This window comes from Pseudophryne corroboree, chromosome 2, assembly GCF_028390025.1.
Source record: "Pseudophryne corroboree isolate aPseCor3 chromosome 2, aPseCor3.hap2, whole genome shotgun sequence".
Lineage (NCBI taxonomy): Eukaryota > Metazoa > Chordata > Amphibia > Anura > Myobatrachidae > Pseudophryne > Pseudophryne corroboree.
The window spans coordinates 138,057,456-138,201,634 of NC_086445.1; the positions used below are offsets into that span (position 1 = coordinate 138,057,456).

The 144,179-nt window shown below is 47.2% G+C and overlaps 1 protein-coding gene, 3 non-coding genes and 2 pseudogenes across 5 annotated transcripts; 2 read left to right on the top strand and 4 right to left on the bottom strand.

Annotated features, from left to right (window-relative positions):
- The first annotated feature begins 8,978 nt into the window (after positions 1-8,978).
- USPL1 (ubiquitin specific peptidase like 1) lies at positions 8,979-121,358 on the top strand. Of its 2 annotated transcripts, XM_063951751.1 has the most exons (9): positions 8,979-9,199; positions 35,764-35,934; positions 37,813-37,941; positions 43,781-46,667; positions 58,839-58,925; positions 67,054-67,183; positions 68,248-68,373; positions 117,540-117,694; positions 118,577-121,358. In XM_063951751.1, the coding sequence occupies exons 1-9, from the start codon at positions 9,002-9,004 to the stop codon at positions 120,193-120,195; spliced, it is 5,502 nt and encodes a 1,833-aa protein (XP_063807821.1). In that variant the 5' UTR covers positions 8,979-9,001; the 3' UTR covers positions 120,196-121,358. The 2 variants fall into 2 exon arrangements, with proteins under 2 accessions (XP_063807821.1, XP_063807822.1); XM_063951752.1 differs by lacking the exon at positions 35,764-35,934.
- Positions 56,497-56,615, bottom strand: LOC135051894 (5S ribosomal RNA; annotated as a pseudogene).
- Positions 57,815-57,933, top strand: LOC135051906 (5S ribosomal RNA; annotated as a pseudogene).
- Positions 121,359-137,216: 15,858 nt separating the features above from the next.
- TRNAV-AAC (transfer RNA valine (anticodon AAC)) lies at positions 137,217-137,289 on the bottom strand. Its single transcript has one exon. It is a non-coding gene; the product is annotated as a tRNA-Val (tRNA).
- Positions 137,290-137,833: 544 nt separating this feature from the next.
- TRNAN-GUU (transfer RNA asparagine (anticodon GUU)) lies at positions 137,834-137,907 on the bottom strand. The gene has a single exon. It is a non-coding gene; the product is annotated as a tRNA-Asn (tRNA).
- A 325-nt stretch (positions 137,908-138,232) lies between these two features.
- Positions 138,233-138,304, bottom strand: TRNAE-UUC (transfer RNA glutamic acid (anticodon UUC)). Its single transcript has one exon. It is a non-coding gene; the product is annotated as a tRNA-Glu (tRNA).
- Positions 138,305-144,179: the final 5,875 nt, after the last annotated feature.

Below are 144,179 nucleotides of genomic sequence, written 5' to 3' on the forward strand. Positions count from 1 at the left end.
GATCGTCCGTTCCCGGAGCCGCGCCGCCGTCCCCCTCGCAGAGCCAGAACAGAAGCTGGAAGACGACGAAATCGGCGGCAGAAGACTCCTGTCTTCATTTAAGGTAGCGCACAGCACCGCAGCTGTGCGCCATTGCTCCCAGCACACTTACACACTCCGGTCACTGTAGGGCGCTGGGGGGGGGGGGGGGGGCGCCCTGGGCAGCAATTGAAGTACCTTTTGGCAATAAAAATACATATATACAGTCTGGCACTGTATATATGTAAAAAAAAAACGCCATTTTTTTACACAGAAAGCGGGACTGAAGCCTGCCACTGAGGGGGCGGGGCCTTCTTCCTCAGCACACCAGCGCCATTTTCTCTTCACAGCTCCGCTGGAAGCAGCTCCCCAGGCTCTCTCCTGCAGTATCCAGGTACAAGAAGGGTAAAAAAGAGAGGGGGGGGCACATAAATTTAGGCGCAAATAAAACATATAAGGCAGCTATTGGGTAATCACTTATTATAAGTGAAAATCCCTGTGTTATATAGCGCTGTGGTATGTGCTGGCATACTCTCTCTCTGTCTCCCCAAAGGACTTTGTGGGGTCCTGTCCTCAGTCTGAGCATTCCCTGTGTGTGTGCGGTGTCGGTACGGCTGTGTCGACATGTTTGAGGAGGGTTACGTGGAGGCGGAGCAAGGGCAGATAAGTGGTGTCGCCCCCGTCGGGGCCGACACCTGATTGGATGGATATGTGGAAGGTCTTAAACGACAATGTAAGCTCCTTACATAAAAGGTTTGATGACGCTGCAGCCTTGGGACAGTCGGGGTCTCAGCCCGCGCCTGCCCAGGCGACTCAGAAACCGTCAGGGGCTCATAAACGCCCTCTATCTCAGATGGTTGACACAGATGTTGACACGGAGTCAGACTCAAGTGTCGACGATGATGAGGCACATTTACAGTCTAAATTGACCAAGGCCATCCGATACATGATTATTGCAATGAAAGATGTATTACACATTTCTGAGATTAACCCTGTTAATACCAAGAGGGTTTATATGTTTGGGGAGAAAAAGCAGCCAGTGACTTTTCCCCCATCTGATGAATTATGTGAAGAAGCGTGGAGTTCCCCTGATAAGAAACTAGTGATTTCTAAGAGGTTGCTAATGGCGTACCCTTTCCCGCCAACGGACAGGTTACGTTGGGAAACATCCCCTAGGGTGGACAAGGCGCTGGCACGCTTATCTAAAAAGGTGGCCCTGCCGTCTCAGGATACGGCTGCCCTAAAGGAGCCTGCGGATAGAAAGCAGGAAGCTATCCTGAAGTCAGTGTATACACACTCTGGTACTCTACTGAGACCTGCTATTGCTTCAGCCTGGATGTGTAGTGCTGTAGCAGCATGGACAGATACTCTGTCAGACGACATAGATTCCCTCGACAGGGATACTGTTTTGCTAACCCTGGGCCACATAAAAGACGTCGTCTTATATATGCGGTATGCTCAGAGGGACATTTGCCTGCTGGGCTCTAGAATTAATGCTATGTCCATTTCTGCCAGGAGGATCTTATGGACTCGGCAATGGACAGGAGATGCTGATTCTAAAAAACACATGGAGGTTTTGCCTTATAAGGGTGAGGAATTGTTTGGGGACGGTCTATCGGACCTCGTGTCCACAGCGACAGCTGGAAAGTCGACTTTCTTGCCTCAGGTTTCCTCACAGCCTAAGAAAGCACCGTATTATCAAATGCAGTCCTTTCGTTCTCAGGCAAGAGGGTCAGGGGCGCATCCTTTCTTGCCAGAGGCAGGGGTAGAGGTAAGAAGCTGCACCATGCAGCCAGTTCCCAGGAACAAAAGTCCTCCCCTGCTTCCACTAAGTCCACCGCATGACGTTGGGGCTCCACAGGCGGAGCCAGGAGCGGTGGGGGCGCGTCTCCGAAACTTCAGCAACCAGTGGGTTCGCTCACAGGTGGATCTCTGGGCTGTACAAATTGTATCTCAGGGATACAAGCTGGAATTCGAAGCGACTCCCCCCCGCCGTTACCTCAACTCAGCCTTGCCAGCTTCCCCCATGGAAAGGGAGGTAGTACTGGCGGCAATTCACAAGCTGTACCTCCAGCAATGATTATCAGGGTCCCCCTCCTTCAACAGGGAAGGGGTTACTATTCCACAATGTTTGTGGTACCGAAACCGGACGGTTCGGTGAGACCCATTCTGAATTTAAAATCCTTGAACACTTATATAAAGAAATTCAAGTTCAAAATGGAATCGCTCAGAGCGGTTATTGCAAGCCTGGAAGAGGGGGATTTTATGGTGTCGCTGGACATCAAGGATGCTTACTTGCATGTCCCCATTTACCCACTTCACCAGGAGTACCTCAGGTTTGTGGTACAGGACTGTCATTACCAGTTCCAGACGTTGCCGTTTGGCCTGTCCACGGCACCGAGGATATTTACCAAGGTAATGGCCGAAATGATGATACTCCTTCGGAAGAAGGGAGTTATAGTTATCCCGTACTTGGACGATCTCCTCATAAAGGCGAGGTCCAGAGAGCAGTTGTTGATCAGCGTAGCACTCTCTCAGGAAGTGTTGCAACAGCACGGCTGGATTCTGAATGTTCCAAAGTCGCAGCTGATTCCTACGACGCGTCTGCTTTTCCTGGGCATGATTCTGGACACAGAACAGAAGAAGGTGTTTCTCCCGGTGGATAAGGCCCAGGAATTAGCATCTCTGGTCAGGGACCTCCTGGAACCAAAACAGGTATCGGTGCATCACTGCACGCGAGTCCTGGGAAAGATGGTGGCTTCATACGAAGCCATTCCCTTCGGCAGGTTCCATGCAAGGATCTTTCAGCGGGATCTGTTGGACAAGTGGTCCGGATCGCATCTCCAGATGCATCGGCTGATCACCCTGTCCCCAAGGGCCAGGGTGTCTCTTCTGTGGTGGCTGCAGAGTGCTCACCTTCTCGAGGGCCGCAGGTTCGGCATACAGGACTGGGTCCTGGTGACCACGGATGCAATCCTCCGAGGATGGGGGGCAGTCACTCAGGGAAGAAACTTCCAAGGGCTGTGGTCAAGTCTGGAGACTTCTCTACACATAAATATATTGGAACTAAGGGCCATTTACAACACCCTGAGTCAAGCAGAGCCCCTGCTTCAAAACCAGCCAGTGCTGATTCAGTCAGACAACATCACGGCGGTTGCCCATGTAAACCGCCAGGGCGGCACAAGAAGCAGGATGGCAATGGCGGAAGCCACAAAGATTCTTCGGTGGGCGGAGAATCACGTGCAAGCACTGTCAGCAGTGTTCATTCCGGGAGTGGACAACTGGGAAGCAGACTTCCTCAGCCGACACGACCTCCACCCGGGAGAGTGGGGACTTCATCAAGAAGTCTTCACACAGATTGCAAAGCGATGGGAACTGCCACAGGTGGACATGATGGCGTCCCGCCTCAACAAAAATCTAAAAAGATATTGCGCCAGGTCAAGGGACCCTCAGGCGATAGCTGTGGACGCCCTAGTGACACCGTGGGTGTACCAGTCGGTATATGTGTTTCCTCCTCCTCCTCTTCCTCTCATACCCAAGGTACTGAGAATAGTAAGAAAGAGAGGAATAAGAACAATACTCATTGTTCCGGATTGGCCAAGAAGGACTTGGTACCCGGAACTGCAAGAAATGCGCACAGAGGACCCATGGCCTCTGCCTCTCAGACAGGACCTGCTGCAACAAGGACCCTGTCTGTTCCAAGACTTACCGCGGCTGCGTTTGACGGCATGGTGGTTGAACGCCGGATCCTAGCGGAAAAAGGCATTCCGGATGAAGTTATTCCTACGCTGATAAAGGCTAGGAAGGACGTGACCGCAAAGCATTATCACCGTATATGGCGAAAATATGTTGCTTGGTGTGAGGCCAGGACGGCCCCTACAGAGGAATTCCAGCTGGGTCGATTCCTGCACTTCCTACAGTCAGGGGTGACTATGGGCCTAAAATTGGGGTCCATAAAGGTCCAGATTTCGGCCCTATCCATTTTCTTTAAAAAAGAACTGGCTTCACTGCCTGAGGTTCAGACGTTTGTTAAGGGAGTGCTGCATATTCAGCCCCCTTTTGTGCCACCAGTGGCACCCTGGGATCTTAACGTTGTGTTGGATTTCCTGAAATTCCACTGGTTTGAGCCACTTAAGACAGTGGAACTAAAGTATCTCACGTGGAAAGTGGTCTTGCTGTTGGCCTTAGCATCGGCTAGGCGTGTGTCGGAATTGGCGGCTTTGTCATGTAAAAGCCTATATCTGATCTTCCATATGGACAGGGCAGAATTGAGGACTCTTCCCCAATTTCTCCTAAAGGTGGTATCATCGTTTCATTTGAACCAACCTATTGTGGTGCCTGCGGCTACTCGGGACTTGGAGGACTCCAAGTGGCTGGACGTAGTCAGGGCTTTGAAAATATATGTTTCCAGAACGGCTGGAGTCAGGAAGACTGACTCGCTGTTTATCCTGCAAGCACCCAACAAGCTGGGTGCTCCTGCTTCAAAGCAAACTATTGCTTGCTGGATCTGTAGCATGATTCAGCTGGCTCATTCTGCGGCTGGATTGCCGCATCCAAAATCAGTAAAAGCCCATTCCACAAGGAAGGTGGGTTCTTCTTGGGCGGCTGCCCGAGGGGTCTCGGCTTTACAGCTTTGCCGAGCGGCTACTTGGTCGGGTTCAAACACCTTTGCAAAGTTCTACAAGTTTGATACCCTGGCTGAGGAGGACCTTGTGTTTGCTCATTCGGTGCTGCAGAGTCATCCGCACTCTCCTGCCCGTTTGGGAGCTTTGGTATGATCCCCATGGTCCTTACAGAGTTCCCAGCATCCACTAGGACGTCAGAGAAAATAAGAATTTACTCACCGGTAATTCTATTTCTCGTAGTCCGTAGTGGATGCTGGGCGCCCGTCCCAAGTGCGGACTTTCTGCAATACGTGTATATAGTTATTGCTTAAATAAGGGTTATTGTTAAGAGCCATCCGTTGAGTGAGGGTCAGTTGTTGTTCATACTGTTAACTGGGTAAGGTTATCACAAGTTGTACGGTGTGATTGGTGTGGCTGGTATGAGTCTTACCCTGGATTCCAAAAATCCTTTCCTTGTAATGTCAGCTCTTCCGGGCACAGTTTCCCTAACTGAGGTCTGGAGGAGGGGCATAGAGGGAGGAGCCAGTGCACACCAGATAGTACCTAATCTTTTTTTTAGAGTGCCCAGTCTCCTGCGGAGCCTGTCTACTCCCCATGGTCCTTACGGAGTTCCCAGCATCCACTACGGACTACGAGAAATAGAATTACCGGTGAGTAAATTCTTATTTTACACACACATATTCCAGATGGTCGCCCTAAGTCCTACAGCTTGCCAAGGTGCCAGTCAGAGCAGCATTTACAAAATGAACGGAGGGCGGCACTCAATGGTCTTAAACAGCATAGCAGAATAACTCAATACTCCATAACTTCAATGTTTCGGGTTTATTCCAACCCGTCGTCAGGATACAGCAGCTGTATCCTAACGATGGGTTGGAATAAACCCGAACGTAGAAATGATGGAGTATTGAGTTATTCTGGTATGCTGTTTAAGACCATTGAGTACCGCCCTCTGTTCATTATATTTATATTTTTATATATATATATATATATATATATATTAGGAATCCCTGCACTCTCACACAACTCAGCCAGCAACTGGGGTGCCACTCAAAGTCCAACCCACTCGGAGGTGGGACCCATAGTACAATACAGAATTCTCCACAATTGTGGAAAAGATAGTACTCTCCAGAATACAGGTTCAACCAATCAAAACGATAATATTTAATGTAAAGGTCAATATCACAGTTCCAGAGCGATTTCCAACGTTTCGGTCCACACCAAGACCTTTGTCAAGGATTATACAACGTAGTAAAATAGGTAGCATAACATCACAGGTTAACAGTGCAGGAAACTGGAGCTAGAGATACTGCCTCACCGGCCCCTGTTAAATACCATAGCTCTTTGAGCGCCAATCCCGCCCCCAGTGACCCAGGAAGCGCGGTGGAACGCACAGTTGGAACGCAAAGCGTCACTTCGGAACAGCGCCGCGTCCATACTCACAAAGTATACCAACAAAGAAGAACACTGGAGCACACCATGGACCGCATGCACCACATGGAACGCAAAGCGTCACTTCCGGTAACTACTGGAAGTGCGCCACGTCCATGGCAACCACACCTAAGGGTATACTCCGTTGAGCTTCCTTAGGTGTGGTTGCCATGGACGTGGCACACTTCCGGTAGTTGTGCAGGGCCCCCTCCAATAAAATGACCACACTGTCCCCCATGAATGCTGCACAGTGCACTCCCACACACATGCACGTGCCTCCCAAGCACTCGCCTCCTGTGGCAGCTAGCTTCCGGCTCTGCATGCACAGACTTCAAACAGCGCAGAGCGACCTCCGAGTCCCCTCATCAACGGCACAGACGCAATGTGTCACATGACACTGATGTGGGGACTCAGGAGCTGCTATGTGCTGTATGCAATCTGCATGCAGAACACAAACCCACCCAGGAACAGGTGCCATTGGCCTGTTCCTGGCAATTGCAGGGTCTCCATTCCCTGCTGTCAACGATATCCTATGCACTCTCCTATCCATATGTGGCATATCATCACAGTGAGCAAAATTGCAATATTAAGTCATTAAAATATGTTTATTTTGATTTTTTTTTTATTTGATCTTGCCTGAGAATATACTTGCATACTTCCTGGCTGCCCCCTCCAGGAGAAGGCAGCCAGGCCAGCTCAACAGGAGGAGAGGGGCATCGGTATAGCCCTTTCCTTGGGAGTACAGCCGAATGTGCAAGGACTGAGATGCCCGCTTTCAGCGTCTATAGAAGCTCAAACAGCATAGACTGTTGCAGGGTCGAAAAAATTATATAAAGCTGCAGCTCTGTGGACCATAGCAAGGTGGATTGAGCCACACAGATCAGGCTGAGGCATCCAGTGCACAACATACACTGGGCCAAATTCAGTAAGAATCGCAAGTAGCGATTCATACAGAATTTTTGCTGAGGTGGTGTGGGCGCATGCGCAGCGGGCCCTACTGCGCATGCGCCCGCATTTTCTGTGGGGGGCTGCAGAAAATGCGATCGCCTCTGCCTGTCAATCAGGCAGAGGCGGGAGGGGGGCGGCAACGCTCCGTTTTCTGGGAGGAAACGGAGCGTTGCTGGGGCGTGCCAGCCGTAAGGTTAGCAGAATTTGCTAACCTTACTGAATTGGCCCCATTATCGTAGAACGAAATCTGCACGTGCAATGCTGCATCTGTGCATGCGCAGACATCAAACCATCGGAGAAGTGCGTTAAAATCCAGTTACAATCTTTAAGTCAGTCTCAGTAGGCAGCTTTTCCTAACAACTGCATTGAATTGCACAGCAGCTACCTGGGTATTAACTAACCAGCTTTACCTACTAGCCATCCCTCACATCCATGCTTCTCTCCCTCACACCCCTGGGAAGTACAAGTGGCCGAGATGCTGGCAGCATCATGTGGGAGGAATAAGTCACATGATAATGACCGCTGCATTCTCACATGCCTACTAACAGGGTGATAAAGTTGCGCCTGGCAAGTCAGTGTCGTTGTGGGAGAACCACTTGCTCAGGAATAAGGATGGCCATCGACTAACAATGGACAGCAACCATCGATGGTTTGCCACTAACGGTCTTAAGATTTTGCATCAGTGGTAGATATCTGATGATTCTCGATGGCAGAGTGTCCATGTATTCTTTTCTCCCCTGGAGCTGGAGGTACCAGGCTTAGTTCTACTGCCCCTCATCCCCATCCATCACTCAATTAACCTGCCACCCGTGTGTCTCGCCTCCCAGCCGCTGCCTGCATTGTGATGATCATCGATGGTGTTCACCATTGATGGGTTCTTGTAATGGATGTAAAACACCAATGGTACCATCAAAGGTGGACCCATTGATGGCCATCCCTACACAGCAATAACTAAGAGTTATGAAGAGGTGGGTGTATCTTAATGACAGCATTCATGTCAAGTGCCCCGGGTGAGGCATATGATGCCTCTAATTCCATCATCAAGCCAATGGCCGCAAAATGTTCTCCGAGGTCAGAGAGGTTTGATGACATCATGCCGGTTGATCTGATGACACATGTCCGCCCACTTATGGGTATATAAAAGAACTTTCACATGTTCTTAATCTGTGGATTTCCCATACATTTCAGAAGTGTGGCCAGAAAAGGTTCAGACTAGAAACAGAATAAGGTCAGTAGGCTAATGGAGTGGTTTTATTTAAATAGAGTTATAGCTGTAGCAGGGAGCAGAGGTGCCTAGGGCAGGCATCCACGGCCCCATGTGTAGAGTGACCATATTATCCCTATTACCTGGAATGCTCATGGATTACTAAGGGTTCTGTGGCTGGCTGACTTCAAGCCTACATTTCAGATGGTTTTTATCAGCCACAAAACCTGTGTAATCCATGAGCATCCCAGGTAAAAGGGATAATATGGTCACTCTACCCATGTGATGTCACAGAGAAGCACAGTGGGAGAAGGAAGATTTGTGCTGATGGCACTTCTGTGCCTTTCATGGTAGTGGGTTGCCTCTCCAGGGTATCGTCATAGCAGCACCCATTCCTCCCACCTGGCCTAGCACCCTTGGCGGCAGCACCGTTTGCACAGCCCCTTGTTATGGTCCTGAGCTGGGTGTCACATTACTGAGCAGAAAGATAGCTATATTGCCATCGATGTATACCAGAAAAGGAAATTAAAGTAATATAAATTTCCTATTTTGCTGTGAAACACTTTATCAAGCACAGAGATTAAAGTCCTTGTAGATAGGCCCCTTTGACTTAATCCATTGCCACAGTCATCACCGTATTTGTCGTCTGTTTCCTATTGTTCATGGCAAGTTCAAGTAATGTGAGTCTTTTGCCCAAATCAAACATGGCGACAAACGTATTTGTAGGTTATTTTTTTTTTTATAGCGCCGGACGTGGGGAAAAATACCGGAAGTGAGTATGTGGCGTTCTTTCTACCGACGGAAGAGGGGCAGCGATGTTCTTGCAAATGCCGGAAGTGGGACTATGAGGTACATTGTTGGCGCCGGAAGTGTGCACGTTGGTTTCACGTACTTGGTCTCACGTGTCGCCGGCTTGGTCGGTGCTTGTCAGTGTGGCTGTGTAGCGGTGAGGAGACCGGCGGAGCACAGCACACAGGTGAGAGCAACACGGGAAATACTGGTGCTACAGCTCGGGTTATCAGAGACTTGCACTCCTGCTTATATTGCATATACTGACTGTACTCCACGTATGCCCTATTCACTATACACATTGGCTGGTACTGCCATTCTTATACATTCCATATTAGCATGCAGAGACGGTTAGTGCCACCCTATAGCTTACTGATACATACATCGCACTTACAGGTAATGCCACCCCTGTATATCGCATAAACTTGCAATATGCACTTACAGGTGCTGTCACCCTTATACATCATACACTGCTCTTACAGTTACTGTCACCCTTATACATCATATATTATGTCATAGACAGCTCTTACAGGTGCTGTCTCCCTTATGAGGCGTGGTTAGTAAATGGGACTGATGCTAAAATGTATGTTTAATTATAAGTACATTTTTAACTCCGTTTCCCTTCTATGTACTCCGCTTCTGCATCCACACACCGCTGCATTCTTATATTCCATTGGTCAAAGCCATACTGTAGCTTATTATCTGTCAGCTGTCTTAATAGCGCTGTTGTTTTCTTTTTTTACCTCAGTAAATGATGCAAAAAGGTTCCCTTGAGTACAGATTTGACCTTAGGGAAAAGAAAGAAGTCACATGGTGCTAGGTCTGGCATGTGTGGAAATTGTTCTAGCACTGCAATCTGTTTCACTGCCTAAAACTCCTTCACAGATAGAGCTGTGTGGGTCCTGATGGAGGATAAACCCACAGCTCTGGCCTCTTCTGATTCTTTCTGCAACGTTTCTAGAACAATTTTGTAGTAATGTTGATTCCATGTTGCGCATTCTGGTGCCCAGTCTTCTAAAATAAGACCCGTGATATCAAAGAAACCAATTAACATGGCTATGGATTTGCTTTGACATGCTTTCTTCATTCTTGGTGACGATGGTGTTTTTCAGTGCATGGGCTGGCGTTTTGTCTAAGGATTGTACTGGAAGATCCATGTGTCTCATCTCCAGTAATAACTTTATCTAAAAATGCGAATCCGCTTGAATTTGTTCCAAAATGTCTGTGCAAGTTTGCTTTCAATGGGGTCAATTCTATTCGGCAACTTAAGAATAGCGCCAGGAATTAGCTCCCGACGCTATTCAATTCAGCTGCTAGTGACCCGCAATTGTCGGGAATTCTTCTCTCATCCCCAGGGGATGAGAGACGAAACCCGACAAAAGTGCTGCCTCGCGGCCGGCGCAAGGCTGATTCTGTCGGGAATCAGCCTCGCGCCGGGGAGTTAAGTCGGAGAATGCCCGTTCTCCCGACAATTCAACCTGTTTAGTCGGTGAGAACGGGACATCGCCGACTTAACTGGAGCTGAATTGAATAGCGTCGGGAGCTAATTCCCGGCGCTATTCATAAGTTGCCGAATAGAATTGACCCCAATGTTTAAATGTTTTTACCCTTATACATCATATTCTGCTCTTACAGGCGCTCACCCTTACCCATCATGTATTTGATCATATGCTGCTCTCACAGGTGCTGTCACCCTTACACATCAGCTATTATATCATATCTAATAATTTATATAGCACTTTTATCCAGCAGGACTCAAAGTTGCTTTACAGACATCAAAAACCATAGTACAAAGGATTTGGTATTACAGCATGTAGAAAATCATACAAAAATAAACTACAAAACCAAGAGAGCACAATAAACATAATGCAGGGTTGGTGCAGTTATATTGGGTAACTAATTCCACGGTTTACATCTGCCATCCATGAAAGGTACCAGGTGAGACAGCCTGTCTTGGGCACACTACATAGGATTACTCTGGAACGGGTCATGCCTAGAAGAGGTGACACAAAATCAGGTGTTTGCAATGACCTATCACTAAGTGTGGAGTTCTAAAATAACCATCAGAACCATGTATTTTTCATCCCATCCATGAGCATACCAGATGAGGCATTTACCACAGCTAATGGATCGTACTGGGGCTATCCAATTAGCCCCGACAAGTAGTAGTATGCGCGATAAGCAGCAGCTCGCGACACAATTTTTTTTCGCAATAATCCATGGGTCCCGTAAATTATCTCGCATCCCATGTGTTGTCTGCCGAAAAACAGGTGATTTACTGCTCAATAAAAACGGGCTGTAATTGGATAGCCCAATAAGACCATGGGGCTATTTTAGCCTGTTTCTGCTGTGCTGTAAATTATCGGTGGCAATTGGATGCTGGCCTTTGGCTTTTTGCTTTTGCAACAAATTACTAGTGTATATGTACATCTCGCATAAAAACCTGAGATTTTTCCAGGCTGAGAGAGTGGCTTTTTGAAACAAATATTTTGCTCTGATTGAGCCATCTTTTTCAGTCATTAAAAGTAAGATAAGGTAATCACTGTAAAAAAAAAAAAATGTAGCCCAATTGCTTCTGAGAACAATGGTTGCTGTCCCAAGGATCTACTACTACTCAGTCCTGAGATATTCCATAAAATGCCTATAGACTTGAAAATCACCATCAACTGTGGTGTAAAGATGGCTGCCATTTCCTAAAGGAAGCAAATAAATAAAAAATATTTGCGGCTCTGAACTATTGCCATACAGAAGTAAAAGTGACCAATAAAAATAAAAAAATTAGTACCGGTAATTAGAAAAAAATAAAATATATATATATATATATATATATATATATATATATATATATATATATATATATATATATATATATATATATATATATATATATATATATATATATATATATTATTATTATTTTTTTGGTCACTTTTACCCCTGTATGGCATTAGTTCAGAGCTGCAAATATTTTTTATTTATTTGCTTCCTTTTGGCTGAAAATATATACACACAGTTCTATGTAATACACATACAATACTGTACAAATGTCTTAGGCAGGTTTGAAAAAAATTCTGCATAGAAAGAATGCTTTCAAAAATAGATGTGTTAGTAGTTTTTTTATCAATATGCAAAGTGAATGAACAGAAGAGAAATCTAAATCGAGTCAATATTTGGTGTGACCATCCTTTGCCTTCAATACAGCATCAGTTCTTCTAGGTACGCTTGCACAAAGTTAGGGATTTTGTAGGATTATAGTTAAGTGTATGATTAACCAATCATACCAAACGGGTGATAATGATCATCATTTTCATATGTAGGTTGAAAGTCATTAACTGAACCAGAAACAGCTGTGTAGGAGGCTTAAAACTCGATGAGGAACAGCCAAACTCTGCTACAAAGGTGAGGTTGTGGAAGACCGTTTCATGCCACAGGTCATACACTATGGCAAGACTGAGCACATCAACAAATTACATGGTAGTAATACTGCATACTCTTAAGCTCATTTCAAGAAGCACAAAGAAATGGGCAGCGTTGAGGACCATAGATGCAGTGGTGGACCAAGGAAACTTAGTGCATTAGATGAAAGACACATAATGCTTACTTCCCTTCGAAACTGAAAGATGTCCAGCAGTACCATCAGCTCAGAACTGGCAGAAACCAGTGGGACCCAGGTGTGACCACCCATCTACTGTTCGGAGAAGTCTGTCCAGAAATGGTCTTCATGGAAGAATTGCAGCCGAATAGCCATACCTTTGACGTGGAAACAAGTCCAAGCAACTCTACTATACATGAAAACATAGGAACTGGGGTGCAGAAAAATGGCAGCAGGTGCTCTGGACTGATGAGTCCAAAATGTAAATATTTAGCTGTAACAAAGCAATTTGTTCGCTTAAGGTCTGGGGAGCTGTACAATAATGTTAGTAGGCAGCGGTGAAACATAGTGGGGGTTCCTTGTAAATATGGGGCTGTTTCAGCAAATGGAATTGGGGATTTTAGTCAGGATTAATGGTGTCCTCAATGCTGAAAAATACAGCCAGGTACGTATCCATCATGCAATACCATCAAGGAGATGTCTGGTTCCAAATTTATTCTACAGCAGAACAATGGGACTGATTCAGACCTGATCAGTGCTATGCGTTTTCGCACAATAGCGATCAGGTCTGAAGTGCGCATGGCAGACAGCCGACAGCTGTCGTAGCCCTGCGATCGCCTCTGCCTGATTAACGGGCAGAGGCGGTCTCTGGGTGGGAGTGTCGGCCTGGCGGCGTTCAGCCGCCATTTTTAGGGGGCGCTGTCCGGGCAACGCAGGCATGCTCGGACCGTTGGGGGGGGGGGGGGGGCGGGCCGTGGCGGCTGCGTGATGTCACGCAGCCGCTGCGACCCTGGTAGCGACGAGTAGCTCCCTGCCAGCGCGCAGGAGCTGTGCTAGCAGAGAGCTACTCCTACAGTACAAAAGCTTCGCTGATGTGCACTGCTTTTGTACTTGTACAACGGGGTAGGGCCTGACATGCGGGGCGGACTAGCCCTGTGTCAGGGACGCTGATCATAGATGTGGTAAGAACAAGGAGTCCTGGAATTGATGATATGGCCCCCACAGAGCCATGATCTCAACATCATGGAGTCTGTCTGGGATTACATAACTAGACAATTATTTGTACGAGCCTACTGAGATCTTTTCTCAAGATCTGTTGTTAGTTATCAAAGATTTTTGGAACAACCTCCCTGCCGAGTTCCTCCAAAACCTGTATGCAAGTGTACCTAAAAGAATTTATTCTGTTTTTGAAGGCAAAGGGTGGTCACAGCAAATATAGGGGCAGATGTATTAAGTCTGGAAATGGCATAAGGAAGTGATAAACCAGTGATAAGTGCAGGGTGATAAACACATCAGCCAATCAGCTACTAGCTTTTAATTTATGTATTGGAGCTGATTGGCTGGTGCGTTTATCACCTTGCACTTATCACTTCCTTATTCCTTCCCCAGGTTACTACATCTGCCCCATTGATTTTAATTAGATTTCTCTTCTGTTTATTCACTTTGCATTTTTTTAATTGATAAAAATAAACTTAACACTTCCATTTCTTATTGCATTCTTACTTTGCAGCATTTTTCCACACCTGCAAAAAAAAGGTAATAAATAATACCCAGGGGTATTCGGGCGCTATGAGGCGAGGTGCTCAGCTAAGCAGCAGCCAATGTTAAGAGGGAAGTCACTCCCAATATATTACACTGACAAAAGAAAAAGAAGGAAGGCTGCGCTTCAAGAGGAAAAGAACAATTAATCCACTAAGTGTGTACAATTTTATGACAATTTATTAAAAACACTAACTCATTAAAAAACAGCAATATTCTGTACAGTAATATTGTGCCATGTGCATGCATAAAAAATAGAATTTACCCAAAGTGTTGGTTCAGGACATGTATTATATAAACTCTGTAGGATCTGTTCCAGATATTGCCCTTAAATGATATATGTCCAGTTGTGATCCACTATGGAGAGTCCCTTTTAGATGGTGTTTAGAGAGTCCAATACAAATTCCATATGCCGCTAGAGGGTTGAAGATTGAATAGAATGTCCCATAAATGGTGGGTACCTCATGCAGTGCGGTGATTGGATGGTGCCTCTCTAGGACTCCTCTGGATGGCTGGAAAGTGGTGAGGGCTGGTTCGGATCCAATTGAAGAAAGTCCTGCTCCAAGGGGTAAATACCTGACGCGTTTCGCTGCATATACCTTGCAGCTTTTTCAAAGGTGTACTGTGATGTCTGGGTTTGGGCTTTATATACCCTAGACAAAATGGTGGCTTAATTGGCATCTGGATGCACATTTCCTGTTAATCACACACATACCTCTTTCTGATAATAAAAACTACTACAATATGTATAGGAGACAGACCTACTTGTATATAAAAACCGTTGGTAATATCAAACTTTTATTTCAAATCCCAGTAGGTGTTTTTTGTTATTTATTAATCTCTTACTATGAAGTGTATTGGTCCAATCAGAGATTTTGTTTACTACTCTGTAGTCGTGGAGACCTTTCCCAAGGAAATTTCATAGGTTGGATTAAGGGTCATGTGATCAGTGTTTGTCATGTGATTAATATCACATGATCAATGGAGACAACATTTATTATGTTTCCAGACTATACAATTATAATCAGGTCCTTTAATCTAAATTTGGGGATAGCGGCTGCTGGTAACTTGCTGCAACCTCCTATACTCCTGCTTCCCCGTATTTATATGTCTGCAGGGGCCCAGCGTTCACTCCCGGGCCGTTACCATAGTAACGTGAACCGGAAGTGACGTGGGTCCTAAATGGCAATAGTCATTCTCGAGCCGTCGCCATGGTGACGCAGCTCGGAATGAGCTTGTCCCCCTCTGTCACGCCACCCTCATGCGTCGGACGGGAGGAACATACCTCCGTCCGTCGCCATGACAACGCGGCTCAGTTCAGCCGCGTTCTCTCCGGCTGGGTACGTGATCGCGTATGTGGAAGTTTACGCGTCACTGCCGGCCGGTGTCCATGGTAACCCTATAACACCATGTGTTTTACATTACGCACTGGAAAATTCATATAAAACATAGTAGCACCGTTACTGTGAGCCTAATCGCATCATATTTGGCTATTGGAACACCCATACAACAAACAGATCTTTATAGTATATTGTTTATAAATAGAACTAATTATTCTTTGTAAAGTTGCTTTGTTATGGAAATCTGAGTCAAACTGAGTGTCAATGAATTCTCTCTGTTACTGGCATTTTGGAAACGGAAAGATAGGAACTGAGAAGAAGTTCAAAGAGTGAAAAGAAGAAACGGCAAAACAAATTAAATAGGAATATTAAAAACTAATAATTGGGGATTAATGAAAATTATTAGAAACTGGTAATTAGAGATAAATGGAAACTGAAAGATAATTTGTATACGCCTAAAATGGATTATTATTAGAGAGATGCTAAATCCAAAATAGAGTCAATTATTATGTTAGATGATCATATTCAATTCCACTGCCTCATTGAGGCCATCTGGATGGATAGACCCCATCCTGAACATCCCGTAAACCACCTGTTGGCACAGTTTTTTGAAACTGTCACCTCCCCTATTTGTCATGGGAATATGTTCAATCCCTATTATTTTGAGGCTTTTTGGGTCCCCATTATGATAATCATTAAAATGTTGGGAAACACTATGTGTAGAAACCCTATTTAAAATGTTTCTACGATGCTCAAGAAACCTGATCCGAAGTTTTCTAGTAGTGCGGCCTACATAATACATGCCACACCCACATTGAAGTATATATATAACGTATGTCGAGTTGCAATTGATGTGACTTCTTATTTTGTATTGTTTTTCCCCTTTATCAGTATTTACATACTGTGTTTTTTCTATATATTGGCACGTGATACACCTAGTACTTCCACATTTGTAAAATCCCATTATCGGTGGAAGCCAGGGTTCTCTAGTGATATTACTTTTCTTCTCGGGCCTTAAATAACTGGGTGCAAGGGAGTTCTTTAGGGATCGCCCCTTCCGAAAAATAAAGGCTGGTTTAGTTGGGAGAACATCTCTTAATAAATTGTCTTGTTTTAGTATACTGTAATTTTTCTTTATGATAGATTTTATTTTGGGACAGTAATCATAAGTAGTGATGAAGGCTAAGTGGTATTCTTTATCTATTTCAGAATTGTTATTTGGTCCCCTCTCTTTAGACAATAATGTATCTCTATTTATCCCTCTCACCTCTTCCAATGTCTTATATAGTAAAGGTATAGGGTATCCTCGTTGTTCTAATGAATCTATCATATCTTTGGCTTGTAATTCAAAAGACTTTAAATCAGAACAGTTTCGTCTGAGGCGTATCAGTTGACTCCGGGGTATACTTTTTTTCCAAGGTGGATAGTGTGCACTGGAATAATGGAGATAGGCGTTTGATCCTACCTCCTTAATATGATTAGTGGTATGTATTCGTCCGTTGCGTGCCTCTAAGCGCAGATCCAAAAAATTAATACAGTGAGAGTGATACTGGTGAGTGAATTTTAAATTATACGTATTGTGATTGAGAGAATTAACAAATTCTTGTGCTGAAAGTGCATCCCCATCCCAAATAATAAACAGGTCATCAATGTACCTGCCATAGAAGACCAGGGACGCGCCATGCCCGCCGCCCCACACATGTTGGTCCTCGAATTGACCCATGTATAGGTTGGCGTAGCTAGGCGCGAACCTGGTCCCCATGGCGGTACCCAAAATTTGTAGATAGTGTGAGTCCAGAAACAAAAAATAATTATGACGTAATATGAATGAAATAGTCGATAATAAGTTTTTGATGGTTAACAGTAAGGTCTCCATCTTGATTAAGGCAATTAGATATAACTGATAGCCCCTTCTGATGGGGTATATTTGAATAAAGACTCTGTACATCCATAATGAGAAAAGCATATGTGTCTTTCCATTTGATACCTGAAATCAGTGACATAAAGTGAGTGGTATCTTTAACATGAGACCGAAGAAGAGGAACCCGTGGCTGTAAATGTGAATCTACGTAAAAAGAAAGATTGGAAGTGAGGGAGTGAATACCGGAAATAATAGGACGCCCTGGGGGTGAAGTGAGGGATTTGTGTATTTTAGGGAGGTGATAGTAAATGGGAATAACTGGATGTTCTGAATAAAGAAACCGAAATTCTTCTTTGGAGATGATCTCGGAGGCAACCGCATTTCTCTGACGTCCTAGTGGATGCTGGGAACTCCGTAAGGACCATGGGAATAGCGGCTCCGCAGGATACTGGGCACAAAAGTAAAAGCTTTAGGACTACCTGGTGTGCACTGGCTCCTCCCCCTATGACCCTCCTCCAAGCCTCAGTTAGATTTTTGTGCCCGGCCGAGAAGGGTGCACACTAAGGGGCTCTCCTGAGCTTCTTAGTGAAAGTTTAAGTTTAGGTTTTTTATTTTCAGTGAGACCTGCTGGCAACAGGCACACTGCATCGAGGGACTAAGGGGAGAAGAAGCGAACTCACCTGAAGTGCAGAGTGGATTGGGCTTCTTAGGCTACTGGACACCATTAGCTCCAGAGGGACCGAACACAGGCCCAGCCTCGGAGCTCGGTCCCAGAGCCGCGCCGCCGGCCCCCTTACAGAGCCAGAAGCAAGAAGAGGTCCGGAAAAATCGGCGGCAGAAGACATCAGTCTTCAACAAGGTAGCGCACAGCACTGCAGCTGTGCGCCATTGTTACTCAGGCACACTTCACACTCCGGTCACTGAGGGTGCAGGGCGCTAGGTGGGGGCGCCCTGAGCAGCAATGTAAAACACCTTGGCTGGCATAAATACACCACATATAACCCCCGGGGCTATATGGATGTATTTTAACCCCTGCCAGAATTCACCTAAAAAGCGGGAGAAAAGGCCGCCGAGAAGGGGGCGGAGCCTATCTCCTCAGCACACGGGCGCCATTTTCCATCACAGCTCCGCTGGAAGGACGTCTCCCTGACTCTCCCCTGCAGTCCTGCACTACAGAAAAGGGTAAAAAAGAGAGGGGGGCACTAATTTGGCGCAGTTTTGATACTAACAGCAGCTATAAAGGGAAAAGCACATTTTATAGTGGTATTCCTGTCTATATATAGCGCTCTGGTGTGTGCTGGCATACTCTCCCTCTGTCTCCCCAACGGGCTAGTGGGGTCCTGTCCTCTATCAGAGCATTCCCTGTGTGTGTGCGGTGTGTCGGTACGATTGTGTCGACATGTTTGAGGAGGAAAATGAGATGGAGGCGGAGCAATTGCCTATTATACAGTTGTCACCCCCTAGGGAGTCGACACCTGAGTGGATGAGCTTATGGAAGGAATTGCGTGATAGTGTCAGCTCTTTACGACAGACAGTTGACGACATGAGACAGCCGGCTACTCAGCTTGTGCCTGTCCAGGGGTCTCAAACGCCATCAGGGGCTTTAAAACGCCCGTTACCTCAAATGGCAGACACAGACACGGATACTGACTCCAGTGTCGATGATGAGGAGACATACGTGACTTCCACTAGGGCCACACGTTACATGATTGAAGCAATGAAAAATGTATTGCATATCTCTGATAATACAAGTACCACTAAAAAGGGTATTATGTTTGGTGAGAAAAAACTGCCTGTAGTTTTTCCTGTATCCGAGGAATTAAATGAAATGTGTGATGAGGCGTGGGTTTCCCCCGATAAAAAACTGATAATTCCTAAAAGGTTATTGGCATCGTACCCTTTCCCGCCAGAGGATAGGGCACGTTGGGAAACACCCCCTAGGGTGGATAAAGCGCTCACACGCTTGTCTAAACAGGTAGCACTACCCTCTCCTGATACGGCCGCCCTAAAGGAAGCTGCCGATAGAAAGCTGGAGAATATCCTAAAATGTATATACTCTCACACGGGTGTTATACTGCGACCAGCAATCGCCTCAGCCTGGATGTGCAGTGCGGGCCTGGCGTGGTCGGATTCCCTGACTGAAAATATTGATACCCTAGATAGGGACAGTATATTACTGACTATAGAGCATTTGAAGGATGCATTTCTATATATGCGTGATGCACAGAGGGATATTTGCCGACTGGCATCAAGAGTTAGCGCGCTGTCCATTTCTGCAAGAAGAGGTTTATGGACGCGGCAGTGGTCAGGCGATGCGGATTCTAAAAGGCACATGGAAGTATTGCCTTATAAGGGGGAGGAGTTATTTGGGGTAGGTCTATCAGACCTGGTAGCCACGGCAACTGCTGGAAAATCCACATTTTTACCCCAGGTAGCTTCTCAACCTAAGAAGACGCCGTATTATCAGGCGCAGTCCTTTCGGCCCCATAAGGGCAAACGGGCAAAAGGCGCCTCATTTCTGCCCCGTGGCAGAGGGAGAGGGAAAAGGCTGCAACAAACAGCCAGTTCCCAGGAACAAAAGCCCTCTCCCGCCTCCGCAAAGTCCTCAGCATGACGCTGGGGCTTTACAAGCGGACTCAGGCACGGTGGGGGCCCGTCTCAAGAAGTTCAGTGCGCAGTGGGCCCACTCGCAAGTGGACCCCTGGATCCTTCAAGTGGTATCTCAGGGGTACAAATTGGAATTCGAGACGTCTCCCCCTCGCCGTTTTCTAAAGTCTGCTTTACCGACGTCTCCCGCAGACAGGGAGGCAGTATTGGAAGCCATTCACAAGCTGTATTCCCAGCAGGTGATAATCAAGGTACCCCTCCTACAACAGGGAAAGGGGTACTATTCCACACTATTTGTGGTACCGAAGCCGGACGGCTCGGTGAGACCAATTTTAAACCTAAAATCCTTGAACACTTATATACAAAGGTTCAAATTCAAGATGGAGTCACTCAGAGCAGTGATTGCAAACCTGGAAGAAGGGGACTATATGGTGTCTCTGGACATCAAAGATGCTTACCTACATGTCCCAATTTACCCTTCTCACCAAGGGTACCTCAGGTTTGTGGTACAGAACTGTCACTATCAGTTTCAGACGCTGCCGTTTGGATTGTCCACGGCACCCCGGGTCTTTACCAAGGTAATGGCCGAAATGATGATACTCCTTCGAAGGAAGGGCGTTTTAGTTATCCCTTACTTGGACGATCTCCTGATAAGGGCAAGATCCAGGGAACAGTTGGAAGTCGGGGTAGCACTATCTCAGATAGTGCTGCGCCAGCACGGTTGGATTCTCAATATTCCAAAATCGCAGCTGATCCCGACGACACGCCTTCTATTCCTAGGGATGATCCTGGACACAGTCCAGAAAAAGGTGTTTCTCCCGGAGGAGAAAGCCAGGGAGTTATCCGAACCAGTCAGAAATCTCCTAAAACCAGGCCAAGTCTCAGTGCATCAATGCACAAGGGTCCTGGGAAAGATGGTGGCTTCTTACGAAGCAATCCCATTCGGCAGATTCCACGCAAGAACCTTCCAGTGGGATCTGCTAGACAAATGGTCTGGGTCGCATCTTCAGATGCATCAGCGGATAATCTTGTCACCAAGGACAAGGGTGTCTCTCCTGTGGTGGTTGCAGAGTGCTCATCTTCTAGAGGGCCGCAGATTCGGCATTCAGGACTGGGTCCTGGTGACCACGGATGCCAGCCTGAGAGGCTGGGGAGCAGTCACACAGGGAAGAAATTTCCAGGGCTTGTGGTCAAGCCTGGAGACATTACTTCACATAAATATCCTGGAGCTAAGGGCCATCTACAATGCTCTAAGCATAGCAAGACCTCTGCTTCAAGGTCAGCCGGTGCTGATCCAGTCAGACAACATCACGGCAGTCGCCCACGTAAACAGACAGGGCGGCACGAGAAGCAGGAGGGTAATGACAGAAGTTGCAAGGATTCTCCGCTGGGCGGAAAATCATGTGATAGCACTGTCAGCAGTGTTCATTCCGGGAGTGGACAACTGGGAAGCAGACTTCCTCAGCAGACACGACCTCCACCCGGGGGAGTGGGGACTTCACCCAGAAGTCTTCCACATGATTGTGAACCGTTGGGAAAAACCAAAGGTGGACATGATGGCGTCCCGCCTCAACAAAAAACTAGACAGGTATTGCGCCAGGTCAAGGGACCCTCAGGCAATGGCTGTGGACGCTCTGGTAACACCGTGGGTGTACCAGTCAGTGTATGTGTTCCCTCCTCTGCCTCTCATACCCAAGGTACTGAGAACCATAAGAAGGAGAGGAGTAAGGACTATACTCGTGGCTCCGGATTGGCCAAGAAGGACTTGGTACCCGGAACTTCAAGAGATGCTCACAGAGGACCCGTGGCCTCTACCTCTAAGAAAGGACCTGCTCCAGCAGGGACCCTGTCTGTTCCAAGACTTGCTGCGTTTGACGGCATGGCGGTTGAACGCCGGATCCTAAAGGAAAAAGGCATTCCGGATGAAGTCATCCCTACCCTGATCAAAGCCAGGAAGGATGTAACCGTACAGCATTATCACCGTATTTGGCGTAAATATGTTGCGTGGTGCGAGGCCAGGAAGGCCCCTACAGAGGAATTTCAACTGGGTCGTTTCCTACATTTCCTGCAAACAGGACTGTCTATGGGCCTAAAATTAGGGTCCATTAAGGTTTAAATTTCGGCCCTGTCGATTTTCTTCCAGAAAGAACTGGCTTCAGTTCCTGAAGTTCAGACGTTTGTCAAGGGGGTACTGCATATACAGCCTCCTTTTGTGCCTCCAGTGGCACCTTGGGATCTCAATGTAGTTTTGGGGTTCCTAAAATCACATTGGTTTGAACCACTCTCCACTGTAGACTTAAAATATCTCACTTGGAAAGTGGTAATGCTGTTAGCCCTGGCTTCAGCCAGGCGTGTCTCAGAATTGGCGGCTTTATCCTATAAAAGCCCTTACCTAATTTTTCATACGGACAGGGCAGAATTGAGGACTCTTCCTCAATTTCTCCCTAAGGTGGTTTCAGCGTTTCACTTGAACCAGCCTATTGTGGTACCTGCGGCTACTAGGGACTTGGAGGACTCCAAGTTGCTGGACGTAGTCAGGGCCCTGAAAATATGTTTCCAGGACGGCTGGAGTCAGGAAATCTGACTCGCTGTTTATCCTGTATGCACCCAACAAGCTGGGTGCTCCTGCTTCTAAGCAAACTATTGCTCGTTGGATTTGTAGTACAATTCAGCTTGCACATTCTGTGGCAGGCCTACCACAGCCAAAATCTGTAAAAGCCCATTCCACAAGGAAGGTGGGCTCATCTTGGGTGGCTGCCCGAGGGGTCTCGGCTTTACAACTTTGCCGAGCAGCTACTTGGTCAGGGGCAAACACGTTTGCTAAATTCTACAAATTTGATACCCTGGCTGAGGAGGACCTTGAGTTCTCTCATTCGGTGCTGCAGAGTCATCCGCACTCTCCCGCCCGTTTGGGAGCTTTGGTATAATCCCCATGGTCTTTACGGAGTTCCCAGCATCCACTAGGACGTCAGAGAAAATAAGAATTTACTTACCGATAATTCTATTTCTCATAGTCCGTAGTGGATGCTGGGCGCCCATCCCAAGTGCGGATTGTCTGCAATACTTGTACATAGTTATTGTTACAAAAATCGGGTTATTATTGTTGTGAGCCATCTTTTCAGAGGCTCCTCTGTTATCATGCTGTTAACTGGGTTCAGATCACAGGTTGTACGGTGTGATTGGTGTGGCTGGTATGAGTCTTACCCGGGATTCAAAATCCTTCCTTATTGTGTACGCTCGTCCGGGCACAGTATCCTAACTGAGGCTTGGAGGAGGGTCATAGGGGGAGGAGCCAGTGCACACCAGGTAGTCCTAAAGCTTTTACTTTTGTGCCCAGTCTCCTGCGGAGCCACTATTCCCATGGTCCTTACGGAGTTCCCAGCATCCACTACGGACTATGAGAAATAGAATTATCGGTAAGTAAATTCTTTTTTTTCCAGCAGTTCTAACAATTGAGATTGAAATTCCTTAGTGGGGTCACTTTGTAGTTTAATATAGATAGTGGGATCTTCTAGCTGTCTTTTTGCCTCCGCTATATAATCTGTTCTATTCTGGACTACAAGGCCACCCACCTTGTCTGCCTCTTTGATGATTATGGTGGTATCTTTAGTCAATTTAGTTAGAGCTTTTCTTTCCTGTTTACTGAGATAGTATTTATGTTTCTGAGAATGAGAGTCCATACAGAGTTTTTTTTAAGTCTTCCAGTGTGGTTTTGTAAAACATATCCACACTGGAGCCCTTGGCTTTAATTGGGTAAAATTCTGATTTCTGTCTGAAGTGGGTTCTGGATATGTCAAATATTTTCTGTGGAGACTTTGGTGAACTATTGTTGAGTTCTTCCAAAATCTTTAGAGCTATTTCATCTCCTTGATCTAGCATGATGGGCATAGCTACTTCATCGTTCTTTTTCTAGATTAAATTTGGCAAAATGTCTCTTGCGGCATAAAGTCCGTATATACCTGTTTAGTTCCACAAAAAGATTAAATGTTTAGAGAGGATGAGGGGGAGAACTTTAAGCCCCTATTGAGGAGCGAAATTTCTGCACCTGTTAATACTTTTGATGAGTGATTGAATATGGGGGATTTAGATTTATCCCTATTTTTATATCTATTTTGTCTTAGTTTCTTGGGTTCCCCCCCCCCCCCCTCTTCTTCCTCTGAGTCTGAACAACTTCTTCCTCATTTTTGTTTTAATTGATAGGAGGTTCTGTTCTGGAGTGATCTGCGTGGTAGTGGTTCTAAAAAAAACCTCTGATTCTACCTCGTGGGGTCTATGTGGGCAATCAACTATTTTGGGCCTCGCCCCCATATCCTGCTTCTGTGTGGAATCTTTCCACACCTGCCTGAAATTTTGCACGGTACTGCATATTTACACACACTATATGTAGAGAGAGAGGTGGGGTGGATGGAGAGTGCGTTAAGCCCCCGTACACACGGGGAGAGATGTGTGCTGAGCGGTGTGCTAGATTGTGCCTAACTAGCGCCGGCGATAGCGATGCGCGGGGCCGCACATAGCTACTGCTGTGGGGCATACACACGAGATCTGTGCGTAAAATCTAAGTCAGATTGCGTATATTTTAAGAATGGATCTTTCCGTGTGTACCCCCCTTTTAGGGGCACTCACCAGACTTTAAAAGAGCCATCATTCTTTAATCTCTATCAAACATGTTATTATTAACATGGTCCTTATTATGGCCTTTGTCAGTATCCCACAGTAATGTATATGTCATTATTTATTATAGGCAGTGGCTGTGAAATTGATTTTTATTTTATTTTTTCTCCCCATTTGTAATGATTAACTCTTGACTGTTTCACAATGTGTGTATTTTCTGTCACTGGACCTTAGGTTCTCTTTTTTGCATACCTGTAACCCAGCTCTATTCCTTCTAACATCACAAATGGTATATCAGTAACTAGTGCTGCATGGTGGTGTCATTCATTTGAGATCATGACTTGGTGATTTGCTAAATGAAATTATATATTTACACTGATAAGGACGTGACTTTTCAGTGTTTTACTGTGAAAGTAAATATTACACTACAGTCTAGTCTTGTTTTCCTGAAAACTATATATATTTGGGGATTGCATTGTTTGAAAGCATGTTTTTATTTTAAAGGGAATACATTGTTAAATTATGTCCTGGAAATGGAAAACATATTTTAATATATTAATACTGCATATTGTGTGTCCTGAGTCTATATAACACCATTATCTAAATGGGATGCAGTTAAAATACCGCTGTCAGGATCCCGGTGTTCAGGAGACTGATGCCAGATTTCCGACAGCCTGTGAAATACCGCCGGACGGAATCCCGACCTCCGCAGGGTATTCCCACTTGATTGGTGGGTCCACGCCACCAACCCAGTGGGAATATAACCTGTGGCGAGCGTAGTGAGCCACCAGGCCCGGAGCATGGCGAGACCGCGAAGGGACTCGCTGCTGGGGTTCCGACAGACAGGATGCCGCTCTTGGTATACTGACAGCAGCCATCCCGTCTGCCAGGAAAATATACCGATTCCATCCAGATAAAGGCTCACATTATTAAGTTACAATTGTATAATGTCAACATGAATTCAGTGTGATTGCTAGGTCTCCTACACACTGGGTAAGTGTCACCTGTGTTCAGTCAGCGGAGTCTGCAGCTAGAATGCACGTTATGGACCTCATTCCTCTATATGATAAACAAGTCTTCTGTGCTCATTGCCCTTATATGCTGGAAGCGATAAGTACAATACACATCGTCTCCCGGAGGGGGCACACTAGGGATCAGTGATCTGTAAAGTGGGTAATACAGGTCATGTTAACTAGTGTATGTCCTTATTCCACACAATGGGGTCGATTTCAATTCGGCAACAGATGAATAGCGCCGGGAATTAGCTCCCGACGCTATTCAATTCAGCTAAAGTTAAGTCTGCGAATGCCCGTTCTCGCCGACTTAACAGGTAGTTTTGTCGGGAGAACGGGCATTCTCCGACTTAACTACCCGCGGCGATGCTGATTCCCGACAGAATCAGCCTTGCGCCGGCCGCACGGCAGCACTTTTGTCGGTTTTCTTCTCTCACCCCCCCGGGGGTGAGAGAAGAATTCCCGACAATTGCGGGTAACTAGCAGCTGAATTGAATAGCGTCTGGAGCTAATTCCCGGCGCTATTCATCTATTGCCAAATTGAATTGACCCCAATGTTTAGTTATTTGAAATATAATGGGCAGAACTGTAGCTTATGAGAACATTATATAATCTTCTGATTTGTATTTATTTCCCATGTGTATTTTTACTAGAAAAATAAAATCATGTTTTGTAAGTCAGTTAACATTAACTTCATGTTACTAAGAGCCAGGCAATGGGACATGCATCGCTCATCCTACTACTGAATGTGTTGGTTTAGTGAGCCCGACGTATCATCTGTGCATGACACAGCTGTCTCTTCCTGAATGCACAAGCGTATTAATAGACCAGGCTGGCAAAATGTGCTTCTGCAGAGCCAGTATATAATGTTACTGGGTTATACTGGAAGAACACTTTATATTCCATTTATGCCTCTTGTAACAGCATTAACTGCCAGTCTAGAATCACGGTTCTTAATTATCAGTGCCGTCTTGTCTATCCCCATGCATGTTGTTGTTACTGTAACATTGGACAGTTGCAGTATTATCAGAATTTAATTATAATATTTTATATGGCACCACAGGAGTTCCATAAGGCTCTTCATAGTGGATGGAACATACAGCAAAATTGCATAGTACATTTCATAGCTTTACAAACATGCATAATTAAGACAGAGGGTCCCTGCTCGCCTGTCAATTGAAATTGGCCTCTCTTCCTTTTGGGATAATTTGTCACCTTAGAGAAAATTTACTAAGAAAACCTGCTTCTTCTCACCAGGTATTACCCGTCAGTTTAAAGTTGCACTGATATTAACAGCAACACACTGCGTACCTAATACATTTTAGTCCCTTATCTAAATGGATTATTCGGTTCATAATCTGTGGTTGCTTTTATTGCATTATTTGTTACATCTTGATTCCTTAACAATAAAATAATCTGTTTGTAATATGTCTGGCCATTTTAGGGATATATTCAATAACTGTCGGAAGCTGCTGACTTGTCCGAAAGACGGCAGCTTGGTCGGTAGGAGTCCCGACCTATTCATTATGGCCCCGTTTTTTCCGACAAGTTGGGAAACCCGATTTGTCGGAATGCACGCTGATCGGCGGCTTCAGCCACCGATCAGCATGCATTGTCAGAATTGGGGCCAAACCCGACAGGTTTTAGCCCCGTCTCTGACATTCTCAATCCGACTTTAAAGAAAGTCGGATTGAGATGAGGGAGCTGAGGGGAGGGGGGGGGGAGCAGCATGAACCCAGCGGCAGCGTCCACCCGGCTCCACTAGAGAGGTCCTGGCCGTAGCAGGAGGATGGGGCACCGCCACTGCTGACGGCAGCGTTCACCCGGCTCCAGCAAGCGGGACCTCCAGCAAGCGAGGTCCCGCTTGCTGGAGCCGGGTTGACGCTGCCGGCAGCCTCCAGTTACACCGCTGCAGCTCCTGTTCACCCAGTCTCCTTCTCTCCTCCTGCTCTCCTCTGCTGCTCCCCTCACCACCGCAGGCAGTCTCTCCGACAGTCAGATTTGGCCGCTCTTTGACTAGGGGTTGTCGGGTCCATTCCAATAACTGCATGTTGAAATGGACCCGACTCTTGTTGAATATATGCCTTAACCTGCGTTTGGGGATGTATAATTACACAATGTAGACAAGTGCTAGGAACCCCCGCCCTCCACACAAGTGAAATGGTGTGCTCCTGCAGCAAACTTTTTCGTGAAGGTATAAAACTGGTAGAGGGACACTGAGTAGATCAGGGCTTAACATTTTTTTCTAAAATCTAGGAGCTAGGATGGAAGTGTAGGAGCCAAGCCAATGTCCCCCCCCCAAAAAAAAAAAAACACCCAACCCCAAATATTAAAATAATAATTACAATCGCCCTTCCGCCCACCCAAACCACCCCCACCCGAAGCCACATTACTGGGCAGCTTCCCCCCACCACCCTGACAAACCAGCCCCCACACAACTACAGGGGTACTCCCAGGCAAACTAGCCCTTCGTGGCCACATTGCTGTACAGCTGCTCCCGGACAAACAACAACCCCCCGTTTCTCTGACGTCCTAAGTGGATGCTGGGACTCCGTAAGGACCATGGGGATTAGCGGCTCCGCAGGAGACTGGGCACAACTAAAGAAAGCTTTATGACTACCTGGTGTGCACTGGCTCCTCCCACTAAGACCCTCCTTCAGACCTCAGTTAGATTCTTGTGCCCGGCTGAGCTGGATGCACACTAGGGGCTCTCCTGAGCTCCTAGAAAGAAAGTATATTTAGGTTTTTTATTTTACAGTGAGATCTGCTGGCAACAGACTCACTGCAGCGAGGGACTAAGGGGAGAAGAAGCGAACCTACCTAACAGGTGGTAGTTTGGGCTTCTTAGGCTACTGGACACCATTAGCTCCAGAGGGATCGACCGCAGGACCCGACCTTGGTGTTCGTTCCCGGAGCAGCGCCGCCGTCCCCCTTACAGAGCCAGAAGCATGAAGAGTCCGGAAAATCGGCGGCAGAAGACTTCGGTCTTCACCAAGGTAGCGCACAGCACTGCAGCTGTGCGCCATTGCTCCTCATGTACACCTCACACTCCGGTCACTGATGGGTGCAGGGCGCTGGGGGGGGGGTGGCACCCTGAGGGCAATATAAGACACCTTGGCTGGCAAATCATCACAATATATAGTCCCAGGGCTATATATGTGATAAATTACCCCTGCCAGAATCCATAAAAAAGCGGGAGAAAAGTCCGCCGAAAAAGGGGCGGGGCTTCTCCCTCAGCACACTGGCGCCATTTTTTCTTCACAGTGCAGCTGGAAGACAGCTCCCCAGGCTCTCCCCTGTAGTTTTCAGGCTCAAAGGGTTAAAAAAGAGAGGGGGGGCACTAAATGTAGGCGCAATATATGTATACAAGCAGCTATTGGGGGAAAAATCACTCAGTTATAGTGTTAATCCCTGCATTATATAGCGCTCTGGTGTGTGCTGGCATACTCTCTCTCTGTCTCCCCAAAGGACTTTGTGGGGTCCTGTCCTCAGTCAGAGCATTCCCTGTGTGTGTGTGTGTGGTGTGTCGGTACGGCTGTGTCGACATGTTGGATGAGGAAGGTTACGTGGAGGCGGAGCAGAGGCCGATAAATGGATGTCGCCCCCTGTGGGGCTGACACCAGAGTGGATGGATAGGTGGAAGGTATTAACCGACAATGTCAACTCCTTACATAAAAGGCTGGATGACGTAGCAGCTGTGGGACAGCCGGCTTCTCAGCCCGCGCCTGCCCAGGCGTCTCAAAGGCCATCAGGGCTCAAAAAACGCCCGTTACCTCAGATGGCAGACCCCGTTACCTCAGATGGCAGACACAGATGTCGACACGGAGTCTGACTCCAGTGTCGACGAGGTTGAGACATATACACAATCCACTAGGAACATCCGTTACATGATCTCGGCAATGAAAAATGTGTTACGCATTTCTGACATGAACCCAAGTACCACATAAAAGGGGCTTTATTTTTGGGGAGAATAAGCAGCCAGTGTTTTGTTCCCCCATCAGATGAATGAATGAAGTGTGTAAAGAAGCGTGGGTTCCCCCGATAAGAAACTGGTAATTTCTAAAAATTACTGATGGCGTACCCTTTCCCGCCAGAGGATAGGTCACGTTGGGAGATATCCCTTAGGGTGGATAAGGCGCTCACACGTTTGTCAAAAAAGGTGGCACTGCCGTCTTAGGATACGGCCACCTTGAAGGAGCCTGCTGATAAAAAGCAGGAGGCTATCCTGAAGTCTGTATATACACACTCAGGTTATATACTGAGACCTGCAATTGCCTCAGCATAAATAGCGCTGCTGCAGCGTGGTCTGATACCCTGTCAGATAATATTAATACTCTAAGACAGGGATAATATTTTGCTAACATAGAGCATATTAAAGACGTCGTCTTATATATAAAGGATGCACAGAGGGATATTTGCCGGCTGGCATCCAGAATTCATGCAATGTCCATTCTGCCAGGAGGGTATTAGAAACCCGGCAGTGGACAGGTGATGCTGCCTGTAAAAGGCACATGGAGATTCTGCCTTATAAGGGTGAGGAATTGTTTGGGGATGGTCTCTGGGACCTCGTATCCACAGCAACAGCTGGGAAGAAAATTTTTTTACCTCAGGTTTCCTCACAGCCTAAGAAAGCACCGTATTTTCAGGTACAGTCCTTTCGGCTTCAGAAAAGCAAGCGGGTCAAAGGCGCTTCCTTTCTGCACAGAGACAAGGGAAGAAGGAAAAAGCTGCACCAGCAGCCAGTTCCCAGGATCAAAAATCTTCCCCCGCTTCCTCTGAGTCCACTGCATGACGCTGGGGCTCCACAGGTGGAGACAGGTGCGGTAGGGGCGCGTCTCGGGAACTTCAGGGACCAGTGGGATTGCCCACAGGTGGATCCCTAGGTTCTGCAAATGGTATCACAGGGATACAGGCTGGAGTTCGAGGCGACTCCCCCTCGCCGTTACCTCACATCAGCCTTGCCTGCTGCCCTCGGAGAAAGGTAGTACTGGCGGCAATTCACAAGCTGTACTTCCAGCAGGTGAAATCAAGGTACCCCTCCTTCAACAAGGCCGAGGTTACTATTCCAAAATGTTGTGGTACCGAAACCAGACTGTTCGGTGAGACACATTCTAAAATTGAAAGCCTTGAACACTTTTATATACGAAGGTTCAAGTTCAAAATGGAATCGCTCAGGGCGGTTATTGCAAGCCTGGAGAATTTCGTGGTATCACTGGACATCAAGGATGCTTACCTGCATGTCCCTATTTACCCTCTTCACCAGGAGTACCTCAAAATTGTGGTACAGGATTGTCATTACCAATTCCAAACGTTGCCGTTGGTCTGTCCCCGGCACCGAGGTATTTACCAAGGTAATGGCTGAAATAATTATCCCGTACTTGGACGATCTCCTTATAAAGGCGAGGTCCAGGGAGCAGTTGTTCGTCGGAGTAGCACTATCTCGGGAAGTGCTACAACAGCACGGCTGGATTCTGAATATTCCAAAGTCGCAGCTGGTTCCTACGACGCGTCTACTGTTCCTGGGTATGGTTCTGGACACAGAACAGGATAAAAAGGGTTTCTCCCGGAGGAGAAGTCCAAGGAGTTGTCGTCTCTAGACAGAGACCTCCTAATACGTATACAGGTGTCGGTGCATCAATGCACGCGAGCCCTGGGAAAGATGGTAGCTTCTTACGAAGAAATTCCATTCGCCAGGTCCCATGCAAGGATTTTCCAGTGGGATCTGTTGGACAAGTGGTCCGGGTCGCATCTTCAGATGCATCGGCGGATAACCCTGTCTCCAAGGGCCAGGGTGTCGCTGTTGTGGTGGCTGCAGAGTGCTCATCTTCTAGGGGGCCGCAGATTCGGCATACAGGACTGGGTCCTGGTGACCACTGATGCCAGCCTTCGAGGCTGGGGGGGGGCAGTCACACAGGGAAGAAACTTCCACGGCTATGGAAAAGTCAGGAGACTTCCCTACACATAAATATTCTAGTACTAAGGGCCATTTACAATGCCCTAAGTCAGGCTAGACCCCTGCTTCAACACCGGCCGGTGCTGATCCAGTCAGACAACATCACGGCGGTCGCTCATGTAAACCGACAGGGCGGCACAAGAAGCAGGATGGCGATGGCAGAAGCCACAAGGATTCTCCGATGGGCAGAAAATCATGTGTTAGCACTGTCAGCAGTGTTCATTCCCGGAGTGGACAACTGAGAAGCAGACTTTCTCAGAAGACACGACCTCCACCCGGGAGAGTGGGGACTTCATCCAGAAGTCTTCCAAATGATTGTACACCGTTGGGAAAGGCCACAGGTGGACATGATGGCGTCCCGCCTCAACTAAAAGTTACAAAGATATTGCGCCAGGTCAAGGACCCTCAGGCGATAGCTGTGGACGCTCTGGTAACACCGTGGGTGTACCAGTCGGTGTATGTGTTCCCTTCTCTGCCTCTCTTACCCAGGGTAATGAGAATAATAAGGAGAGGAGTAAGAACTATACTCATTGTTCCGGGTTGGCCAAGAAGAGCTTTGTAACCAGAACTCCAAGAAATGATCTCAGAGGACCCATGGCCTCTGCCGCTCAGACAGGACCTGCTGCAGCATGGGGCCTGTCTGTTCCAAGACGTACCGCGGCTGCGTTTGACTGCATGGCGGTTGAACGCCGGATCCTGAAGGAAAAGGGAATTCCGGAGGAAGTTATCCCTACGCTATTTAAAGCTAGGAAAGAAGTAAACGCAAACCATTATCACCGCATATGGCGGAAATATGTTGCGTACGGTGAGGCCAGGAAGGCCCCAAAGGAGAAATTTCAGCTAGGTCGATTTCTGCACTTCCTACAGTCAGAGGTGACTATGGGCCTAAAATTGGGTTCCATTAAGGTCCAGATTTCGGCTCTATCGATTTTCTTCCAAAATTGAACTGGCTTCACTGCCTGAAGAAGGGAGTGCTGCATAGTCAGCCCCCGTTTGTGCCTCCAGTGGCACCGTGGGATCTCAACGTGGTGTTGGATTTCCTGAAGTCGCATTGGGTTGAGCCACTTAAATCCGTGGAGCTATAATACCTCACGTGGAATGTGGTCATTCTGTGGGCCTTGGCGTCGGCCAGGCGTGTATCAGAATTGGCGGCTTTGTCATACAAAAGCCCTTATCTGTATTTATATGGATAAGGCGGAATTGAGGACTCGTTCCCAATTCCTTCCTAAGGTGGTATCAGTTTTTTATGTGAACCAACCTATTGTGGTGCCTGCGGCTACTTGGGACTTGGAGGATTCCAAGTTACTGGACGTAGTCAGGGCCCTGAAAAGTTTGTTTCCAGGACAGCTTGAGTCAGGAAAACTGACTCGCTATTTCTCCTGTATGCACCCAACAAGCTGGGTGCTCCTGCTTCTAAGCAGACGATTGCTCGCTGGATCTGTAGCACGATTCAACTTGCACATTCTGCGGCTGGACTGCCGCACCCTAAATCTGTAAAAGCCCATTCCACGAGGAAAGTGGGCTCTTCTTGGGCGGCTGCCCGAGGGGTCTCGGCTTTACAACTTTGCCGAGCTGTTACTTGGTCGGGTTAAAACATTTTTGTAAGAGTCTACAAGTTTGATACCCTGGCTGAGGAGGACCTAGAGTTTGCTCATTCGGTGCTGCAGAGTCATCCGCACTCTCCCGCCCGTTTGGGAGCTTTGGTATAATCCCCATGGTCCTTACGGAGTCCCAGCATCCACTTAGGACGTCAGAGAAAATAAGTAAAATAAGATTTTATTCACCGGTAAATCTATTTCTCGTAGTCCGTAGTGGATGCTGGGCGCCCATCCCAAGTGCGGATTGTCTGCAATACTTGTTTATAGTTATTGCCTAACTAAAGGGTTATTGTTGAGCCATCTGTTGAGAGGCTCAGTTATATTTCATACTGGTAACTGGGTATAGTATCACGATTGGTGTGGCTGGTATGAGTCTTACCCGGGATTCAAAATCCTTCCTTATTGTGTCAGCTCTTCCGGGCACAGTATCCTAACTGAGGTCTGGAGGAGGGTCTTAGTGGGAGGAGCCAGTGCACACCAGGTAGTCCTAAAGCTTTCTTTAGTTGTGCCCAGTCTCCTGCGGAGCCGCTAATCCCCATGGTCCTTACGGAGTCCCAGCATCCACTACGGACTACGAGAAGTAGATTTACCGGTGAGTAAAATCTTATTTTCCCCGCCCCCCCCCCCCCCCATGGCCAGTTTAATAACTGCTAAACCCCCCCAAGCAACCAACCCACATGGCCACACAAATAACCCCTCCGCAGTCGCCCACCCCTACCCCGTGGCCACATCACTTCCCTATCCAAAGCTGCACTCCCTGGAGTATGGAGACTGGTCAGTGCAGGCTGGGATGGACTGGTACGGCAGTCAGCACAGGCTGGGACTGGACGGGCGCTCCTGTGCATGAAATACAGGCATGCTCACAATTCTACCCTGGGGCTGACGAGGACCTGCTAAATCCCCCCCCCCCCCCCCATCCCCGAACCCATCCACTGCACAGTCTGGTAGCCAGGAATCAAAATCTAGGAGCCATGGTGACCTGTCCCCTGGGATTTGACAAGCCCTGGCTTAGATAATTTGCTACTGAAATGGTTGTTGGAAGGAGCTAACAGAGTTACAAATGGGATCATCGTAGGCTGCGCAATGTCATGTTTCCTGGACAGCACTGGACTGGTATACTGAAAAGTTGGTAACCCGAATGGACTGGCCAGCTCATAGTTCAGATCTTAACCCCACTGAGAACCTCTGGGACGAAATGGCGCGCAACAGGTGTGTTCTAGACAGACTCAACCTTCAGTGTCGCAGTTGGTCACTGTACCCGAGGTGGAATGGCAAAACATATACCGCCTGCTGTTGTCCAGGAACTTGTGGACACTCTGCGAAGAAGTGTGTCTGCAGTAATCCCTGCACGTGGTGGATCTACAAAGTACTGACGTCAATAAAATCTTGCAGATCTATTTGCCATCAGTGCCCAATCACTTTTGTCTACATAGTGTATATCTCCTGGTATTTTAATTCAATTTATGCATGGCATACTATGTTCTAAGTATTTTTTTGCCTTAAATAAATCCATCCTCCTGGGCTGATTCATGATTAAATAGAAATGTTCTTTGAATAAAAGTGATTTTACAGTATTTTGTTAGCAGAAGACCGACCACTTCATTGATGCACAACACAAGCAATATCAGATGTGCATTACAAAACTAAAAATAGACTTAATGGTCGGTATTCAATTGATATATCGCGCCTGATTTCCTGTCTAAAGTGATGGGAGATCGCGGGGGGATATTCAGTTGACCCCCGTTATCGTGCCCATAGAAGTCTGGTTTAGCCGTGTAAAGTGGCTAAACCCGACTAAAGTAATGGACCGGATTGTGAAAAGTCCGGTTTGGATGCCCAAACTGGTCACTTTTTGCGCATTTTAGCTCGCCACTACCGGGGATAGCGAGCGGAAATGATGCCCGTCTGCAAAAACAACTGAATAGCTGCCTGCCGGCAGGCACGGGTGTAGGCTGATAATAGATATTATTAATGAGAAATATGTATTTGTGTAACTACGTTAAGTAATGGTCACATGGTAGCACTTCAATCTCAAAAAAGACCAGTTAAAAAAAAAAATATCTCAAATATACAGTTTTTGTAAATCAAATACAAGGCAGTGATTCAGGTTTGTATTGTGCATTCATTGTGTAAAGCCATTATGTTGACCCGACAGGCCGACATATCGGGTATTGGATATACATCAGAAAGATATATGAAGGACAGAGCGACATATCATTCCGACCTTCATTTACACAGAACTAGTTCTCTAGCATTATCGCCCGGTTGTGCAGCAGGGGTGATGTCGCTGGCAACCGCGGACACCCGCATATTGGGCATACACACTGAGCTGTACGCCGGATATGGACGGAAACGACATCGCTCCAGTGTGTACCCGGCTTAAAGAACTGGATTGCTGCCGTGTGTGACCAGTGTTCAGCTCTTATCAATTACTTGCTTTTTCTGGGTTTAAATTGCATCATTTGAGTAACGTTGTGTGACCTGCCAATGTGTACCCGATATTCTTGTACTCCTAATCGCTGTAATTCTCATTCTGTGGGTGGAAGTTGTATTAAATGTGGCTGCTGTCACTCTGTAACATGTATTGGTTCTACCTAATGCCATGTGAATAACGTGTTCCACTCACTTGTCTTTCAGGGTTCTTTGACCTATCCTAAACGGTGCTGGCATGTCACATGTGATATGACAAAAATAAGTCAATGGGTGACCACAATGGCTTCAGAGACTCCAGGATCTACAGTGTCATTGGTTGGACAAGGGTCATTTTTAGATAAACCTTCACTCCACATGGTGGGGTACATGGGAAAAGTCAGTGAAACCTGTTTTGTTCTGTTTTTTTTTTTTTTCTCTAAATTTTTATATCTGCGCATACATTTATAATGTCCTGTATCTGGGATGTTTTGGTTGTGTTTTTTTTTTTTTTTTTTTTTTTTCTCCACGGAAATCTTTTTTTAAAAAGGCGAAAGATGGTCTGGAATGTAAACACGACATTCCATGACTTTGGTGCAAGCTCATTGTGATTATGATATCTGTTTCTTATCAGCAGTTTGATTCATTTGATTTTTTAAAACTAATAATTTGTTCTTTATGCATCTAAGATATATGATCATCATATTTACTAATTGTTTACTTTTTCCAGCCATCACTAAAATTTTAGGCCGCTATAACGACCTACTCAATATCTAGAGGTGCCTTGGCTAGTATATACGACTACATGGCTATAGACCAGTTAGTGTAGACTTGAGTACTGTATAATTAGACTGTACCTTCATCTGAGATTTGCTTCCAAGTAAAAATCGCTGCATATAGAGAAGTGCATGTCAGTTGGTTGCACTTTTTCCTTATTACTTACGTTAAAGTTAATTGTTTGTCTTCCTCTTGTGCAGTGAATGTGTATTGCAGAGAAGTCATACACAAATGCAGATCTTACTTTTTGCGCTCATGGATAAAATCACAAAATGCTACCAACTTGCAATCTTTAGCTCATTATGAGGTCTTACGGGAGTTTTACCCGTGACAATGCATGTAGAGGCTCATTTCGCTTATTTAGTAGTACATGTACTGTTTCTCGGCAGTCTACGTTTTGGTGATGGCTGGGGCACAATATATAGATTGTCCTAAGGCAACACTGAGTGATTATGTGTTGGCCCAGAGTAAACTACGTTTGTCTATCTGTTCTGTGTAACATACTTTCCGTGTAATTTTTTGTACAGTATTTAAAGATAAAAAAAAAAATGCAATCCAAGAAAACCTATAACACCATAAATAAAGTATTGAAACGTGGAGTATGTCACCCTAGGCGCTGTAGCTGCTGGACTAGATACCACTCAGAAAAGTTTCACCCTACTTCACAATTTACCAACAGATGCACACAAAGAGTGGATGCAAACAAGTCGCAAGCGCTATTAATGGATGATACTTTCCTCTTGTGGGGTAGAAGCCCCGTGCAGACAGGATATGGATATTTCTCCTCTATGTTGGATATTGAATAAGTTCACCAAAGCTCAATGAAAACAAAACAAAAAAATACATCATTTGTGTAGTATGTCCGCAACACAGATTAATTAACATGAGTCCCACCTCAATGAATAGTTGATTGAATGATGTAAATTAGGCAATCCTAGATGGCGTACCGTACTCGGTAGAAGTGATGGATAAGCGTGTAAAGGTATCCTTGTATGCAACCCACCCGTGGATGGATATATCTCAGTATAAAGGTTGTCAGGTCCCCAAATAGTGTAATTACGGGTTTATGGCTATGCGTACCCAAACTCACACTTTCAGCGTAGATATATGTATATAAAGGTATCTTTCATTTCCCTTATATTGAAATCAGCTGATGATAGTTAATCGGTAAGGATGTGCGTACCCCACTTACACTGATAAAGACTGCTACTTTCACATCAAGGTTTCTTTGTACCAGAAACAGGAGAAAAAAACCAATACAGAATTCCATGTCTGTAGAAAAGGGGGTTACAATTTATTAAAAGTACACAAAGATTAAAAAAAAAACAAATTTTCTACAAAGTGTGCTAAATAGGATTTGCTGCTCTTCCAGCGTTAAAGGTTTACAAACGTCTTGTTGCTTAAAATTCGTTCTATATCATTTGGGTTAGAAAACTGATGTTTATTTGGTAAGCTTTATATCAACGTCCGTTAACATCTGAGTGTTATTATCCGTTCTAGAACACTAATGCCTTTAAAACTCCTCCTGATGGATGTTGCCCAGTGTGCAAGTCCAAGGGCCAGTCGCAAGCTCTGCAGACATACCGCATCAATTTTACGGAGTCAATATTCCTCTGCTCTAATCAACAGGTAAGGTTCTATTCAATTTCAAGTATGGTTCAAATCATTTTTAAAAAGAGAATTAGGATTAACCCTTATTCTGTGTTATTTCTACGGTTTCTCTAACGTCCTAGATGATGCTGGGGATTCCGTAAGGACCATGGGGAGAGACGGGCTCCGCAGGAGACATGGGCACTTTAAGAAAGAATTTAGTTCCTGGTGTGCACTGGCTCCTCCCTCTCTGCCCCTCCTCCAGACCTCAGTTTGATTCTATGCCCAGAGGAGCTAGGTGCTTTTCAGTGAGCTCTCCTGAGTTTGCTAATAGAAAGTTTTTTGTTAGGTTTTTTATTTTCAGGGAGCTCTGCTGGCAACAGACTCCCTGCATCGTGGGACTGAGGGGAGAGAAGCAGCCCTATTCTCTGAAGCTAGGTCCTGCTTCTTAGGCTACTGGACACCATTAGCTCCAGAGGGATCGGTACGCAGGATCTCACCCTCGCCGTCCGTCCCAGAGCCGCGCCGCCGTCCCCCTCGCAGAGCCGGAAGACTGAAGCCGGGTGAGTATGAGAAGCAAGAAGACTTCACAGGCGGCAGAAGACTTTGTGATCTTCACTGGAGGTAACGCACAGCACTGCAGCTGTGCGCCATTGCTCCACACACCTACACATACTCCGGTCACTGTTAGGGTGCAGGGCGCAGGGGGGGGGGGCGCCCTGGGCAGCATTTGGGACCTCATTCTGGCAAATGAACACATATATACAGCTGGTCACTGTATATATGTAGGAGCCCCCGCCAAAGAAATAAAATTTAAGCGGGACAGAAGCCCGCCGCCGAGGGGGCGGGGCTTCTCCCTCAGCACTCACCAGCGCCATTTTTTCTCCACAGCACGCTGAGAGGAAGCTCCCCAGGCTCTCCCCTGCTGATACACGGTAGAAGAGGGTTGAAAAGAGAGGGGGGGGGCACATAATTAGGCGCAAAAAAGTATATAAACAGCAGCTACTGGGTTAACATTAAGTTACTGTGTTATTCCTGGGTTATATAGCGCTGGGGTGTGTGCTGGCATACTCTCTCTCTGTCTCTCCAAAGGGCCTCGTGGGGGAACTGTCTTCAGAAAGGATATTCCCTGTGTGTGCGGTGTGTTGGTACGCTTGTGTCGACATGTCTGATGTGGAAGGCTATGTGGGGAGAGGAGCGGGAGCAAATGAATGTGGTGTCTCCGCCGACGGCGCCGGCACCTGATTGGATGGATATGTGGAAGGTTTTAAATGATAATGTAAATTCCTTGCATAAAAGATTAGACAAGGCTGATGCATTGGGACAGGCAGGGTCTCAACCCGTGCCTGATCCTATGTCGCAAGGACCGTCTGGGTCTCATAAGCGCCCACTATCCCAAATTGTTGACACAGATACAGACATGGATTCTGACTCCAGTGTCTATTACGATGATGCAAAGTTACAGCCAAAGTTGGCTAAATCACTCCGATATATGATTATAGCAATTAAGGAGGTTTTGCACATCACAGAGGAAACCCCTGTCCCTGACACAAGGGTTTATATGTATAAGGGAAAGAAACCTGAGGTAACTTTTCCCCTCTCACACAAACTGAATGAGTTATGTGAAAAAGCTTGGGAATCTCCAGATGAAAAACTGCAGATTTCCAAACGGATTCTTATGGCGTATCCTTTCCCGCCAACGGACAGGTTACGTTGGGAATCCTCCCCTAGGGTGGACAAAGCTTTAACACGCTTATCCAAAAAGGTAGCCCTGCCGTCCCATGATACGGCTACCCTCAAGGATGCTGCTGATCGCAAACAGGAGGGTACCCTGAAGTCCATTTATACACATTCAGGTACCTTGCTCAGACCGGCAATTGCGTCGGCCTGGGTCTGTAGTGCAGTAGCGGCATGGACTGATACCTTATCAGAGGAGTTTGATACCCTAGATAGGGATACTGTTTTATTGACCCTGGGGCATATTAAAGACGCTGTCCTTTATATGAGAGATGCTCAAAAAGACATTAGTCTGCTGGGTTCTAGAATAAACGCTATGTCGATTTCTGCCAGAAGGGTCCTGTGGACTCTGCAATGGACAGGTGATACCGACTAAAAACGACATATGGAGGTTTTACCTTACAGGGGTGAGGAATTGTTCGGTGAAGGTCTCTCGGACCTGGTCTCCACAGCTACGGCTGGAAAGTCAAATTTTTTGCCTTATGTTCCCTCACCGCCTAAGAGAGCACCGCATTATCAAATGCAGTCCTTTCGTTCACAAAGAAACAAGAAAGTCCGAGGTGCGTCCTTTCTTGCCAGAGGGAGGGGCAGAGGAAAGAAGCTGCACAATACAGCTAGTTCCCAGGAACAGAAGTCCTCCCCGGCCTCTGCAAAATCCACCGCATGACGCTGGGGCTCCACTGGCGGAGTCGGGGCCAGTGGGGGCGCGTCTTCGGAATTTCAGCCACATGTGGGTTCACTCCCAGGTGGATCCCTGGGCAATAGAAATTGTGTATCAGGGTTACAAGCTGGAATTCGAAGAGGTGCCTCCTCGCCGGTTTTTCAAATCGGCCCTACCGTCTTCCCCCCCCTAGAGAGGGAGATAGTGTTAAATGCAATACAAAAATTGTATCTTCAGCAGGTGGTGGTCGAGGTTCCCCTCCTTCAACAGAGAAGGGGTTATTATTCGACCATGTTTGTGGTTCCGAAACCGGACGGTTCGGTCAGACCCATATTGAATTCAAAATCTCTGAACCTATACTTCAAGAGGTTCAAGTTCAAGATGGAATCGCTAAGAGCGGTCATCGCCAGCCTGGAAGGGGGGGATTTTATGGTGTCACTGGACATAAAGGATGCGTACCTTCATGTCCCCATTTATCCACCTCATCAGGCGTACCTAAGATTTGCGGTACAGGACTGTCAATACCAATTTCAGACGTTGCCGTTTGGTCTCAACGGCTCCGAGGATTTTCACCAAGGTAATGGCGGAAATGATAGTGCTCCTGCGCAAGCAGGGTGTCACAATTATCCCGTACTTGGACGATCTCATAAAAGCGAGATCAAGAGAGCAGTTGCTGAACAGTGTATCTCTTTCACTGAAAGTGTTACAACAACACGGCTGGATTCTCAATATCCCAAAGTCGCAGTTGGTTCCTACGACTCGTCTGCCTTTCTTGGGCATGATTCTGGACACGACCCAGAAAAGGGTTTATCTTCCGATAGAAAAAGCCCATGAACTTATGACTCTGGTCAGGAACCTTTTGAAATCAAGACAGGTGTCCGTGCATCATTGCACTCGAGTCCTGGGAAAGATGGTGGCCTCATACGAGGCCATTCCCTTTGGCAGTTTCCATGCGAGGACTTTCCAATGGGATCTGTTGGACAAGTGGTCCGGATCACATCTACAGATGCATCGGTTGATCACCCTGTCCCCCAGGGCCAGGGTGTCACTCCTGTGGTGGCTGCAGAGTGCTCACCTTTTTGAGGGCCGCAGATTCGGCATTCAGGATTGGATCCTGGTGACCACGGACGCAAGCCTCCGAGGTTGGGGAGCAGTCACACAGGGAAGAAATTTCCAGGGTCTTTGGTCAAGTCAAGAGACTTGTCTGCACATCAACATCCTGGAACTAAGGGCCATATACAACGCCCTACGTCAAGCGGAGGCCTTACTTCGCGACCAACCAGTTCTGATCCAGTCAGACAACATCACCGCAGTGGCTCATGTAAACCGCCAAGGCGGCACAAGGAGCAGAGCGGCAATGGCGGAAGCTACCAGGATTCTTCGCTGGGCGGAAAATCATGTAAGCGCACTGTCAGCAGTGTTCATTCCGGGAGTGGACAACTGGGAAGCAGACTTCCTCAGCAGACACGACCTACACCCGGGAGAGTGGGGACTTCATCCAGAAGTCTTCGCACAGATTGTGAGTCGGTGGGAACTGCCACAGATAGACATGATGGCGTCCCGCCTCAACAAAAAGCTACAGAGGTATTGCGCCAGGTCCAGAGACCCTCAGACAGTAGCGGTAGACGCCCTTGTGACACCGTGGGTGTTCCGGTCCGTCTATGTATTTCCTCCTCTTCCTCTCATACCCAAGGTGTTGAGAATAGTAAGAAGAAAAGGAGTGAGAACAATCCTCGTTGTTCCAGATTGGCCACGACGGACCTGGTATCCAGATCTGCAGGAAATTCTCACAGAAGATCCGTGGCCTCTTCCTCTAAGGCAGGACCTGTTGCAACAGGGACCCTGTCTGTTCCAAGACTTAACGCGGCTGCGTTTGACGGCATGGCGGTTGAACGCCGGATCCTAGCGGAAAAAGGTATTCCGGTTGAGGTTATCCCTACGCTGATAAAGGCTAGGAAGGAAGTAACAGCAAAACATCATCACCGCATATGGCGAAGATATGTTTCTTGGTGTGAGGCCAGGAATGCTCCTACGGAAGAATTCCATCTGGGTTGTTTCCTTCACTTCCTACAAACTGGAGTGGATTTGGGCCTTAAATTAGGCTCCATTAAGGTCCAGATTTCGGCCCTATCCATTTTCTTTCAAAAAGAATTGGCTTCTCTCCCAGAAGTTCAGACTTTTGTTAAGGGAGTACTGCATATTCAACCTCCGTTTGTGCCTCCGGTGGCGCCTTGGGACCTTAATGTGGTCTTGGATTTCCTAAAGTCACACTGGTTTGAACCACTGAAAACGGTGGAGTTGAAATATCTCACTTGGAAGGTGGTCATGTTATTAACCCTGGCTTCGGCTAGGCGAGTGTCGGAATTAGCGGCTTTATCACATAAAAGCCCCTATCTGGTTTTCCATATGGATAGAACGGAATTGCGGACACGTCCTCAGTTCCTGCCAAAAGTGGTTTCATCCTTTCATATGAACCAACCTATTGTGGTGCCTGTGGCTACACGGGACTTAGAGGATTCCGAGTCCCTTGATGTGGTCAGGGCTTTGAAAATGTATATAGCCAGGACGGCTAGAGTCCGAAAAACAGAAGCACTGTTTGTTCTGTATGCAGCCAACAAGCTTGGCGGCCCTGCTTTAAAGCAGACTCTTACTCGCTGGATCTGTATCACGATTCAGCAGGCGCATTCTACGGCAGGATTGCCGTTACCTAAATCGATCAAGGCCCATTCCACTAGGAAAGTGGGCTCTTCTTGGGCGGCTGCCCGAGGGGTCTCGGCACTACAGCTGTGTCGAGCTGCTACTTGGTCGGGTACAAACACCTTTGCAAAATTCTATAAGTTTGATACCCTGGCTGAGGAGGACCTCATGTTTGCTCAATCGGTGCTGCAGTGTCATCCGCACTCTCCCGCCCATTTGGGAGCTTTGGTATAATCCCCATGGTCCTTACGGAGTCCCCAGCATCCTCTAGGACGTTAGAGAAAATAAGATTTTACTTACCGGTAAATCTATTTCTCGTAGTCCGTAGAGGATGCTGGGCGCCCGTCCCAAGTGCGGACTTCTTCTGCAATACTTGTATATAGTTATTGCTTCAATAAGGGTTACGTTATTATTGCATCGGGCGTGAACTGATGCTATGTTATTGTCATACTGTTTACTGGATTGTTATCACAAGTTATACGGTGTGATTGGTGTGGCTGGTATGAATCTTGCCCTTGGATTAACAAAAATCCTTTCCTCGTACTGTCCATCTCCTCTGGGCACAGTTCTCTAACTGATGTCTGGAGGAGGGGCAGAGAGGGAGGAGCCAGTGCACACCAGGAACTAAATTCTTTCTTAAAGTGCCCATGTCTCCTGCGGAGCCCGTCTCTCCCCATGGTCCTTACGGAGTCCCCAGCATCCTTTACGGACTACGAGAAATAGATTTACCGGTAAGTAAAATCTTATTTTTTCACTTCTTCTCTTTTGTCTGCTTTTTTCCAGTGCATTTTTCCATTGGGATACACTCCCTTGGATAACATAATTGTAAACACTGTGGACTTAAAGAAGAGCTCTAGCCCCAGCAAGACAAAAAAGCGAAATATCTCTGAACTGTCACCAACTCCCCACCCTAGTGAGAAGAGAACGAAAATTGATTTGCCCATCCTTTGGGAATGTCTTCCAAGAAATGGTTTTTCATCTGCTCAGTGTGACCAGGGGAATATTGTGCCGGTTTTGCCTACACTGGCATGTGATGTTAGCCCCATCAAAACTTCACAGCATTATCCGGCTAATGACAGAAAGATTCAGGTTGAAAATGTGTCGGAGGCAGCAAATTCATTCAGCAGTTTCCCTTCTGGTCTGTGTGAGGATCCTACCTCTCCATCTGTACCGATGGGGTTACGCAATGGGAAAGTGTGTGACCAGTCTGAATCCCCGCTTGCAGATCAGGATATGCTTCAAGAACGGGTCTTGCCGAATGAAGTGGTGGAAATGGACATGTTAGATAATGGTTTTCTCTATCATTGTGAGAAGCCAGAAACAGAGGCTCTAGAGAAGTTATCAGAAACTGGCCGTACATTGCGCAGCGAGTGCAAAGAGCAGGAAACCTTAAAACTAAATTCTGAAATTGTAAACACAGAGCATTCAAATGGAGATCCAGGTGTACTGAAATATCCTGCATTCACTCCAGATCATGTGCTATCTATTAAAGCTACCACCCAACCACCTTTGTTGCAATGTCACCTGCTACCATCCCAAGTGAAGGAAAATTCCCCCAAGATGGTGTCCAGTCCAGCATTCAGCATTGTTGATGTTGGGCCAGATCTTGGAAATGATTCAGTCTTGGAATCTGGATTACCACTGTCCTGTGCAGTCGTCCAGGACAGTCTGTGTGAAAAAGTGGAGGGATGTTTGTTACAGGACAACCGGCCTAGGCAGCAAGCGGAAGACATTAGAGCTGTGGTAAATGTTGGCTGTGCAGAGGATCCTCAGGACACCTTAACAACAATATGTGAGATTACAGCCTCTCCTGGTGTACAGGAATCCAATGGAAACATCTTGCCGAATTTATATTCACCGCCAATTGCTTTAGTAGGTGCTGTAGATGAGAACCATGTAGACACAGCTGTCTCGCCATTAAAACACGGGTTATCAAAACACGATGGTTGTGAAATAGCTCTACCTACTAAGTCTTTGCAAGATATGCAGCAGGTGTTCCCTGCAGAAGATGGTTCTTTGGATGTTTATGAGCTCACTTGCACCAATGCTGCTGTTGCGCAAGACAGTGCTGTAGAACGAACAGCGGCATCTTGGAAAGTCTGTCACTTGTCACAACAGAAACATTTAGTGGAGGGCAAAGAGAGAAGTCAGTGTGGAACAGACACTCCATCCCAGTTATTGGAACATCATCGACCGCTCCAGAGCTTGTCCAAAGAAGAGTCATTGTTGTGTGCGAGCGATGCTTCTCGTACTAGAGATTCTATCAGAAAATATAGCGGTAATGTAAGTGTGGCACACGCAGCACTGCCAGGTTCTAGTTTTGCAGGAGAACAAATGGTACAGGACTGTCAGACAAGTAGTAATGAAACACCTAATTCTGTGCAGGACCTTTTGCTCGACTTCCAGTCAGAAGAGAAGTCCTTAAGGGATCTGTGTAACAGCCCAGTGACTGCTGTAAATGACCAGCCCAGTGTGGACTCTGCAGCAGAGTCATTACAGAAAAATCGGATGTCTGGACTACTAGATTTGGTCTATGGTTGTCAGTCAAATAACATTACCAAACCACCTGACTCCTTAGAGGAACTTCAGCCAGTGTGCCACTTGGACACTAGTTCCTTATTGTGTGTTTGTGATACTCCTTGCACTGCAGCAGCTGTTGTGAAAGATGGAATTAATGTAGGCCCAGATGTTGCATCATTATTAGTCCATTCTTTGCCAGATCTACAAAACTTAACGCATGACTGTCCAAAAACTCATTGTGTAATCAGTACTCCATCTCTAGGCATCCAGACGGCACCTCATATGTATGACCATTCCACGCTTGACGTAAATGGTTCCTCATGTGACATAACTGCCGATCTGGATAATTGTGATAATGCGGATACTACATCAGGACCCCAGGGGCCAGATAATCATTTCTTGAACAGTCTGATGGATAGTTGTGAAACTACCGTTATGCCGGAGTCACAAATAAACAGTGTATTAGACAAAGAGATCCGTTCTTCATGCGATACAGGTGTTCCTATGGAAGACGATGGCACTGTAAGACCACCTATATCAGACTTTGGTGTGTCCATGTGCAAGCTGGGTACTAAGAAGACTTTTTATGAAAACACAGTCTTACCTGACTTGTTACTAGACATTCAGCCTGAGCACCGGATGGAAGAACCCTTAGTAGCAACAGCCCCTAGTCCTGCATGCCGTGTTCTGGTTTCCCCGACTCCTCTTTCAGATGCAGAACCAATAGCACGTGGTGATTTGCTGCAGGATAAATCAAAGCTGAATGACTCGACTGAAATATCCAGAGCAGTAACCAATTACAATGGCCTTCATGACGTCAGCACTTTGTCAGAAACGCTTTCTTTGAAAACTTCATTAAACACTGACAGTTTATCACAAGGTGAGTCCATGGATGCAACAAGTGTGGAATCGAAACAGGCTCCAAAGACACCTGGAGGTAGAACCTTCAAAAATACCCAGAGATGTCTGCAGTGGAGGAACAAACATTCTCTATGCTGGTTAGATTGCATTCTGTCAGCCCTGGTCCAGTCTGATTTGCTGAGCAATTTTGTGGCTAAGGGTGATAAGGCATTAATCATTCACTATCTTTTTGAGAGATACGAGGAAGCCAGCTCCATGCTAACGCAAAGTACCAAGAAAGTAAAACCAAGTATGTATTTTTCTATCATAGTTTTCTTTCTCTAACCTTTCCCTTTCGTAAACAAAAAATGCTTCTCAAACTCTTGGAATGCATGCCAGAGTGGTGGTGGGGTGTCTTCAGTCTATCACAATCTAATAAAAAATCTTTAGCACGAATATAAAATTTATATCAAGGGGTATATTCAATTGAAGTCTGATCCATTCCGACATTCATTTGTCGGAATGGATCCGACAAGGGCTATTCAATGCCATCTCAATTCAACTTTAAAAAAAGTCGAATTGAGATGTGGGAGCTGGGACGGGGAGAGCCGCGTGCATACGGGGGAGAGCAGCGCTACAGCAGCAGCTATAGCAGCGTAGCCGGAGGATGTCACAGCCGCCGCTCACGGCAGTGTCCACCCGGCTCCAGCAGGTCTCGCTTGCTGGAGACGGGTGGACGCTCCTGTGAGCGGCGGCTGTGACACATACTCCGGCTACGCTGCTGTAGCGCTGGTCTCCTCCTCCTCGGCTCCCTCATCTCTATCCGACTGTTTTTAAAGTCTGATTGAGACGGTAGTCGACAGAAGCATGTGGATCGGCAGCTATTCCGCTGATCCACGTGCTTTCTGCTGCGGGGTACCACTGGGCTCCACAAGGATAGACATAGGGTTGTAGAGTAGGATCTTGATCCGAGGCACCAACAGGCTGAAAAGCTTTGACTGTTCCCAGAATGCATAGCGCCGCCTCCTCTATACAGGAGCTCAGTTTTGTAGTTGGTGTCGCAGATAGCAGGCACATAACAGAGGGGCTGCGCTGGGCAGCCCTGAGAAGAGATTTTTAGAAGAACAGTGAAGACTTCCAAGGGCAGCAGCAGTGTGTATATGTCTTTTGACATTCACTGCTGCAGCTCCATCTCTCCCCAGCGGCGCTGTACACTCCCGAGCCCTGGTTGCCGGGTAACTACAGCAGGAGGCTCCGGTTTTCTTCCATGGTCAGGCACACACGATGGGGGCTCTCGGGACCCGTACTTTATCGCGATCCGGCGCGGTCAGTGGGAGGCGGGCCACGCACGCTGGCGGTGGACACTGGCAGTACAGGCGATCCCACTAGATCACCAGGGCATGGGTGCAGGTCAGGTTTTCTCTTAAAGCCATTTTAATCGTAGCCCACAGTACCTGGTGGTTTTGCCAGCAGGGGGATAAGGCTTAGACCTGGAGCCCCTCCCCCAGGGCGCCATTTTCCGCAAATGTTCTTTCCCTGGAGCTGCATATCTGTCTTTTCCTCACTCCCTGTCAGTGTCTGGGCGCCATATCTCTCAGCTACACTGTTCCTGGGACTGCTTGGGCAAATCCTCCTGTGTAAAGTCGCCTGGTTGTCAGCGCTGTGACTTTACATGACACTTAAGTATTCTACCTGCCTATTAGACAGTGTTAGTTAAGAAAGAGTGCATTTAGTCAGGGTTTTCTAGTACAATTAACCTGTGATATACATCCAGTTCTTACTGTGCAGTGTTATATCTATTGACTACATAGCTATATCAGCTGGTCCAGTGCAGTATTATTGTTGGTAATAACCTCTGCATTGTATAACTGTGACTATATGTGTGTGCATTAGCTTGCTGAGTGGTTTCCATTTCGTGTCTCTCACTCAACTTGCTATCCCTATATTCTATAACCTGAGGGGGCTTGGTGCGTCAGGTCTTATAATAATATAGGATATTCAGAAGATATGCTCTAATACGTATTTTTCTCTGTGATTTTAGTCACTGTATCTCTCCTGTGTCCCTGCTTGTGCTGACTACACTGTGCAGGGGTTTGGGTAAGAGGTATTGTGCTGCTGCCAATTGTACTGTGTTACCTGATACTGCAAGTTATATCATGTCTGCTTCTGACGGTAACGGTTCTGGGGCGGAACACACTGCTGGTGTTGCTGAAGCCACAGATCCATATGAGGAGAATATAGCAGCTGTGGGTTCTGGTTCGGGGGGCTCCTTGCCCCCCAGTGGAACTGTGGCAACGGAGGTCCATAATGACCCACCGTGGGCTGCTTTTTCCATGCTTCTGCATACGCTAGTTAATAAATTAACACCCCCTATGGGACCCCCTATGCCGGTACAACCGTAAGTGGTCCTGCAGCTAATCCGCCGTGGGTGGACAATTTATCTGCTCAGTTGAAGAAGTTGAACCAGTCCCTGACTACTAAGTCTGACCCTCGGTCGCCTAAGCCCAAGGGGTCCTCTAAGCGAGCTCTTATCTCCTCACAATCCACTGCTGTCACTGACACCTCGTCTGATGAAGATGGCACTTACACTGACCCCGCAGATTCTGACTCTGATATTGCTGATGGGGAGGGTGTTCACATGTGGATGTTCCTGATCTTTTGGAGGCTATTAAGTTGATTTTACAGATTACGGATGATCCCGAGCCATCCGTCCCTCCTAAGAAACCAGATAGGTTCAAGCGTCAGAAGGTGGTTAAACAAGTTTTACCTCACTCTGGCCACCTAGTGGATATACGTCGGGAACCCTGGGAAAACCCGGGTAAGAAGTTTGTGCCTCAAAAGAAGATGCAGGCTCGCTATCCCCTCGCGCCAGACCTGTCTAAAAAAAAAATTGGGAAACACCTCCTCCAGTAGACTCGCATGTGGCTAGGATGGTGGTTTCCTCAGCTCTACCTGTCACTACCGTCACATCTCTAAAAGAGCCTACGGATAAACGTGTGGAGGGCTGTCTAAAAGCGATTTACACCCTCACGGGTGCTGCACAAAGGCCCACTATTGCAGCAACATGGGCTGCAGAGGCTATTGAAGCATGGGCCTTGGAGTTAGAAGCTGAAATCTCTTCTGACCATGCTAGACAATGCTTGTCATATATTGTCACAGCTTCTCGCTATATTAAAGAGGCGGCTTCTGATGCCGATATCCTAGCAGTCAAGGCCTCTACTACATCAGTCCTGGCTCGCCGGATTTTGTGGCTGAGATCCTGGTCTGTGGATCTGGACTCTAGAAAAACCCTGGAGGTGCTCCCTTTCAAGGGAGATATTCTGTTTGGGGAGGACTTAAATAAGATTGTGGCTGACTTGGCTATGGCCAAAACCGCCTGTTTGCCAAGTACCGCTCCTTCTGTCTCGAAGGCGAAAGGTACTTCCTTTCGCCCCTTTCGTCCTTCAGGTAAAGCAAAAGGTCAGGCGTACAACAAGCAGACCCGCACTTCCAAACCTGGTAAGCCAAAACCCAAAAGAGCCTGGGCGGCCCGTCAGCCAGCTTCCAAGACCGATAAGCCTGCCGCATGACGGGGCGGGCTTCCCCCTGGGGGATCCCAGGGTGGGGGGCCGGCTTCTAGGGTATACCCAGGAATGGTTGAAGACCACTTCAGATGCCTGGGTATGGAAAGTCGTCACTCAAGGTTACGCCATAGCCTTCCAAAACCGACCCCCTCATCGATTTTCCCGGACAGACGTCCCGTTGGACCAGACAAAGGCAAACACTCTACATTCGGTGGTACAGACCCTCCTGGATACAGGAGTCGTAGTACAGGTGCCTCTTGCGCAGAGGGGCCGCGGGTACTATTCTCCGCTGTTTCTAGTCCCGAAACCGAATGGCTCCTCTCGGCCCATTCTCAACCTCAAGGCATTGAACAGGTTTGTGAAGGTTTCCAAGTTCCGTATGGAAACACTTCGCTCTATAGTTCTGGCCTTGGAACCTGGGGTCTCCCTGGACATACAGGATGCTTACCTGCATATTCCTATAGCAGCGTCACATCAGCAATACCTGAGGTTTGCGATTTGCAACCTCCATTACCAGTGTCAGGCGTTACCTTTTGGTTTAACTACAGCTCCGCGAGTCTTCACCAAAGTTATGGCTGTGATGATGGTGGTACTCCGCCGTCAAGTTGTCAGGATACTGCCATATCTGGACGACTTGTTAATCCTGGCAAATTCCCCAGAACTTCTCCTACGTCATCTGGATATGACTGTCCAGTTTCTACAAGCCCACGGGTGGCTCATCAACTGGAAGAAATCCTCCCTGGTCCCTGCTCAGTGCATGGTGCACCAGGGAGCGCTATTGGACACTCACAACCAGAGGTTGTTCTTGTCTCAGGAGAAAGTCCAGAAGCTTCAGGACAGGATTCGTTGCTTCCTTTCTCGTCCGCAAGTGTCTGCACCCAGCACCTGCTTCGCCAAATGTATCAGCACTCGACATGGTGGAGTATGCTCAATTCCATTCTCGCCCCCTCCAGAAGCTGATTCTAGCCAAGTGGGACGGCCTGCCTCACCGGATCAAGTCTCACATGATCTCATTGACTCCGGAGGTTCGTCTGTCGCTGCTATGGTGGCTGCAGGACTGACGATTGTGCAGGAGCCGTCCATTCTGGATATCCAACTGGGTCCTGTTGACGACAGATGCCAGTCTAAGAGGTTGGGGCGCAGTGCTGGAGCAACACTCCCTTCAGGGTCGGTGGACCAAGGAGGAATCTCTCCTCTCGATCAACATTCTGGAATTGCAGGCGGTCTTCAATGCGTTGAACCTGGCCCAGCATTTCATTCAGAACCGTCCTGTTCAGGTACAGTCAGACAACGCCACCACAGTGGCTTACATAAATCATCAAGGCGGCACTCGAAGCCGCTTGGCGATGAAGGAAGTCTCACGGATTCTACATTGGGTGGAACGCCATCTACCGGCCATATCTGCAATATTAATTCCGGGAGTCCTGAATTGGGAAGTGGACTTTCTCAGTCGTCGGGACGTACATGCCGACGAGTGGGGCCTCCTTTCAGAAGTGTTACAACTCCTAGTGGAAAAGTGGGGCCTTCCAGACGTGGATCTGATGGCGTCTCGACACAATCATAAGGTTCCGGTCTTCGGGGAAAGGACAAGGGATCCTCAAGCAGCATTCGTGGATGCGCTGGCGGTACCGTGGAGGTTTCGGCTGCCGTACGTGTTCCCTCCGGTGTCACTCCTGCCCAGGGTAATTCGGAAGTTCAAGCAAGAAAAAGGAAACCTGCTTCTCATAGCTCCGGCGTGGCCCAGACGGCACTGGTTCTCAGACCTGCAAGCCCTATCGTCAGAGCGTCCAATTCTACTTCCACAACGCCCAGACCTCCTCGTTCAGGGCTCCTGTGTCTACCAGGACCTAGCCCGGCTGTCTTTGACGGCGTGGCTCTTGAAACTTCCGTCTTGAGGGCTAAAGGGTTTTCTGAGGCGGTCATTCAAACTATGTTGCGGGCCCGGAAACCGGCTTCGGCTCTGATTTACTATAGGGTCTGGCATTCTTACTTTGTTTGGTGCGCATCTAACGATTATGACGCTTCCAAGTTTAGTATAGCCAAGTTGTTGGCTTTTCTTCAGCAGGGCCTGCACTTAGGCCTGCCTCTGGCCTCCTTCAAGGTTCAAATATCTGCCTTGTCTGTGTGGTTTCAGAGAAAAATTGCAACCTTACCTGATGTGCATACCTTTTACTCAGGGTGTGTTTCGTATCCAACCTCCCTATGTCCCGCCTGTGGCTCCTTGGGACTTGTCGGTGGTTTTGGAGGCGTTACAAGAGTCTCCGTTTGAACCTCTTGGTTCAACTGACCTTAAGTGGCTTTCCCTTAAGGTGGTATTTCTGCTGGCTATTGCTTCAGCTAGAAGAGTGTCGGATTTGGGTGCCTTGTCCTGTAGTTCCCCATATCTGATATTTCATCGTGACCGGGCGGTTGTTAGGACTCGTCCCGGATATATACCTAAGGTGGTTTCTTCGTTCCACCTTAACCAGGAGATTGTGGTTCCGGCACTTGTTTCTCCTGATCTGCCTCCCAAATAGCGGTCTATGGATGTGGTACGGGCTCTCCGTATCTATGTGAAGAGAACTGCTTCGATTAGAAAATCTGATTCTCTCTTTGTGCTGTTTGGATTTCACAAACGGGGCTGGCCTGCTCACAAGCAGACTTTGGCCAGATGGATTAGAATGGTCATTGCACATGCTTATGTGAGGGCTGGTCTATCAGCTCCTGCTCACATTACGGCCCATTCTACTTGGTCTGTTGGACCTTCTTGAGCGGCCCGCCGTGGTGCGACCCTTGAACAATTGTGCAAGGCGGCTACGTGGTCCTCTGTGAACACGTTCATAAGGTTCTATGCCTTCGATACTGCTGCTTCCCAGGATGCTTCCTTTGGACGCAGGGTTCTTGTGCCCGCTACAGTTCGTCCCCTCCCATAAGGAACTGCTTTAGGACATCCCCTATGTCTATCCTTGTGGAGCCCAGTGTACCCCGCAGCAGAAAACGAGTTTTATGGTAAGAACTTACCTTTATTTAAAACTCTTTCTGCGAGGTACACTGGACTCCACAAGGCGCCCACCCTGACGCACTTAGCTTATTTGGGTTGGTATGGCATTAGCCGCTGACACTTCTCCTGTCGTGAGAGAGTGGTGTATGTGGCTACTAACCGTTGTCGTCTCTCTTCCTGCTACTGCATTGGGCTGGTTAACTAAAAACTGAGCTCCTGTGCAGGGAGGCGGGGTTATAGAGGAGGCAGCGCTATGCATTCTGGGAACAGTCAAAGCTTTTCAGCCTGTTGGTGCCTCGGATCAAGATCCTACTCTACACCCCTATGTTTATCCTTGTGGAGCCCAGTGTACCTCGCAGAAAGAGTTGTAACAATGGTAACTTCTTACCCTAAAACTTGTTTTTCGACAAGTCGAATTCCTCGACTTGTTGAAAAATTTGGGGTTATATTGAATAGGTCGGAGTCCCTTCCAACCTAAAAAAGTAGAAACTGCAGTTTTGTCGACAGACGCCAGCTTTCGACTTCAATTGAATATACCCCTAAGTCTGCAACATACTTGCTACAAGGTCAAAACATATTCAAGCTCCAAAATAACAAAGTAAAAGGAATCTGGAACCACATAGCATATGCAATTTAAATCAACTGTTAATATAATGCAGATACAACAAGTCCATGCTGAAAAAACAAACACCACATAATATACTAACAGTAGCAGTCTGTGTGTATGTTAGCCACACATGCAGTAAGGTAATCCTGTATAATAATCCTTACATTCTTAACCACTTAACTGATTATTTTTTTTATGAGCGAATTAGGTGAAGAACATGAATTTAACCCTATCCAAAATGATTTTAGTAAAAAAATATATATATATTTATTTTTCAAAAATCGATCGGGAACATCGCGACCATCGGAAACATTGCGACCATCGCGGCTTTCATTTTGAAAGCCGGGATAGCCTCCAGGTACACAGGGGGGGCTTAGTGGGGTTAATTTACACTGCCCCAGCGGCTATTGTCTGCAGCCGCTGGAGGGGGGCGGGGGGGTCCTGCCATGCTGACCGATCGGCAGCACGGCAATCAGTAGGGGTGAGTGCAGGGAGGCAGAGGGACCTTCTGGCCTCTCTGACGGCAGCAGCAGAGGTAAGTTTTCCTTCCCTCCCGCTGCTAATACTGTTTATCTAACTGATCGCATCCTGTGCAACCAGGTCAGATAAAGCACTTGCAGGCAAGTGGTTAAACTCTGACCTCAGCACTCCAAACTGTTCATGTGTTACAGGTCTACTAGCAGAATCACAAGTGAAATAATTATCTTCACCTGTGGCTCTTTTAAATGTCAGTGAGTAATTAGTACACTTGTGCACCTGCTAGGGGACCCAGAAAATGTGAACTGTCTGGAGTCCTGAGAACTGAGTTTGAGAACCACTGTAAGCTATATAATTGCGGATTACATATCCTTGGATGCGTAGGAGGGGCAGGGGTATCCCTCCACCAATTGCTCCCTCTGCAGGAGAAAAATAAAGGAGTCGTTGCTGGGGTAAGTGTTAGATGAGTGCAATTGGAGCTGCATTTTCTAGCTCCATTATATTCGTAGTAATAAAAGGAATACTCCATTAACAGTCAGAAAAGTTCCACCTGAGAGAGGGCAGTATAATTATCCAAAAGGTGCTGAAAGCAAGTCGGTCTCCTTATATAAAGAATTGTTATTTGTTTCTAGAAGTGCCCAAAGCAATATTTGTCCATAAAAAAACGTCATGCATGTAGTCAGACATTTAATTGAAATCAAGGAAATAGAGATGAGTGGCAGTACATATACCTAGACATCGAAAATCCAAATGAATAGCCTCTAGGCAGCGGGGAGGGTTAGGCACCACTGGGGGGAGAGAAGTTTAGGCTGCGGGGGGAGGGTTAGGATTAGGCAGCGTGAAGGGGGTTAGGTTTAGGCTGCAGGGTGGGGGAGGCACTTCTGGTTAGGTTGCGGTAAAGGGGGAGACGGTTAGGCACCACTGGAGGAGGGTTGGGTTTAGACTGCGAGGGGGGGAGGTGTTTGGTACAGGTTGTGCGTAAGTGGGGTTAGGGATTAGGGCTAGCATACTTACCTAGTAGGTGTTGGCATCCTAAGCGTAGTAGGTATCGGGATGCTGCTGTCTGTATTCTGTCTGCCGGGATCCCGTTACCATCCCAGAGGAGATGTGGGGGGAGCTGAGTGGCAGATTGATGTGGATAGGGCGGAATTAAGTGACAGGTTAATGTGGTAAGAGGGGATTTTGCAACACACTTCTGTGGAGAGAGTAGTTCAAGACAAGTTACTGTGCAGATGTGGGGGTTCTGAGACAAGCTGGGGGGGAGGGCATATGTGCAAAAGCTGCAAAGGAAGGAACTGATGTATGTTCGCTCCACGTTTTTTTGTACAGGCCAGTGTGTCCCCCCCCCCCCCCTCCTTCCCCCCAAGAAATGATTTGCAGGTTTGGGTGAAGTAGACTCAGTGTAAAAATTTAAATAACGCAAACCTAATTAATCTGCATTGATGCTCCAATTTGGCAAATACCCCCCTTCCCATGTGTGTCTATATTGGTCTACCTAGTCTGCCACCATGTCTATAATTCAGCAGGCAGTGATTTTCATAACCACTTCTCCATGAACTTCCTGTTTGTGTAAATGGTAAATATATAGGTCAGAGGCTTTGATGAAGCCATTATTGCTTAAGTAAGAACTGGCAATGGGTTGGGGTTTTGGAATCTGCACTGGATCGGATTATAAATGAGCGTTGAATAATTTTTAAACCATAAATACGTCTGTAGTAACCAACGTATAGCTACCGACTATGTCAATTGGGTTTTTGCGGTAGAGCTGGGTTGGTGGCGCTCCCGGACTTTAGTTCAGAACAAACTATTGTTGTTTTTTTTTTTTTTCACGAAGAGGCAAAAGAGAAAAAAAAGACTGTTGTGTTGTCTCACTGGGGCACACTTTGTTTTTAATTTATGTACATATATTGTGTGTATGTGAAAAAAGGATGAAAATAGATCTAAAACGTAACTTTTATTAATTTCTTTGTCAGACGAAACTGTTGTTTATATCAACAACAGTTAATTAAAACAGAATTAAACAGTAGTATGTTACTCACTTGTTATGGGGTAGGTGGCAGGTTGCTGGTCTGCACACCCACTGAATTATAAGTGAGTGTTAATATTTGACGTTCATCAGAGCGAAATATGAGATTTCTTGTTCTCTCTATCAACTTATGATATATTATTTATATATTCATAAGAGAGGAACAAGAAGAACGGCTTCTCAACTGCCGACTCCTTCTGGATGGAAAAGAATTGTGGGCGTGGTTAGGTAATAGTACCTAAATGCTGAATGATATTAACCTATATTTATAGGTGGAAATAGAGGATATAGGAAAGTATTGCAGAACGTTTGTAGGTGGAAATAGAGGATAGGAAAATTATTACAGAACCAGTCACTTCTGCTTTTGCCCATCTGTATTCATCGAATGGGCAATGAGAGAGTGTGTTGTTGCCTCAATTTTCTGGTTTATGAAGGAAGTGAGTACACTTCTACTTTCCTGGGTACGAGTGGGTTGTGTATCCCTTGATACTACAGTACCCGGTATTCCCAGAGGGTCTCCCTTTCTGGTACTTACCAGGCCCAACGCTGCTTGGCTTCCAAGATCAGACGAGATCGGGCATGTCCAGCGCGGTATGACTGTAGATAGTTAGGACAACATCTACTGGCATGCGGGAGTACCCAATTGGATGAGAGAGTGTATGAAAAGAGGTTTTCCAGTAATTGACCAAGTTGGTATAGAATAAGGAAATGATAGATCTCATATTTCAGAGAGAAAAAATAGACTCAGTGTAACACTTCTGCTGTCCACTAGGAGGCCCCTGTTACCACACTGGGCATTGCAGAGGATGACCCTTCAATTGTGGATGAGAGAGTGCATGAATATAAGTACAAGAAGTGGATAATTGTGAGTTCAGGTATGGGTTGCAAAAAATTATACAATTTTATCCAAATTGTCTAATTGGATTGATCGAGGAGTGATTCAGTCCAAAAAAAGAAGTTCCAAGCAAGGGAAAAATAATTATCAAAATAATATACACAATTTTATATTGCTCCCTTGTTTCTGTGTACAAGGTCATGAATTATAATGAGGATAGTAAATCCTTGTTCTACAACAGAGTGATAGATAACCAATGTTTACATTCAGATATACATTGCAAAGAATACACCGCAATACTTAGAGATAGTTGTCATATATCATCCCTTTAGGCATAGGTTAACATAAGAAAATTGACACACATATACACACACTATTTGTTGGGGTATGCCCTGTGTCCTGAACATGACATGAAACCGTACTGAACTATATATATATAATTTGTGTATATTACTGTAACACACTCTCATGGGATGGGAATGACTCGGTATAGGTCTGTTTTGCAAGCAATCCAGATCTTGCCAGCTATGACTCCCTGTATAGGTTTGCTGCACAATAATTTGTATATGTTTATAAGTGTGCAGTATCCTGAGGAGTGCAGCTGGTACTGTTTTTCTAAAGGAGCAGAGACGGTCACTGTCTGTGCAGCTTGCATAGAATGGAAGTGCTAATACCCCGCTGCTGCTGTGTAACGTAAGTGGGAGCTGGGGATGGAATCCCAGTGTGGAGAGCTGTTCAGGACAGCGAGGGACGATATTTCATACCTGTGCGGCCCGGAAGTGACGCGCGTTTCGCTGGGAGGAGCTTGTTCAGCAGAAGTGTTACACTGAGTCTATTTTTTCTCTCTGAAATATCAGATCTATCATTTCCTTATTCTATACCAACTTGGTCAATTACTGGAAAACCTCTTTTCATACACTCTCTCATCCAATTGGGTACTCCCGCATGCCAGTAGATGTTGTCCTAACTATCTACAGTCATACCGCGCTGGACATGCCCGATCTCGTCTGATCTTGGAAGCCAAGCAGCGTTGGGCCTGGTAAGTACCAGAAAGGGAGACCCTCTGGGAATACCGGGTACTGTAGTATCAAGGGATACACAACCCACTCGTACCCAGGAAAGTAGAAGTGTACTCACTTCCTTCATAAACCAGAAAATTGAGGCAACAACACACTCTCTCATTGCCCATTCGATGAATACAGATGGGCAAAAGCAGAAGTGACTGGTTCTGTAATAATTTTCCTATCCTCTATTTCCACCTACAAACGTTCTGCAATACTTTCCTATATCCTCTATTTCCACCTATAAATATAGGTTAATATCATTCAGCATTTAGGTACTATTACCTAACCACGCCCACAATTCTTTTCCATCCAGAAGGAGTCGGCAGTTGAGAAGCCGTTCTTCTTGTTCCTCTCTTATGAATATATAAATAATATATCATAAGTTGATAGAGAGAACAAGAAATCTCATATTTCGCTCTGATGAACGTCAAATATTAACACTCACTTATAATTCAGTGGGTGTGCAGACCAGCAACCTGCCACTTACCCCATAACAAGTGAGTAACATACTACTGTTTAATTCTGTTTTAATTAACTGTTGTTGATATAAACAACAACAGTTTCGTCTGACTAAGAAATTAATAAAAGTTAAGTTTTAGATCTATTTTCATCCTTTTTTCACATACACACAACAATATATGTACATAAATTAAAAACAAAGTGTGCCCCAGTGAGACAACACAAGTCTTTTTTTCTCTTAAGTAAGAGAACAGAGGATCACTTCTGGTGGACTAATGGAAGCATTGCCTGCCTCTGGCAATAATAGCCTGCCCTTTTGTTTTTACCCTAATTTCACTAAAAAACAAATTGCTAATTTGGTAATAAATAGCCCTTGAACCTCCACTGTTTCTTTCCTGCACCCTTTTTTCTGTCAAATGTTTTACTTTCATCCCCCCAGCTAAACAATCCTTCTTTCGTGCACCTTGCAGGAGGGACAAGTACGTTTGAGAAAAGCCTGAATGAAGTGCGAATGTACGTCTTTGACAAGCTGAAGCCATTTCTGAAGTGTGAATTAGGTATGTACAACTATTCGTACTGTACGTGGAATAAGATCACTGAATGTGCAAGCATACATATTTGCAAGTGATATTTAGAAAGATGCAGTGTCCAGATTTTAGGAAGAGGTGGCGGGTGTAAGCTTATTACAGACCTCAATTTCTAAAATGCATAAACTCGTTATAAGCAGACACTGCAAGCATACACAAGTGCAACTGTAAACGCGATTATCGCACAAGATGCAGCCAGTATACATCAATAATGGGTGTGTATCGGTTTACCGGCAGCGGAATGGCGAGGGGAGGGAGGGTGTGAGCACAAGTAGCCCCTTGCGGGCTCGCTTCGCTTACCACACTGCGGGTTGGGTGGCGAGGTTCTATTCCCACTCTATGGGTCTCCTGACCCATAGAGCGACCCATAGGTTCTGGGTCGCCACAGGTTCTATTCCCACTGTATGGGTCTCCTGACTGCCGGTCACATAACTACATCCCATCGATAATATAGGTTGTCCTCGCAAAGGAAAACTGGGCAGCCGTGCTATAACGTACATGTAATTACATATAAATGGATTGCAATCCAGGAGTTTATACTCATAGCATAATATACAGCTGGTTCATAGCTTTTGGAATCACTTCATAAATCTTAATCGTTGTATGGTTTTGGGGTTCCTTTATGACACTCTGCAATCACCTAAATGCAACCATATACTATCCATGTTCTATTGTATAAACTCTTATCTTCCTTAAATCTTTATCCACCCTGCCATATACCCCAAACAGAGTGCACAAATGATTTCCTGTACCCCCACCAAGTTTTAAGAAATTACTTCCAGTTTTCCAGTTTTCTGTAAATTCATGCTCCCTCTGTGATATGTTAATTGCGAAGATTATCAGTCGTTCTATATCTTTTTGCGAGTCTCTCAATATTCTGTGGCTTTGTTGTCAGTGGTATTCCTAGATTTGTTTTGCTTCACACAAAAAAACATTAAGTGACGATTCCATTTAGTATTGGCATAATTCAGCCATCAACATCACAAGTTTTTCCTCGCACCCAATAGAGGAGAGCAAGGAAAACTTGTAATGTTGCCCTACCAGAATAGGCAAATGTGCGTGCACCCGCACATTGCAGTGGTGTTTGGCAGCACATTGCACAGAATTGAATAATTTCCTAAGAATACGTTTGTTGCACATTTTTGTTCTCTTGATAGCTAATGTGATGTATCTTTTTAATGCATGCATGGATGTTTGGTTGCATATCAGTATAATCTTTGTGTGGCTGGTTGCAGTTCTAGTTAGTCCTTGGTATACGATTTGTTCAGACTGTTTCTCCCCATTGTTCAGGAATAAAACTATACTGGGTGTTCTTTTGTCAGCAGTCTTCAGCATAACTCCCTTCCTTGGCCGATGATAGCTAGGCATCATGGGAGATTTGTCAGCTGTACAGTTGACATTCTGAAAATGATTAATCTCTGTGTAGAAGAGTAGTATATGTTAGGAATAGTGGTCAATACCATATATAGTGCAAGGCTCTCCTAGAGATCACTCCTTAACCCCTTCAGCACTGGGAGCACCTCTATCACATTGATTAAAACTTTCATGTGCAGTTTATTTTTAATTAGGTGGCACCCCTTCATTGCAGGTGTCTGAGAAGTGACTAATACGTTTTTGGACTTATTGGACTACGTGCTATAGTGTAAGTGGAATAACATCTGCAAGGTACGGATTTTAATGGCTCTGCCATCTAAAATGAACTTTGCCGGATTATATCCGCAGCAAAACATTCCAGTTTTACGGTGTCCTTGTCTCCCACGTTTTAGTAGTATGTAAGGGTTTTTCACCTGTGTATATGATGGTTCAAGGGTGCCATTTGTAAAGCTTTCATTTTTAGTTGCATTCTGCTAAGGTGAGGGCACCTATTGTAGTTACACTCCACCAATGGGGCGGACACACAAACAAGTAGGAGATTAAGTTGTTGGTTGCTATAAATGACATGTGCCTAGATTAGATGTGAGGCACGTGTGAAACTGGGGCAGGTAGTAATGTCGGGATCATAGTTTATACATCCAGTTAATTTGAGGCTTTAGAACTTGCTGGGTAGGAGTCTTAAAAACTTGTACCGTCCATGCAACAGTGGAGCAGTAACTGCTAATAAAATATATATATTTAATCATATATAATTTCTACTGTCCAAATTATTGCGTTCATTTTAAATTAACACAAACCAGAGTTACAAGGTGTTCTATTGAAGTGTAAATCTTTTGCTAGTGCACAGTTGTGCATACCCATTCTGCGACATGTCAAAGTAAAATACAGTATATGGATAAATCATGATGCATGAATAATGAATGTTTTCTTTGCCTCGCTACACTCTGGTGCTGAATGGGTTATTTGCACAGTGTAAACTATATACACTCTTATTTTTTTATTTTCTCTATCGTCCTAAGTGGATGCTGGGGTTCCTGAAAGGACCATGGGGAATAGCGGCTCCGCAGGAGACAGGGCACAAAAAAGTAAAGCTTTACTAGGTCAGGTGGTGTGCACTGGCTCCTCCCCCTATGACCCTCCTCCAGACTCCAGTTAGATTTTGTGCCCGAACGAGAAGGGTGCAATCTAGGTGGCTCTCCTAAAGAGCTGCTTAGAGAAAGTTTAGTTTAGGTTTTTTTCTTTACAGTGAGTCCTGCTGGCAACAGGATCACTGCAACGTGGGACTTAGGGGGAAAGTAGTAAACTCACCTGCATGCAGAGTGGATTTGCTGCTTGGCTACTGGACACCATTAGCTCCAGAGGGATCGAACACAGGCCCAGCCGTGGAGTCCGGTCCCGGAGCCGCGCCGCCGACCCCCTTGCAGATGCTGAAGCGTGAAGAGGTCCGGAAACCGGCGGCTGAAGACTCCTCAGTCTTCATAAGGTAGCGCACAGCACTGCAGCTGTGCGCCATTTTCCTCTCAGCACACTTCACGGGGCAGTCACTGAGGGTGCAGAGCGCTGGGGGGGGGCGCTCTGAGAGGCAAATATAAACCTTATACAAGGCTAAAAATACCTCACATATAGCCCATAGGGGCTATATGGAGATATTTAACCCCTGCCTGACTGGAAAAATAGCGGGAGAAGAACCCGCCGAAAAAGGGGCGGGGCCTATCTCCTCAGCACACGGCGCCATTTTCTGTCACAGCTCCGCTGGTCAGAACGGCTCCCAGGTCTCTCCCCTGCACTGCACTACAGAAACAGGGTAAAACAGAGAGGGGGGGCACATTAATGGCTATATATATATATATATTAAAGCAGCTATAAGGGAGCACTTAATATAAGGATATCCCTTGTATATATAGCGCTTTGTGGTGTGTGCTGGCAGACTCTCCCTCTGTCTCCCCAAAAGGGCTAGTGGGTCCTGTCTTCATTAGAGCATTCCCTGTGAGTTTGCGGTGTGTGTCGGTACGTGGTGTCGACATGTATGAGGACGATATTGGTGTGGAGGCGGAGCAATTGCCAAATATGCAGATGTCACCCCCCAGGGGGTCGACACCAGAATGGATGCCTTTATTTGTGGAATTACGTGATGGTTTATCTTCCCTTAAACAGTCAGTTGAGGACATGAGGCGGCCGGACAATCAATTAATGCCTGTCCAGGCGCCTCAAACACCGTCAGGGGCTGTAAAACGCCCTTTGCCTCAGTCGGTCGACACAGACCCAGACACGGGCACTGATTCCAGTGACGACGGTAGAAATTCAAACGTATTTTCCAGTAGGGCCACACGTTATATGATTTTGGCAATGAAGGAGACGTTACATTTAGCTGATACTACAGATACCGTAAAACAGGGTATTATGTATGGTGTGAAAAAACTACAAACAGTTTTTCCTGAATCAGAAGAATTAAATGACGTGTGTGATGAAGCGTGGGTTGCTCCTGATAAAAAGTTGATAATTTCAAAAAAGTTATTGGCATTATACCCTTTCCCGCCAGAGGTTAGGGCGCGCTGGGAAACACCCCCTAAGGTGGACAAGGCGCTCACACACTTATCCAAACAAGTGGCGTTACCCTCTCCTGAGACGGCCGCACTTAAGGATCCATCAGATAGAAAGATGGAAGTTATTCAAAAGAATATATACACACATGCAGGTGTTATACTACGACCAGCTATAGCAACTGCCTGGATGTGCAGTGCTGGAGTAGTTTGGTCAGAATCCCTGATTGAAAATATTGATACCCTAGATAGGGACAATGTTTTACTGTCGTTAGAACAAATAAAGGATGCATTTATCTATATGCGTGATGCACAGAGGGATATTTGCACACTGGCATCTCGGGTGAGTGCTATGTCCATTTCAGCCAGAAGAGCCTTATGGACACGACAGTGGACAGGCGATGCGGATTCAAAACGTCACATGGAGGTTTTGCCGTATAAAGGGGAGGAGTTATTTGGAGTTGGTCTATCAGACTTGGTGGCCACGGCTACTGCCGGGAAATCCACTTTTTTACCTCAAGTCACTCCCCAACAGAGAAAGGCACCGACCTTTCAACCGCAGCCTTTTCGCTCCTACAAAAATAAGAGAGCAAAGGGCTTGTCGTACCTGCCACGAGGCAGAGGAAGAGGGAAGAGACACCAACAGGCAGCTCCTTCCCAGGAACAGAAGCCCTCCCCGGCTCCTGCAAAAACCTCAGCATGACGCTGGGGCCTCTCAAGCGGACTCGGGGACAGTGGGGGGCCGTCTCAAAAATTACAGCGCGCAGTGGGCTCACTCGCAGGTAGACCCCTGGATCCTGCAGATAATATCTCAGGGGTACAGGTTGGAATTAGAGACGGATCCTCCTCATCGTTTCCTGAAGTCTGCCTTACCAACCGTCTCTTCCGAAAGGGAGAGGGTGTTGGAAGCCATTCACAAGCTGTACGCTCAGCAGGTGATAGTCAAAGTACCCCTATTACAACAAGGAAAGGGGTATTATTCCACTCTATTTGTGGTACCGAAGCCGGATGGCTCGGTAAGGCCTATTCTAAATCTGAAGTCCTTGAACCTCTACATAAAAAAGTTCAAGTTCAAGATGGAGTCACTCAGAGCAGTGATAGCGAACCTGGAAGAAGGGGACTTTATGGTATCCTTGGACATCAAGGATGCGTATCTACACGTTCCGATTTACCCCGCACACCAAGGGTACCTCAGGTTCATTGTTCAAAACTGTCACTATCAGTTTCAGACGCTGCCGTTCGGATTGTCCACGGCGCCTCGGGTCTTTACCAAGGTAATGGCCGAGATGATGATTCTTCTTCGAAGAAAAGGCGTATTAGTTATCCCATACTTGGACGATCTCCTAATAAGGGCAAGGTCCAGAGAACAGCTGGAGACAGCTTTAGCACTATCTCAAGAGGTGCTAAGACAACACGGGTGGATTCTGAATATTCCAAAATCCCATTTAATCCCGACAACTCGTCTGCTGTTCCTAGGAATGATTCTGGACACGGTTCAGAAAAAGGTTTTCCTTCCAGAGGAAAAAGCCAAGGAGTTATCCGATCTGGTCAGGAACCTCCTAAAACCAGGAAAAGTGTCAGTACATCAATGCACAAGAGTCCTGGGAAAAATGGTGGCTTCTTACGAAGCAATTCCATTCGGCAGATTCCATGCAAGAATATTCCAAAGGGATCTGTTGGACAAATGGTCAGGGTCGCATCTGCAGATGCACCTGCGAATAACCCTGTCACCAAAGACAAGGGTGTCACTTCTGTGGTGGTTGCAGAAGGCTCACCTATTAGAAGGCCGCAGATTCGGCATTCAGGATTGGATCCTGGTGACCACGGACGCCAGCCTGAGAGGCTGGGGAGCAGTCACACAAGGAAGAAACTTCCAGGGAGTATGGACGAGTCTGGAAAAGTCTCTTCACATAAACATTCTGGAACTAAGAGCAATCTACAATGCTCTAAGCCAGGCGGAACTTCTCCTGCAAGGAAAGCCGGTGTTGATTCAGTCGGACAACATCACGGCGGTCGCCCATGTAAACAGGCAGGGCGGCACAAGAAGCAGGAGTGCAATGGCAGAAGCTGCCAAGATTCTTCGCTGGGCGGAGAATCACGTGATAGCACTGTCAGCAGTGTTCATCCCGGGCGTGGACAACTGGGAAGCAGACTTCCTCAGCAGACACGATCTTCATCCGGGAGAGTGGGGTCTACATCCAGAAGTCTTCAACATGTTAATAGACCGTTGGGAAAGACCAATTGTAGACATGATGGCGTCTCGCCTCAACAAGAAACTGGACAAATATTGCGCCAGGTCAAGAGATCCACAGGCAATAGCTGTGGACGCACTGGTAACTCCTTGGGTGTACCAGTCAGTGTATGTGTTTCCTCCTCTGCCGCTCATACCAAAGGTATTGAAGATCATACGGCAAAGAAGAGTAAGAACAATACTAGTGGTTCCGGATTGGCCGAGAAGGACTTGGTATCCGGAACTTCAAGAGATGCTCACGGACGAACCGTGGCCTCTACCTCTGAGAAGGGACCTGCTACAGCAGGGTCCCTGTCTTTTTCAAGACTTACCGCGGCTGCGTTTGACGGCATGGCGGTTGAACGCCAGATCCTAAAAGGGAAAGGCATTCCAGAAGAAGTCATTCCTACCTTGATTAAGGCACGGAAGGAAGTCACCGTGAAACATTATCACCGCATTTGGCGAAAATATGTAGCGTGGTGCGAGGATCGGAAGGTTCCGACGGAGGAATTCCAACTGGGTCGTTTCCTACATTTCCTGCAATCAGGATTATCTATGGGTCTCAAATTGGGATCCATTAAGGTTCAAATTTCGGCCCTGTCAATATTCTTCCAAAAAGAATTGGCCTCTGTCCCTGAGGTCCAGACTTTTGTCAAGGGAGTACTGCATATACAGCCTCCTGTGGTGCCTCCGGTGGCACCGTGGGATCTAAATGTAGTTTTAGATTTCCTCAAATCCCATTGGTTTGAACCATTGAAAAAGGTGGATTTGAAATATCTCACATTGAAAGTGACTATGTTACTAGCCCTGGCCTCTGCCAGGAGAGTATCTGAATTGGCGGCTTTATCTTATAAAAGTCCTTATCTAATCTTCCATTCGGATAGGGCAGAACTGCGGACTCGTCCGCATTTTCTCCCTAAAGTGGTATCAGCATTTCATCTGAACCAACCTATTGTGGTGCCTGCGGCCACTAGCGACTTGGAGGACTCCAAGTTGTTGGACGTTGTCAGAGCCTTAAAAATATACATTGCAAGGACGGCTGGAGTCAGAAAATCTGACTCGCTGTTTATATTGTATGCACCCAACAAGTTGGGCGCACCTGCTTCTAAGCAGTCGATTGCTCGTTGGATTTGTAACACAATTCAACTTGCACATTCTGTGGCAGGCCTGCCACAGCCTAAAACTGTAAAAGCCCACTCCACAAGGAAGGTGGGCTCATCTTGGGCGGCTGCCCGAGGGGTCTCGGCATTACAACTCTGCCGAGCAGCTACGTGGTCGGGGGAGAACACGTTTGTAAAATTTTACAAATTTGATACCCTGGCAAAGGAGGACCTGGAGTTCTCTCATTCGGTGCTGCAGAGTCATCCGCACTCTCCCGCCCGTTTGGGAGCTTTGGTATAATCCCCATGGTCCTTTCAGGAACCCCAGCATCCACTTAGGACGATAGAGAAAATAAGAATTTACTTACCGATAATTCTATTTCTCGGAGTCCGTAGTGGATGCTGGGCGCCCATCCCAAGTGCGGATTATCTGCAATACTTGTACATAGTTATTGTTAACTAATTCGGGTTATTGTTAAGGAGCCATCTTTAAGAGGCCCTTTCTGTTGTCATACTGTTAACTGGGTTTAGATCACAAGTTGTACGGTGTGATTGGTGTGGCTGGTATGAGTCTTACCCGGGATTCAAAATGCCTCCCTTATTGTGTATGCTCGTCCGGGCACAGTACCTAACTGGAGTCTGGAGGAGGGTCATAGGGGGAGGAGCCAGTGCACACCACCTGACCTAGTAAAGCTTTACTTTTTTGTGCCCTGTCTCCTGCGGAGCCGCTATTCCCCATGGTCCTTTCAGGAACCCCAGCATCCACTACGGACTCCGAGAAATAGAATTATCGGTAAGTAAATTCTTATTTTATGTTGTCTAAAGTCTGCTTAACCCTTTCGTTCTCACTACAGGACAGAAAGAGAGCCCGGTCTTTGCCTTTCCATTACTACTGAAACAGGACCCAGAGGTTGAAAAACTTTTTGTGCACAATTACACGTGGAACTTTAAATGCGAGCTCTGTGGATATAGTTACCAAGATAGGTGAGAGCATCTTTCAAATACAGTGATGGGTAACACAAGTCACTTTGTATACACACAGCCTGTATTACTGCAAAAGTTAAGAAATTTCTGGCAGTCACATCATTGTGTTACTACTCTTACTAAGGGGACGCTGTATCAAATCTACTAAAGAGAACAAATGGAGGTGTTTGACGTAGCCAGCAAATTCTAGCCATCATTTATCTAGTACCTTTTTAGAAGGTTTGATAAATCTTCCCCATAGTCTGTTCTAAAATACAAGAGCTAATCATATAAATCTAGGAAGTTTATTGCATAAAGTATAACCAATTATTCACGTGTGTGTGGTATTCATTCTGTACAGTAGCAAGGTTATAAATTGGGATGAACAAATAACAATAGATTTTAGGAGCTGGAGAAAAAAGCCATACACGGACATCAATAGAAATTACTCTCACTTTCTTTCTCTACCATATATATGGCAACTCTTTTCTTTCTGGTGTTTCCTGTCCACCATCTATTATTCTTTTTAGTACCTTGCCTGTTGCTGTAGTTCTGCTATCCCTCTATTCCTATTCCTTCCCAGGATCAGTATAATTTACTGACCGCAGAATCCTAGCCGCCAGTATGCCGGCAGCAGGGTGAGCACAAAGAGTTCCATTGCAGGCTCGGTGGTTTGCCGCGCTCGCCACAGCTTCTGTTTCCACTCTATGGGTGTCGGGGACACCCACGAGTGGGAATAGCTTCTATGAGCCCGGATGCCGGAATCATTGTCTTCATTCTTGGCTGCCAGGATTCCGGCGTCTGTATCCTAACCGCTGGGATCCCGACAGCTGGCAAATTAACTGCATCCCCTATATGCATACATATAGAATTTAGATTTAAACAAAAAGGCAATTTACTCTAACAAGTGTGTTATTGGGCCCGTCCTGGCTTCTGGGATTTGTCCATCCCTTTTATAGATGTATAATAATTCTTGCCTTGTTGCTGTAGTTGATGAGGGCAGAGGGATTTATGCAGGGCAGCCAGTTGTGATTATGTCTGATCATCTTTGTTTTTTTTCTTGTGATTTGTATGTTTACCTGCAGCTGCCAGAAAACATTGACCACTTTCACAAAGGTGGTCCCAGGATGGCGGCCACTGAATGCGCTGCACACCGCTCCATGCAACAAGTGTCACGACGCAAATCAAAAACGGTCAATGGATTTGGAAAAGTAAGTTGCTGTGTGTTACTGTCCATTACACTCTTACAGTCTAATATGTGTTGATGCAATAAATCGTTGACCAGGGTAATAACAATCCAGTGCCCTAGAATATAGGAAAATAAATTTCTCCTTCGTCCCTTGCCACTCATTCAAAAACACCTATCTATTCCCCTGTGTTTAACAATCTGCCTTACTATTGCTCTACAGCAGTGGTTCCCAACCTCAGTCCTCAAGACACATTAACAGTCCTGGATTTAGTGATATCCAGATTAAGTAAAATAATGGAGGTACTGATTAAGTCACCTTTGCTAATTTGGCTATTTTTAAAACCTGGACTGTTAGTGTGCTTTGAGGAGCGAGGTTGGAGAATGCCTCCTGTACAGAATAAACTTAGATTCCCAGCCCCACAACATGACTACTCCCCACTAGTTATCACTCATTCACTTCTTTCCCATCTTCATTCCTTAATGATAATATCAATATTTTGGCACAAAATAAGACCTTTATTAGTCGTCTTTACGATCTCTTAAGTCCTTCTGCTTTTATTACCATGGTCACCACATCCAAACTAATTCAGATAAGAAATTGAGCAAACTCTGATATCCTCTTTATCATACGTCCTAGAGGATGCTGGGGTCCACTTTAGTACTATGGGGTATAGACGGTTCCGCAGGAGCCATGGGCACTTTAAGACTTTTCTAGAGTGTGAACTGGCTCCTCCTCCAGACCTCAGTTTAGAAAATGTGCCCAGGCAGACTGGTCGCACTCCAGTTGAGCTCTACTGAGTTCTACTAAAAGACTTTGTTTAGGTTTTTTATTTTACAGGGAGACTGCTGGCAACAGTCTCCCTGCTTCGTGTGACTTAGGGGGAAGAAGTAGGAACCAACTTCCTATATAGTTTCATGGCTCTGCTTCTGCTGACAGGACACCATTAGCTCCTGAAGGGTACTGAACACTAGCTGCGGCTATGCGCTCACTCCCACAGCACGCCGTCACCCCCCTAACAGAGCCAGAAGTCAGAAGACTGGTGAGTAGTGTTACCGGAGATCTGCAGAGAGGTCATCGTGACGACTTAAGGTACCGCGCAGCGAGCACGAACATGCTATCCATAACACAGAGCCCGGCGGGGGGTGGGGGCGCCCTGGTCGGCATGAAACCCTACTCTCACTGGCAAGAGGTAGCATACTATGTTTTACAAGGTCCTACACCCCCGCCAGTATAAAAATCAGTTGTATTGCCTGAGGGGAAACGCGCCTTTACAGGGGGTGGAGCTTCTTCCTCAGACAGCCAGCACACTTCTCAGCGCCATTTTTGCCCAGCAGCAGCAGGGGAAGACACGCTGATCCTCCTCTCCACATCTGACCAAGTATCATGGTGCAAAAAAGGGGGGGAGTGTAATATTTTAGATGCTAAGATCTATTATTGGCATTATAAGCGCTTGCAAGTCTGTGTACAAAAGACGCGACACAGGAATTTTTTCTTTTGGCGCCGAGTTGTGCACTGGCAATTCCTTTTCTGTGTCCCTCTGACAGATTTTACTGTGGGTCTGTCTCCATTAGCCCTGGAGTGTCTGGTGTGATTGTGCACGTGTGTGACATGTCTGAGGCAGGGAGCTCTTCCCCTGAGGGAGCCATTTTAGGGACGTAGAGTTGTAATGTGGTGGCGCTGCCGTCGCTCCACGAGCCTGAATGGATGAAAGAATTACGTGATAGTGTGAATCATATTAGTAAGAGATTGGATAAGTCTGAGTCTCATGCAGAAAACTGGAGAAAATCTGTGAAAGACGTGATTTTTAATAGTTCTGCCTTTTCATCCACAAGGGGGACCCCTCTGGTTCACAAAAAAGGTCATTTGCACAAGTAGTACAAACTGATACAGACACGGACTCTGATTCCTGTGTCGACACTAGTGATTCCAGGGGAATAGATCCAAAGTTAGCAAAAAACATTCAATACATGATTGTTGCTATAAAGGAGGTATTAGAAGTTACGGAGCCCCCTCCTTTACCACAGGAGAAGGCTTATTTTAATAAAGAGAAGAAAACTAATGTAACTTTCCCTCCTTCTCATGAACTGAACAGTCTCTTTGAGGGAGTCTGGTCAAACCCTGAAAAGAAATTTCAGATTCCCAAAAGAATTCAGGCAGCTTGCACTTTTCCTGCAGAGGACAGGAAAAGGTGGGAATCACCCCCCATTTTAGACAGTGCCCTGTCACGGTTAACAAAAAAGGGGATTCTCCCTGCGCCTGGGACGGCTTCACTAAAGGAGCAGGCAGTCCGCAAGTTAGAGACTACGTTGAAATCTATTTATGTGACCAATGGGACACTACTCAGGCCTACCATTGCCTGTGCGTGGGTGAGTAGTGCTATTGAAAAGTGGTCATAAAACTTGTCATCAGACATTGACACGATAGATAGACGAGATACTCCTAACGTTAGGTCATATCAAAGACGCAGCTGCGTACATGCTGGAAGCCATGAAAGATATTGGTCTCTTGGGATCAAGAGCCGCTACCATGGCAATTTCAGCGCGTAGGGCGTTGTGGACTCGCCAATGGAACGCAGATTCCAAAAGGAATATGGAGGCTCTCCCGTATAAAGGCGAGGCCTTGTTTGGAGATGGGCTGGTTGCCTTAGTTTCTGCGGCTACCGCAGGTAAGTCGGCATTTTTGCCTAATGCTCCTGCAGCGGCGAAAAAGACACATCACTCTCAGATGCAGTCCTTTCGGCCCAATAAATACAAAAAGGGTAAAGGTTCCCCTTTCTTTGCGGGTAAAGGAAGGGGAAAAGGTAAAAAGTCCACAGCGTCTCCAGGATCGCAGGAGCAGAAATCAACCTCTGCTTCTGCTAAATCTTCAGCATGACGCTGGGGCTCCCTTGCGGGAGTCCGCTCAGGTGGGGGCACGTCTGAAGCTCTTCAGTCAGGTTTGGGTTCAATCTGGCCTGGACCCGTGGGTCTTACAAATAGTGTCCCATGGGTACAAGCTGGCATTTCAAGACATTCCCCCATGCTGATTTTTCAAATCGGCCTTACCAGCTTCTGTCCCAGACAGGGAAGTGGTATCAGCAGCAATACAAAAATTGTCAGGATCAAGTGATTGTCCTGGTTCCCTTGTCGCAACAAGGAGAAGGGTTTTATTCAAGCATTTTCGTAGTTCCGAAGCCGGATGGCTCGGTCAGACCGATTCTAAATCTGAAAACACTGAATCTCTACCTGCAAATGTTCAAATTCAAGATGGAATCTATGAGGGCAGTGATTTCCAGTCTGGAGGAAAAGGACTTCATGGTGTCAGTGGACATAAGATGCCTACTTACATGTTCCTATCTATCCTCCACATCAAGCTTATCTGAGATTCGCAGTGCGGGATTGTCATTACCAATTTCAGACGTTGCCGTTCGGGCTATCCACGGCACCGGGAGTGTTTACCAAGGTGATGGCAGAGATGATGGTCCTCCTTCGACAGCAAGGAGTCAATATAATTCCTTACCTGGACGATCTCCTGATAAAAGCAAGGCCCAGGGAAAGGTTGGTGCAGAGCATTGCACTCTCCGACAGTACTTACACAGCACGGTTGAATCATAAATTTTCCAAAGTCACAGTTGGACCCGACGACAAGATTATCGTTTCTGGGGATGATAGTGGACACAGAAGTACAGAGGGTATTTCTTCCAGTGGAAAAGGTTCTGGAAATCCAGAGAATGGTCAAACAAATTCTGAAACCAACAAAAGTGTCGATTCATCAATGCATTCAGTTGTTGGGGAAGATGGTAGCGGCCTACGAGGCCCTACAGTTTGGCCGATTCCATGCCAGAGTATTCCAGTGGGACCTGTTGGACAAGTGGTCCGGATCCCATCTACACATGCATCAGAGTATAATCCTGTCATCCAAAGCCAGAATTTCGCTCCTGTGGTGGCTACACAGTTATCACCTCTAGAGGGACGCAGGTTCGGGATTCAGGACTGGGTCTTAGTAACCACGGATGCAAGTCTCCGAGGCTGGGGAGCATTCACACAGGGGGAAAGCTTCCAAGGAAGATGGTCAAGTCAAGAAACCTGTCTTCACATAAACGTTCTGGAGTTAAGAGCCATTTACAACTGCCTTCTACAAGCGATGCATCTTCTTCAAGATCAACCGATTCAGATCCAGTCGGACAATGTAACAGCAGTGGCGTACATAAACCGTGAAGGCGGAACGAAAAGCAGAGCGGCAATGGCAGAGGTGACAAAGATCCTCCTCTGGGCAGAAAGACATGCAAGAGCTCTGTCGGCAATTTTCATTCCGGGAGTGGACAACTGGGAAGCGGACTTCTGCAGCAGACACGATCTCCACCCAGGAGAATGGGACCTCCACCAAGAAGTCTTCGCAGAGGTGACAGGTCATTGGGGTGTTCCTCAAGTAGGCATGATGGCATCTCGTCGCAACAAGAAGCTTCAGAGATATTGTTCCAGGCCGAGAGACCCACAAGCAATAGCAGTGGATGCACTAGTGACCCAGTGGGTATTTCTGTCTGTGTACGTGTTCCATCCACTGCCACTAATTCCAAAAGTTCTCAAGATCATAAGAAGAACAAGGGTTCGAGCGATCCTCATTGTACCAGACTGGCCAAGGAGGGCTTGGTATCCGGATCTTCAGGAGTTACTCATAGAGGATCCTCTGCCTCTTCCTCTTCGAGAGGACCTGCTGCGGCAGGGGCCGTGCGTGTATCAAGACTTACCGCTGCTGCATTTGACGGCATGATTGTTGAGCGCCGGATCCTAGCCAGAAAGGGTATTCCCAAAGAAGTCATTCCCACTCTTATTCAGGCCAGGAAAGGAGTAACGTCTAGACATTACCACCGTATTTGGAGAAAATGTGTGTCTTGGTGTTAAACCAAGAAGGCTCCAACGGGAGAATTTCAGTTAGGACGTTTTCTCCATTTTCTTCAGGCGGGTGTGGATGCTGGCTTAAGATTGGGTTCAATCAAGGTCCAAATTTCGGCTTTGTCTGTTTTCTTTCAGAAACAATTGGCCTCCCTTCCGTAAGTTCAGACGTTCGTGAAGGGGGTTCTGCACATCCAACCTCCTTTTGTGCCTCCTACGGCACCATGGAATCTTAACGTGGTTTTGCAGTTCCTTCAATCAGATTGGTTTGAACGTCTCCAGGAGGTGGAGTTAAAGTTTCTCACTTGGAAAGTGGTCATGCTGTTGGCCTTGGCATCCGCGAGGAGGGTGTCTGAGTTAGGGGCTTTGTCTCACAAGAGCCCTTACTTTATCTTCCATGAAGATAGGGCTGAATTAAGAACTCGTCAGCAATTTCTTCCAAAGGTGGTTTCTTCTTTCCATGTAAACCAACCTATTGTGGTGCCCGTGGCTACTGACACCTTCGCTGCTTCAAAGTCTCTGGATGTGGTCAGAGCTTTGAGAATTTATGTCGCAAGAACGGCTCGGATACGGAAAACAGGCACTGTTTGTCCTGTATGTTCCCAACAAGATTGGGTGTCCTGCTTCTAAGCAGACGATTGCGCGCTGGATCAGAGGTACGATTCAGCACGCTCATTCCACGGTAGGATTGCCGATACCGAATTCAGTGAATGCCCATTCTACAAGAAAGGTGGGCTCATCCTGGGCGGCTGCCCCGGGGGCCTCTGCATTACAGCTTTGCCGAGCAGCTACTTGGTCAGGGACAAACACGTTTGCTAAGTTTGACAAGTTTGATACCTTGGCCGCTGATGACCTAAAGTTTGGTCAATCGGTTCTGCATGGTCATCCGCACTCTCCCGCCCGTACTGGAGCTTTGGTATAACCCCATGGTACTAAAGTGGACCCCAGCATCCTCTAGGACGTATGAGAAAACAGGATTTTTATACCTACTGGTAAATTCTTTTTTCCTAGTCCGTAAAGGATGCTGGGCACCTAACCCAGTGCGTACTTTACCTGCAGTAGTTGTTTTGTTATAGGTTTACACAGGTGTTGTGTTCGCACGTTGCTGCAATGGTCATGCTCGTTGGCATGTGTTATGTTGTATGCCATGGTTGAAGTGTGAGCTGGTGTGAATCTCACCATTAACTTAAAAGTACCGGTAAATCCTTTTCTCGTATTGTCCGTTTCCCTGGGCACAGTTCCTATAGTGAGGTCTGGAGGAAGGGCATAGAGGGAGGAGCCAGTTCACACTCTGAAAAAGTCTTAAAGTGCCCATGGCTCCTGCGGAACACTCTATACCCCATGGTACTGAAGTGGACCCCAGCATCCTCTGCAGATTAGGAGATAAGGATTTACCGGTAGGTTTAAAAATCCTGTTTCTCTAACGTCCTAGTGGATGCTGGGGACTCCGTCAGGACCATGGGGAATAGCGGCTCCGCAGGAGACAGGGCACAAAAGCAAGCTTTTAGGATCACATGGTGTGTACTGGCTCCTCCCCCTATGACCCTCCTCCAAGCCTCAGTTAGGTTTTTGTGCCCGGCCGAGAAGGGTGCAATCTAGGTGGCTCTCTTAAAGAGTTACTTAGAAAAAGTTTTTAGGTTCTTTATTTTCAGTGAGTCCTGCTGGCAACAGGCTCACTGCATCGAGGGACTTAGGGGAGAGATTTTCAACTCACCTGCGTGCAGGATGGATTGGATTCTTAGGCTACTGGACATAGCTCCAGAGGGAGTCGGAACACAGGGCTCGCCCTGGGGTTCGTCCCGGAGCCGCGCCGCCGACCCCCCTTGCAGACGCTGAAGATGAAGAGGTCCGGAACCAGGCGGCAGAAGACTCTCAGTCTTCATCAGGTAGCGCACAGCACTGCAGCTGTGCGCCATTGTTGTCAGCACACTTCACACAGCGGTCACGGAGGGTGCAGGGCGCTGGGGGGGGGCGCCCTGGGCAGCAATGTATAATACCTGTATGGCGAAAAATACATCACATATAGCCCTTGAGGCTATATGGATGTATTTAACCCCTGCCAGATATCTAAAACTCCGGAGAAGAAGCCCGCCGAAAAGGGGGCGGGGCCTATTCTCCTCAGCACACAGCGCCATTTTCCCTCACAGAAAGGCTGGTGGGAAGGCTCCCATGCTCTCCCCTGCACTGCACTACAGAAACAGGGTTAAAACAGAGAGGGGGGGCACTGATTTGGCGATATGTATATATATTAAAATGCTATAAGGGAGGAACACTTATATAAAGGTTGTCCCTGGATAATTATAGCGTTTTGGTGTGTGCTGGCAAACTCTCCCTCTGTCTCCCCAAAGGGCTAGTGGGTCCTGTCCTCTATCAGAGCATTCCCTATGTGTGTGCTGTATGTCGGTACGTGTGTGTCGACATGTATGAGGAAAATATTGGTGAGGAGGCGGAGCAAATTGCCTGTAATGGTGATGTCACTCTCTAGGGAGTCGACACCGGAATGGATGGCTTATTTATGGAAATTACGTGAAAATGTCAACACGCTGCAAGCCGGTTGACGACATGAGAGGGCCGGCGAACAAATTAGTATCTGTCCAGGCGTCTCAAACACCGTCAGGGGCTGTAAAATGCCCATTTACCTCAGTCGGTCGACACAGACCCAGACACGGTGAAGAAACAAACGTATTTTCTTTTAGGGCCACACGTTAAGGGCAATGAAGGAGGTGTTACATATTTCTGATACTCCAAGTACCACAAAAAAGGGTATTATGTGTGAGGTGAAAAAACTACCTGTAGTTTTTCCTGAATCAGATAAATTAAATGAAGTGTGTGATGATGCGTGGGTTTCCCCCGATAGAAAATTATTGGCGGTATACCCTTTCCCGCCAGAAGTTAAGGCGCGGTGGGAAACACCCCTCAGGGTGGATAAGGCGCTCACACGCTTATCAGAACAAGTGGCGGTACCATCTACGGATAGGGCCGTACTTAAGGAGCCAGCTGATAGGAGGCTGAAAAATATCCTAAAAAGTATACACACACATGCTGGTGTTATACTGCGACCAGCGATCGCCTCAGCCTGGATGTGCAGAGCTGAGGTGGCTTGGTCGGATTCCCTGACTAAAAATATTGATACCTTTGACAGGGACAGTATTTTATTGACTATAGAGCATTTAAAGGATGCATTTCTATATATGCGAGATGCGCAGAGGGATATTTGCACTCTGGCATCAAGAGTAAATGCGATGTCCATATCTGCAAGAAGATGTTTATGGACACGACAGTGGTCAGGTGATGCAGATTCCAAACGGCACAAAGATGTATTGCCGTATAAAGGGGAGGAGTTATTTGGGGTCGGTCCATGGGACCTGGTGGCCAGGGCAACTGCTGGAAAATCCACCGTTTTTTACCCTAAGTCACATCTCTGCAGAAAAAGACACCGTCTTTTCAGCCTCAGTCCTTTCGTCCCTATAAGAGTCATATCTGCCCAGGGATAGAGGAAAGGGAAGAAGACTGCAGCAGGCAGCCCATTCCCAGGAACAGAAGCCCTCCACCGCTTCTACCAAGTTCTCAGCATGACGCTGGGACCGTACAGGACCCCTGGATCCTACAAGTAGTATCCAAGGGGTACAGATTGGAATGTCGAGAGGTTTCCCCCCTCGCAGGTTCCTGTAGTCTGCTGTACCAATGTCTCCCTCCGACAGGGAGGCAGTATTGAAAACAATTCACAAGCTGTATTCCCAGCAGGTGATAATAAATTTACCCCTCCGACAACAAGGAAAGGGGTATTACTCCACACTATATGGTGGTACTGAAGGCTAGGTGAGACCTATTCTAAATCTGAAAAATTTGAACACTTACAAGGGTTCAAATCCAGATGGAGTCACTCAGAGCAGTGATAGCAAAGAACAAGGGGACTATATGGTGTCCCGGGACATCAGGGATGCTTACCTCCATGTCCCAAAATTTGCCTTTTCTCACCAAGGGTACCTCAGGTTCGTGGTACAGAACTGTCACTATCCGTTTCAAGACGATGCCGTTGGATTGTCCAAGGCACCCCGGGTCCTTACCAAGGTAATGACCGAAAGGAGGATTCGTCTTCAAAGAAAATGGACGACCTCCTGATAAGAACAAGGTCCAGAGAACAGTTGGAGGTCGGAGTAGCACTATCTCAAGTAGTTCTACGACAGCACGGGTGGATTCTAAATATTCCAAATCCGCAGTTGTTCCGACGACACGTCTGCTGGTCCTAGGGATGATTCTGGACACAGTCCAGAAAAAGGTGTTTCTCCCAGAGGAGAAAGCCAGGGAGTTATCCGAGCTAATCGGGATCCTCCTAAAACCAGGAAAAGTGTCAGTGCATCATTGCACAAGAGTCCTGGTAAAAATGGTGGCTTATTACGAAGCGCTTCCATTCGGCAGATTTCACGCAAGAACTCTTCAGTGGGATCTGCTGGACAAATGGTCCGGATCGCATCTTCAGATGCATCAGCGGATAACCCTATATCCAAGGACAAGGGTGTCTCTCCTGTGGTGATTACAGAGTGCTCATCTTCTAGAGGGCCGCAGATTCGGCATTCAGGATTGGATGCTCGTGACCACGGAGGCCAGCCTGAGAGGCTGGGGAGCAGTCACACAAGGAGTGTGATCAAGTCTGGAGAATTCTCTCCACATAAATATACTGGAGCTAAGAGCAAATTTATAATGCTCTAAGCTTAGCAAGACCTCTGCTTCAAGGTCAGCCGGTATTGATCCAGTGGGATAACATCACGGCAGTCGCCCACGTAAACAGAAAGGGCGGCACAAGAAGCAGGAGGGCAGTGGCAAAACTGCAAGGATTTTTCGCTAGGCTGAAAATCATGTGATAGCACTGTCAGCAGTGTTCATTCCGGGAGTGGACGACTGGGAAGCAGACTTCCTCAGCAGGCACGACCTCCACCCGGGAGAGTGGGAACTTCATCGGGAAGTTTTCCGCATGATTGTGAACCGTTGGGAAAGACCAAAGGTGGACATGATGGCGTCCCGCCCGAACAAAAAAATGGGACAGGTATTGCGCCAGGTCACGAGACCTTCAGGCGATAGCTGTGGACGTCCTGGTAACACCGTGGGTGTAACAGTCGGTGTATGTGTTCCCTTCTCTGCTTCTCATAACCAAGGTATTGAGAATTATAAGACATAGAGGAGTAAGAACTATACTCGTGGCTCCGGATTGGCCAAGAGGGACTTGGTAACCGGAACTTCAAGAGATGCTCACAGAGGACTAATGGCCTCGGGAGCTAAGAAGGGATTTGCTTTCAGCAAGTACCATGTCTGTTCCAAGAGGAACCGTGGCATCGGCCTTTAAGAAAGGACCTGCTCCAGCAGGGACCTTGTCTGTTCCAAGACTTACCGCGACTGCGTTTGACGGCATGGCGTTTTGAACGCCGGATCCTAAGGGAAAAGGCATTCCGGAAAAGGTCATACCTACCCTGGTCAAAGCCAGGAAGGAGGTGACCGCACAACGTTATCACCACATGTGGTAAAAATATGTTGCGTGGGTGAGGCCAGGAAGGCCCCACGAAAAAATTTCAACTAGGTCGATTTCTGCACTTCCTGCAAACAGGAGTGTCTATGAGCCTCAAATTGGGGTCCATTAAGGTTCAAGTTTCGGCCCTATAGATTTTCTTCCAGAAAGAATTGGCTTCAGTTCCTGAAGTCCAGACGTTTGTCAAGGGAGTATTGCATATACAGCCCTTGTGTGCCTCCAGTGGCACCGTGGGATCTCAACGTAGTGTTGGGATTCCTCAAATCATATTGGTTTGAACCACTCAAATCTGTGGATTTGAAATATCTCACATGGAAAGTGACCATGCTGTTGGCCCTGGCCTCGGCCAGGCGATTGTCAAAATTGGCGGCTTTGTCTTACAAAAGCCCATATTTGATTTTCCATTCGGACAGGGCAGAACTGCGGACTCGTCCCCAGTTTCTTCCTAAGGTGGTGTCAGCGTTTCACCTGAAACAACCTATTGTGGTGCCTGCGGCTACTAGGGACTTGGAGGACTCCAAGTTGCTAGACGTTGTCAGGGCCCTGAAAATATATATATATATATATATATATATATATATATATATATATATATATATATATATATATATATATATATATATATATATATATATATATATATATATATATATATATATATATATATATATATATATATAATTCCAGGACGGCTGGAGTCAGAAAGTCTGACTTGCTGTTTATATTGTAGGCACCCAAAAAGCTGGGTGCTCCTGCTTCTAAGCAGACTATTGCTCGTTGGATTTGTAGTACAATTCAGCTTGCACATTCTGTGGCAGGCCTGTCACAGCCAAAATCTGTAGATGCCCATTCCACAAGGAAGGTGGGCTCATCTTGGGCGGCTGCCCGAGGGGTCTCGGCTTTACAACTTTGCCGAGCAGCTACTTGGTCAGGGGCAAACACGTTTGCTAAATTCTACAAATTTGATACCCTGGCTGAGGAGGACCTGGAGTTCTCTCATTCGGTGCTGCAGAGTCATCCGCACTCTCCCGCCCGTTTGGGAGCTTTGGTATAATCCCCATGGTCCTGACGGAGTCCCCAGCATCCACTAGGACGTTAGAGAAAATAAGATTTTACTTACCGATAAATCTATTTCTCATAGTCCGTAGTGGATGCTGGGCGCCCATCCCAAGTGCGGATTGTCTGCATTACTTGTACATAGTTATTGTTACAAAAAAATCGGGTTATTATTGTTGTGAGCCATCTTTTTTAGAGGCTACTTCATTGTTATCATACTGTTAACTGGGTTCAAATCACAAGTTGTACGGTGTGATTGGTGTGGCTGGTATGAGTCTTACCCGGGATTCAAGATCCTTCCTTATTGTGTACGCTCGTCCGGGCACAGTACCTAACTGAGGCTTGGAGGAGGGTCATAGGGGGAGGAGCCAGTACACACCATGTGATCCTAAAAGCTTGCTTTTGTGCCCTGTCTCCTGCGGAGCCGCTATTCCCCATGGTCCTGACGGAGTCCCCAGCATCCACTACGGACTATGAGAAATAGATTTATCGGTAAGTAAAATCTTATTTTTTCCCATCTCTTTTAAGACCCTTTAAACCTGCTCTTTGGTATTCAGGCCCTGTCTGCAACAAACTAATCTCTATCTACAGTACGAGATATAGAAAATAAAAACCAGAACTCTGTGGTCTTGTTTGCAGGTAATAGAGCAATGTGGGTAATAAATACCCGAAACGTTGCTCTATCATGGCTGACTGATGTGATTTATTATCTGCAAACAAGACTACAGAGTTCCGGTTTTCTATGTATGTGCTGGCTCCTCCCCTCTATGCCCTCCCCCACAGCTCAGTTTAGAGAAATGTGCCCTCAGGAGAGGATGCACATTCTGAAGCTCCAGAGAGTTTTATATCAGTTTATTTTAATGTTTGTTATTTTCAGGTAAGCTGTTGGGCAACAGCTCACCTTTCCTTTTGCTCGTGAGGGGTGAAAGGTCTGGGACACTCGCGTCTGTCAAAAATTACAGTACTGCCGGTTCCAGGGGTACAGCCTTAAAGGAACTCGCAGACAGGAAAATAGAGACAACCTTAAAATCTATTTGTTGCAGCAGGGGCCTCCCAAAGACCTGTTATTGCAGTTTGTTAGGTGTCTCACGCCATACATACTTGGGCTGGTAATCTTCAGGAGGGCCTCACTGGTGAAGTCCCTGGCTGATATGGTGATGCTGATTAAGCACATCCAAGAATCCGCCCGCTTCCTCTGTTACCATCAAAGGAATTGGCATTATAAATGCCCGTACCTCTACCATGGCGGTTTCTGCGAACAGAGCGTTGTGATTACATCATTGGGTGGCGGACGCGGAGTCTAAAAGGAGTGTGGAAGCCTTGCCCTTCGCAGGTGATTGGCTGTTTGGAGGTGAATCAGACACCTGGATTTCGAAGGCTACTTCTAGAAAGTCCACATACCTCCCCTCTGCTGCTCCTCTGGCTAGACGTTCTTACACTAGGCTTTCACTGCAGTCCTTTCGGACAGCGTGCTTAAGGGTACGGCAAGAGGTGCCTCAAATGCGGCACAAGGCTCCAGAGGTAAGTCGCATAAACCTGCCACCACTGGGTCTCAGGGTCAAGAGCGTCAGCTCTATCTCCTCAAAACCCTCTGCATGACTGTGTCCCTCCGCTCCAGGGGGATCTCAGGGTGGGACCTCATCTGAGATTCTTCAGCCCCATTTGGAACAGCTCCTGCCAGGATGCCTGGGTAAAAGACCTGATCTCCCAGGGCTACAAACTGGAGTTCTAAAGTTCTCCGCCTCACAGGTTTTTCAAGTCTGATTTACCGGCTTCAGAAGCCATGCGCATCACGCTACGGGAGGCCATTCAAAAGTTAGCTCAGACCCAGGTCATTGTTCCTGTGCCACTTCAGCAACAAGGCGAGGGATACTATTCCAGCCTTTTTGTGGTACCAAAACTGGACGGTTCAGTGAGGCCCATTTTGAACCTTAAATCAGAGGTTCCCCAACGTGGTCCTCAAAGCACCTGTGGCCAAGCATGTATCCATGCTTGGCCACAGGTGACTTAATTAGCACCTCAGTCAATTTGATTTAACCATCTGTGCTGAGCCATGGATATACCTGAATCCTGGACTGTTGGGGGTGCCTTGAGGACCGTGTTTGGGAACCTCTGCCTTAAATCATTAAACCCATATCTGCGGGTTTTCCGGTTCAAAATGGAGTCTCCGAGAGCAGTGATCTCAGGCCTGGAGGAGGGGGAGTTCTTGGTCTCTCTAGACATAAAGGACGCTTACCTCCATATTCCGATATGGCCATCTCATCAGGCCTACCTCAGATTTGCTCTGTTGGGGGAACACTACTAGTTCCAGGCACTACCCTTCGGCCTATCCACGGCCCCAAGGGTCTTCTCCAAAGTGATGGCGGAAATGATGTTCCAACTCAGGATTCAGGTAGTAAACATTGTCCCCTACCTGGACGATCTGCTGATCAAAGCAAGATCAAAGGAACTACTGCTGGACAGCATCTGCCGCACGACATCGCTGTTGTCACACCACTGTTGGATTCTGAATTTTTAAAAATCCCACTTGGAGCCACCCAGTGTCTCCAGTTCCTCGGAATGATCCTGGACACGGTGGCTCAGTAGGTCTTCCTTCCTGCAGACAAGGCAAAGGCACTTCCGGTGTTGGTTCGGGCAGTTCTGCAGCCAAACAGGGTCTCGGTACATCTTTGCACGTCTGTTGAGAAAGATGGTGACCTCCTTTTAAGGCTATTCAATTTGGCAGATTCCATGCGAGGACATTCCAACCGGGTGTCCTGAAGAAGTGGTCGGGTTCGCATATGGAAATGTACCAGGTCATACGTCTTTCACCGCAGGCCAGGATTTTTTCTCCTGTGGTGGTTGCAACCCTCCAACCTCTTGGAGGGGCGGAGCTTCGAGATCCAGGATTGGATTCTCTTGACCACGGACGCGAGCCTTTTGGGCTGGGGAGCTGTCACCCAAGGGGCACAGTTTCAGCGCAGGTGGTCAAGCCTCTCATCCTGCCTTCTTATAAACATACTGGAACTCTTAACGATATACAATGCTCTGCTGCAGGTTTCTCATCTGCTCCAAGGTCAAGCAATTCAAGTTCACTCAGACAATGCCGCGGCAGTGGTTTACGTCAGTCAGCAAGGAGGGGCGAAGAGCAGGTTGAGAGGAATGCAAGGGCAGTATCGGCCATATTCATTCCAGGAGTAGACAACTGGGAGGCAGACTTCCTAAGTCATCACGATCTACACCCAGGAGAGTGGCTTCTCCACCTGCAGGTATTTCGACTGATAACAGATCGGTGGGGCTGTCCTCAGATCGATATGATGGCTTCTCTGCTCAACAACAAGCTTCAGTGCTATTGTTCCAGGACGAGGGACCCTCTGGCAGTGGACGCGCTGACAACACCATGGGTTTACCGGCTGGTGTACCTGTTTCCTCCGATTCCGTTGCCCCCCAGGGTTCTAAAAAGAATCAGGGAGTTTAGGCAATTTTCATTGCCCCCGACTGGCCTTGAAGGGTTTGGTACGTGGATCTTCTGGCCATGGCAATAGAAGACCCCTGGCCTCTGCCATTTCGTTAGGATCTGCTTCTGCAAGGACTGTTTGTCTACCCGGACTTACGGTGGCTTCGTTTAAAGGCGTGGTGGTTGAGCGGTACCTTCTAGCTGAGAAGGGAATTCCTGATAAGGTTATTACCACCATAATTCAAGCCAGGAAAGCTGTCATGTCAAAGCATTACTACCATATCTGGAAACGATGTGTCTCCTGGTGTGAGGGCCGAAAATATCCACATGCGGTTTTCAACCTGTGACGCTTTTTGCGTTTCTTGCAGGCTGGTGTGGATAAGGTTGGGCTCTATTAAGGTTTAAAGCACAGCCTCTTCCATTTTCTTTCAGAAGAAATTGTCTGTTTTGCCTGAGGTACAGACGTTCCTGCAGGGTGTCCTTCACATCCAGCCTCCTTCTGTGCCACTCACGGCACCTTGGGATCTACAAGTAGTTCTGACCTTTCTACTGTCCTCTTTGTTTGAGCCTCTGATGTCGGCAGAATTCAAGGACCTTACGTGGAAGACGGTCATGCTTCTTGCCTTGGCTTCTGCCAGGTGCGTTTCAGAACTTGGCACTTTGTCCTGTAGGAGTCCCTACCTGGTCTTTCATGAGGACAGAGCGGAACTCAGGACTCTACAACAGTTCCTGCTTAAGGTGGTTTCTGCATTCCCCCTAAATCAGCCTATTGTGGTTCCGGCGGCTTCGGCCACTTCCTCAATTCCTGAGTCCTTGGATGTGGTGCGAGCCCTGAGTATTTACGTCAAGAGGACTGCTGCTGTCCGAAAATCATATTCCCTCTTTATGCTGTATGATGCTCACAAAAAGGGTTGTCCTGCTTCAATGCAGTCCTTTGCCCGTTTGATTAGGCTTACTATTCCTCTTTCAAGGCCCACTCTACCAGGTCTGTGGGTACTTCTTGGGTGGCTGCCCGTGGTGTCTCGGCCTTGCAACTGTGCCGGACCGCTACCTGGTTGGGTACAAACGCGTTTGTAAAGTACAGGTTTGATACCATGGCTATAGAGGATGTCCAGTTTGGACATACGGTGCTGCAGGCGTCTCAGCATGTTCCCACCCGTTCTGGGAGCTTTGGTACGTCCCCATCATACTACGTGTCCCCAGTATCCCTTATGCATGATAAAGAAAAGAGGATTTTAATTACCTACCGGTAAATCCTTTTCTCGTGGTCCATAAGGCATACTGGACGTCCACTTCTGTGCTTCGACTTTCCTGCAAGTTATTGTTGTTCTGTGAAGTTGTTTACATCCGCTGTTGCTGGTTTCACTAGCTGTTGCTAGTATGTTTGATCTGCTGTGTGCTGGTTCGTTAATCTCATCACTTGTCATGTCATGTTTCCTCCTCTCAAATATGTCCATCTCCTTCGGGCACAGTTTTCCTAGACTGAGCTGTGAGGGAGGGCATAGAGGGGAGGAGCCAGCACACCCTGTTGAGGAAATTTAAAGTGCACCAGCTCCTTTGGACCCCATCTATACCCCATCGTACGAAGTGTCCATTATGGACTAGAGAAAAGGATTTACTGGTAGGTAATTAAAATCCTCTTTTCTCTGACGTCCTAAGTGGATGCTGGGACTCCGTAAGGACCATGGGGAATAGCGGCTCCGCAGGAGACTGGGCACAACTAAAGAAAGCTTTAGGACTACCTGGTGTGCACTGGCTCCTCCCACTATGACCCTCCTCCAGACCTCAGTTAGAATCTTGTGCCCGGCTGAGCTGGATGCACACTAGGGGCTCTCCTGAGCTCCTAGAAAGAAAGTATATTTTAGGTTTTTTATTTTACAGTGAGATCTGCTGGCAACAGACTCACTGCAGCGAGGGACTAAGGGGAGAAGAAGCGAACCTACCTAACTGGTGGTAGCTTGGGCTTCTTAGGCTACTGGACACCATTAGCTCCAGAGGGATCAACCACAGGACCCGACCTCGATGTTCGGTCCCGGAGCCGCGCCGCCGGCCCCCTTACAGAGCCAGAAGCAAGAAGTGTTCCGGAAAATCGGCGGCAGAAGACTTCTGTCTTCAACAAGGTAGCGCACAGCACTGCAGCTGTGCGCCATTGCTCCTCATGCACACCTCACACTCCGGTCACTGATGGGTGCAGGGCGCTGGGGGGGGGCGCCCTGAGGGCAATATAATACACCTTGGCTGGCAAATCATCACAATATATAGTCCCAGGGCTATATATGTGATAAATTACCCCTGCCAGAATCCATGAAAAAGCGGGAGAAAAGTCCGCCGAAAAAGGGGCGGGGCTATCTCCCTCAGCACACTGGCGCCATTTTTTCTTCACAGTGCAGCTGAAGACAGCTCCCCAGGCTCTCCCCTGTAGTTTTCAGGCTCAAAGGGTTAAAAAGAGAGGGGGGGCACTAAATTTAGGCGCAATATGTGTATACAAGCAGCTATTGGGGGAAAAATCACTCAGTTATAGTGTTAATACCTGCATTATATAGCGCTCTGGTGTGTGCTGGCATACTCTCTCTCTGTCTCCACAAAGGACTTTGTGGGGTCCTGTCCTCGGTCAGAGCATTCCCTGTGTGTGTGCGGTGTGTCGGTACGGCTGTGTCGACATGTTGGATGAGGAAGGTTACGTGGAGGCGGAGCAGAGGCCGATAAATGGGATGTCGCCCCCTGTGGGGCCGACACCAGAGTAGATGGATAGGTGGAAGGTATTAACCGACAATGTCAACTCCTTACATAAAAGGCTGGATGACGTGACAGCTGTGGGACAGCCGGCTTCTCAGCCCGCGCCTGCCCAGGCGTCTCAAAGGCCATCAGGGACTCAAAAAAACGCCCGTTACCTCAGATGGCAGACACAGATGTCGGCACGGAGTCTGACTCCAGTGTCGACGAGGTTGAGACATATACACAATCCATTAGGAACATCCCTTGCATGATCTCGGCAATGAAAAATGTGTTATACATTTCTGACATGAACCCAAGTACCACATAAAAGGGGTTTTATGTTTGGTGAGAAAAAGCAGCCAGTGTTTTGTTCCCCCATCAGATGAGTGAATGAAGTGTGTAAAGAGCGTGGGTTCCCCCGATAAGAAAATGGTAATTTCTAAAAAGTTACTGCTGGCGTACCCTTTCCCGCCAGAGGATAGGTCACGTTGGGAGATATCCCCTAGGGTGGATAAGGCGCTCACACGTTTGTCAAAAAAGGTGGCACTGCCGTCTGGGGATACGGACACTTTGAAGGAGCCTGCTGATAAAAAGCAGGAGGCTATCCTGAAGTCTGTATATACACACTCAGGTACTATACTGAGACCTACATTTGCCTCAGCATAAATAGTGCTGCTGCAGCGTGGTCTGATACCCTGTCAGATAATATTAATACCCTAGACAGGGATAATATTTTGCTAACATAGAGCATATTAAAGACGTCGTCTTATATATGAAGGATGCACAGAGGGATATTTGCCGGCTGGCATCCAGAATTAATGCAATGTCCATTCTGCCAGGAGGGTATTAGAGACCCGGCAGTGGACAGGTGATGCTGCCTTTAAAAGGCACATGGAGATTCTGCCTTATAAGGGTGAGGAATTGTTTGGGGATGTTCTCTGGGACCTCGTATCCACAGCAACAGCTGGGAAGGAAAAATTTTACCTCAGTTTTCCTCACAGCCTAAGAAAGTACTGTATTTTCAGGTACAGTCCTTTCGGCTTCAGAAAAGCAAGCGGGTCAAAGGCGCTTCCTTTCTGCTCAGAGACAAGGGAAGAAGGAAAAAGCTGCACCAGACAGCCAGTTCCCAGGATCAAAAATCTTCCCCCGCTTCCTCTGAGTCCACCGCATGACGCTGGGGCTCCACAGGTGGAGACAGGTGCGGTGGGGGCGCGTCTCGGGAACTTCAGGGACCAGTGGGCTTGCCCACAGGTGGATCCCTAGGTTCTGCAAGTAGTATCACAGGGATACAGGCTGGAGTTCGAGGCGACTCCCCCTCGCCGTTACCTCACATCAGCCTTGCCTGCTGCCCTCGGAGAAAGGGAGGTAGTACTGGCGGCAATTCACAAGCTGTACTTCCAGCAGGTGAAATCAAGGTACCCCTCCTTCAACAAGGACGGGGTTACTATTCCAGAATGTTGTGGTACCGAAACCAGACGGTTCGGTGAGACCCATTCTAAAATTGAAATCCTTGAATACTTATATACGAAGGTTCAAGTTCAAAATGGAATCGCTCAGGGCGATTATTGCAAGCCTGGAGAATTTCATGGTATCACTGGACATCAAGAATGCTTACCTACATGTCCCTATTTACCCTCTTCACCAGGAGTACCTCAAAATTGTGGTACAAGATTGTCATTACCAATTCCAGACGTTGCCGTTGGTCTGTCCCCGGCACCGAGGGTATTTACCAAGGTAATGGCCGAAATAATTATCCCGTACTTGGACGATCTCCTTATAAAGGCGAGGTCCAGGGAGCAGTTGTTCGTCGGAGTAGCACTATCTCGGGAAGTGCTACAACAGCACGGCTGGATTCTGAATATTCCCAAGTCGCAGCTGGTTCCTACGACGCGTCTACTGTTCCTGAGTATGGTTCTGGACACAGAACAGGATAAAAAGGGTTTCTCCCGGAGGAGAAGTCCAAGGAGTTGTCGTCTCTAGACAGAGAACTCCTAATACAAATACAGGTGTCAGTGCATCAATGCACGCGAGCTCTGGGAAAGATGGTAGCTTCTTACGAAGAAATTCCATTCGCCAGGTCCCATGCAAGGATCTTCCAGTGGGATCTGTTGGACAAGTGGTCCGGGTCGCATCTTCAGATGCATTGGCGAAAACCCTGTCTCCAAGGGCCAGGGTGTCGCTGTTGTGGTGGCTGCAGAGTGCTCATCTTCTAGGGGGCCGCAGATTCAGCATACAGGACTGGGTCCTGGTGACCACGGATGCCAGCCTTCGAGGCTGGGGGGCAGTCACACAGGGAAGAAACTTCCAAGGACTATGGAAAAGTCAGGAGACTTCCCTACACATAAATATTCTGGAACTAAGGGCCATTTACAATGCCCTAAGTCAGGCTAGACCCTGCTTCAACACCGGCCGGTGCTGATCCAGTCAGACAAGACAGGGCGGCACAAGAAGCAGGATGGCGATGGCAGAAGCCACAAGGATTCTCCGATGGGCGGAAAATCATGTGTTAGCACTGTCAGCAGTGTTCATTCCCGGAGTGGACAACTGAGAAGCAGACTTTCTCAGCAGGCACGTCCTCCACCCGGGAGAGTGGGGACTTCATCCAGAAGTCTTCCAAATGATTGTACACCGTTGGGAAAGGCCACAGGTGGACATGATGGCGTCCCGCCTCAACAAAAAGCTACAAAGATATTGCGCCAGGTCTAGGGACCCTCAGGCGATAGCTGTGGACGCTCTGGTAACACCGTGGGTGTACCAGTCGGTGTATGTGTTCCCTTCTCTGCCTCTCTTACCCAGGGTAATGAGAATAATAAGGAGAGGAGTAAGAACTATACTCATTGTTCCGGATTGGCCAAGAAGAGCTTGGTACCCAGAACTCCAAGAAATGATCTCAGAGGACCCATGGCCTCTGCCGCTCAGACAGGACCTGCTGCAGCAGGGGGCCTGTCTGTTCCAAGACTTACCGCGGCTGCGTTTGACGGCATGGCGGTTGTACGCCGGATCCTGAAGGAAAAGGGCATTCCGGAGGAAGTTAATCCCTACGCTAATTAAAGCTAGGAAAGAAGTGAACGCAAACTATTATCACCGCATATGGCGGAAATATGTTGCGTGCTGTGAGGCCAGGAAGGCCCCAAAGGAGGAATTTCAGCTAGGTCGATTTCTGCACTTCCTACAGTCAGGGGGTGACTATGGGCCTAAAATTGGATTCCTTTTAGGTCCAGATTTCGGCTCTATCGATTTTCTTCCAAAATAGAACTGGCTTCACTGCCTGAAGTTCAGACTTCTGTTAAGGGAGTGCTGCATAGTCAGCCCCCGTTTGTGCCTCCAGTGGCACCGTGGGATCTCAACGTGGTGTTGGATTTCCTGAAGTCGCATTGGGTTGAGCCACTTAAATCCGTGGAGCTACAATACCTCACGTGGAAAGTGGTCATGCTGTTGGCCTTGGCGTCGGCCAGGCGTGTATCCGAATTGGCAGCTTTGTCATGCAAAAGCCCTTATCTGATTTTCTCTATCGTCCTAAGTGGATGCTGGGGTTCCTGAAAGGACCATGGGGAATAGCGGCTCCGCAGGAGACAGGGCACAAAAAAGTAAAGCTTTACTAGGTCAGGTGGTGTGCACTGGCTCCTCCCCCTATGACCCTCCTCCAGACTCCAGTTAGATTTTGTGCCCGAACGAGAAGGGTGCAATCTAGGTGGCTCTCCTAAAGAGCTGCTTAGAGAAAGTTTAGTTTAGGTTTTTTTCTTTACAGTGAGTCCTGCTGGCAACAGGATCACTGCAACGTGGGACTTAGGGGGAAAGTAGTAAACTCACCTGCATGCAGAGTGGATTTGCTGCTTGGCTACTGGACACCATTAGCTCCAGAGGGATCGAACACAGGCCCAGCCGTGGAGTCCGGTCCCGGAGCCGCGCCGCCGACCCCCTTGCAGATGCTGAAGCGTGAAGAGGTCCGGAAACCGGCGGCTGAAGACTCCTCAGTCTTCATAAGGTAGCGCACAGCACTGCAGCTGTGCGCCATTTTCCTCTCAGCACACTTCACTGGGCAGTCACTGAGGGTGCAGAGCGCTGGGGGGGGGCGCTCTGAGAGGCAAATATAAACCTTATACAAGGCTAAAAATACCTCACATATAGCCCATAGGGGCTATATGGAGATATTTAACCCCTGCCTGACTGGAAAAATAGCGGGAGAAGAACCCGCCGAAAAAGGGGCGGGGCCTATCTCCTCAGCACACGGCGCCATTTTCTGTCACAGCTCCGCTGGTCAGAACGGCTCCCAGGTCTCTCCCCTGCACTGCACTACAGAAACAGGGTAAAACAGAGAGGGGGGGCACATTAATGGCTATATATATATATATTAAAGCAGCTATAAGGGAGCACTTAATATAAGGATATCCCTTGTATATATAGCGCTTGTGGTGTGTGCTGGCAGACTCTCCCTCTGTCTCCCCAAAAGGGCTAGTGGGTCCTGTCTTCATTAGAGCATTCCCTGTGAGTTTGCGGTGTGTGTCGGTACGTGGTGTCGACATGTATGAGGACGATATTGGTGTGGAGGCGGAGCAATTGCCAAATATGCAGATGTCACCCCCCAGGGGGTCGACACCAGAATGGATGCCTTTATTTGTGGAATTACGTGATGGTTTATCTTCCCTTAAACAGTCAGTTGAGGACATGAGGCGGCCGGACAATCAATTAATGCCTGTCCAGGCGCCTCAAACACCGTCAGGGGCTGTAAAACGCCCTTTGCCTCAGTCGGTCGACACAGACCCAGACACGGGCACTGATTCCAGTGACGACGGTAGAAATTCAAACGTATTTTCCAGTAGGGCCACACGTTATATGATTTTGGCAATGAAGGAGACGTTACATTTAGCTGATACTACAGATACCGTAAAACAGGGTATTATGTATGGTGTGAAAAAACTACAAACAGTTTTTCCTGAATCAGAAGAATTAAATGACGTGTGTGATGAAGCGTGGGTTGCTCCTGATAAAAAGTTGATAATTTCAAAAAAGTTATTGGCATTATACCCTTTCCCGCCAGAGGTTAGGGCGCGCTGGGAAACACCCCCTAAGGTGGACAAGGCGCTCACACGCTTATCCAAACAAGTGGCGTTACCCTCTCCTGAGACGGCCGCACTTAAGGATCCATCAGATAGAAAGATGGAAGTTATTCAAAAGAATATATACACACATGCAGGTGTTATACTACGACCAGCTATAGCAACTGCCTGGATGTGCAGTGCTGGAGTAGTTTGGTCAGAATCCCTGATTGAAAATATTGATACCCTAGATAGGGACAATGTTTTACTGTCGTTAGAACAAATAAAGGATGCATTTATCTATATGCGTGATGCACAGAGGGATATTTGCACACTGGCATCTCGGATGAGTGCTATGTCCATTTCAGCCAGAAGAGCCTTATGGACACGACAGTGGACAGGCGATGCGGATTCAAAACGTCACATGGAGGTTTTGCCGTATAAAGGGGAGGAGTTATTTGGAGTTGGTCTATCAGACTTGGTGGCCACGGCTACTGCCGGGAAATCCACTTTTTTACCTCAAGTCACTCCCCAACAGAGAAAGGCACCGACCTTTCAACCGCAGCCTTTTCGCTCCTACAAAAATAAGAGAGCAAAGGGCTTGTCGTATCTGCCACGAGGCAGAGGAAGAGGGAAGAGACACCAACAGGCAGCTCCTTCCCAGGAACAGAAGCCCTCCCCGGCTCCTGCAAAAACCTCAGCATGACGCTGGGGCCTCTCAAGCGGACTCGGGGACAGTGGGGGGCCGTCTCAAAAATTACAGCGCGCAGTGGGCTCACTCGCAGGTAGACCCCTGGATCCTGCAGATAATATCTCAGGGGTACAGGTTGGAATTAGAGACGGATCCTCCTCATCGTTTCCTGAAGTCTGCCTTACCAACCGTCTCTTCCGAAAGGGAGAGGGTGTTGGAAGCCATTCACAAGCTGTACGCTCAGCAGGTGATAGTCAAAGTACCCCTATTACAACAAGGAAAGGGGTATTATTCCACTCTATTTGTGGTACCGAAGCCGGATGGCTCGGTAAGGCCTATTCTAAATCTGAAGTCCTTGAACCTCTACATAAAAAAGTTCAAGTTCAAGATGGAGTCACTCAGAGCAGTGATAGCGAACCTGGAAGAAGGGGACTTTATGGTATCCTTGGACATCAAGGATGCGTATCTACACGTTCCGATTTACCCCGCACACCAGGGGTACCTCAGGTTCATTGTTCAAAACTGTCACTATCAGTTTCAGACGCTGCCGTTCGGATTGTCCACGGCGCCTCGGGTCTTTACCAAGGTAATGGCCGAGATGATGATTCTTCTTCGAAGAAAAGGCGTATTAGTTATCCCATACTTGGACGATCTCCTAATAAGGGCAAGGTCCAGAGAACAGCTGGAGACAGCTTTAGCACTATCTCAAGAGGTGCTAAGACAACACGGGTGGATTCTGAATATTCCAAAATCCCATTTAATCCCGACAACTCGTCTGCTGTTCCTAGGAATGATTCTGGACACGGTTCAGAAAAAGGTTTTCCTTCCAGAGGAAAAAGCCAAGGAGTTATCCGATCTGGTCAGGAACCTCCTAAAACCAGGAAAAGTGTCAGTACATCAATGCACAAGAGTCCTGGGAAAAATGGTGGCTTCTTACGAAGCAATTCCATTCGGCAGATTCCATGCAAGAATATTCCAAAGGGATCTGTTGGACAAATGGTCAGGGTCGCATCTGCAGATGCACCTGCGAATAACCCTGTCACCAAAGACAAGGGTGTCACTTCTGTGGTGGTTGCAGAAGGCTCACCTATTAGAAGGCCGCAGATTCGGCATTCAGGATTGGATCCTGGTGACCACGGACGCCAGCCTGAGAGGCTGGGGAGCAGTCACACAAGGAAGAAACTTCCAGGGAGTATGGACGAGTCTGGAAAAGTCTCTTCACATAAACATTCTGGAACTAAGAGCAATCTACAATGCTCTAAGCCAGGCGGAACTTCTCCTGCAAGGAAAGCCGGTGTTGATTCAGTCGGACAACATCACGGCGGTCGCCCATGTAAACAGGCAGGGCGGCACAAGAAGCAGGAGTGCAATGGCAGAAGCTGCCAAGATTCTTCGCTGGGCGGAGAATCACGTGATAGCACTGTCAGCAGTGTTCATCCCGGGCGTGGACAACTGGGAAGCAGACTTCCTCAGCAGACACGATCTTCATCCGGGAGAGTGGGGTCTACATCCAGAAGTCTTCAACATGTTAATAGACCGTTGGGAAAGACCAATTGTAGACATGATGGCGTCTCGCCTCAACAAGAAACTGGACAAATATTGCGCCAGGTCAAGAGATCCACAGGCAATAGCTGTGGACGCACTGGTAACTCCTTGGGTGTACCAGTCAGTGTATGTGTTTCCTCCTCTGCCGCTCATACCAAAGGTATTGAAGATCATACGGCAAAGAAGAGTAAGAACAATACTAGTGGTTCCGGATTGGCCGAGAAGGACTTGGTATCCGGAACTTCAAGAGATGCTCACGGACGAACCGTGGCCTCTACCTCTGAATAGGGACCTGCTACAGCAGGGTCCCTGTCTTTTTCAAGACTTACCGCGGCTGCGTTTGACGGCATGGCGGTTGAACGCCAGATCCTAAAAGGGAAAGGCATTCCAGAAGAAGTCATTCCTACCTTGATTAAGGCACGGAAGGAAGTCACCGTGAAACATTATCACCGCATTTGGCGAAAATATGTAGCGTGGTGCGAGGATCGGAGGGTTCCGACGGAGGAATTCCAACTGGGTCGTTTCCTACATTTCCTGCAATCAGGATTATCTATGGGTCTCAAATTGGGATCCATTAAGGTTCAAATTTCGGCCCTGTCAATATTCTTCCAAAAAGAATTGGCCTCTGTCCCTGAGGTCCAGACTTTTGTCAAGGGAGTACTGCATATACAGCCTCCTGTGGTGCCTCCGGTGGCACCGTGGGATCTAAATGTAGTTTTAGATTTCCTCAAATCCCATTGGTTTGAACCATTGAAAAAGGTGGATTTGAAATATCTCACATTGAAAGTGACTATGTTACTAGCCCTGGCCTCTGCCAGGAGAGTATCTGAATTGGCGGCTTTATCTTATAAAAGTCCTTATCTAATCTTCCATTCGGATAGGGCAGAACTGCGGACTCGTCCGCATTTTCTCCCTAAAGTGGTATCAGCATTTCATCTGAACCAACCTATTGTGGTGCCTGCGGCCACTAGCGACTTGGAGGACTCCAAGTTGTTGGACGTTGTCAGAGCCTTAAAAATATACATTGCAAGGACGGCTGGAGTCAGAAAATCTGACTCGCTGTTTTTATTGTATGCACCCAACAAGTTGGGCGCACCTGCTTCTAAGCAGTCGATTGCTCGTTGGATTTGTGACACAATTCAACTTGCACATTCTGTGGCAGGCCTGCCACAGCCTAAAACTGTAAAAGCCCACTCCACAAGGAAGGTGGGCTCATCTTGGGCGGCTGCCCGAGGGGTCTCGGCATTACAACTCTGCCGAGCAGCTACGTGGTCGGGGGAGAACACGTTTGTAAAATTTTACAAATTTGATACCCTGGCAAAGGAGGACCTGGAGTTCTCTCATTCGGTGCTGCAGAGTCATCCGCACTCTCCCGCCCGTTTGGGAGCTTTGGTATAATCCCCATGGTCCTTTCAGGAACCCCAGCATCCACTTAGGACGATAGAGAAAATAAGAATTTACTTACCGATAATTCTATTTCTCGGAGTCCGTAGTGGATGCTGGGCGCCCATCCCAAGTGCGGATTATCTGCAATACTTGTACATAGTTATTGTTAACTAATTCGGGTTATTGTTAAGGAGCCATCTTAAGAGGCCCTTTCTGTTGTCATACTGTTAACTGGGTTTAGATCACAAGTTGTACGGTGTGATTGGTGTGGCTGGTATGAGTCTTACCCGGGATTCAAAATGCCTCCCTTATTGTGTATGCTCGTCCGGGCACAGTACCTAACTGGAGTCTGGAGGAGGGTCATAGGGGGAGGAGCCAGTGCACACCACCTGACCTAGTAAAGCTTTACTTTTTTGTGCCCTGTCTCCTGCGGAGCCGCTATTCCCCATGGTCCTTTCAGGAACCCCAGCATCCACTACGGACTCCGAGAAATAGAATTATCGGTAAGTAAATTCTTATTTTTTATATGGATAAGGCGGAATTGAGGACTCGTTCCCAATTCCTTCCTAAGGTGGTATCAGCTTTTCATGTGAACCAACCTATTGTGGTGCCTGCGGCTACTTGGGATTTGGAGGATTCCAAGTTACTGGACGTAGTCAGGGCCCTGAAAAGTATATGTTTCCAGGACGGCTGGAGTCAGGAAAACTGACTCGCTATTTATCCTGTATGCACCCAACAAGCTGGGTGCTCCTGCTTCTAAGCAGACTATTGCTCGCTGGATCTGTAGCATGATTCAACTTGCACGTTCTGCGGCTGGACTGCCGCACCCTTAATCTGTAAAAGCCCATTCCACGAGGAAAGTGGGCTCTTCTTGGGCGGCTGCCCGAGGGGTCTCTGCTTTACAAAATTGCCGAGCTGTTACTTGGTCGGGTTCAAACATTTTTGCAAGAGTCTACAAGTTTGATACCCTGGCTGAGGAGGACCTAGAGTTTGCTCATTCGGTGCTGCAGAGTCATCCGCACTCTCCCGCCCATTTGGGAGCTTTGGTATAATCCCCATGGTCCTTACGGAGTCCCAGCATCCACTTAGGACGTCAGAGAAAATAAGATTTTACTCACCAGTAAATCTATTTCTCTGACGTCCTAAGTGGATGCTGGGGACTCCGTCAGGACCATGGGGAATAGCGGCTCCGCAGGAGACAGGGCACAAAAGTAAAAGCTTTAGGATCAGGTGGTGTGCACTGGCTCCTCCCCCTATGACCCTCCTCCAAGCCTCAGTTAGGTTTTTGTGCCCGGCCGAGAAGGGTGCAATCTAGGTGGCTCTCCTAAAGAGCTGCTTAGAGTAAAAGTTTTGTTAGGTTTTTTTATTTTCAGTGAGTCCTGCTGGCAACAGGCTCACTGCAACGAGGGACTTAGGGGAGAAGAAGTGAACTCACCTGCGTGCAGGATGGATTGGCTTCTTAGGCTACTGGACACTAGCTCCAGAGGGACGATCACAGGTACAGCCTGGATGGGTCACCGGAGCCGCGCCGCCGACCCCCTTGCAGATGCTGAAGAGAGAAGAGTTCCAGAAATCGGCGGCTGAAGACTTCTCAGTCTTCATGAGGTAGCGCACAGCACTGCAGCTGTGCGCCATTGCTCTCAGCACACTTCACACCAACGGTCACTGAGGGTGCAGGGCGCTTGGGGGGGCGCCCTGGGCAGCAATGAAAGTACCTATGCTGGCTAAAAATACATCACATATAGCCCCTGGGGCTATATGGATGTATTTAACCCCTGCCAGGTTGTCAGAAAAACGGGAGAAGAAGCCCGCCGAAAAGGGGGCGGGGCCTATTCTCCTCAGCACACAGCGCCATTTTCCTACACAGCTCCGCTGCTAGGAAGGCTCCCAGGCTCTCCCCTGCACTGCACTACAGAAACAGGGTTAAAACAGAGAGGGGGGGCACTTATTTGGCGATATTATTATATATTAAGATGCTATAAGGGAAAACACTTATATAAGGTTGTCCCTGTATAATATAGCGTTTTGGTGTGTGCTGGCAAACTCTCCCTCTGTCTCCCCAAAGGGCTAGTGGGGTCCTGTCCTCTATCAGAGCATTCCCTGTGTGTGTGCTGTGTCGGTACGTGTGTGTCGACATGTATGAGGACGATGTTGGTGAGGAGGCGGAGCAATTGCCTGTAATGGTGATGTCACTCTCTAGGGAGTCGACACCGGAATGGATGGCTTATTTAGGGAATTACGTGATAATGTCAACACGCTGCAAGGTCGGTTGACGACATGAGACGGCCGGCAAACCAATTAGTACCTGTCCAGGCGTCTCAAACACCGTCAGGGGCTTTAAAACGCCCATTTACCTCAGTCGGTCGACACAGACACGGACACTGACTCCAGTGTCGACGGTGAAGAAACAAACGTATTTTCCATTTGGGCCACACGTTACATGTTAAGGGCAATGAAGGAGGTGTTACATTTTTCTGATACTACAAGTACCACAAAAGAGGGTATTATGTGGGGTGTGAAAAAACTACCTGTAGTTTTTCCTGAATCAGATAAATTAAATGAAGTGTGTGATGATGCGTGGGTTTCCCCCGATAGAAAATTATTGGCGTTATACCCTTTCCCGCCAGAAGTTAGGGCGAGTTGGGAAACACCCCTTAGGGTGGATAAGGCGCTCACACGCTTATCAAAACAAGTGGCGTTACCGTCTCCAGATACGGCCGCCCTCAAGGAGCCAGCTGATAGGAGGCTGGAAAATATCCTAAAAAGTATATACACACATACTGGTGTTATACTGCGACCAGCGATCGCCTCAGCCTGGATGTGCAGCGCTGGGGTGGCTTGGTCGGATTCCCTGACTGAAAATATTGATACCCTTGACAGGGACAGTATTTTATTGACTATAGAGCATTTAAAGGATGCATTTCTATATATGCGAGATGCACAGAGGGATATTTGCACTCTGGCATCAAGAGTAAGTGCGATGTCCATATCTGCCAGAAGATGTTTATGGACACGACAGTGGTCAGGTGATGCAGATTCCAAACGGCACATGGAAGTATTGCCGTATAAAGGGGAGGAGTTATTTGGGGTCGGTCCATTGGACCTGGTGGCCACGGCAACAGCTGGAAAATCCACCTTTTTTACCCCAAGTCACATCTCAGCAGAAAAAGACACCGTCTTTTCAGCCTCAGTCCTTTCGTCCCCATAAGGGCAAGCAGGCAAAAGGCCAGTCATATCTGCCCAGGGATAGAGGAAAGGGAAGAAGACTGCAGCAGGCAGCCCATTCCCAGGAACTGAAGCCCTCCACCGCTTTTGCCAAGTCCTCAGCATGACGCTGGGGCCGTACAAGCGGACTCAGGTGCGGTGGGGGGTCGTCTCAAGAGTTTCAGCGCGCAGTGGGCTCACTCGCAAGTGGACCCCTGGATCCTACAAGTAGTATCCCAGGGGTACAGATTGGAAATTCGAGACGTCTCCCCCTCGCAGGTTCCTGAAGTCTGCTTTACCAACGTCTCCCTCCGACAGGGAGGCAGTATTGGAAACAATTCACAAGCTGTATTCCCAGCAGGTGATAATCAAAGTACCCCTCCTACAACAAGGAAAGGGGTATTATTCCACACTATATTGTGGTACTGAAGCCAGACGGCTCGGTGAGACCTATTCTAAATCTGAAATATTTGAACACTTACATACAAAGGTTCAAATCAAGATGGAGTCACTCAGAGCAGTGATAGCGAACCAGGAAGAAGGGGACTATATGGTGTCCCTGGACATCAAGGATGCTTACCTCCATGTCCCAATTTGCCCTTCTCACCAAGGGTACCTCAGGTTCGTGGTACAAAACTGTCACTATCAGTTTCAGACGCTGCCGTTTGGATTGTCCACGGCACCCCGGGTCTTTACCAAGGTAATGGCCGAAATGATGATTCTTCTTCAAAGAAAAGGCGTCTTAATTATCCCTTACTTGGACGATCTCCTGATAAGGGCAAGGTCCAGAGAACAGTTGGAGGTCGGAGTAGCACTATCTCAAGTAGTTCTACGACAGCACGGGTGGATTCTAAATATTCCAAAATCGCAGCTGTCTCCGACGACACGTCTGCTGTTCCTAGGGATGATTCTGGACACAGTCCAGAAAAAGGTGTTTCTCCCGGAGGAGAAAGCCAGGGAGTTATCCGAGCTAGTCAGGAACCTCCTAAAACCAGGAAAAGTGTCAGTGCATCATTGCACAAGGGTCCTGGGAAAAATGGTGGCTTCTTACGAAGCGATTCCATTAGGCAGATTTCACGCGAGAACTTTTCAGTGGGATCTGCTGGAAAAATGGTCCGGATCGCATCTTCAGATGCATCAGCGGATAACCCTGTCTCCAAGGACAAGGGTGTCTCTTCTGTGGTGGCTGCAGAGTGCTCATCTACTAAAGGGCCACAGATTCGGCATTCAGGACTGGGTCCTGGTGACCACGGATGCCAGCCTGAAAGGCTGGGGAGCAGTCACACAAGGAAAAAATTTCCAGGGAGTGTGATCAAGTCTGGAGACTTCTCTCCACATAAATATACTGGAGCTAAGAGCAATTTACAATGCTCTAAGCTTAGCAAGACCTCTGCTTCAAGGTCAGCCGGTATTGATCCAGTGGGACAACATCACGGCAGTCGCCCACGTAAACAGACAGGGCGGCACAAGAAGCAGGAGGGCAATGGCAGAAACTGCAAGGATTCTTCGCTGGGCGGAAAATCATGTGATAGCACTGTCAGCAGTGTTCATTCCGGGAGTGGACAACTGGGAAGCAGACTTCCTCAGCACGACCTCCACCCGGGAGAGTGGGGACTTCATCCAGAAGTCTTCCACATGATTGTGAACCGTTGGGAAAGACCAAAGGTGGACATGATGGCGTCCCGCCTGAACAAAAAACTGGACAGGTATTGCGCCAGGTCAAGAGACCCTCAGGCAATAGCTGTGGACGTTCTGGTAACACCGTGGGTGTACCAGTCGGTGTATGTGTTCCCTCCTCTGCTTCTCATACCTAAGGTACTGAGAATTATAAGACGTAGAGGAGTAAGAACTATACTCGTGGCTCCGGATTGGCCAAGAAGGACTTGGTACCCGGAACTTCAAGAGATGCTCACAGAGGACTCATGGCCTCTGCCGCTAAGAAGGGACTTGCTTCAGCAAGTACCATGTCTGTTCCAAGACTTACCGCGGCTGCGTTTGACGGCATGGCGGTTGAACGCCGGATCCTAAGGGAAAAAGGCATTCCGGAAGAGGTCATTCCTACCCTGGTCAAAGCCAGGAAGGAGGTGACCGCAAAACATTATCACCACATGTGGCGAAAATATGTTGCGTGGTGTGAGGCAAGGAAGGCCCCACGAAGAAATTTCAACTCGGTCGATTCCTGCATTTCCTGCAAACAGGAGTGTCTATGGGCCTCAAATTGGGGTCCATTAAGGTTCAAATTTCGGCCCTGTCGATTTTCTTCCAGAAAGAATTGGCTTCAGTTCCTGAAGTCCAGAAGTTTGTCAAGGGAGTACTGCATATACAACCCCCTTTTGTACCTCCAGTGGCACTGTGGGATCTCAACGTAGTTCTGGGATTCCTCAAATCACATTGGTTTAAACCGCTCAAATCTGTGGATTTGAAATATCTCACATGGAAAGTGACCATGATGTTGGCCCTGGCCTCGGCCAGGCGAGTGTCAGAATTGGCGGCTTTGTCTCACAAAAGCCCATATCTGATTGTCCATTCGGACAGGGCAGAGCTGCGGACTCGTCCCCAGTTTCTCCCTAAGGTGGTGTCAGCGTTTCACCTGAACCAGCTTATTGTGGTACCTGCGGCTACTAGGGACTTGGAGGACTCCAAGTTGCTAGATGTTGTCAGGGCCCTGAAAATATAGGTTTCCAGGACGGCTGGAGTCAGGAAAACTGACTTGCTGTTATCCTGTATGCACCCAACAAACTGGGTGCTCTTGCTTCTAAGCAGACGATTGCTAGTTGGATGTGTAGTACAATTCAGCTTGCACATTCTGTGGCAGGCCTGCCACAGCCAAAATATGTAAATGCCCATTCCACAAGGAAGGTGGGCTCATCTTGGGCGGCTGCCCGAGGGGTCTCGGCTTTACAACTTTGCCGAGCTGCTACTTGGTCAGGGGCACACCCTGGCTGAGGAGGACTTGGAGTTCTCTCACTCGGTGCTGCAGAGTCATCCGCACTCTCCCGCCCGTTTGGGAGCTTTGGTATAATCCCCATGGTCCTTACGGAGTCCCAGCATCCACTTAGGACGTCAGAGAAAATAAGAATTTACTTACCGATAATTCTATTTCTCGTAGTCCGTAGTGGATGCTGGGCGCCCATCCCAAGTGCGGATTGTCTGCAATACTTGTTTATAGTTATTGCCTAACTAAAGGGTTATTGTTGAGAGGCTCAGTTATATTTCATACTGTTAACTGGGTATAGTATCACGAGTTATACGGTGTGATTGGTGTGGCTGGTATGAGTCTTACCTGGGATTCAAAATCCTTCCTTATTGTGTCAGCTCTTCCGGGCACAGTATCCTAACTGAGGTCTGGAGGAGGGTCATAGTGGGAGGAGCCAGCGCACACCAGGTAGTCCTAAAGCTTTCTTTAGTTGTGCCCAGTCTCCTGCGGAGCCGCTATTCCCCATGGTCCTTACGGAGTCCCAGCATCCACTACGGACTACGAGAAATAGATTTACCGGTGAGTAAAATCTTATTTCTCTAACGTCCTAAGTGGATGCTGGGGACTCCGTAAGGACCATGGGGAATAGCGGCTCCGCAGGAGACTGGGCACATCTAAAGAAAGCTTTAGGACTACCTGGTGTGCACTGGCTCCTCCCCCTATGACCCTCCTCCAAGCCTCAGTTAGATCTTTGTGCCCGAACGAGAAGGGTGCACACTAGGGGCTCTCCTGAGCTTCTTAGTGAAAGTTTTAGTTTAGGTTTTTTATTTTCAGTGAGACCTGCTGGCAACAGGCTCACTGCATCGAGGGACTAAGGGGAGAAGAAGCGAACTCACCTGCGTGCAGAGTGGATTGGGCTTCTTAGGCTACTGGACATTAGCTCCAGAGGGACGATCACAGGCCCAGCCATGGATGGGTCCCAGAGCCGCGCCGCCTGCCCCCTTACAGAGCCAGAAGACAGAAGAGGTCCGGAAAATCGGCGGCAGAAGACATCCTGTCTTCACCAAGGTAGCGCACAGCACTGCAGCTGTGCGCCATTGCTCCTCAGCACTCTTCACACTTCGGTCACTGAGGGTGCAGGGCGCTAGGGGGGGGGCGCCCTGAGCAGCAATAAAAACACCTTGGCTGGCGAAAATACATCACATATAGCCCCCAGGGCTATATGGATGTATTTTAACCCCTGCCAGAATCCATAAAAAAGCAGGAGAAAAGTCCGCGAAAAAGGGGCGGAGCCTATCTCCTCAGCACACTGGCGCCATTTTCCCTCACAGCTCCGTTGGAGGGAAGCTCCCCTGGCTCTCCCCTGCAGTCACTACACTACAGAAAGGGTTAAAAAAGAGAGGGGGGCACTAATTAGGCGCAGTATTAACAATACAGCAGCTATAAGGGGAAAAACACTTATATAAGGTTATCCCTGTATATATATATATATATAGCTCTTTGGTGTGTGCTGGCAAACTCTCCCTCTGTCTCCCCAAAGGGCTAGTGGGGTCCTGTCCTCTATCAGAGCATTCCCTGTGTGTGTGCTGTATGTCGGTACTTTTGTGTCGACACGTATGAGGAGAAAAATGATGTGGAGACGGAGCAGATTGCCTGTAATAGTGATGTCACCCCCTAGGGGGTCGACACCTGAGTGGATGAACTGTTGGAAGGAATTACGTGACAGTGTCAGCTCTGTATAAAAGACAGTGGTTGACATGAGACAGCCGGCTTCTCAGCTTGTGCCTGTCCAGACGTCTCATAGGCCGTCAGGGGCTCTAAAGCACCCGTTACCTCAGATGGCAGATATAGACGCCGACACGGATACTGACTCCAGTGTCGACGGTGAAGAGACAAATGTGACTTCCAGTAGGGCCACACGTTACATGATTGAGGCAATGAAAAATGTTTTACACATTTCTGATAATACCACCAAAAAGGGGTATTATGTTCGGTGAGGAAAAACTACCTGTAGTTTTCCTGAATCTGAGAAATTAAATGAGGTGTGTGATGATGCGTGGTTTTCCCCCGATAACAACTGATAATTTCTAAAATGTTATTGGCATTATATCCTTTCCCGCCAGAGGTTAGGGTGCGTTGGGAAACACCCCCTAGGGTGGATAAAGCGCTCACACGCTTGTAAGGGCTCTACCCTCTCCTGAGATGGCCGCCCTTAAGGATCCTGCTGATAGAAAGCAGGAGGGTATCCTAAAATGTATTTACACACATACTGGTGTTATACTGCGACCAGCAATCGCCTCAGCCTGGATGTGCAGTGCTGGGTTGGCGTGGTCGGATTCCCTGACTGAAAATATTGATACCCTAGATAGGGACAGTATATTTTTGCCTATAGAGCATTTAAAAGATGCATTTCTATATATGCGTGATGCACAGCGGAATATTTGCCGACTGGCATCAAGTCTAAGTGCGTTGTCCATTTCTACCAGTAGAGGGTTATGGACACGTCAGTGGTCAGGTGATGCGTATTCCAAACGGCATTTGGAAGTATTGCCTTAATAAGGGGAGGAGTTATTTGGGGTCGGTCTTTCAGACCTGGTGGCCACGGCAACAGCTGGGAAATCCACGTTTGTACCCCAGGTCGCCTCTCAACATGAGAAGACGCCGTATTATCAGGCGCAGTCTTTTCGTGGACAAGCGGGCAAAATGTTCCTCATTTCTGCCCCGTGACAGAGGGAAAGGAAAAAGGCTGCAGAAATCAGCCAGTTCCCAGGAACAGAAACCCTCTCCCGCCTCTACCAAGCCCTCAGTATGACGCTGGGGCTTTACAAGCAGAATCAGGCACGGTGGGGGGCCCGTCTCAATGAATTTCAGCGCGCAGTGGGCTCACTCGCAAGTAGACCCCTGGATCCTTCAGGTGATATCTCAGGGGTACAAATTAGAATTCGAGACGTCTCCCCCTCGCCGTTTTCCTAAAGTCGGCTTTACCGATGTCTCCTTCTGACAGGGAGACAGTTTTGGAAGCCATTCACAAGCTGTATTCCCAGCAGGTGATAATCAAGGTACCCCTCCTGCAACAGGGAACGGGGTATTATTCCACACTGTTGTGGTACCGAAGCCGGACGGCTCGGTGAGACCGATTTTAAATCTAAAATCTTTGAACACTTACATACAGAGGTTCAAATTCAAGATTGAGTCACTCAGAGCAGTGATTGCGAACCTGGAAGAAGGTGACTACATGATGTCTCGGGACATCAAGGATGCTTACCTTCATGTAAAAATTTACCCTTATCACCAAGGGTACCTCAGGTTTATGGTACAGAACTGTCACTATCAGTTCAGATGCTGCCGTATGGATGGTCCACGGCACCCCGGGTCTTTACCAAGGTAATGGCCGAAATGATGATATTCCTTCGAAGGAAGGGAATTTTAGTTATCCCTTACTTGGACGAATCCCTGATAAGGGTAAGATCCAGGGAACAGTTGGAGGTCGGTGTAGCACTATCTCAGGTAGTGTTGCGGCAGCACGATTGGATTCTCAATATTCCAAAATCGCAGCTGGTTCCGACGACTTGTCTTCTGTTCCTAGGGATGATCCTGGACACAGTCCAGAAAAAGGTGTTTCTCCCGGAGGGGAAAGCCAGGGAGTTATCCGAGCTAGTCAGGAACCTCCTAAAACCGAGCCAAGTCTCAGTGCATCAATGCACAAGGGTTCTGGGTAAAATGGTGGCTTCCTACGAAGCAATCCCATTCGGCAGATTCCACGCAAGAACTTTCCAGTGGGACCTGCTGGACAAATGGTCCGGGTCGCATCTTCAGATGCATCAGCGGATAACCCTGTCACCAAGGACAAGGGTGTCCCTCCTGTGGTGGTTGCAGAGTGCTCATCTTCTAGAGGGCCGCAGATTCGGCATTCAGGACTGGGTCCTGGTGACCACGGATGCCAGCCTGCGAGGCGGGGGAGCAGTCACACAGGGAAGGAATATCCAGGGCTTATGGTCAAGCCTGGAGACATCACTTCACATAAATATCCTGAAGCTAAGGGCCATTTACAATGCTCTAAGCTTAGCAAGACCTCTGCTTCAAGGTCAGCCGGTGTTGATCCAGTCGGACAACATCACGGCAGTCACCCACGTAAACAGACAGGGTGGCACAAGAAGCAGGAGGGCAATGGCAGAAGCTGCAAGGATTCTTCGCTGGGCGGAAAATCATGTGATAGCACTGTCAGCAGTATTCATTCCGGGAGTGGACAACTGGGAAGCAGACTTCCTCAGCACGACCTCCACCCGGGAGAGTGGGGACTTCACCCAGAAGTCTTCCACATGATTATAAACCGTTGGGAAAAACTCGACAGGTATTGCGCCAGGTCAAGGGACCCTCAGGCAATAGCTGTAGACGCTCTGGTAACACCGTGGGTGTACCAGTCAGTGTATGTGTTCCCTCCTCTGCCTCTCATACCCAAGGTACTGAGATTGATAAGATGGAGAGGAGTAAGCACTATATTCGTGGCTCCGGATTGGCCAAGAAGGACTTGGTAACCGGAACTTCAAGAGATGCTCACGGAGGATCCGTGGCCTCTACCTCTAAGAAGGGACCTGCTCCAACAAGGACCCTGTCTGTTCCAAGACTTACCGCGGCTGCGTTTGACTGCATGGCGGTTGAACGCCGGATCCTGAAGGAAAAAAGGCATTCCGGATGAAGTCATCCCTATCCTGATCAAAGCCAGGAAGGATGTAACCGCAAAACATTATCACCGCATTTGGCGAAAATATGTTGCGTGGTGCGAGGCCAGTAAGGCCCGACGGAGGAAATTCAACTGGGTCGATTCCTACATTTCCTGCAAACAGGAGTGTCTATGGGCCTGAAATTGGGGTCCATTAAGGTTCAAATTTCGGCCCTGTCAATTTTCTTCCAAAAAGAACTAGCTTCAGTCCCTGAAGTTCAGACGTTTGTAAAAGGGGTACTGCATATACAGCCTACTTTTGTGCCTCCAGTGGCACTTTGGGATCTCAATGTAGTTTTTTGGGTTCCAAAAGTCACATTGGTTTGAACCACTTAAATCTGTGGAGTTAAAATATCTCACATGGAAAGTGGTCATGCTGTGGCCCTGGCCTGGGCCAGGCGCGTGTCAGAATTGGCGGCTTTATCCTGTAAAAGCCCTTATCTGATTTTCCATTCGGACAGGGCGGAATTGAGGACTCGTCCTCAGTTTCTCCCTAAGGTGGTTTCAGCGTTTCACCTGAACCAACCTATTGTGGTGCCTGCGGCTACTAGGGACTTGGAGGACTCCAAGTTGCTAGACGTTGTCAGGTCCCTGAAAATATATGTTTCCAGGACGGCTGGAGTCAGAAAATCTGACTCGCTGTTTATCCTGTATGCACCCAACAAGCTGGGTGCTCCTGCTTCTAAGCAGACTATTGCTCGTTGGATTTGTAGTACAATTCAGCTTGCACATTCTGTGGCAGGCCTGCCACAGCCAAAAATCTGTGAATGCCCACTCCACAAGGAAGGTGGGCTCATCTTGGGCGGCTGCCCGAGGGGTCTCGGCTTTACAACTTTGCCGAGCAGCTACTTGGTCAGGAGCAAATACGTTTGTAAAATTCTACAAAATTGATACCCTGGCTGAGGAGGACCTGGAGTTCTCTCAATTGGTGCTGCAGAGTCATCCGCACTCTCCCGCCCGTTTGGGAGCTTTGGTATAATCCCCATGGTCCTTACGGAGTCCCCAGCATCCACTTAGGACGTTAGAGAAAATAAGAATTTACTTACCGATAATTCTATTTCTCGTAGTCCGTAGTGGATGCTGGGCGCCCATCCCAAGTGCGGATTGTCTGCAATACTGGTACATAGTTATTGTTACCAAAAAATCGGGTTATTGCTGTAGTGAGCCATCTTTTCTAGAGGCTCCTCTGTTATCATGCTGTTAACTGGGTTCAGATCACAGGTTGTACGGTGTGATTGGTGTGGCTGGTATGAGTCTTACCCGGGATTCAATATCCTTCCTTATTGTGTACGCTCGTCCGGGCACAGTATCCTAACTGAGGCTTGGAGGAGGGTCATAGGGGGAGGAGCCAGTGCACACCAGGTAGTCCTAAAGCTTTCTTTAGATGTGCCCAGTCTCCTGCGGAGCCGCTATTCCCCATGGTCCTTACGGAGTCCCCAGCATCCACTACGGACTACGAGAAATAGAATTATCGGTAAGTAAATTCTTTTTTTTTTTTCTCATAACTTAAGAAGCCGGAGATAAAACTATGGTCTTGGGGAGAGATACTGTCCCAACACATGCCAACCATCCTGTTAGTAATTCTATTGAAAGGCATTGCAGTTTTTGGGGTTTTTTTCCTTTGCTTTTTGCAATGATCTTTACTGTAGAATCCCATTCATGATAATGGATTGGCGATATAAATGAGCTTAAAATGAGATCAGCCAGGTTTAGAATTAAGGAAAAGCACGCATGTGAATACACTGAGGGCACCAGTAACTTCATGAGAGTGCATTGAAAACATGCACTGGTAATGGACATCACGCTGGCAGTCTACACCGTTACCACAAGTGTAATACACCCAGGTCTCTCAGTACCACAGATTTGTTACACACAGCTGTGACAGTCACACGTACACACACTCAGATTACTGTGCAGCACTAGCAAATATATGAAATAACAACATCCTATTTGATCCAGGATGTGAAGTATATGGATTTAATACTTTATTTCTCTAACGTCCTAAGTGGATGCTGGGACTCCGTAAGGACCATGGGGATTAGCGGCTCCGCAGGAGACTGGGCACAACTAAAGAAAGCTTTAGGACTACCTGGTGTGCACTGGCTCCTCCCACTAAGACCCTCCTCCAGACCTCAGTTAGATTTCTGTGCCCGGCTGAGCTGGATGCACACTAGGGGCTCTCCTGAGCACCTAGAAAGAAAGTATATTTAGGTTTTTTATTTTCAGTGAGATCTGCTGGCAACAGACTCACTGCAGCGAGGGACTAAGGGGAGAAGAAGCGAACCTACCTAACAGGTGGTAGTTTGGGCTTCTTAGGCTACTGGACACCATTAGCTCCAGAGGGATCGACTGCAGGACCCGACCTTGGTGTTCGTTCCCGGAGCCGCGCCGCCGTCCCCCTTACAGAGCCAGAAGCACGAAGAAGGTCCGGAAAATCGGCGGCAGAAGACTTCGGTCTTCACCAAGGTAGCGCACAGCACTGCAGCTGTGCGCCATTGCTCCTCATGTACACCTCACACTTCGGTCACTGATGGGTGTAGGGCGCTGGGGGGGGGGCGCCCTGAGGGCAATCAATAACACCTTGGCTGGCAAAATATACATCATATATAGTCCCAGAGGCTATATAGATGTAAAATTACCCCTGCCAGTATCACAGAAAAAGCGGGAGAAAGTCCGCCGAAAAGGGGGCGGGGCTTCTCCCTCAGCACACTGGCGCCATTTTCTCTAAACAGTGCAGCTGGAAGACAGCTCCCCAGGCTCTCCCCTGTAGTTTTCAGGCTCAAAGGGTTAAAAAGAGAGGGGGGGCACTAAATTTAGGCGCAATATATGTATACAAGCAGCTATTTGGGGAAAAATCACTCAATTATAGTGTTAATCCCTGCATTATATAGCGCTCTGGTGTGTGCTGGCATACTCTCTCTCGGTCTCCCCAAAGGACTTTGTGGGGTCCTGTCCTCAGTCAGAGCATTCCCTGTGTGTGTGCGGTGTGTCGGTACGGCTGTGTCGACATGTTGGATGAGGAAAGTTACGTGGAGGCGGAGCAGAGGCCGATAAATGGGATGTCGCCCCCTGTGGGGCCGACACCAGAGTGGATGGATAGGTGGAAGGTATTAACCGACAGTGTCAACTCCTTACATAAAAGGCTGGATGACGTAACAGCTGTGGGACAGCCGGCTTCTCAGCCCGCGTCTGCCCAGGCGTCTCAAAGTCCATCAGGGGCTCAAAACAACGCCGGTTACCTCAGATGGCAGACACAGATGTCGACACGGAGTCTGACTCCAGTGTCGACGAGGTTGAGACATATACACAATCCACTAGGAACATCCGTTACATGATCTCGGCAATGAAAAATGTGTTACGCATTTTCTGACATAAACCCAAGTACCACATAAAAGGGGTTTTATTTTTGGGGAGAAAAAACAGCCACTGTTTTGTTACCCCATCAGATGAATGAATGAAGTGTGTAAAGAAGCGTGGTTTCCCCCGATAAGAAACTGGTTATTTCTAAAAAGTTACTGATGGCGTACCCTTTCCCGCCAGAGGATAGGTCACGTTGGGAGATATCCCTTAGGGTGGATAAGGCGCTCACACGTTTGTAAAAAGGTGGCACTGCCGTCTTAGGATACGGCCTCCTTGAAGGAACCTGCTGATAAAAAGTAGGAGGCGATCCTGAAGTCTGTATTTACACACTCAGGTTATATACTGAAACCTGCAATTGCCTCAGCATAAATAGTGCTGCTGCAGCGTGGTCTGACATCCTGTCAAATATTAATACGCTAAGACAGGGATAATAATATTTGCTAACATTGAGCATATTTAAGACGTCTTATATATAAAGGATGCACAGAGGGATATTTGCCGGCTGGCATCCAGAATTAATGCAATGTCCATTCTGCCAGGAGGGTAGTAGAAACCCGGCAGTGGACAGGTGATGCTGCATTTAAAAGGCACATGGAGATTCTGCCTTATAAGGGTGAGGATTTGTTTGGGGATGGTCTCTGGGACCTCGTATCCACAGCAACAGCTGGGAAGAAAAATTTTTACCTCAGGTTTCCTCACAAAAGCCTAAAGAAAGCACCGTATTTTCAGGTACAGTCCTTTCGGCTTCAGAAAAGCAAGCGGGTCAAAGGCGCTTCCTTTCTGCACAGAGATAAGGGAAGAAGGAAAAAGCTGCACCAGTCAGCCAGTTCCAGGATCAAATATCTTCCCTCGCTTCCTCTGAGTCCACCGCATGACGCTGGGGCTCCACAGGTGGAGACAGGTGCGGTGGGGGCGCGTCTCGGGAACTGTGCAGGGATCAGTGGGCTTGCCCACAGGTGGATCCCTAGGTTCTGCAAGTAGTATCACAGGGATACAGGCTGGAGTTCGAGACGACTCCCCCTCGCCGTTGCCTCACATCAGCCTTGCCTGCTGCCCTCGGAGAAAGGTAGTACTGGCGGCAATTCACAAGCTGTACTTCCAGCAGGTGAAATCAAGGTACCCCTCCTTCAACAAGGCCGGGGTTACTATTCCAAAATGTTGTGGTACCGAAACCAGACGGTTCGGTGAGACCCATTCTAAACTTGAAATCCTTGAACACTTATATACGAAGGTTCAAGTTCAAAATGGAATCGCTCAGGGCGATTATTGCAAGCCTGGAAAATGTCAGGGTATCACTGGACATCAAGGATACTTACCTGCATGTCCCTATTTACCCTCGTCACCAGGTGTACCTCAAAATTGTGGTACAGGATTGTCATTACCAATTCCAGACGTTGCCGTTGGTCTGTTCCCGGCACCGAGGGTATTTACCAAGGTAATGGCCGAAGTACTTATCCCGTACTTGGACGATCTCCTTATAAAGGCGAGGTCCAGGGAGCAGTTGTTCGTCGGAGTAGCACTATCTCGGGAAGTGCTACAACAGCACGGCTGGATTCTGAATATTCCAAAGTCACAGCTGGTTCCTACGACGCGTCTACTGTTCCTGGGTATGGTTCTGGACACAGAACAGGATAAAAAGGGTTTCTCCCGGAGGAGAAGTCCAAGGAGTTGGCGTCTCTAGACGGAGACCTCCTAATACAAATACAGGTATCGGTGCATCTATGCACGCGAACCTTGGGAAAGATGGTAGCTTCTTACGAAGAATTTCCATTCGCCAAGTCCCATGTAAGGATTTTCCAGTGGGATCTGTTGGACAAGTGGTCCGGGTTGCATTCTCAGATGCATCGGCGGATAACCCTGTCTCCAAGGGCCAGGGTGTCGCTGTGGTGGTGACTGCAGAGTGCTCATCTTCTAGGGGGCCGCAGATTCAGCATACAGGACTGGGTCCTGGTGACCACGGATGCCAGCCTTCAAGGCTGGGGGGCAGTCACACAGGGAAGAAACTTCCAAGGCCTATGGAAAAGTCAGGAGACTTCCCTACACATAAATGTTCTGGAACTATGGGCCATTTACAATGCCCTAAGTCAGGCTAGACCCCTGCTTCAACATCGGCCGGTGCTGATCCAGTCAGACAACATCACGGCGGTCGCTCATGTAAACCGACAGGGCGGCACAAGAAGCAGGATGGCGATGGCAGAAGCCACAAGGATTCTCCGATGGGCGGAAAATCATGTGTTAGCACTGTCAGCAGTGTTCATTCCCGAAGTGGACAACTGAGAAGCAGACTTTCTCAGCAGACACGACCTCCACCCGAGAGAGTGGGGACTTCATCCAGAAGTCTTCCAAATGATTGTACACCGTGGGGAAAGGCCACAGGTGGACAGGATGGCGTCCCGCCTCAACAAAAAGCTACAAAGATATTGCGCCAGGTCAAGGGACCCTCAGGCGATAGCTGTGGACGCTCTGGTAACACCGTGGGTGTACCAGTCGGTGTATGTGTTCCCTTCTCTGCCTCTCATACCCAGGGTAATGAGAATAATAAGAAGGAGAGGAGTAAGAACTATACTCATTGTTCCGGGTGGCCAAGAAGAGCTTGGTACCCAGAACTCCAAGAAATGATCTCAGAGGACCCATGGCCTCTGCCGCTCAGACAGGACCTGCTGCAGCAGGGGGCCTGTCTGTTCCAAGACGTACCGCGGCTGCGTTTGACGGCATGGCGGTTGAACGCCGGATCCTGAAGGAAAGGGGCATTCCGGAGGAAGTTATCCCTACGCTATTTAAAGCTAGGAAAGAAGTGAACGCAAACCATTATCACCGCATATGGCGGAAATATGTTGCGTGCTGTGAGGCCAGTAAGGCCCCAAAGGAGGAATTTCAGCTAGGTCGTTTTCTGCACTTCCTACAAGTCAGAGGTGACTATGGGCCAAAAATTGGGTTCCATTAAGGTCCAGATTTCGGCTCTATCGATTTTCTTCCAAAATAGAACTGGCTTCACTGCCTGAAGTTCAGACTTTTGTTAAGGGAGTGCTGCATAGTCAACTCCCGTTTGTGCCTCCAGTGGCACCGTGGGATCTCAACGTAGTGTTGGATTTCCTGAAGTCGCATTGAGTTGAGCCACTTAAAGCCGTGGAGCTACAATACCTCACGTGGAAAGTGGTCATGCTGTGGGCCGTGGCATCGGCCAGGCGTGTATCAGAATTGGCGGCTTTGTCATACAAATGCCCTTATCTGTATTTTATATGGATAAGGTGGAATTGAGGACTCGTTCCCATTTCCTTCCTAAGGTGGTATCAGTTTTTCATGTGAACCAACCTATTGTGGTGCCTGCGGCTACTTGGGACTTGGAGGATTCCAAGTTTTCTGGACATAGTCAGGGCCCTGAAAAGTATATGTTTCCAGGACGGCTGGAGTCAGGAAAACTGACTCGCTATTTATCCTGTATGCACCCAACAAGCTGGGTGCTCCTGCTTCTAAGCAGACTATTGCTCGCTGGATCTGTAGCACGATTCAACTTGCACATTCTGCGGCTGGAATACCGCACCCTAAATCTGTGAAAGCCTATTCCACGAGGAAAGTGGGCTCTTCTTGGGCGGCTGCCCGAGGGGTCTCGGCTTTACAAATTTGCCGAGCTGTTACTTGGTCGGGTTAAAACACTCTTGCAAGAGTCTACAAGTTTGATACCCTGGCTGAGGAGGACCTAGAGTTTGCTCATTCGGTGCTGCAGAGTCATCCGCACTCTCCCGCCCGTTTGGGAGCTTTGGTATAATCCCCATGGTCCTTACGGAGTCCCAGCATCCACTTAGGACGTTAGAGAAAATAAGATTTTACTCACCGGTAAATCTATTTCTCGTAGTCCGTAGTGGATGCTGGGCGCCCATCCCAAGTGCGGATTGTCTGCAATACTTGTATATAGTTATTGCCTAACTAAAGGGTTATTGTTGAGCCATCTGTTGAGAGGCTCAGTTGTTATCATACTGTTAACTGGGTATAGTATCACGAGTTATACGGTGTGATTGGTGTGGCTGGTATGAGTCTTACCCGGGATTCAAAATCCTTCCTTATTGTGTCAGCTCTTCCGGGCACAGTATCCTAACTGAGGTCTGGAGGAGGGTCTTAGTGGGAGGAACCAGTGCACACCAGGTAGTCCTAAAGTTTTCTTTAGTTGTGCCCAGTCTCCTGCGGAGCCGCTAATCCCCATGGTCCTTACGGAGTCCCAGCATCCACTACGGACTACGAGAAATAGATTTACCGGTGAGTAAAATCTTATTTTTTTAACCCATTGCTGCATATTATCAGTATAAAAATGTGCAGTTATTTTGCATGATGTAGTTTCAATGTAGGAAGAATATTAGGCGTTACGTCTGGCCCATGCCATATAATGACATTGTTAATGTTTTAATAATACTTGGAACAGTTCAGCTTGAAATATACTTAGTGGTATTTAGATAAAAGAAAAATTTACTCTATTTTACGGAAACCTTAAAGTGTCTAATAAGAAATTAGATATTCCCAGGATCCTTTTTCTCTCCAAAAATGGTCTAATCCAGTGGTTTCCAAAGGCAGCCAAATGCTGGATACACTATAAGATCATCTGTCCAATCTTTCTGGTAGAGCAAATGACAATTGACCATTTGCTCCCAAAAGCTGGAAAATGGGCTATAATGGTCATGCAGATAAATTGGTTAAATTGAATGAATTTAAATTTGTCTATTTTTTTGTATTTTCCAGTGTTTGGGAGCAAATGGTTAATTGTCATTTGCTCACATACAGTACCAGATTTTCATTCTTAAACTAGGCATACATTAGACCATTATCTGGCAGGTTAATCTATGGTTGGAATGAAAATCTGGTAATGGATGAGAGCAATTGACAATCATTTACCAAACACTGAAAAATGGACAAAACCTGTTTACACAAATTGGTTAAATCACGGACAGGTGTTGTCCATTTTCCAGTGTTTGGTAGCAGATGATCGATTTGTCAATTGATTAAATCCATTACCAGGTTTTCATTCCAGCCACAGATTATCTGCCAGATATTTGTATAGTGTATGCCCAGCTCAATCAGAAAGATTGGACCAATAATATATTGTGTATCCAGTTTAACAGTCCAGGTTGTCAGCATAGCCATTCTTGAACACAGGTGGATTAATTAGTACCTCTGTCAATTTGTTTTAACAATCTGTGCTCAAGTAGGTATCCTTTAAAACTGTACTGTTATTCTGCCTTGAGGATTGGGTTTTGGAAACGCTGTCCTAGTGGCTACCATCTTTTGGCAAATATTTCAGGTGTGTACCTAGAGGCAGCTAATTCCATCAGTCATAACACATACAGTATATCAAAGGAAAGCTCTTTCAGCACAGTTACTTGTTACATAAGATATAGAGCTCACTAGCATTGTACCAGAATGCTGCCAGCACAGTACAGTCTGCCACTACTTCGCCCGCACATGTGACCATGAATGTGGGAACATGTAATCCCTCCAGGAAATGCATTACTTTGCTGGTATATTTCCCATCCCTGCAGACGGACAATGGCAGTTGCTCAATCATTCCTGGAGATAATTATATATCTGGTGCTAGAAAGGGGCAGGGGGCAACAAACGTGTCCCCCCAGCACACTAAAAAAATACCTGTAACCATATCTGAACCTGTCTGGTAATAGAACTTCAGAGAAATTGGTCGCATGCGTTTGCAAAGACATGTTTAGCTGCTGGCCGCGTCAAGGCTTCTCCGATATCAGCAGTCCTAACACTACATAATGGCAGTGCCCACATAGGGCCATGTAATTTGTCTACTGTAAGGCCTCATGATAAAGGCTCATACTAAAACGCATCCAGAGAGAGAGCTAATTTACCTAATTTACCCCAGGATCTCCCATTAGTACTACAAGGAACAGTATACCTTCCAAATGCTGCTCCCATTCAATGCCTTATCACACATGCAGACAAACCGTGGCAGTTGCTCAATCATTCCTGGAGATAATTCTATATCAGGTGCTAGAATACCTATCTCAATCTTCCAAAAACTGAGCTAATCTTTCCCGCAGTCTACGGAATGACGCAACCATGCCCAGTGGTTTTTGTCTAAAGGTGCTGCTGCTCCATTCTGCCAGCCCCTAAACTGGCTTCCTGTATTTTACCTGATCCAATATAAAATACTTCTTTTATAAAAAGCCTTTATGCTTGGGACACACATAGCATCTTTGTACTCGCTGGTGGAAGGAGCGTTTTCGATTCACATATTTTGTTTTTGCCGGATGCCGCAGAATGGCATTCGGCCGGTGCCACTACCGGATTTCAGGTAGAATACAGTGCAGCACAGCTGCATTAAAAAGTATGTGTTCTACTTTAAATCCGGTTGACCTGTCATCCTGCTCAACCGTAGCATGCTGTGGTTGGATTCGGCAGGTGCTGCACCGCTGCATATATGTAGATGACCAGATAGAAAGACCATGTGCAGGCTCCTTCCTGCAGAGCGGACCCGCTAAAACGCAGTGTGTGGCCTAAGCCTTGGCAAAGATGTACCAACATACACTATGTGGACAAAATAATTTGGCCACACCTGTTAATTATTGAATTCAGGTGTTCGATCATGCCATTGCCACAAGTGTATAAAATCAGGCCCTTAGCCATGTAGTCATTTGCAAACATTTGTGATACAAAATGGGTCGTTATGAAGAGCTCAGTGACTTCGTGTGGTACTGTCGTAGGATGCCACCTTTGCAGTAAGACTGTTCGTGAAATTTCATCCCTGTTGGATATTCCATGGTCAACTGTAAGTGATATTATTAGAAAGTGGAAGTGTTTAGTAAATGCAACCACGTCAAATCACAGAGAGGGGTCAATGACTGCCAAGGCGCATGATGCGTAAAAGTCGGCAACACACTGCTGATTCCATAGCTGAAGAGTTCCGAACTTCCACTGGCATTAACGTAAGCACAAAAACTGCATCAGCGCTTAATAGAATTGATTTCCATGTCCAAGCAGCTGCGTGCAAGCCTCACGTCACCAAGTCAAATGCCAAGCATCAGATGGAATGGTGTTAAGCACACCGACACTGGACTGTGGAGCAGTGGAAATGTGGTCTGCGGAGTGACGAGTCACACTTCTATGTTTGGCAGTCAGATGGGCATGTCTGGGATTGGCGGGTGGCGGAACGTTACCCGCCTGACTGCATTATGCCAACTGTAAAGTTTGGTGGAGGAGGAGTAATGGTATAGGGTTGTTTTTCATAGTTTGGGCTAGTCCTCTTATCTCCAGTGAAGGACCATCTTAATGCTTCAGCATACCAAGACGTTTTGGAAACGCTATGTTTTCAATTTTGTGGCAACAGTTTGAGAGAGGTGCTTTTCTATTTCAAACTGACTGTGGCCCAGTGCACAAAGCAAGGACTATAAAGTCATGGTTTGATGAGTTTGGTGTGGAAGAACTTAACTGGCCCGCACAGAGCCCTTACCTCTGCCCCATCAAACAACTTTGGGATGAACTGGAACTATAGTGGCCAATATTGGGATCGGCGGGATCCCGGGATTTAGGGCCAAAAACGGCTGGGATTCAATCCCGGGATTGGTAGCTCCAATCCCGGGGATTGAGGGATCAGCGTTGAGCGTCCACAGGATGCTCAGACGCTGCTCGGCTTCCTTCTTCCAAGCGCAGCGAAAGAGGTCACGCGCCGCTGAGTGCCGCTAGGAGGGAGCAGGGGATGTTCCCCACCTGCCTGCCCCTGTTATATGGTGAGTTATGAGTGCGGCGGGGCAAGGGGGCGGTCACATAGTTAAAAACCAATCCTGGGAATCCCGGAATTGGCCATTTTTCAATCCCGATACCCAGGATTGAAGAAATGGCCCGAGATTGGCATCCCTAACTGGAACGGAGATTGCGAGTCAAGCCTACTCATCCAACATTAGTGCCTGACCTCATAAATACTCCACAGAATGAATAGGCACAAATTCCCACAGAAACGCACTTGTGGGAAGCCTTCCAAGAAGAGCGGAAGCGTTTATAGCTTCAAAAGGGGGACCAACTCCACATTAAAATATATGCATTTGAATACAATGTCATTACAGTCCCTGCTGGTGTAATGGTCAGGCGTCCGAATACCTTTGTCCATATAATGTACATCTCTTCTTCTATTCAGACTTTCTCCCAACGTAATCCTGCTATGCGCCTTTTATCCACACTAGTTTCCCCAGTTTCCAGTTACCAGACTCTTTTCAGGCTGCATCAACTCTGTCGAATACTCCCAACTCGTATAACGAGGCTTCACCCTAGCCTCCAAACTTCAACTCGCATCATTCACCTGAAATTCCCTAATTGCGGTCCAGACCCCCTAAAATATCCTACCTGATGACCATGTCTCTCTGGAGTCACATTCAGACTCATGCATCAAGTTACGGTTTTCCTATAGATGTTGAGAGTCCACACAGCACCCTCTAACCTCTTAAATAAAACAATACTGGACATTAACACAGTCTTTTCTCCCTCCATAGAGCTGTGAAATGTGCTGGAGGTGTAAAAATACATGTTTTGGTATGGTAGAAAAAGGGTTAATTGTGTGTGGGAAAACTAATGCCTGCTGTTTGTTTGTTTTTCTCCCCCATTTGCAAGTACAGTAAGCCATTTTGTACATATTGGAGGTGATGGTTTCTCTGTGTTTGTGTTTTCCATCCTAACAATCCTTGTAATGTGTGTTGCAATACTTTGTAATGTAAATATTGTATGTCTTGCAGGCTGCATTCTGTGTTTATGGTTCACTTTGTGGAGGGTTTGCCAACCAATGACCTGGAGGAGTATTCATTTCAATTTAAAGGCCACTTGTATGAAATAAGTACAGTAATTCGCTATCGGTACGACCATTTTTCCACGTGGATAGCTAATGACGATGGTACGTGGTGCTAATTGCAAATAAATGTGCTGTTTGTTTTTTTGATTCAGTTGAGACATCCATGTTCTTTTTTGTGTCCTGTCATTGTATAGTTAATTGCTGGTATAGGGAAATATCTGAATGCTTCTTTCCTTTTATGTCTATGGAATATCAACTGTATAAACAAAGCATAGAAGGAAGTTATAACAGAAAAATCCGGCATGTTGAGTAAAAGTTGCAGGAGGGCTGTTAAGTGAATAAACTGAAGGTGAAAATCCCTTTTAACGGTAAAACAGGTTAAATTCAAATATCAACAATCTTAACAATTCTCAAGGTCCCTACAGCAGACCTCACAGTTCGTCTTGTTGGAGGAGGGGGGTAATCTCTAATTTAAGGTCAGAATGGGGCTCTTGTATAAACAAGCTATTGTAGAATTCAAAACTATTTCCATTTTAGATGTTATCATGTTAAAGTCTCAGGGGTAGATTAACTGTAACTTCTAAAAATGAAAAGTGATGTTACCCATAGGAAGCAATCGGGTTCTGTGTTTTCTAGGCTGCAATATATAAACTATAGCTAGAATCTTATTGGTTGCTATGAGCAAACAGTGCACATTTTTCATTTTTTAGAAGCATTAGTAAATCTACTCCTCAGACTATGTGTAGGCAGCTGAAACGGTTTATTTTGAACTACAGCTTATAGCAGCACTTATTGCCCAGGCTTACCGCACACACCAGTTCCCATGTGTTGTAGACTGTTGGTACACAGATTTGGGAGATTGTGTTGTTCATTGAAACAACAGACTTCATACTTATAAGTTTTAGTAATAATCTAAAGTGAAGATGGTAATATTTTTCATGACAAAGATTTACTTCTGGTAAAACCATATATTTGTCATTGCAGGTACGTGGCTGGAGTCGGATGATCTAAAAGGCTTATTTTGCAGAAGGCACCAAAAATTCAGAGTGCGAGCTGAGGACATTCATGTGGTCATGTGGGAGAGGCGTAACGCAAGGATGCCTGGAGAAGAGGATACACAGCTCGGTGCAGCAGGACATGAAAATCCTGAGCTTAATGCAGCAAATCACTCCACATCGCTTCAAGATCACAACCTTGATCTGGCTGCTTCTACGAACACCCCCACACACGTTGTTCTTGCAGCTGGGTCTGGCGACCGAAACAACTCAAACCCTCTCGCTGGAATGGAAGGATATGCTGATGATGACATCATAACCCTGACTCTTGTAGAAATCCCGCTTGATGCTATGGGCAAGCCTATAGTTGATACTTGTGCAGCTGAATTGGATGCAAGTCAAGTAGTCTCTCCCCAAGCTACTCCACTCAAAGTGCCCAGTGATCCCTTACCGCTGCCTCATCCCAAAGACCAGAGTCCTGGTACGTATTTATCACCCATCTGTACCAGTCCTACAGCTAAGACCGTTTCTCCTATGGATTGTAAAGTTCTTAAGAGTCCTGTTGGACAAAACAACATGACAAAACCGGCATTTAACATGCAGGCTACAGCCATAGCAACTAGCACCCCTGCTCCGCAGCTCTATAGCACAAAGAAAAGCGCAGTTGGCAGCTGGATGATGAGTTTGATTAGTAAAGATCATTCTCTTCTGAATTCCAGTCTTTGTGGTACAAATAAAAGGAAACCCTCAATAAAACCTTGTCCCCCCCTGAAAGTAACCGAAATAAATGGTATTCCCAAGAAAGCTCAGAACTTTGATGGCTTCCAAACAAAACGTGTAAATAAAACTGCTGGTTCAATGGGGTCCACTGTATTCCAATCCACTGCAAATCCGTTGTCTTTGAGCACGCCTAAAAAAAAGACCACACCACCTGATACAACCTTTTTAACGCCCGCTGCTCCTGGCCTTTTGAAACATGGAAGCAATGGGTTAAATCACAGCAAATTGATGAAGGATGGGAGCTCATCCAGTGAGGATAAGATCCGGAAACTTAGACTGAAGCTACTGAAGAAGCTGAAAGCCAAGAAAAATGAACTGGCCACTCTAGAAAGGATGGCGAAAATACAGCAGAGCCAGCCCTGTAGTGATCAGTCTGACGCCATCGCTCAAGGCAGGTTAAATCGGCGAGAGCACCTGCGTGGATTTTTGCAGGAGCTGCAGGATCAGATCGACAATGCTGACAATGAATCCGTTTGCACCATGAGTTCCACCACCTCTATATGCAGCAGTCCTGGAGATGCAGAGTTCTTTGCAGAACTTTTCTCACCACCGCCGATGGACAACCCAGCAAATGACAGCCAGTATCTGGAGATGCTGGCTGATGGTTATGGATTATCGACTGACCAGTCACAACAGGCAAATGGCCACAACCTCCCCATGGACAGTAGTTTCTCCCAGCAATCTACCTCCGGAAGTAATTCCTGCCTCAAAACCGGCACACCTGACCGTTCTGTTGGAGAAGAGTCTCTCAATTTCATGTCCTCTTCTACTTTAGCAATGCTGAACGAGGACACTGAATACTTCCCCCCTTTTGATTACATTTTCTAAAATATTGGAAGTATTTTTTATTGGAAGCAAGTGATGCTTATCCTTCCAATGTAAAACTTGGACGCTGCTGTTTTCTTGCTTCATACCAATTGGTACTGGTCATGTCACATCGTGCCTCCTGCCCCATGATGTTGCAATGTTCTATTTTCTGCATTATCAGCTCAGTCCACGCAATGACTATATCATAGTCCGTGTATTCACAATACCAGGGTTCTGCAACGTGTGGCCTTCCAGCTGCTGGGGAATTAGACATCCCAGCATGCCCTGCCATAGTTGTGCTATTAGGGCATGCTAAAGTAGTGGCAGGGTATGCTGGGATGTGTAGTTCCACAGCAGCTAGAGGGCCGCATGTATACCCTTGCTTTATACCATCCATGTGTATGATGTGGACAGAATTTGCTCACGTTTTGCTTTTCAGTTTGCTGCACGGGTTAGTTCTAAAATGTTTCTTCAGTCAACAGCAATATTTATTTAATGCACTTAATATATGTATTTTGTCAGGGAATGCATTACCAGATCCGAGCAGGGACACACAGATGGTGTCCACGTAGTGCAAGCACATGCGGCAGTGTGCATGCATCTGCTGTCCTTTTGTTTGTCCTTAAAGGAACCTTTTTAATCTTCTCTTTTTTTTTTTTTTTCTTTCGTAAGGGTGATAATGCGTTGCTAAACTACAGTGTGTATGTGAAATATTCTAGCATAAAGATTTTTTTACAAGACTTTAAAAAAAAAATGAAGTGCGTTTAAGTTGAAAGCGAAGCCCGCAGTGTTTGAGGTGGAATTGTCACGTACGATCATTGGGTTGGTGGTGGGCGGTTGAGGTAACCACTTGTGAACTGGACTAATTTTCATGAGCATGTGGTCTGTGGATTATTAGTCATTTTATCGTTTGCGTCGCTGGGTCTAGTAAAGTGATAGGTTGCATACTGGTTCCGTCCACAAAATGGATCCTACCCCTGTTTGAAAAGTAAGAGGCTCATTGACTCGTACCTGTCTATTCCCCTCTAATTAAGGTTTGGTTTGTACATTTCCTGACTTGACTTGAAATTTTTACTTTTTTTTTTTTTTTTAATATATATATATGTATATTTTCCATGTTTTTGTTAAATAGCAAAGGTCTGCTATATTAAAATGTATAAAGGTATTATAAACTGCTTGTTGTGTGGTTTGTTGATATTTATGAACCAGGATACTCCTTTCAATCTCTGAAAATAAATATATAAGTGTTTAAATCAAATGAACTCTTTTTGCAATTACATTGGGGGAGATTCAATTGTTTGAAAAGTCAGTTGGGTGTCTGTTCTTTCCTATCTAATAGACAGGAAAAAACCGACACCCACCCGACTTTTCAAACATTTGAATTCCCCCCATTGTATAGTATTTTAATAAATTATATAATTACAGGGTCCAGGTAATTAATCGCCCACTTAAGGTAGGTACACACTAGACTTATGTGCTCGGTGAGCGACATCTCCTAGTGTTTCATCGGCTGGGCCGCCCGACGGCGGGCATACACAGTGTGCGATATCACTAATGATGTCGCACAGTGATGTTATGCCGCAGCCGGCAGTAGCATGCAGCTTTGGATGATGAGTCCAAATTGAGCTGCATGCACGGCCAAGACTGAGGGTCGTTAACCTGCAGGGCAATGCGCTGCTTGTCGCCGGCGGCATACCCACTGAGCAAGAGTGAACTATATCGCTCATGAGGGGGAAATGAGCGATGTAGTTCACTATATCACTAAGTGTGTACCCACCTTTAGGAACACATTCAATGCACTGCACATATTCTCGGTTATTGCGGTAGGCAGAGGCTGCTCGCACCTTTATATAGGCTGTGAGTAGAAGCCGCCGAAACGGGCTCCAGGGGCTTCAGCGCTTTAAGACGTATTATCTCTTCATAGGAATTAATGCAGAGCCCCTGAGCAGATGAAATGTAAGGGGAAATATCCCTATTTCTCTATCGTCCTAAGTGGATGCTGGGGTTCCTGAAAGGACCATGGGGAATAGCGGCTCCGCAGGAGACAGGGCACAAAAAAGTAAAGCTTTACTAGGTCAGGTGGTGTGCACTGGCTCCTCCCCCTATGACCCTCCTCCAGACTCCAGTTAGATTTTGTGCCCGAACGAGAAGGGTGCAATCTAGGTGGCTCTCCTAAAGAGCTGCTTAGAGAAAGTTTAGTTTAGGTTTTTTTTCTTTACAGTGAGTCCTGCTGGCAACAGGATCACTGCAACGTGGGACTTAGGGGGAAAGTAGTAAACTCACCTGCATGCAGAGTGGATTTGCTGCTTGGCTACTGGACACCATTAGCTCCAGAGGGATCGAACACAGGCCCAGCCGTGGAGTCCGGTCCCGGAGCCGCGCCGCCGACCCCCTTGCAGATGCTGAAGCGTGAAGAGGTCCGGAAACCGGCGGCTGAAGACTCCTCAGTCTTCATAAGGTAGCGCACAGCACTGCAGCTGTGCGCCATTTTCCTCTCAGCACACTTCACTGGGCAGTCACTGAGGGTGCAGAGCGCTGGGGGGGGGCGCTCTGAGAGGCAAATATAAACCTTATACAAGGCTAAAAATACCTCACATATAGCCCATAGGGGCTATATGGAGATATTTAACCCCTGCCTGACTGGAAAAATAGCGGGAGAAGAACCCGCCGAAAAAGGGGCGGGGCCTATCTCCTCAGCACACGGCGCCATTTTCTGTCACAGCTCCGCTGGTCAGAACGGCTCCCAGGTCTCTCCCCTGCACTGCACTACAGAAACAGGGTAAAACAGAGAGGGGGGGCACATTAATGGCTATATATATATATATATTAAAGCAGCTATAAGGGAGCACTTAATATAAGGATATCCCTTGTATATATAGCGCTTTGTGGTGTGTGCTGGCAGACTCTCCCTCTGTCTCCCCAAAAGGGCTAGTGGGTCCTGTCTTCATTAGAGCATTCCCTGTGAGTTTGCGGTGTGTGTCGGTACGTGGTGTCGACATGTATGAGGACGATATTGGTGTGGAGGCGGAGCAATTGCCAAATATGCAGATGTCACCCCCCAGGGGGTCGACACCAGAATGGATGCCTTTATTTGTGGAATTACGTGATGGTTTATCTTCCCTTAAACAGTCAGTTGAGGACATGAGGCGGCCGGACAATCAATTAATGCCTGTCCAGGCGCCTCAAACACCGTCAGGGGCTGTAAAACGCCCTTTGCCTCAGTCGGTCGACACAGACCCAGACACGGGCACTGATTCCAGTGACGACGGTAGAAATTCAAACGTATTTTCCAGTAGGGCCACACGTTATATGATTTTGGCAATGAAGGAGACGTTACATTTAGCTGATACTACAGATACCGTAAAACAGGGTATTATGTATGGTGTGAAAAAACTACAAACAGTTTTTCCTGAATCAGAAGAATTAAATGACGTGTGTGATGAAGCGTGGGTTGCTCCTGATAAAAAGTTGATAATTTCAAAAAAGTTATTGGCATTATACCCTTTCCCGCCAGAGGTTAGGGCGCGCTGGGAAACACCCCCTAAGGTGGACAAGGCGCTCACACGCTTATCCAAACAAGTGGCGTTACCCTCTCCTGAGACGGCCGCACTTAAGGATCCATCAGATAGAAAGATGGAAGTTATTCAAAAGAATATATACACACATGCAGGTGTTATACTACGACCAGCTATAGCAACTGCCTGGATGTGCAGTGCTGGAGTAGTTTGGTCAGAATCCCTGATTGAAAATATTGATACCCTAGATAGGGACAATGTTTTACTGTCGTTAGAACAAATAAAGGATGCATTTATCTATATGCGTGATGCACAGAGGGATATTTGCACACTGGCATCTCGGGTGAGTGCTATGTCCATTTCAGCCAGAAGAGCCTTATGGACACGACAGTGGACAGGCGATGCGGATTCAAAACGTCACATGGAGGTTTTGCCGTATAAAGGGGAGGAGTTATTTGGAGTTGGTCTATCAGACTTGGTGGCCACGGCTACTGCCGGGAAATCCACTTTTTTACCTCAAGTCACTCCCCAACAGAGAAAGGCACCGACCTTTCAACCGCAGCCTTTTCGCTCCTACAAAAATAAGAGAGCAAAGGGCTTGTCGTACCTGCCACGAGGCAGAGGAAGAGGGAAGAGACACCAACAGGCAGCTCCTTCCCAGGAACAGAAGCCCTCCCCGGCTCCTGCAAAAACCTCAGCATGACGCTGGGGCCTCTCAAGCGGACTCGGGGACAGTGGGGGGCCGTCTCAAAAATTACAGCGCGCAGTGGGCTCACTCGCAGGTAGACCCCTGGATCCTGCAGATAATATCTCAGGGGTACAGGTTGGAATTAGAGACGGATCCTCCTCATCGTTTCCTGAAGTCTGCCTTACCAACCGTCTCTTCCGAAAGGGAGAGGGTGTTGGAAGCCATTCACAAGCTGTACGCTCAGCAGGTGATAGTCAAAGTACCCCTATTACAACAAGGAAAGGGGTATTATTCCACTCTATTTGTGGTACCGAAGCCGGATGGCTCGGTAAGGCCTATTCTAAATCTGAAGTCCTTGAACCTCTACATAAAAAAGTTCAAGTTCAAGATGGAGTCACTCAGAGCAGTGATAGCGAACCTGGAAGAAGGGGACTTTATGGTATCCTTGGACATCAAGGATGCGTATCTACACGTTCCGATTTACCCCGCACACCAGGGGTACCTCAGGTTCATTGTTCAAAACTGTCACTATCAGTTTCAGACGCTGCCGTTCGGATTGTCCACGGCGCCTCGGGTCTTTACCAAGGTAATGGCCGAGATGATGATTCTTCTTCGAAGAAAAGGCGTATTAGTTATCCCATACTTGGACGATCTCCTAATAAGGGCAAGGTCCAGAGAACAGCTGGAGACAGCTTTAGCACTATCTCAAGAGGTGCTAAGACAACACGGGTGGATTCTGAATATTCCAAAATCCCATTTAATCCCGACAACTCGTCTGCTGTTCCTAGGAATGATTCTGGACACGGTTCAGAAAAAGGTTTTCCTTCCAGAGGAAAAAGCCAAGGAGTTATCCGATCTGGTCAGGAACCTCCTAAAACCAGGAAAAGTGTCAGTACATCAATGCACAAGAGTCCTGGGAAAAATGGTGGCTTCTTACGAAGCAATTCCATTCGGCAGATTCCATGCAAGAATATTCCAAAGGGATCTGTTGGACAAATGGTCAGGGTCGCATCTGCAGATGCACCTGCGAATAACCATGTCACCAAAGACAAGGGTGTCACTTCTGTGGTGGTTGCAGAAGGCTCACCTATTAGAAGGCCGCAGATTCGGCATTCAGGATTGGATCCTGGTGACCACGGACGCCAGCCTGAGAGGCTGGGGAGCAGTCACACAAGGAAGAAACTTCCAGGGAGTATGGACGAGTCTGGAAAAGTCTCTTCACATAAACATTCTGGAACTAAGAGCAATCTACAATGCTCTAAGCCAGGCGGAACTTCTCCTGCAAGGAAAGCCGGTGTTGATTCAGTCGGACAACATCACGGCGGTCGCCCATGTAAACAGGCAGGGCGGCACAAGAAGCAGGAGTGCAATGGCAGAAGCTGCCAAGATTCTTCGCTGGGCGGAGAATCACGTGATAGCACTGTCAGCAGTGTTCATCCCGGGCGTGGACAACTGGGAAGCAGACTTCCTCAGCAGACACGATCTTCATCCGGGAGAGTGGGGTCTACATCCAGAAGTCTTCAACATGTTAATAGACCGTTGGGAAAGACCAATTGTAGACATGATGGCGTCTCGCCTCAACAAGAAACTGGACAAATATTGCGCCAGGTCAAGAGATCCACAGGCAATAGCTGTGGACGCACTGGTAACTCCTTGGGTGTACCAGTCAGTGTATGTGTTTCCTCCTCTGCCGCTCATACCAAAGGTATTGAAGATCATACGGCAAAGAAGAGTAAGAACAATACTAGTGGTTCCGGATTGGCCGAGAAGGACTTGGTATCCGGAACTTCAAGAGATGCTCACGGACGAACCGTGGCCTCTACCTCTGAGAAGGGACCTGCTACAGCAGGGTCCCTGTCTTTTTCAAGACTTACCGCGGCTGCGTTTGACGGCATGGCGGTTGAACGCCAGATCCTAAAAGGGAAAGGCATTCCAGAAGAAGTCATTCCTACCTTGATTAAGGCACGGAAGGAAGTCACCGTGAAACATTATCACCGCATTTGGCGAAAATATGTAGCGTGGTGCGAGGATCGGAGGGTTCCGACGGAGGAATTCCAACTGGGTCGTTTCCTACATTTCCTGCAATCAGGATTATCTATGGGTCTCAAATTGGGATCCATTAAGGTTCAAATTTCGGCCCTGTCAATATTCTTCCAAAAAGAATTGGCCTCTGTCCCTGAGGTCCAGACTTTTGTCAAGGGAGTACTGCATATACAGCCTCCTGTGGTGCCTCCGGTGGCACCGTGGGATCTAAATGTAGTTTTAGATTTCCTCAAATCCCATTGGTTTGAACCATTGAAAAAGGTGGATTTGAAATATCTCACATTGAAAGTGACTATGTTACTAGCCCTGGCCTCTGCCAGGAGAGTATCTGAATTGGCGGCTTTATCTTATAAAAGTCCTTATCTAATCTTCCATTCGGATAGGGCAGAACTGCGGACTCGTCCGCATTTTCTCCCTAAAGTGGTATCAGCATTTCATCTGAACCAACCTATTGTGGTGCCTGCGGCCACTAGCGACTTGGAGGACTCCAAGTTGTTGGACGTTGTCAGAGCCTTAAAAATATACATTGCAAGGACGGCTGGAGTCAGAAAATCTGACTCGCTGTTTATATTGTATGCACCCAACAAGTTGGGCGCACCTGCTTCTAAGCAGTCGATTGCTCGTTGGATTTGTAACACAATTCAACTTGCACATTCTGTGGCAGGCCTGCCACAGCCTAAAACTGTAAAAGCCCACTCCACAAGGAAGGTGGGCTCATCTTGGGCGGCTGCCCGAGGGGTCTCGGCATTACAACTCTGCCGAGCAGCTACGTGGTCGGGGGAGAACACGTTTGTAAAATTTTACAAATTTGATACCCTGGCAAAGGAGGACCTGGAGTTCTCTCATTCGGTGCTGCAGAGTCATCCGCACTCTCCCGCCCGTTTGGGAGCTTTGGTATAATCCCCATGGTCCTTTCAGGAACCCCAGCATCCACTTAGGACGATAGAGAAAATAAGAATTTACTTACCGATAATTCTATTTCTCGGAGTCCGTAGTGGATGCTGGGCGCCCATCCCAAGTGCGGATTATCTGCAATACTTGTACATAGTTATTGTTAACTAATTCGGGTTATTGTTAAGGAGCCATCTTTAAGAGGCCCTTTCTGTTGTCATACTGTTAACTGGGTTTAGATCACAAGTTGTACGGTGTGATTGGTGTGGCTGGTATGAGTCTTACCCGGGATTCAAAATGCCTCCCTTATTGTGTATGCTCGTCCGGGCACAGTACCTAACTGGAGTCTGGAGGAGGGTCATAGGGGGAGGAGCCAGTGCACACCACCTGACCTAGTAAAGCTTTACTTTTTTGTGCCCTGTCTCCTGCGGAGCCGCTATTCCCCATGGTCCTTTCAGGAACCCCAGCATCCACTACGGACTCCGAGAAATAGAATTATCGGTAAGTAAATTCTTATTATTAAGGTAAACACTTGGGCCCCCCACCGCAATGAAAAGATCATTTTTGGGGTGATATTCTGCAAATAGCCGAATAATTGGGTACAGGTGTCAGACAGGTATATGGGGGTGTTGTATTGATGGGACAGGTGTTTTCAAGCTTGCAGCTGGGAGTTGCAGGTGTGGTTTGCCATGTGACTCCTTTTAAGAGCCCCAAATACTTTGCTTATAGCACTACCAGCTTTTTCTATAGTTATCTGATGTTTTTAAGGTGAACACAATGATTTCTTTAAATTATTTATTATTATTTATTTATTAACAGTTTCTTATATAGCACAGCAAATTCCGTTGCGCTTTACAATTTCAAATAACAATAACAAACTGGGTGATAACAGTCATAGAGGTAGGAAGGCCCTGCTTGCAAGCTAACAATCTATAGGGAAATAGGCATGTATGCACAAGGAAAGGTGCTATCTATTGTATAGTTGTCCGCCAGATTGCAAAGGTTCTTGGTGGGCTGTATGATATGGTCACACAGCAATGATGAACCGGGTTTGAAAGGAAGGGAAAGAGAAGAATGAGAAGACGTGAGGACACTACAGAGTGGATGCAATTTGGTAGGAAGGTTTATGAAAGTTATGTGGGCGGTCCTGGAATTTGATACGCTTGCCTGAAGAGCCGAAAAAAGAGACAGCGCTAACTGAGATGGATTGTCAAAAATTACAATATTATTTAATATTTAATATTTAAAATACAATAAAAATAGCAGATAAAATAAGATAGGTCTCACTGCATTATTGAGCTCAAAGTCGCCATACATATGATGTTATTCACTTGCCGCTTGGTCCAATGTCCCCCTGGGACCCGCACACTTGAATGTCCCTTATCCTGGGGTTGTAGCACAATCCCCGGGCCGAAGTGCTTGTAATAACAACGCTGGAGGAATAACTGTCCCAGTAGTGTGGCAATACAACAGGAAAGTCCTCACCAGTAGTGCGTAGTGGTAATAGTGTTCGGTCCTTGTTAGTGGATATGGGTGCAAATAGCGCTATTTGGCGGAGTCCTCAGAGGTCCAAGCGGTGGTAGGTATTCAGTGAAGGTGACACAGGCTCACATCTGACGCGTTTCACATCTGGCTGCTGCTTTATCAAAGCTTGCCTGAAGAGGTGAGTTTTCAGGGAACGCTTGAAGGTTTGGAGACTAGAGGAGAGTCTTATTGTGCATGGTAGGGCATTCCACAGAGTGAGTGTAGCCCGATGAAAGTCCTGCAGTCGTGAGTGGGAGCGAGTAATGAGTGTGGATGAGAGACGCAGGTCTTGTGAAGAGCGAAGAGGTCGGGTTGGGAGATATTTTGAGATAAGCGAAGTGAGGTACGTTGGTGTAGTTTGGTTAATGGCCTTGTGTGTGAGTAAAAGTATTTTATATTGAATGCGGTAGAGTACAGGTAACCAATGGAGGGACTGACAGAGTGGATCTGCAGACGATGAACGTCTAGCGAGGAAGATAAGCCTTGCAGCTGCATTCAGAAGGGATTGTAGTGGTGAGTCTCCTTTTGGGAAGACCAGTTAGGAGACTATTGCAATAATCAATGCGGGAGATGAGAGCATGGATTAGAGTTTTTGCTGTGTCTTGTGTAAGGTATGGTCGTATTTTGGATATGTTTTTTAGATGCATGTAACATGATCTTGAGACAGATTGAATGTGGGGAACAAAGGACAGATCAGAGTCAACATTCAATGTTGCTATTGCTAGACAGAATTACCATGCAACCACCAAAATAAGCATTTGGTAATCCAATAGCGCAACTAGCGGTAGCATGCGTACGGTAAGTGAAATCACCGGGTGTTATGCTCATTAAGTCAATCTGCAGTAAACCAGGTATTTATCACGGCTAATACAATTCGGCCCTAAGTATTTATGGCTTTAATCTGAAAAGGAACATTAATATTGTATTATAAATTAAGACTCCTTTTCATATAGCTTGTGTTTTCTTATGTATGAGGGTTGTGCTGCAGTTATGAGCATAACAATCTGATTGGATCATCTGAATTAAATGTTTCACTACCATGTTTAAGGCAGATATTTATTTACGGAGTATACCAAAGCCACCTGCCTCATACAGGTCTGAATACATACAGCATTGCAAATAACCCATACATCAAACTCACAAGGTCAATCAATCTCTTATCTTTCCCTTTATTCATAAAGATCTTACATTCTTGTCCATCACCAACTTAATCATTACTCTTCTGTATTGTTAGTTTAGTTGTCAGTGGACAGCAAAATCAAGTTGCAGGTAGAATCGGGGTGGTTGGTCCAGGGGTTTTACGATATTTAGTCACTTTTATGTAACCTAATTTATGTGTCGAAAGGAGGGGAATTCAATTAGCCACGGAAAATTACCGTGGCTATGATCCCTGGGGCTAATTCAGTTAGCCCCTATAGCTGACAGAGTCATGGATTTTATTTAACTTGCATGGAGGCAGGAGAAAAAAATAGTGTTAACGGACGCATTTTTGTGTCCTCCAACGCGAAGACACATGGATTCAGGATCTTTTCCCGGAACTTGTATTTCTGCACAAACATTCCAGTTTTTACCGTGTAAAAACATTGTGGGCAGTTGAATTCCCCCTAAGCCTTACTACCTGAAATGATCACAATTTGTGTAGTTCAATACACCATGGGGGGAGATTCAATTGTTATCACCACTCCGCACACCCGTGCTCCCCCACCAGCAGCTATTCAATTGCTTCTGCCATCTGGTGCACTAACATATCTTCTGTTCGGGGCCACCTGAGGTGGTGAGCAGAAATATGCAGTGTCCTGGTTGGGTGCCCAAACAGCACTTTTCACTATGCGCCTGGTACTTTAGTCTGGTTTAGCCATTTTGCTCGGCTAAACCCAGCACTTCTGTGTGCCCAAACAATTACATACTGCCCTGTCTAAAGTGACAGACAATATGCAATTAAGAGTGCTCATTAAACAATTGAATCACTTCCCATCAGTCTTGAAATAGAAACTAATAAAAATGAATGGGAGTGTGTATTGTTTTTAATCGTACTATTACGCATGGCATTAGTACTGTAATGCCCCAAGCATGTACTATAAATCCATATGTATAGAGAGGAATATTTAGAAGTTCAAACATTTAAGCCCACGCTAACTCTAGCCTCACTGCTTCTATTCATTATTATACACTTGTATAATAACTTCTGTTTTTTTTATTATTAGTGGGAAAGTCTAGTGATGAATGTGTTACATTATATCTATTACAGGGTTTTAATAAAACAGTGACGAACACGTCTGATTGTCCCAGAGCTACGGATGTGAAAAGGAAAATCAATCCAAATACCATTCTCGAAAAATCCCTTTGTCATGTGACCTTGGGTGTCTGCTCCATGACCCTGCTCAAGAGCAGAGACGGGGACCCAGGATTAAGTGCCGTGTTGGTCCTTTTCACACATGCAGAAATCCCAGGTTGATGCGCGTTCATCTGCAAAAACTCAGGATATAGCTGCATGTGCGAAAGGGGTACAGTATATGAAACACAAATAATAGCCTTATGTCCTGTTAAAGCGTGTTTCGCATAGATCACAAATTGACAAGTGTTGCTGTTAGTGTATTTGTGTGACTTGCAGCCTGAGATGGGCACATGCCACTGCGCCGTCTGCATCCATGGACTTCACAAGCCCCATACACACTAGATGAGAAAGTAAAAGATATCGCTGAGAAGAGCCATTCTGAGCCAAATCTTCTACTATCTCGTCTAGTGTGTACACTCAACATCGTTAATGACCCCCTCCCTCATCTGAATAGTTCAGACGAGGGAGAACCCGTTAATGAGAGCCACGCTCTAGCCCCCATCGCACCACCACACTCACACTCACTCACACTCACTCACACTCACTCACTCACACTCTCCAACACTCTCCCATCCTGGACGCCGGATCCCTGCCGCAGCTACTGTTGTCGGGTACATATATTGGCTAGTGTGTACCCGGCTACAATGTGTACAGTGGATTTCTCTATCTCACCTGAGACGCCAGCCCAGTACTGACGGAGATGTGTGCTGAGCGATCTTAACACAGACCGCTCAGCACACATCTCTCCCCCCCCCCCCCCTGTTCAGCACAGCGTGATGTGCTGAGCGAGGGGGGACGCTCACTTCACACAGCGCTGAAGTGAGCGACTTGCTAGATTGAGGCTCAATCTAATCTAAGCAATCTAGTCAGATTGCTTAGATTTTAAACATGGATTTCTCCGTGTATACCCCACTTACTTCTGTATCTTATCACGGGGCTTGTGAGTAGGTGATAAATGTTCTTCAAGTGAAATACCAGTTTATGCTTTTGTGTCTTATATAATTCTATAATTTCAAAGCCCTCATCTTGTGGGAAGATGAGGCCTGTAAGCCTGGCATAGCAATTAGGAAAATGACAAGTGTCCTGTTTGGGGCTCAGTGTTTAATTTGGATTCAAAATTAGTTCTTATAATGTCACTTCTTTTTCTTACATTTAGATGTCTATTATTTCACTGCCAAACTGATACAGATAATCTCCAGGGTGGAGACTGGAAGCAACAATCTCAGTGAACAGAACTGTAGCCAACGGTTATAAAAGAGCTGATGTGAAAACGACTGTATTGAAATAAGTACAAATATCAATAAATACGGATTAGGTGATATGGGGACTGCTAGCTTAGAGTAAAGAAGTAAATAATTTTTATTACATTTACAAAAGCAGTCACTGCTGCACACTTACACCTAGTAAGAGATTTATATTTTCCTAATGTAAATACACCTAAAAACAGATTTATGAGAATTTAATGAAGTGGTTTCTAAAGATAATTTTTGCTTAGCAAAGCTTATTCCAAGATTGTCCCTACCTTGATAATGGTGTAACATATATTCTGAGTAGCACCATCTAGTAGAGAGGGAATGATAATTATAACATACTAGGTGCTTCATCGTGCCCTACGGGCGCTCTTCACACCGTCGCAAGGGGCTACGCCCCCTTAACCCTTGCATGCCTTTCTCGGGTTCAATATTTGTATTATATGGAGTATTACCTGCATTCCTTTGTTAGTGGTTAAATATTGCACAATGAAAGGGCGTGCGTTGGTGAAGGAGGCGCAGCCCCTTGCGACGGCGTGAACAGCACCTGCAGGGCATGATGTACAGAATGTAGCGGGTGCGGGGGGACTGCGGATGGGGGAGGGTGTCTGTAGATGCTGCGGGTGGAGGAGGGGGCGGATGCGTGGGGGGGCCCGGATGGGGAAGGGTCGGGAGGTGCTACGGATGGGGGAGGGGCAGAGGAGTGGGGGCTGCAGATGGGGGAGGGGTCCAGAGGCTGCAGGTGGGGGAGGGGCAGGGGTGCCATGGGTGGGAGAGGGGCAGGTGCGGGGATGTTGCGGATGGGTGAAGGGTTCCAGAGGTGCTGTGGGATGGGAAGGGGTGGCGGGGGTGGGGTAGGGGGTCTGGAGGCACCATGGGTGGGGGAGGAGCAGGTACAGGTGGTGCTGCAGATGGGGAAGGGGGTCTCGAAGCGCTGCAGGTGGTGGAGGGGCAGGTGTAGGGGAGGAGTGGGGGGGGGGACCACGGATTGAGGATGGTGTCTGCAGATGCTGTGGGTGGAGGGGGGGCAGGTGTGGGGGGAGACATATATGGGGGGTGGAGGGGGCCTGGAGGTGCTGTTGGCGGGGGAGTGGGAGCCGTGGGTGGTGTAGGGGGTCTGGAGGCACTGCGTATGGGGGAGGGGTGGGGTGCCGCGCCGCGCCGCATGTGGTGGAGGGGAAGGTGCGGAGGTGTGGTGCATTGGGGAGGGGTCTGGAGGCACTGCGTGTGGGGGAGGGGTGGGGTGCCGCATGTGGTGGAGGGGAAGGTGCGGAGGTGTGGTGCATTGGGGAGGGGTCTGGAGGCGCTGCGGGGACTGTACCTGCCAAAAAGGTAGTTGGAGGGTATGCAGTAACAGGGCCAGGACAGGGGTGACGGGGCCAGGACAGAGGCAACGGGGCCAGGACAGAAATGACAGGGACAGGATAGGATAGGGGTGACATGGCCAGGGTAGGGACAGCAGGACCAGGACAGGGGTGACAGGGCCATTATAGGGTTGACAGGGCAAGCACAGGGGTAACAGGGCCGGCATAAGGGTGACAGGGCCAGGATAAGGATGAAATGGCCAGGATAAGGGTGAAAGGGCCAGATAAGGGTGACAGGGCAAGGCCAGGGGTGACAGGGACATGACAGAACACAGGGCACGGGAGAGATTGGTATTAGGAACAGAACAGTGGTGACAGATGTGTCTTACCGGAGTCACTGCTGCTGGCTGCTGCTGTTCCACTCCAACCTGTTGGGATCTGCTGCTGGTGGAGACTTGGCATGGCTGACTCTCTCAGGCTGGAGTCCTGCTTCCTCTGCCCGTCCGCATCCCTCCCCCCTCCTCAGTCACACACCGCAGACCTCACACAGCTGCCAGGCACTGTGGTAAGGGGAGACTGGGAGTGACTGGTTAGTCCCCGGGAGATGCTGCGGCTGGAGGGAGGAGGGGGTCATATAGCAAGCACGCGGCGCGGACCTCTCGGCTGCCAGGCACTGTGGTAAGGGGAGACTGGGGGTGACTGGTTAGCCCCCAGGAGACGCTGCGGCTGGAGGGAGGAGGGAGTCGTAGCATGTACGCGGCACGGGCCTCGCGGCTGCCGGGCGCTGTAGAAACGGGAGACTGGGAGTGACTGGTTAGCTCCCAGGAGATGCTGCGGCTGGAGGGAGGAGGGGGTCGGAGCCTGCAATCAGCGCGGACTTCTGCAGCGCTACCCGCCGGCTAAAGTGTGTGAAGGAGCTGGGTGCATCTCACTGCGGGTGGCAGCGCTGCAGCTAGCAGTGGGGTTGCCGGGGCTGGAGATAACAGAGGCACCATGGAACCTGCACAGCGGCAGGTGCCCCACAAAACTGCAGCTAAGAAGCGTGGAGTGTGCCAGAAAGTGACGCTCCTCCGCGCCAGAGAGCCCCTGCTGAGTTTGCTGATGTGGGGGGTCAAGCACACAGTGAGCCGGTGCCCGTCTGTCTGTACGGCATACCCCCTCACATAACCCCATACCTCCCCACTGTCCCGATTTTCGCGGGACAGTCCTATTTTTTGGGGTCTGTCCCGCTGTTCCACCCGTGTCCCGCAGTGTCCCGCGGTGAAGGGGGGTCAGTTGGGAAGCTCCTGAACTCGCTGTTCTGCTTAGCAGCGGTGAATAGATGCGCACAGCGTCTATTTAGTGGAGACAGGAGGAGAGGGGGCATCAGGGGGTACGGATTAAGAGGGGGTTCCGGCAGCAGAGCCGGATTAAGGGGGGAGGGCCAGGGGGTACGTACCGTGGGCCCCACAGTTTTAGGGGCCTCCCTGGCTGGAGTAGCTCTGTCCCAGCTCTTAAGCTCCCCGTCCTGCCAGTAACAGCAGCAGCATTGTGCTACAGCCAGCGCACGCTGCTGCGTGTTGGCAGGTCTGTGGTGTTGCAGGGAAGCAGCAGCCTCCCTGCTTTCTTCTGCCTGTGCGGGTGTGTAGGGGGGAGCGACCACCCCCTCTGGATTTACTCCTAGCTGACGGGCCAAAATCCCATGGAAAAAAATATATCCGGAATTTGCATAAGGGGGCGTGGCCACGTCGCCGCGATTAGGACACGCCCCCAACCCCACAGCAGGCACAGCAATGAGATAGGGCCCCCCTGTCTCAAGTGCCCTGGGCCCCCAGGACTCATAATCCGCCCCTGGGGGCATGCCAGCAGCTCACAGAGCGCTGGGCATGCCCCCTCACTGACGAAAACGGGGTCCCTCCGGTGAAGCCACGCCCCTTTTCGTTGGTTACGCCTTCTTTTCGCCGCATGTCAGTCCCTCCTGCCTGAAGAAAGCTGGTAGGTATGCACCCCTGCCTGTGCCATGCCCATACCATCTGCTTCTGCTCCTAGTCTCCTATAGATTTGCCCAGATCTGTGACTCATTTGACTAACTCCGCCCAGTGTATGTGACTCCGCCCAGCGTTCGCAAATGAGTCACAAAGTCACAGATCTGGGCTATTATATATGAGTCACAAAGTCACAGATCTGGGCTATTATATAGGAGATTCCAGCTGGTGGCACTTGAGCACGATGCTGAAGCTGGCCGAATAAGAAGCTAACTTCAGCCTCGTCACTTGAGGTGGATCAGATGTAGTGCAGGGATGGATTTTAAGAGATTGCGTGGCAGCTGGGTTAGAGTCTGATCAAGCAAGAGCGGGAATTCCAGAAGTGGGGAGAAGTCTCAAAGGGGCATTTACATTGCAGAGTTTGTGTGGGAGAATATCTCGTGAGGGTTAGGTATTCGTGAAGGTGAGTAGCTGTATAGCAAGAGAAGGGTTGGGATCGGGTGACCGGCAGTTAGCATACTGACGCCAGGATCCCGGCCGAGAGAATGCGTCGATGCACTTATTGCAGATTTCTGTTCAAACCCTCCTGAGGTGCGAGCAGCAATCCGTGTAAAGGACACAAGGTAACTCCAGCTCGTCCAGCACTTAGCATGGGAGTAGCGGATTTCCACAACTAATCCTGTCCATTCTTAACACACGAGTGTGGCTGGCCCGACCAGTGTCGGTCTAGTCACATGAACAATTGAATTAGTACATAGATGCTAGCTCATTCTATTGAACAATTGAATTGCTCCCATTGTTTGGAGTAAAGGTAAACATGAGTGAAGGTTGTGCAGATGAATTAGGTAGTTGGGATTATTGGCTGTGCCCCATGCTTTGACCTGCTCTTTGTGAGTGTGCATATCTGCAAAACCATAGTTTGGAAAGGTCCCAATTTGCAGCAGGACAATGTTGTAAAGCACTAGGCCCACCCTGGAATTTGGCATGCATGTAATGGCACGTGATTTGACATTTCCTCTTTTTAGGTGCATTGCTGCAAATCGTGTCGCAATTTGTGGAAAATGTTATAGTGCACTATGAGATTACTTTGATTGCCCATTCATGGCGTGACATGCCCCCGATTTATGTATGCATTGCCTCAAAACATGGACCAATTTGCAGTAGCTCATGGTCGGGATGTATGCCCAAATACAGTTACCTTTTCTCACTAAGACCCATAAACTAAGCATTTACAGTATATGGAGGAAGAAAACAAGAAAGGAGTTGTACTGAGTAATTGGGCACACGGAAACATTGTATCCATAATTATGCGCCAGTCAGTTACTGTTAGCTGCATGATTCTCAGCACGGGTATTCGTTTTTACAGTATATTAAAAGAATACTTAGAACACTTGATACTGCTTTTGCATAACTATGTATAATAAATAAACCTGTTATGGGAAGCTACTGAATTGTTCATAGTTACAATGTACAACGGTAAATAATAAAAACTAGTTCGGGAGAATGTGTTTGCAAAAATTACAAAACATGTTTCCGCCCGGTTTCGAACCGGGGACCTTTCGCGTGTTAGGCGAACGTGATAACCACTACACTACGGAAACTACCTGGTAGCATAATGCTGCCAATGGCATAGATATAACAGTGAATGCCTGTTTAGCTTTGAGCTTATATTCAGTTATAGGTAGTTCTCACTGTGTATAAGTTACAGAGAGTTCTTTATCAGCTTGGTGCATGTTACAATTCCTGAACACTTTTAGAGCTGGTATAAGCCTTACTACATGATATAATCACAATTCTATAGTTCCATACACCAACTTCTAAAATGTATGAGATGATTTTTTCCTGCAATATGCCATCACACATTGCAATAGCACGCTAAGCTTTTACTATAGACCCATCTATTTATTAATGCATACCTGGGTAATATAACTGGGACATTCAGGGTGGTGTGACCACATTAAGCCCAAATTATAACTCTCACCTCAGTGCTTCTAGTTAGAATGTCTTTCTTCAGTAAATTCAGATCATCCATTCTGAGTATACTACCATAAGTTTCAAATCCATGGATGGTAAAAGTCAATCAATAATTGTCCTACACAAGTTAATAGTGTATACAAACAAACAAAACAAATAAATAAAAACATGCGTCCCTGGGTGGGCTTGAACCACCAACCTTTCGGTTAACAGCCGAACGCGCTAACCAATTGCGCCACAGAGACTGCGCTGGTTCTTGCTGCCTATTAAACGTTCTATAACAGAAACCTAGTGTGTGTCTGATTATAGCAGTTGGAGGATTGTGACGTGGGTGTGAAGTAGTGACGTATGTGCCTATGATGATAGAAAACGGACATGCTAAAATGATGAATTTATTCAAAGAAAGAAAACAAATAACAGGCATTGCCATTGCATGTTATATACATTAGGTTTTTAATTGGAAGGCAGTTGCTAATTGTTATTTAATCTGTTAAATCATAATTTCCATGACAGTAAATAGATACTATTATATTATCATAATTGTTTTATTGCAAAAAAAAAAATTTGAACTTCCCATACCGGGAGTCGAACCCGGGCCGCCTGGGTGAAAACCAGGAATCCTAACCGCTAGACCATATGGGAGGCTGTTGCAAGGTTTTTATTGCCACTGACTCTATTGCTGAATTATACTCACAGTGCACTCCGTCTTTTTATTACTGTTTTGTCCACTTTTTAAAATATACATATATCTGTATTGGTGGAATTTCATTTTTAAACAGTCTCTTCCAGTGCCCTGGGACTTGCTTTAGTTTATGCTGAGCCTTTGGTTAAAACAGATCTCAGTTGCAATGGACAGCAGTAAATGGGGACATTTTTTGCCAGTACCTCAAACATCTTCAAGTTTATAGAGGCACTAAACAGTCAGCTGTTACAATGGGGAACAAGGTCCTATGGCAGGTAGGAAAGGACTTTGCCATGCAGAAGAAGGTGACACCTCTGGGGTTCACCTGATATTCTTGTTCTGTTACTGAGCCAGATGAGTGTTTTTAAATAAAAATAAAATAAAAAAAAGTTTATTCTGTAAATAAAGATGCTTTTTTTTCTTCAATGAACAATATTTTCAAATACTTCACCTTTTTACATATTTTAGTCTATGTTTACAATTCCTTTTTTTTTGTACTAAGTGTAAGTGAAGGTTCAATTTTAGGGATTTTGTGCTATGACTATCAGGCTCACACATTCACCATCAGGGCCTGGTAACCCTCTTACAGCTCTGAACTATCACTCCGCTTCCTTGGTGATATTTTTATGATAAATTGGGTAATATTAAAAAGTAAATAAATAAAATCATCCTTGTCACCTGGTAATAATAAATAGCCCCCTATGTTCAGAGGCATTTTATGAAAGGAGTGAAGGGTTTGGCACTATCAGTGCAATGTCAGTGTAATACGTACCCAGTGTGAAAGGAGGTGTGACCTTGTGACATGCCCACATTGACGTTTTGGTGGTGTGATGGCGTGTCATGCCCCTTTCTCTTTACTCCGGGATCTGCTGGACACCCCCAGCCTCTCCCGGCACAGTGTGGATGGTGCGCGTGTCACCCATCTCCGCTGCTCGATGACACTATCTAAGGGCATGACACCAAAATAGTGGCATATCACTAATCTGACTTTCCTACACTTGCCATCAAGAGTCAACCTACCTTCGCCTTTGTCTACGTCATACAGTACCTAGGTCATTAGTTTTTACACCGGACTGTACCACAGTAATATGGTACCATTGTTACGTCAATTTCTGCGTTTTAGTATTCTCCCTGTATGGTACTGCACAGGGGTGCCACAACATTTTTAGGTTGGGGGGCAAGATATATTTTCATTTTGGTGCCCTTAAATTGATGAATGTTGCCCCCCTCAGGGGCAGCTGAACAACCCGCCACACCACCTGCCACAAAGAGAGAGAGAGATATATAGAAGAGGGGCCAGCCCACAGTCAATTGCCACACACTGTAGGGGTTGGAGCTGGGTGTAGGGCAGAGGAGGGCCCTGATGGCGGGTGGAGAAGGGCTGTGGGGAGGGAGGAGGTGGAGCCGCTGGAGATGGGATTATCTCCATTCTGACACTACCCATGGTAAGTTTAGATGGCAGCCACACTGCGCTCCTTGGCCCAGTACATTGACTGGCACCTCACAAATATTGTGTGCGACTAGCTCCCCTTTGCGCCTCCCTCCCCCCTTCTCAGGATTTCCCACCCCGGATCCCAAAAGAAGGCAAAGCGTCATCCTTGTACTCTCTGATTCTCCCTGGTTTTGGACTACATAAAGGTCTCGGTGATCGGCGCGCAACTTCACTTCGGTGGTGGTGCTTCTATAGTGCAGTTCATCCAGGGGCTGTTTTGTCCTCAAGGTCTGCTGTGTCCGTCCAGTGGTGCTGTGTCCGTCCAGGGCCTGCTGTATCCATCCAGGGGCTGTTTTGTCCTCCGGGGGCTGCTGTGTCCACCCAGGGGTGCTGTGTCCATCCAGGGGCTGCTGTGTACATCCAGGGGCTGCTGTGTCCATCAAGGGGCTGCTGTGTCCATCTAGAGGTTCTGCTCCAGTGTAAAAAAAAAAGTTAACAAAAAAGTTAAAAATCTAAGTTAAAAAAAATAAATGTTTGTATTGCAGCTTAATATTCATACATGTATTGTGACTATGCAAGTCAGACCGCAGTGTGACATTCATACACATATTGTGATGCTGTAGGTTGTACCGCAGTGCAATACTCATACAAGTATTGTGATGCTGCAGGTTGTACCACAGCTTAATATTCACACACATATTGTGGCGCTGTAGGTCGTACCCTAATTTCATACAAGTACTGTGACGATGTAGGTCATACTGCAGTGTAATATTATCCTATAGATTGTAAGCTTGCGAGCAGGGCCTTCCTACCTCTATGACTGTTTGTTATCACCCATTTTGTTATTGTTATTTCAAATTGTAAAGCGCAATGGAATTTGCTGCGCTATATAAGAAACTGTTAATAAAATAATAAAATAAATAATATTCATACAAGCACTGTGACACTGCAGGCCATACCGCAGTGTAAAATTCATACAAGTATTGTGATTCTGCAGTACATACTGCAGCTTAATAGTCCTACACATATTGTGATGCTGTAGGTCATACCCCAATTTCATACAAGTATTGTGACACTGTAGGCCATACCACTGTGTAATATTAATACAAGTATTGGGAATCTGCAGGCCATGCCGCAGTGTAATATTCATCTAAGTATTGTGACGATGCAGATTGTACTGCAGCTTATTATTCATAGATGTATTGTAACAATGCAGGTCAGACCGCAATGTAACATTCATATAAGTATTGTGATGCTGTAGGTCATACCGCAGTGTAATATTCATACAAGTACTGTGACACTGCAGGTCGTACCACAGCTTAATATTCATACACGTATTGTGATGCTGTAGGTCATACCCCAATTTCATACAAGTATTGTGACACTGTAGGCCATACCACAGTGTAATAATCATACAAGTATTGTGAATCTGCAGGCCATGCCGCAGTGTAATATTCATACAAGTATTGTGGTGGCAGGTTGTACTGAAGCTTAATATTCATACACATATTGTGACACTGCAGATCAGACCACAGCTTAATAGTCATACACGTATTGTGATGCTGTAGGTTGTACCCCAATTTCATACAAGTATTGTGATGCTGTAGGTCGTACCGCAGTGTAACATTCATACAGTACTTGACCCTGCAGACCATACCGCAGTGTAATATTTCATATAATTACTGTAAACAAACCAATCATTTCAACCACAAGTGGTAGTCCCTGTTGCTGAAGTGATTGGTTTGTTTAACTGTGCATGACCTGTTTAATATATACAACATAATGGTGGGTGGGAGGGCCCAAGCACAATTCCATCTTGCAGCTCTTTTCTTTGCATTAGGCGCTGTTTGAAGCATTGCTGACTGTCTTCTTGTGTAGGCAACAAACATTTGTGTAGTTTATTAAACTAGATACAAAACAAAAGATGATTGCAAACTAGCGCTGCTTTAAAATATTAAAACTTTAAAACGGGAACTTGAAAGGAAAATGTCCTCATCCAGAACAACGTTCAGCTGTTTCCCGTTGCCAGAAAGACACTCACTTTATAGTTCTGTCTCGCTTTCCCATAAAGGTATCTTTCTGCCAGTAGGTATCAGGTATATAATCATCTAAAACGATCTAGGCTTTTGGAATAACACTTACATTAGTGTCCTGTCTCGAGTGCACATAAAGGTATCTTTTGTGTCCTTCACGGTACAGACGGCAGGAGTCAGACAGACCGGTATTTCTTTCAAAGACACACGATTTTATTCATCCAATAAAACAGAATAGACAGTCAGATGTAATCACTGACAACAGCTTCAACGCGTTTCGGGGATTCCCTCCCCTTCCTCAAGAAGATACCTTTATGGGAAAGCGAGACAGAACTATAAAGTGAGTGTCTTTCTGGTAACGGGGAAACAGCTGAACGTTGTTCTGGATGAGGACATTTTCCTTTCAAGTTCCCGTTTTAAAGTTTTAATATTTTAAAGCAGCGCTAGTTTGCAACCATCTTGTGTTTTGTATCTATTTGTCTTGCAGGGATTTATGAGAGAAAATCCCACGTGTTACAAACTAGCAGCTTTTCGTCTGGTAGCGCAGGGCTGCTTATAGATTTGTTCCTTTCAGTTTATTAAACTGCCACCCTGTCTGCTACTGTAGTGCCACTGATTCCTAGCTGTGCCATGTTGGAAGTTATACTGTCACATGTTTGTGCCACCCACTGCTGTCGCTTAGTTTAGTCAGCCAGTCGGTGCAACCTTCTGGCCTAAACTGCATGAAAACAATATTGTGAGCTGTGAGGTGGTCAAACTTGAATGGAAATTACTGGAAATTAATGTTATTGAGGTTAATAATACTGTAGCTGTTTTTATTACTTTTTTGGAAAATAATACAGATCCAAAACCAAAACACGGAGGTCAGCGTACATCTCTATGACAAATAAACCATATCTGTGCACGCCTAGTAACTCCTATTGTTCAGTGAGCTGGTAGAAATCCTGGGACACTTGCTAGTACTTGTCCCACAGGTTACAATCCCGATAGCCCCCACATCAACTGACAAAGGAATTACATATATGCTAAGCCGTGTAGGATTACCTTGCATAAATTGCGTTGCACAACATTATTTATTTATTGCTTGCACAAATGCAGCGACAACCCTCTGACAATGAGATCATAGCTCCATAAAAGACCTGGCAATGGGGAGGACACGGTGAATGATTTCCTATACCCACAAATGAATTCTAATAAAGTAAAAGTGATCCGCAAAGCAAACAATGCAGCAATATGGTGATATGGACTCTATGGTTCCACAAGAGCAGCACAGCCACAGGTCGCCTTGCCAGATATAAATGAAGCGGAAATGTTCAGTAACGTAGCTACACCGCAATGCAACACTGCAACAGAGGATGTGCGTGGTCAGAGGGATCTTTCCTGCCTCAACATAACGTCTTCAAAGGGAAGTTTCAAAACCTCAGATGAATTTGTGAAATTTCTGGTTTCCTTTTTGCTGTATAGTTATTTGATACAAAGCATCCTAAAATAGACAGCAAGGGTGTAAAAGCTTTGTAGCACGCAGGGGCGTCAGAACGTTTTTCAGTTGGGGGGGAGATAAAATCTCAATTTGGCACCCCTAATTTATGGCCACCTTAGACAGGTCACTTGTACCTGTACGAAACTCTATGGAGTAGCAGTGAGTGAGTGACCCCTTATATACATTATGTCTGGAAGAGCTCCCTTACACACAATATGCCTGGTAAAGGGCCTAATTTAGGAGGTCATTCCGAGTTGTTCGCTCAGTAAAAATCTTCGCATCGCAGCGATTTTCCGCTTAATGCGCATGCGCAATGTCCGCACTGCGACTGCGCCAAGTAAATTTGCTATGCAGTTAGGAATTTTACTCACGGCTTTTTCATCGTTCTGGCGATCGTAATGTGATTGACAGGAAATGGGTGTTACTGGGCGGAAACAGGCCGTTTTATGGGCGTGTGGGAAAAAACGCTACCGTTTCCAGAAAAAACGCAGGAGTGGCCGGAGAAACGGAGGAGTGTCTGGGCGAATGCTGGGTGTGTTTGTGACGTCAAACCAGGAACGACAAGCACTGAAATGATCGCAGATGCCGAGTAAGGTTGAAGTTACTCAGAAACTGCTACGAGGTGTGTAATCGCAATATTGCGATTACTTCGTTCGCAATTTTAAGATGCTAAGATACACTCCCAGTAGGCGGCGGCTTAGCATGAGCAAATCTGCTAAAATCCGCTTGCGAGCGAACAACTCGGAATGACCTCCTTAGATATGATCATAGATGTGCTAAATTTAGCACATCTACGATCAGTTTCTCCAGTGACGGAACTATAGAGCGGAGGGCCGAAGTGCGACAATATGCTTTGGGGCCCCCCGCCCTCTTTTCACTGCAGCCCCCGC

What these genes read in the sequence shown, in the direction of transcription:
- USPL1 (XM_063951751.1), top strand. Translation starts at nt 9,002, where the DNA reads ATGTGGCGTTCTTTCTACCGACGGAAGAGGGGCAGCGATGTTCTTGCA. An exon ending in TACCAAGAAAGTAAAACCAA is followed by an intron (nt 46,668 to 58,838) that starts GTATGTATTTTT and finishes TGCACCTTGCAG; the next exon opens with GAGGGACAAGTACGTTTGAG. An exon ending in CGGTCAATGGATTTGGAAAA is followed by an intron (nt 68,374 to 117,539) that starts GTAAGTTGCTGT and finishes TATGTCTTGCAG; the next exon opens with GCTGCATTCTGTGTTTATGG.